The sequence below is a fragment of the Watersipora subatra genome, chromosome 1, assembly GCF_963576615.1.
Source record: "Watersipora subatra chromosome 1, tzWatSuba1.1, whole genome shotgun sequence".
Taxonomy (NCBI): domain Eukaryota; kingdom Metazoa; phylum Bryozoa; class Gymnolaemata; order Cheilostomatida; family Watersiporidae; genus Watersipora; species Watersipora subatra.
Window position 1 is genome coordinate 44,327,037 of NC_088708.1, and position 144,179 is coordinate 44,471,215.

General features: G+C 36.9%; 8 protein-coding genes across 11 annotated transcripts; 3 read left to right on the top strand and 5 right to left on the bottom strand.

Moving 5' to 3' along the window:
• Positions 1 to 2,613: 2,613 nt before the first annotated feature.
• LOC137385393 (sulfotransferase 1C2A-like) lies at positions 2,614 to 11,189 on the bottom strand. Its single transcript, XM_068071845.1, has 6 exons — positions 10,893 to 11,189; positions 4,883 to 5,072; positions 4,557 to 4,705; positions 4,100 to 4,197; positions 3,360 to 3,531; positions 2,614 to 2,908 (listed from the first exon to the last, which is right to left on the bottom strand). The coding sequence occupies exons 1-6, from the start codon at positions 11,071 to 11,073 to the stop codon at positions 2,781 to 2,783; spliced, it is 918 nt and encodes a 305-aa protein (XP_067927946.1). The 5' UTR covers positions 11,074 to 11,189; the 3' UTR covers positions 2,614 to 2,780.
• Positions 11,190 to 16,845: 5,656 nt separating this feature from the next.
• LOC137404125 (sulfotransferase 1C2-like) lies at positions 16,846 to 26,025 on the bottom strand. 3 transcript variants are annotated; one of them, XM_068090294.1, is made up of 7 exons: positions 25,953 to 26,025; positions 25,488 to 25,671; positions 24,766 to 24,955; positions 22,335 to 22,483; positions 19,527 to 19,624; positions 18,571 to 18,742; positions 16,846 to 17,145 (listed from the first exon to the last, which is right to left on the bottom strand). In XM_068090294.1, the coding sequence occupies exons 2-7, from the start codon at positions 25,666 to 25,668 to the stop codon at positions 17,018 to 17,020; spliced, it is 918 nt and encodes a 305-aa protein (XP_067946395.1). In that variant the 5' UTR covers positions 25,669 to 25,671; positions 25,953 to 26,025; the 3' UTR covers positions 16,846 to 17,017. The 3 variants fall into 3 exon arrangements, with proteins under 3 accessions (XP_067946395.1, XP_067946389.1, XP_067946382.1); XM_068090288.1 differs by having other exon boundaries at positions 25,887 to 25,990; XM_068090281.1 differs by having other exon boundaries at positions 25,751 to 25,989.
• A 10,241-nt stretch (positions 26,026 to 36,266) lies between these two features.
• On the bottom strand, positions 36,267 to 46,243 carry LOC137410585 (sulfotransferase 2A1-like). 2 transcript variants are annotated; one of them, XM_068096027.1, is made up of 7 exons: positions 46,108 to 46,243; positions 40,861 to 41,050; positions 40,086 to 40,275; positions 38,809 to 38,951; positions 38,167 to 38,264; positions 37,515 to 37,692; positions 36,267 to 36,574 (listed from the first exon to the last, which is right to left on the bottom strand). In XM_068096027.1, exons 2-7 carry the CDS (start codon positions 41,045 to 41,047, stop codon positions 36,447 to 36,449), a joined length of 924 nt encoding a protein of 307 aa, XP_067952128.1. In that variant the 5' UTR covers positions 41,048 to 41,050; positions 46,108 to 46,243; the 3' UTR covers positions 36,267 to 36,446. The 2 variants fall into 2 exon arrangements, with proteins under 2 accessions (XP_067952128.1, XP_067952129.1); XM_068096028.1 differs by lacking the exon at positions 46,108 to 46,243 and adding an exon at positions 41,154 to 41,282.
• An 8,005-nt stretch (positions 46,244 to 54,248) lies between these two features.
• On the top strand, positions 54,249 to 54,908 carry LOC137388004 (protein FAM200C-like). The gene has a single exon (XM_068074525.1). The coding sequence runs from the start codon at positions 54,249 to 54,251 to the stop codon at positions 54,906 to 54,908; it is 660 nt and encodes a 219-aa protein (XP_067930626.1).
• A 5,166-nt stretch (positions 54,909 to 60,074) lies between these two features.
• On the top strand, positions 60,075 to 60,680 carry LOC137388025 (protein FAM200C-like). The gene has a single exon (XM_068074546.1). It carries the CDS (start codon positions 60,075 to 60,077, stop codon positions 60,678 to 60,680), a length of 606 nt encoding a protein of 201 aa, XP_067930647.1.
• Positions 60,681 to 66,594: 5,914 nt separating this feature from the next.
• LOC137388032 (uncharacterized) lies at positions 66,595 to 73,610 on the top strand. Its single transcript, XM_068074552.1, has 5 exons — positions 66,595 to 66,771; positions 67,550 to 67,727; positions 70,723 to 70,899; positions 72,072 to 72,290; positions 73,033 to 73,610. Exons 1-5 carry the CDS (start codon positions 66,595 to 66,597, stop codon positions 73,608 to 73,610), a joined length of 1,329 nt encoding a protein of 442 aa, XP_067930653.1.
• Positions 73,611 to 74,188: 578 nt separating this feature from the next.
• LOC137401516 (integrator complex subunit 9-like) lies at positions 74,189 to 101,683 on the bottom strand. Its single transcript, XM_068087908.1, has 18 exons — positions 101,647 to 101,683; positions 101,188 to 101,318; positions 100,592 to 100,661; positions 100,151 to 100,213; positions 99,837 to 99,976; positions 99,666 to 99,749; positions 97,502 to 97,625; positions 96,308 to 96,442; positions 93,937 to 94,048; positions 91,623 to 91,803; positions 90,654 to 90,714; positions 89,877 to 90,048; positions 89,024 to 89,203; positions 83,923 to 84,038; positions 82,229 to 82,327; positions 78,550 to 78,651; positions 76,288 to 76,347; positions 74,189 to 74,796 (listed from the first exon to the last, which is right to left on the bottom strand). Exons 1-18 carry the CDS (start codon positions 101,653 to 101,655, stop codon positions 74,656 to 74,658), a joined length of 1,980 nt encoding a protein of 659 aa, XP_067944009.1. The 5' UTR covers positions 101,656 to 101,683; the 3' UTR covers positions 74,189 to 74,655.
• A 39,841-nt stretch (positions 101,684 to 141,524) lies between these two features.
• LOC137388045 (general transcription factor II-I repeat domain-containing protein 2-like) lies at positions 141,525 to 143,339 on the bottom strand. The gene has a single exon (XM_068074564.1). It carries the CDS (start codon positions 143,337 to 143,339, stop codon positions 141,525 to 141,527), a length of 1,815 nt encoding a protein of 604 aa, XP_067930665.1.
• Between the last annotated feature and the right edge of the window lie 840 nt (positions 143,340 to 144,179).

A 144,179-nucleotide genomic window follows, 5' to 3' on the forward strand; every position in this document is an offset into this window, starting at 1 on the left:
AGTCTATCCGGAGATCCTCCAAGCAAGTTCATCAAATTTTCTTGCAGTTATAATTTTGGCTAAATTTAGGTACCAGTAAACAATTGTAAATATATTCCAAAAAATGTTTGAACTGTACAAAGTAGAATTTCAAAGACACCAATTTTGACTGTTTGTATACTGTAATATCAAATAGCTGTTTGGTTTGAACATCTGTTGAAAGGTCTATACTAAGAGTTGATACTAACATGCCTTAATCTAACAGAAAAATAGTAAGTTGATTTGAATTGAAAGAAACCACAGAACTTTCGTAATTCATATATTAGATCGACAACTCACGATATTTTCAAACTTTTTTCTTTTAAATCGTATTACATTACTTAAAAGTTTTGCTATATCTAGCTTTAAGAGTTACACAAACACACTAAGTGGTGTGGTATACTAGCAATATCTTTTACACAAAATTGTGTAATGGATTATGTCAGTGAGCATCCAAAATAACTGTTTGTAAATGATGAACTTTCTTCTTGCAAAAATCTTGTTAATATGCTACCAACATTTTACTATAGGCGGAGGCTTTGTTTGTGTGTTGGCATTTTATGTTTTAAAACCTAAACAGATATCAGACTCAAAAATATGCTGAGATATGGAAATATTTGTTGCTGCTTTGGAATTTACTGGAATGCTGAATAAATTGTGGCACACACGCTTTAAATGCCTATCATGGAGTTAAAATCCACGTTTGAACAGGAGATGCATTAGTTCATCATAGTCAATAGTAAATAGTCAATAATCAATAGTTAATGACCAATTAAAATCAACAGTCTTCACTCAAAACACTAGATTAGAGTTAAACAGTATTGATATTGTTTATTACAGTGAGCTTAATTGTGAGATTACAGCAAGGATCTCAAGCGTCTCAGGAAGTGCGAAGTATGGAGTAATTGTTATTTTACAGTCTTTCCGTTTTTTTGCTTAGACGTGTTTGCAAGTGTTTAAATACATTTTATTTTATTAGTCAATGAATAGCCTTAAAATCTCTGGTTATCTAGATTTAGTGAAAGGATTAGTCAGAACTGTCACTTTTTAGTTTTTATTGGATTGATCTGTGCAAAATCACTTTATTTCTTTTCTGTAAGCTAGATTAAACATAAATTTCAAATTGTTTTTGCGTGCATATTATTGACTTGCATTGCTTACATATCAGCTAATCAATAAATTTTTATGACTCATCGGAATGTTGGTGTTTTATTTTTGGGCTGACGATATTCAGTAGTATAATATTGATATGGTACTAGAAACTATGATTACTACAGTTGTCATGAAAACAAGATGTCTTTTAATTGACTAAATATGTTAGAACGGAAATGAAATTTTTACTCAGTCTGAACATATGTAGGAGTTTTATCATTCTATTTGTATTATGTAGAGAGACAATAATAATAATACTAGATTTATTTATCATTTTTTATCATTTATCATTTAGTTATTTTTCAGATTTTACAATCATGAGGAGAATAAATCTGATAGTTGCGCCAGCCTAGGAATGTTTCTCATTTAGATGATGTAGAGGTAGATGTTATAATATTTAGCAAAAATGAGAAATGTCATTCAGCAAATATCAAACCAAGAAAAGCAGTCAGATCTAGTATATTGAGAATGTGTGAAAGCAGAGATACTGTCCTGTTCTCCAATCTGATAGACTACCATATAACTGTAGAACTGTATCGGCTCTATACCATTTCTGATGTACTGAATTGAACCAGATGGGAAATGTATCACTGTTCATAACCATACCAAAAATGTTTATTTTAGTGTTTAGTCAGATAAACTGCCATTTCTTATCAGAATCCAGCTTTAAATTTAAATATTGGAGAGTAATATATAGCACAAGCATTTGAATACTAGACATAAATACACATGACTTAGTTGGATAAACATATATTTTACTATTGAACACGCCAGTCGATAACACATAAATATGCAAATCTATCTATCAAACTTTTTGCAGCATTTGTAATAATTCCCTAAGTTGGTTTTCAGTGAACACACTATTGAGTAGTACATTACATATATAAAGTATTTAATGTATCTGAATGATCACCGTTATGTGATCCATAACAATATGAGTTGTCAATTCTAATGCATTCATAGTAAACATAGTTTTTAGCATGTCCATTGTGCCCACAGTTTGACATGATATCATTTGGAGCTTTTTTCTTCTATACATGTGATTGTAAAAACATTGTTTTGCTTTGACATTTTGTAATTTTATGCGTGTATTGGACATAATTAACTGTCTTGAAAAGATTGAAACAAGGGACAATAATTTTCGTGTTCCTGTTTAATGAAATTATGTTTTTTTCCGTTTTGCCATTTTTCTCAACTGTGACTATCAACGCGTGAAGTTTGGTCTAGTAACACACAAGGAAATGGTAAAAAGTCTCAAGGTTACAGATAAATTATTTCTAGAGTTTTGGATGCTTCTGAGGCTATTGGTTACAATTCCTTATGAGAAGCTCCTTATTGAACTAACTTCAACCATCAATGATTTCTGAATGAACTACTAGCTCTTCCTCTGTTTACAACACACTGATCTTTAAATATTCAATAGTTATTTTATTGGTTAGTGTTTCATTTATGGAGCCATAGTGATAGGAATGTTTGTATAATGTGTCTACATAGGCAGCTTAACAATTGAGAAAGAGATCATACATAAGCTTTGCATAAAAGCTCCAAAAGATGTTGCTAATGATTGTAGTTAAATATGATGTAACACTACAAAGATCACATATGTAGCATTAAGGTTGCAGGTATTGGATGAATTTTTGATGAAGTTCTGGATAATTCTGTAGTTCTTGGTTATAATGTCTCATAAACCGCTCGTGCTGTTCTCTGGTGAAATGATTTCTCCAGTCACCTACCAATCCTAAAATAGACACATAACTATTAGTAGTTGTCCACACACCATAAACATACAGTCAAAAACATATCACTCTCTAATAGATCTGATAAAAAGCAATAAGATTCAGGAACTCTGACCGTAGTGTGCCAGACCTAACTATAAAAATCTGAATAATCATAGCTACCAATTGTTAAGGTTAAATCATTGAAGCTATTTAAAGATAGTTACAGATATGCAGTAGTCAAGACTAAAACTACAGATGAAGTGAATAACAGAAAAACTGTTCAATTTAAATAATGTTCATATGCATTGGTTCCAATAACCAATAATGTTTGAATTATGTTCTACCTAACTAGTTGAAGATACATGACAAACATTATGTAGTTAGTATAATAACAAATGTCTAATTCAAACATACTGGTTTCCTGAGAAGTTGTATACTCTTGGTCGCACAAGATTACAATAGACTATTTACCTTTTCTGTAGAAAGTAAATTCTTTACGATAAAATTGACTCAAAATTTCATTCTTTCTTTTTCCTTCACTCATTCTGTCAAATGAGACCTGGTCAGCTATTTCCTCAACCAACTTTTTGTCAGCTCCAATTTTGAGGAACTCTGCAATTTCTCCAATAACCTTGACTGGGCTCTATAAAAACAGCCAAATAATTAAATAGTTTTTTATTCTTAGGGTAATATAGAGTTTTAGAAGGTACAGATATGCCAGTGACAAGGTACACATTTAGTATAGGAAAAACTCTGTAAACAAAAATTAGTGTTTGCCCAGAGTAAGACAACATCACATGTTATGCATGTATCTTCTGACATGGTGTAAGTTATTCTGGTATAACATCAAAAAAACTAATGCATTATTTATCAAAGTGTTGAAAGTTTCACTTATATAGCAAAGAATGGTCACTGTTTTAAAATTGCAATAAAATTTGTATGTATACAACAAATTAAGCTGCGAGGATTGATGGCTATAGAAATCATTCTAAACAGCTGATGAGTGTTTATATAGCCTAGATATGTATAGTCTATATATAGTAATTAGATAATGTACATCGTAACAAAATGTACAGCTAATAGACAGTACAGCTAATACAGGATAGCTAGTACAGCTAATAGAGAATGACATATTGTAAGTTAACAACCATAAATCTGCTAAACCATAAACCAGAACGAATCTGTTCTGATGTCTGTAATATTCAACTTACCTCTTTCAGCTCTTCATAGAAAACAGATAAGTAGTTAGGGTTATCTTTGAACTCTGTCCACCATTCAGTTGTGTAATTCCACCAAGTGAGGTTGCACACTATAACACAAATAATTAGCCTATGTATTTGTTTGATTTCGATTGCTTCAAGCTCAATTATTTTACTAGTATAATAATATTTATTATAATTTTACTAGTATGATAAGGTTTAGAGTTCACACTTTATTCTGATTGGTTGCACTCAGCATCAGCATTGCATCATAATATTAAGTTACTAAACTCCAATATTCCTAATTTAGCACTCAAGTTATCTCTATGTAGTCTCAGAACCAAAGCAGTGCGTGGCAAACTTTACAAAGCCCTACATTGTTGAACAAAGACATTGTAAAAGTAAGGCGGTTACACTCATCTTGTAATAAGTATCAGTTACAGAATCATGAAATACTCTCTATACTTACTTTTTTCTTTGTTACAGAAAATCTGGTTGATGAATGACTCCCAATCATGGGTTAGGTGACCACCAAAGTCAGTCACTTTATTGCTCAGGTGGTGGCGATAGGAGACCGCTACATCCGCCGGGTTTCGGTGAATTTGAATAAATTTTGCACTACCAAACAAAGTAGAATAATTAAGCTAATTTTATCCAACAAATTCCACTACAAGAATATTATGACACAACAGAGCAGTAAATACTGATCATGAACTCATCTGAGTTTTTACTTTTATGTAAACTGCAATCTGCTGTTATTCCTTCAAGTGTTTAAAATAGTATGCATTCATTTACCTCTTGTTATTCAGCATATCTGGTGGCAGAACGCTAGGTGGCAAATGAGAGCTGATAACTCTGCAACCTTCGCTTTGCTTTGCAGTTGGGTCAAACAAAATTTCAAGCATGTGCTGGGAAACAGTTTCTTTTCTGTGTTCTGCTGATCTCCGAGTCAGCATCATCACAATCTCAAAAAGCCAGTGACTTCCTGTAGAATATTCATAGTTAGTTGCTTTATCATAAAACAAGAGAAGATAACTATTGACCATATTATTTGCATTATTTTGGAGAACTGAGTATATCACATGACCAGTTACTAGCTGAAAGATTAGAGTTTCAATTCTTAAGAAATCATAGTTATTTAGGAGAAATGGAATGTGAAGTGATTGTAATTTTTAGTGTTTATTTCTTACCGAGTAACATTATACGACATCTGTGACAGCAAAAACTATTGTATGCCAGTTAGGTTGCTTTGGTTTATGGAAATGCTAGCTGTGCTGCCCGGCTTTACTCGGGTAATAAAAAGCCTTTTTGGACAGAAAATTGATTTGTATTTAACATATTATAACAACATTTGCCATTCTAACTTTTAAACTACATATCATGAGAAAAGTGAAAAGCTCACTACTTCTCATTGTCTTATGAACAATGAGAAGTAGTGAGAGTTGGTTATTGTCGTGACGTTATGCTATGACCCACGTCGTACGCAAAGCCGATGGGTGTTTGCAGTCATATAATTACTTATATCAGCATGCTAGCAACTCAATCATGCTGGTGGCCTAATGGGTACGGCAGTCAGACAGGCAAATGTCAGGTCTGAGATCAAATCTTCTTCGGTATAATTCCTTATTCTAAATTTTTAATAGCTATAGCTGGAATGACGCACAGATATATCCACACACATACTATGAAAAATATATATACATATAGAATATACAATAATCATTTAGAGAGGCCTTTTATATACACAATAACATTCTCCCATGTCTTATAACCAATAGTTCTACAAACCATGCCAACAGTTACTAACCTGTTAAAAAAGTCTATTAACCACATACAGTCATACCTCGATGTACAAATGCCCAAACATTTGAAAAGTTGAGATACAAGCAAAATTTTTGAGCAAGTTTCTACTTTGAGATACAAGTATCTTTTGAGATATGAGCATACAAGCTGGTTCTCGATGGCCATTATATGGTCAAGTATGCAAAAGGCTGCTTTTGAAAATAGCACCGCTTGGTCTTTCTCCTCGTATCACTTTGAAAAGAGTTGTCAAATGGTTAACCAAATGTTATAGTTAATGCGAAGCAAAAAGCGCCAAACTGAAAACATAATATTAAGTTAAAACGACCAAATTAAAGTGAGTTTAGTAAAAGATTAAAACCCAGTATTAAGTGTGTGTCCAGTAAACTAAACTAAATTCATTTAAGTTAAATTTAAAGTTTCTGTTACATAGCGTCACAAGAGTTTAGTGTAGTGAACGAGTTGCTGTCGGGTCTCTCTCAAACCGCCTTTAGCCTCTACTCTGTCTTGCAGATAAGACCTGAGGTAGAATACATAGTAATGTTACATTTTATTGCAGGTTTTAACAACTAAATAGGTATTTGTTACTTTTTAGCGCAGGTACTAAAGTACAACAATTAAAAACACGTTTTTCCAACGTAATATTCTGTTTAAGGGTTTTTCTCATAGTATGATAACAAATTAATTTGTATTTAGTTATTTTATATAGTAAATACCGCCTTGAGGCTTGAGTAAATTGACATACGAGCTCAGGCCCAGAACGGGTTAAGCTCATATGTTGATGTTTGACTGTAATAGATAATAAAAAGCCTAACCAAGTATGTTACATTCAGTAATCTCTGAATGCTAGGCATCCCGCACTCTTCACTACAACTATTACATATACTATATAAACCTTGCAGAGACTATTAGGGTCTATTAAAAATAATATTGACTCTCATAGTGTGCTGAACAGTAAAACAATAAATAGTTTATTATACTTATATTTACTGAAAACATTACAACTGTCAATTTTTACAGTTTTATTAAACGGAGATATAATATAATAAACTAGATTATAGAGCTTGAATTTGTGACTAAAATTAATATAAACCAAATTCAAAAATAAGTTTAAGTTTAAACGAGAAAAAGTTACTGTTTAGCGGTCTTAGATTTCGACTCTTGCAGCACCTCAACTATATAAGGTCTACCAGATCAATACAAACCTTTTTCCAATTTTTACCTATCAATAGGCCTGACAGTGGCATATCTGGTCAATAGGCCTATAGATTATGGTACAGTGGCATATCTGTTCAATAGGCCTATAATAGATGATGGTACAGTGGTATACCTGGTCAATAGGCCTATAGATGATGGTACAGCGGCATATCTAGTCAATAGGCCTATAATAGATGATGGTACAGTGGCATATCTGGTCAATAGGCCTGTAGATGATAGTACAGTGGCATTCCTGGTCAATAGGCCTATAGATTATGGTACAGTGGCATATCTGGTCAATAGGCCTATAGATTATGGTACAGTGGCATATCTGGTCAATAGGCCTATAGATTATGGTACAGTGGCATATCTGGTCAATAGGCCTATAGGTTATAGTACAGTGGCATATCTGGTTAGTACTTGTAGCGGTAAAATTTTAAAGTAGTTATGATTGTACATGATATCATAAAAGTAGAACAACAGCTACATTGTTCTCACAAACTTGTTTTACTCTGCATTTCTTACATCAAGAAGGTGATGAGCATTCTTATCTCCTCTTTGTATGATGGTACAGCGGCATATCTTTGCCGCTGTACCAGCTAGTAGGCTGTGACAGCTAATACTACTAGCTATAAGAACAGGCTGAACCACCATTTTTGATAATACGGTGGACACCCTGGATATGAGGCTTCACGATGTGAAACACAAGGTTTTTCCGGCCCCTCGTTATGGTGCTTTCTCCACCATACGACATCAACATGCCTCGCCAAAATTCAAATTTGAGCAGCATCGCTCAGTCATTGTTGTCAAATTAGTTTATAAAATGTCTTAGTAAAATCCATGAAAGCCAGGGCTGGATTTCATGGAAATTGCTAGGGCTGGATTTCATGGAAATTGCTAGGGCTGGATTTCATGGAAATTGCTAGGGCTGGATTTCATGGAAATTGCTAGGGCTGGATTTCATGGAAATTGCTAGGGCTGGATTTCATGGAAATTGCTAGGGCTGGATTTCATGGAAATTGCTAGGGCTGGATTTCATGGAAATTGCTAGGGCTGGATTTCATGGAAATTGCTAGGGCTGGATTTCATGGAAATTGCCAGGGCTGGATTTCATGGAAATTGCTAGGGCTGGATTTCATGGAAATTGCTAGGGCTGGATTTCATGGAAATTGCTAGGGCTGGATTTCATGGAAATTGCTAGGGCTGGATTTCATGGAAATTGCTAGGGCTGGATTTCATGGAAATTGCTAGGGCTGGATTTCATGGAAATTGCTAGGGCTGGATTTCATGGAAATTGCCAGGGCTGGATTTCATGGAAATTGCTAGGGCTGGATTTCATGGAAATTGCTAGGGCTGGATTTCATGGAAATTGCTAGGGCTGGATTTCATGGAAATTGCCAGGGCTGGATTTCATGGAAATTGCTAGGGCTGGATTTCATGGAAATTGCCAGGGCTGGATTTCATGGAAATTGCTAGGGCTGGATTTCATGGAAATTGCTAGGGCTGGATTTCATGGAAATTGCTAGGGCTGGATTTCATGGAAATTGCTAGGGCTGGATTTCATGGAAATTGCTAGGGCTGGATTTCATGGAAATTGCTAGGGCTGGATTTCATGGAAATTGCTAGGGCTGGATTTCATGGAAATTGCTAGGGCTGGATTTCATGGAAATTGCTAGGGCTGGATTTCATGGAAATTGCTAGGGCTGGATTTCATGGAAATTGCTAGGGCTGGATTTCATGGAAATTGCTAGGGCTGGATTTCATGGAAATTGCTAGGGCTGGATTTCATGGAAATTGCTAGGGCTGGATTTCATGGAAATTGCTAGGGCTGGATTTCATGGAAATTGCTAGGGCTGGATTTCATGGAAATTGCTAGGGCTGGATTTCATGGAAATTGCTAGGGCTGGATTTCATGGGAATTGCTAGGGCTGGATTTCATGGAAATTGCTAGGGCTGGATTTCATGGAAATTGCTAGGGCTGGATTTCATGGAAATTGCTAGGGCTGGATTTCATGGTAATTGCTAGGGCTGGATTTCATGGAAATTGCTAGGGCTGGATTTCATGGAAATTGCTAGGGCTGGATTTCATGGAAATTGCTAGGGCTGGATTTCATGGAAATTGCTAGGGCTGGATTTCATGGAAATTGCTAGGGCTGGATTTCATGGAAATTGCTAGGGCTGGATTTCATGGAAATTGCTAGGGCTGGATTTCATGGAAATTGCTAGGGCTGGATTTCATGGAAATTGCTAGGGCTGGATTTCATGGAAATTGCTAGGGCTGGATTTCATGGAAATTGCTAGGGCTGGATTTCATGGAAATTGCTAGGGCTGGATTTCATGGAAATTGCTAGGGCTGGATTTCATGGAAATTGCTAGGGCTGGATTTCATGGAAATTGCCAGGGCTGGATTTCATGGAAATTGCTAGGGCTGGATTTCATGGAAATTGCTAGGGCTGGATTTCATGGAAATTGCTAGGGCTGGATTTCATGGAAATTGCTAGGGCTGGATTTCATGGAAATTGCTAGGGCTGGATTTCATGGAAATTGCTAGGGCTGGATTTCATGGAAATTGCTAGGGCTGGATTTCATGGAAATTGCTAGGGCTGGATTTCATGGAAATTGCTAGGGCTGGATTTCATGGAAATTGCTAGGGCTGGATTTCATGGAAATTGCCAGGGCTGGATTTCATGGAAATTGCCAGGGGTGGATTTCATGGAAATTGCTAGGGCTGGCGGTTAAAATTTAAAGTAAAGACGAGGCAAAAAGCCTCAAACCAAAAATAGGCAAAAAAATTAAGGCGCTAACAAGATTAAAGTTATGTTTAGTAAAATATTAAAACATAGCTTTAAGTGTCTGTGTTTAATAAGCTAAAGTCATTTTAGGAAAATTCAAAGTTTATGTTGTGTAGCGTCAGAAATGGTACTGAATGCGTTGCGCCGGTACAACTACATTTGTCTCAAAGGTGAGAACTCCATACCAAACTGTACATAGTAATGTTGCATTTTATTGTACATCGTAACAACTGCATATGTACATGTAACTATAGTTAATAGTGTTAATATACTATTTTGTTACTAATTTTTAATATGTACATTAAGTATATACAATTTTTATGTTTTCACCGGAGGCATGGGTTGCATCCGATATGGTGGGATATGATATGATTACTATGGGGCCTTACACCCTCCATACAACGTTTTCGCCTAACGATACCGACACCTGAACAAACTAATGGCGTATGGCCGGGGTCCACTGTATGTAAATATAGATATATCAACTTTCATCAAGGCGCCTAAAAAGTTTTATTTAGTTAAGAATCTGCTTCACTAACCCCGTCATACATAGACCTATGCACATGCTGCATATAAGCATAATGCTTGTGTATTGTAGAGCTATGTGCTCAGGTGAACATAGTATGGTACAATTTTAGGTCTAGACGGTCTAGATCTATAGTTAGCTTAGAGCATAACTTAGAGCAAGTCCACATAGCAAGGAGCAAGAGCAAGCACAACATAGAGCAAGAACACACATAGGTACATAAGATCATTTAGTTTATACATAGCTAAAGTCAAATGCTTATGTGGGTCAAGATCTGATTGTAATTTGGTATAGCCACACAGAATCTGAACTAACTTACATGTATTTACCCGATTTCAGAATAACTCTAGTGTTGCTACCTAGTATAAGCGTGCCTGTGCCATTTGCTCTTAGTGTAAGTAATTTAATGCAGAAATAAGATTTAACAATTAAAATTGATCAGTCAACACAAAGAGAGAGGATAACTCTTGTACAGCTGATTATCTCTTACCTGATTTTGCATAAGTCAGCAGATAAATGTCATCATCAAAGACAGGAAATGACTTTCTGTATAAATCCAACTTCTCTTTTAAACCAGGGAATGGGTACAATTTATGACCATTGTACTCAAGTGTATTCCAGATAAACTTTCCTTCAGCATCAAACAATGGTGTGAGACCAGGAGTGTTCATGGCCTACAGATAAAGTTTTTAGCTAACTGAAACCATGTGACAAGCAGTATAGTCAGCAAGTCAGGAGTGTAAACATCTTTTTACCAGCTTTTATCAGAACCATTTTGGTTTCTTTCTATTCTCTTTCCCCTCTCTCTCTTCCCCCTACTTTTTCTTTCCTCTTTTTCAAATCCTCCCTTTTTCTCATGACTTCATCTTTTCTCTTGTGTGCCCCTATCTGTCTTCTTTTGCCCACTTTCTAACCCATTCTTTTTCCTTTTTCTACAGTTGTCTCATTGTTTTCAACAAAATACTTGGGTGTAACTAGCAGCACTGATTATGTTCAACAATACCAGACATTTAAACTCAATTTTAAAAAACAAGCATGACAAACTTTACAAAGATGTTCAATAATGCAAGGTTGTCAGTCAGAGTGGTAGCTACTATTTAGTCTGGTGTTTCACACAGATGAGGCTATGACATGCGTAAACACAAGGCCAACATGATAGGTCTGTTAACTCAAGCGTGACCCATTGTCCGGGCCTTTACAGTCAGTCTGATCTCTAAGCAAGTGCTTTCTATTCACTGGCTAACTAGAGAAAACTGCACACAAAATATCGCTGTTATTAATCTTTTTAGTGCTTAATATTCAGAGTACAGTGAATTATTGAAGTTCTATTATAGCCATCAACCCTATGAAAGAGTATTAATATGTTGCACCTACCTTACAAAAGTTTTGTAAAACAGAATTTATTAAAATAATGTATATGTAGGCCTACATCCAACTCGTACATCCAACTCGTAGAGTTAAAACACTTGCTGATAAATAAATAGCTATTAAAATGACTTGATGGCTTTAGAAGATAATTATCTTGTTTGCTTAGGTTAGCAGATGGTGAAACTCTCATGCGAAATGGACACTATTAAGTTACTGACACTCTCTGCCTTTTTAATGTTTATAATTTACTTAATTTTTTGATGACGAACCAATATTTCCTGGCAGTTATTTTTTACAATTTAACTTGTGACACCTAGCGACACCTTGTGACACCTAGCCTTATACTATTATTGGGTAAAGTACTACTAGGTGAACCAGGATTTGATTTCACCAATCTAACCTTGATACATTTGCTCTTTGATCTCAGCAGGTTAATAAACAAACTCTCAGTGGTTTAGATCAAATTATAATATTGTTCTACTATCATCATCTGATGAATAGTTCAAGTATGAAAGCAATTAACTACATAGAGATTACGTACTGTTACCTGAACACTCAGACTCTGTATACAGAAAAATAAACTAGCAAGATGATTAACCCCAAAAAACTCTTTCAGCCATCGAATCTCACCAATGAGCAGTACAAGTTAGAGTTAATTGACTTTCTAGTTAATTAAATTATTGAAAACTTAAATGGCTATAAAAGCATTTTATTAGCGCTCAAGTTTCATCGATTTTAATCTTGAAACAGCCTGGCAACAAGATCACTTCGAGCGTCAAAACAATTGCAGAAGATAAAAAATACCAATATTTTTTGATACAATTTACTAAAATTTTGTGCAAGTTCATCTCTACATAACTCTAGTGTACGTAACTCTAGTGTACGTAACTCTAGTGTACATAATAGTGTACATAACTCTAGCATACATAACTCTAGCGTACGTAACTCTAGTGTACATAACTCTAGTGTACGTAACTCTAGTGTACATAATAGTGTACATAACTCTAGTGTATGTAACTCTAGTGTACATAATAGTGTACATAACTCTAGTGTACGTAACTCTAGTGTACATAATAGTGTACATAACTCTAGTGTACGTAACTCTAGTGTACATAATAGTGTACATAACTCTAGTGTACGTAACTCTAGTGTACATAATAGTGTACATAACTCTAGTGTACGTAACTCTAGTGTACATAATAGTGTACATAACTCTAGTGTACGTAACTCTAGTGTACATAATAGTGTACATAACTCTAGTGTACGTAACTCTAGTGTACATAATAGTGTACATAACTCTAGTGTACGTAACTCTAGTGTACATAATAGTGTACATAACTCTAGTGTACGTAACTCTAGTGTACATAATAGTATACATAACTCTAGTGTACGTAACTCTAGTGTACGTAACTCTAGTGTACATAATAGTGTACATAACTCTAGCGTACGTAACTCTAGCGTACGTAACTCTAGCGTACGTAACTCTAGCGTACGTAACTCTAGCGTACGTAACTCTAGCGTACGTAACTCTAGCGTACGTAACTCTAGCGTACGTAACTCTAGCGTACGTAACCCTAGCGTACGTAACCCTAGCGTACGTAACTCTAGCGTACGTAACTCTAGCGTACGTAACTCTAGCGTACGTAACTCTAGCGTACGTAACTCTAGCGTACGTAACTCTAGCGTACGTAACTCTAGCGTACGTAACTCTAGCGTACGTAACTCTAGCGTACGTAACTCTAGCGTACGTAACTCTAGCGTACGTAACTCTAGTGTACGTAACTTGGAATAGATGTATATTTGCTGCTGAATATAGAGGGTTTGTCCAGGCCTGTATTTCCTGGAGCGGCTGGGCAGCCCTAACTTTTCAGTGACTTTTGCTGGCTAAGTACTAACAATTGCAGTCTAAGCTCATTCACTAGGAATTTCCAGCAGCTAACTTACCAGTGCACTAGCGCTAGTTTCTCTAGCGCAGGGGTGTGAAACAGGCGGCCCGCAGGCCACAATCTGGCCCACAGGCTAAGATAATGTGGCCCCTGCATTGCGGTGCTGGTGTTTTAGAGTAGTAAACAAACTCTCATTCACCTAGCGCCTACTGAATAGCCATGAGATCATCATCGCATTAACGACAATATGTTAGCGTAGTGATGCTTGTTTATATAACCTATGCTTGTAGATTGCACTGATGCTGCCTATGAATCAAATTGACCATTTTAATCCTTTTTTGTGTATCTTTAGCTAAGCTAGAAAGATTCATAGCTCTTGCATTGCCATTTTGCAATAAATTGTATTTTTGTTTATGTTATAGCCAACAATATACAAACTCTGCTGATTTGTACTAAGCCATTTTATACCAAGCTACTCTGCTAGTTGGCAGAATGCAGTTTTTTAATATTTACTCTTTATCAACAGTCATAGCTTGACATACAAGTGATCAAGTCTTTTTACTGCCTTACCTGGGTAGAAGGCCAAAGAGGTATGCGATTTATATTATTAGCAATCATTCATGTAATTGTTGTAGCATTTGCATATTATAGAACTTATATATTTTATTAATTTTATATTGCTTAGAATTGTGCAAATTGCCTACTTATATAAGCTTATAAAAACCCATGTCAAAATGTTTTATGTCATTATGTTATGCTTTTATTTTAGTTTTCACGGTTTGGGTTCCAAATAAACAATATAAACCTGAATCAGTTGGACTCAGTTCTTTAAACCCGTAAGGACAGTACACTCTTTATTGATAAAATAAGATTGGGAAAGATGATTACTGGCAAGTGCTAACCAAAATGAAAATAATTTTTTTGGGTAAGTTGAACAATATGGGCTAGATTTTTCCTCTAATATATTTTTATTAAGATATTTTAAAAATATTTTCTTCCACTTATATCCCAAATTTAAGGGTAGCCTGGGCATGGCTCTCGTGGGGATTGGGAGAGAGAGCCTGGGACACATTGCAACACGCGAGGAAGACAACTCTAAAAGTCGACTTCTGCAGTCGCTAATATCACAATCGTTATTTCCGAAGGAGTGACGGTCTTTTTCATGATCTTCGCGAGTATTATGTATTACATGTACATGTATTTTTAATCTGAATTGGCAGCAAACAAACGCTGTTTGGTAAGTATGAAATGTTGGTTGCATAATAAATCAATCACGGGAGTTATATTATTTCATATGTTTAATTAATTCGGTTTTGATTTAATTATAATCAAAAATTAAATCAATTGAATAAAAGATTTTCACAATAACAATACAAACAAATGGCAATAGAACAACAAAAATGAATCGTACACTGCTAATAAAGAAAAGTTTATCTAGTAAAAATTAATCTCAGTTTTATTTTACTCCCGAGTATTGTGATTACTCGCGACCAGGCCTGCCAACCCAAGAGTGGGGCAATGCGTGAGATTTGGTTTTGGGGCAATTGATGTATCAATGATAGTATATATAAAATTGTGGAAATTGGGGCAAAAATCTCATGCATTTCTCACGCATTTTCATTTTTTCTTTGGGGTGATTGCGTGAGTCTCACGCCCAATGCATGAGAGTTGGCAGGTATGCTCGCGACAGTTATTATGAATAACTCGGACCTACCACTGCAAAACGGTGTCATCTGAAAGCAAATACTCTTTCCGAAGCCAGTAGGAAGGACTATAAATTAGTCAAAACCTGCGATAATATGTTGTAAAGCTTGAGACTGTTTTGGTCTCAGCGTGACTATGCCTAGCTTTGATAGATGAATTTTGAATCACTCCATTTTTTTATCAGTATATGAAATGAAACTGCAAACGTGAAAACGCAAGAGAATATTAACCTATGGTTCTTATAGTTATTTGTTATCAAACGGGATATTACATAACTACCCAGCCTATCAAAAACATAGGGCCTTTCACTAGATCAAGTCACATTACCGTGACGATAGGCTTTTAAACGCGCCACATCTAATACGGTACATCGTGATATCTGAATCTATCAACACGCTTTCATTAGTATCAGTCTTAGCGTCATATGTAACATATGTCGCTCGTTTTGCAGAAGTTATCTTACCTTTTTTTCGCTATGTGTCCCAGGCTCTCTCTCCCAATCCCCCATGAGAGCCATGCCCAGGCTAACTATGGGGCAGGCTCGTCTAAATAATCTTCTAATATTACACACATATGAAGATGTTGAAATAGATACAGAATCAGCTGTGAAAGATTTCTGACATGGACACATCGACAGAACATGAGCTATTGCAATAAATAAGTAATAGCTTTTGTTCTGTTAGCGTCCCTTACAGAAATCTGTAGTCTCATGAGTTTTACACCATTTGTTGAATAAAGAAAAGGTTTTGCCTACCATGAACCATAAACAATATATTTATGTAGATTTTGATGCTTACAATTGATTGCATTTATGCATGCTTTGAGGGTTGTTGATGCTTAAAAGGTCCGGAGCTTCAGGGCACTGCCCCGAACTCAGCTGGAGGGCTTACACCGCCCCCAAACCTCCAGGTGTTCATAACTAGTCGCCTAACATTTGCAGCCCCAACTTGCAACCAGGGAATACAGGCCTGGGTTGGACATTGGTGCTTGGTGATATTGTGAGTGGTAAATAACCAAGTATGCTGAGGTGCTGTCATTTAGTATTATGGCAAGATAAGTTTGGTAAAGCAGATGTTTTACCTTATAATCATCAGAACTCTAACCTGGTCTGTTTAAAAAGAATGCCATGCTAACTTTTGCAATTTATGCATGCAACAGCACATAGTTATTTACTACTAGATTATAAAATATACTACGAGAATAATCTAATAGCATTAAATTATTTAATAGACAGTAGACAGTGGCTTGTCTTATTTCTCTTCACTTGTTTAAAATTGGATTTTCTGTAGCAGGGATGGAGGTCTTGTTTTATGAACTTCTTTTAATTGCATATTTCAGAGCTTATATTTATCAGTCTACCTTGTTGACTTCTTAACAAATTACTCTGACTGCAAATGCTGTTTAAAGTTTTCTTTAAAAAGTAAGTAAATACTTTGATATCTCTAGGCACTCCTATATGCAACGCTAGTTATTACAATGTAAATGAATACTTTTTGTGTTTTATTTATATGGTTATAATAGTAATAGATGTTATACCATATATGCAGTTAAAAATTTACCAAACCGATTAGTACACATGAAGTCCTACATTGCTGCATATGATTGTAGTTTAACCTGAAACAACTCTGGAAGTAACAAATGCTAATGTTATGAAGGGTCAAGGTTGCAGGTACTGGATAAACCTCTGATGAAGCTCCGGTTGGTTCCGTAGCTCCTGATTATGATGCTTCATAAACTGCTCATGCTGCTCCTTAGTGAATTGTGTCTTCCAATCACCCACAATTCCTGAAATAGACTCCTACTCATTACTATTTACTCTAGTCTGTTATCTCTACTAAGTGAATTTAATAAATATATTGAAAACAATCAACTTTTAGAAACCAGATGATTGGATAAGAAAACAGGAGGGATGTAAAATCTAATAAGGTTATTGAATTATATACAAGTATGTGTCACTAGAGCTATATATGTTTCCATGACTGCATGATTCGCAAGTTGAGCTACTTTGCAATCGAGCGTTTCAATGAACACTGTTTCAACGCCAGCTTGACCCCATAGGTCAAATATTAGCCTAAGTAATTACTCTACAAATAGCTACGCAGTCTTGTCACGCTAAAGCCTGATTCCCATATCGATTGCGAGACTCCGGCAGTAACTTGCGCAGAAAACCGCTTGCGATACTAGGCTCGGCGGCATTTGTTCACACATAAAGCTGCATCACTTGCCATGCCATTTTTATAATGGTGACCTTCACCTGTACAGTGCATTTCGGGAAGGTTTTGCCTGCAGTCTTTTGCGAAATTTGAACGGCGCTAAACTATTGCGATGCCACCGGCAACTACCGGCGGTCCTCGGCAGTATCCGGCGCATAGGCTACCATTTCACCGCTAATAGCCTTGCGATACTGTCGCCGGTGCTTTGCGACATACGTGGGAACCAGGCTTAAGCTTAGCAGCAATCGTTCGGAAAATTGGCGCATCGAGACTGTTGAAATCGAAATAAGCATGACTGAAGCGTGAAAATGTTTAGAATGGAAAAGCCACGATATTCTAATGCGCATGTTCACAAGTGCCGTTTCCATGATTCACAAGCACGATGAATTCGATAAAGTTTTGCGGATCGCAAAACTCGCTTAGCTTGCGGTTTTATGACGTTTCTATGACACGGATAACTTGCAGATTGGCTCAAATTTGGGAATTATGCGCATCATGGAAACACAGTGTATAGATTAAATTAATTATTGCAGGTATCTGCAGATAGTTGTAGGTGATTGAAGATAAACGCATATAACTGTAGATGTTTGTAAATAAACACAGCTAATTGTAGATTGTTATAGATGGCCACAGTTAACTGTAGAAGATTTGAGAAAAGAAAATCAACTAGAAATAATTGTGGATGAAACCAGCATAATATAGATAGTTGTTGGTGATCATATTTTGCTGTAGAAGAGTGTGAGGAAATACAGTTAATTATAAAAAGGGGTTGATAACCGCAACTTACATTGACTAAATGCAAGTGTGCATCTGTAAAAAACTAGGCTTAACTTATGAAATGCGCGTTTACCAAAATAGGTGAACATACACTTCATTACAAGTAGATGTGCCCTACTCACTAGGGGTAGAAGTATTGGTAACCATTACATGGATTCATAGTAATCATATAAAATCAGATACTGTTGAAAGCACAAAAGTACACTTTGTAACTATTTACCTTTCCTGTAGAAACTAAATCCTTTGCGAAAACCTGGTCCCAGCTTTTCATTCTTCCTTTTTCCTTCACTCATTCGATCAAATGATACTTGTTTTGCTATTTCTTCGACCAACTTTTGGTCAGCGCCAACTTGGAGGAACTCTGCGATCTCTCCAACAACTTTGGCGGGGCTCTGTAAAACAACCAAATGATCAGATAATAATATTATGTAATCATTTTGAAAAGAAATAAAAGAATACAATATGATCTTTCCGCTTTATGTATTTCCTTTAACTCTCGTCCTTCCTATTTCTTCAGCCTATCTCTTCTACTTATTGCTCTTCCGTATTTCTCTTCACTTTCTCTCTTACCTGTCTCTCTTACCTGTCTCTCTTACCTATCTCTCTTACCTATCTCTCTCACCTATCTCTCTTACCTATTTCTCTTATCTATCTCTTTCACCTTATAGCTTACCTATCTCTCTCACCTATCTATCTATCTCTCTCTCACCTATTTCTCTTACCTATCTCTCTTACCTATCTCTCTCACCTATCTCTCTCTCTCACCTACCTCTCTTACCTATCTCTCTTACCTATCTCTCACCTGTCTCTCTTATTTATCTCTTTTACTTACCTTTCTTACTCATCGTTTACCTAGATCTCTCTTACCTTTCCTTTTTTGAGTTCGTGAACTGAAACTGCGTCAAACATGCATTTACCAAAGCGCTGTACCAAGATTTTTTTTTAGATTCTCATAAACCTTTTCACAAATCTTTGATAAAGCATATGGAATAATGTGTTTACTGTTGTAAGTGTTTTTTTAACCAGGTAAAACTTTTATGTAAACTATTTGTGTGCTATGCATTGTACTAGTGCATTCCACATTGTACTAGGCACTGTCCTTTCACAGCTATTGTAAGGTTTTCTTAAAACTCTAAATTGCATGAATCTGTTTAGTAGTTTAAGTATTAAGCTCACCTCTTTTAGCTCTTCGTAGAAAACAGGTAAGTAGTTGGGTTTATCTTTAAACTCTGTCCACCATTCAGATGTGTAATCCCACCATGTGGGTTGAGTCACTGCAATAGGACACTTTGGTTCAAGTTGCATATTTAAATTTCATAGGCTCCATGACAAGACAAGATTCATGATGAGGAGACTCACTGCAACATCACACTTTGGTTCAATTTACGCATTTAGATTTTAAAGGCTCCAGTCTATGATTAGACTTAGAGCGAGCAACCTGGGCCACCTGTAAATGCCCAGGGCACAAGCAAAAGTTATGTTCAGGTAACAAGGTATGGCAGAATTAGTAGACCACCTCTTAGACTAAGGGACTACGAAGTTAATTGAAATCTGTTGATAGTAACATATACACGATTCACTTGATGTCTAGCTTGTGTTCTGGTGCAGGAGGAGGCCAAAGGCCAGGGACAGGAAGGACAGGCCCCCAAGGAGACCGAAAAGTCCACCAAGGCAGATAGGAATGACAGGAAACTCTCCACCAGGAAGGTATATGGCCAGCCAGGCAATAAGCGATGCTTTCTTTGTCAGGCTTTTAGGGACCACGTTGCAGCCACTTGCCCTAGCAATGTCTGTAACAAGTGTGGTAAGCCAGGACACTGGGTCACGGAGTGCACAGCACAAGTCTGCAATTGGTGTGCTCAGAGTGGACATGCAATGGCTGCATGTCCAAATGGAAGTAAGGATTACCTTATAGGCAGCAAGAGGAAGACGAAGCCCTCTTTAGAGCCAGCGGCAAAGACTGGGCTTAGCTCTAACTCTGTAGTCGGAAGGAGCTATGTACAGGCAGCTCAGAGTAAGCCATAGCCTTTCCTGAACCAGGTGAGCAGCTTCCTTAATGAGATTCAGTCCGGTTTTATGTCACCTGAGGTAATCCTACAGTGTAACCATGCCCTTACTAAATGCAGGTCCAGAATAGAACATGAGTACAGGAGGGCTATTGCAGCCGTGGAGGTTGACGAGCGCCAGCTTCAGCTGGAGATCGAAAACAAGCAGGAATTCAAGGCTGCCTTGAAAAACTTAGCTACCCTAAAAGACAAAGTTCTGAAAGATGCTAGGCAACCTGCTACCCAGAACGAGGTTAAGTTACCTACAGCCAACCAGCTGCCTGTCGGTGGGGAGGCCCACTTGGCTCCCAACACCTCAAACCAGGGGGGTGTAGAGAATGCTGTCTCGACAGCGGCCTGTACTAGCCAAGAGGCTAGCCACCCCGAAACAGTTGGCATGGTAGCCCAGGAACACAGTTCTTGGGCTAAAGCGGTCGATGAAGAAGAGATGCTGATGGAGAGCACGTCAGGCACTGAAGAAGAGTTTGGAACATACCCTTTATCTGATCTGGAGGATCAGGCTACGTCGGCTGAGGGAGAGGGCGACCCGGATGCGTAGCCGAGGGACAGGTAAAGCAGGAACAGGTATGTGTTCGTTTACAGGTTGACAGGTAAAACCAAAGGCAACAGGTTAGGCTGGCAAGAGCTACCATGATCCAAAAAGTAAGTATGGGAGAGGAACACTCAACCCATACAGGTAAGGTCACTTTTGGTTTTAGTACTAGTTAACATCTGATTCTCAGGCCACCCCATGCTCATGTACAACTTTTAAGCTTCTGGTTTACACCTTGGGCAAGCTTGCTAACCCTGTCCCCAGTGTGGCTAACATCCTGTCAGGCTCATGATGGCTGCAGGCCCTACTAGTGTACTAGTGGACAGTATACATGTGTGTCAGACGAAATGTCTGAAGCTTGTTGCTTCTTAACATTGTTTCAGCTGGTGGTAAAACTTATGTTCGAACCCCAATAAGTAGCGTCTATGTTCAGGACCCCGAGAGGGGAGAAAAAGGGAGCATGTTATATATGCGTCTATGCACGTGATAGGTTCCAAGGCTACAGAGTCTCTCGCCGTGGCTCGGATCAGGATTAGGACGTCACATGACGTAAAAGGGCTAGATACCATTATATAGGGAGAGACCAGATGCAGCGCTTTCTCTTATTCATGATTCTTCTTCCTGCTACAGTAGAGTGAAGTTGTGGTGAGTGAATACACAACAACAACAAGTTATCATAATAGACACCGACAACTGTTGGCTCTTCTTTCAGTGTTATAGTAGCATAATGCGATAATAATAGCATTACTCTAAACTTGTATAGTACTAAATCTGATACATTTTAAATACCGGCATTTGGTGTTAAACACACGACACGCAGATTACACAAACATTATAGAGATAGAACAATAAAGCTTGCTATGTTCAAACCAGATGTAATCAATAAAAAACATCAGAGTCTGAAAAACATAAGAAAAACAGCAGATAGCATAAGTTTTCAGTACTATCAAGGTTTCATTTCAATAGCCTACTATCACAACATTCTCTAAGTGGTAAATATAATCATTTTTAGAAATCACTTTTATCATTTTCATGGCTGCACTATGGCTCTTCAGTTATTATAACTGAAGAGCCTCATTGTGACTGAAGACTCATCGTGTATGAGAGTTGTCTTTCCTTATTTAAAGACTACTTGACAATTCCAAAGACACTTTTCAATCAACTGTCAATGTGGAATAAAAACTGCAATGCTTAAGTTATATCTGACTATGTTACAGGATTCACTGTGTCACAGAGTTTGACTTTAGTTATTTAATCATATACCAGTTATTAGTGGAAAATCAATAGCACCACTTATTATAACACTATTACTATTAGCCATGCAATTATTATTCATGTTATAGTAAATATTGGTTCATGGAATATTAGAACAATTTCCGTACTTACTTTTGTCTCGATCACAGAATATCTCGTTAATAAAGGGAGTCCAATCATGCGTCAGATGACCACCACCATCTGTTATCTTATTGGTCAGATGATGAAAAAAGGAAACTGCTACATCGGCAGGATTTCGGTGAATTTGAATAAATTTGCCACTGTCAAAAAGGATACATAGGAAGAATGACAATTTACCAAGTCTGCCTTACACGCTTATAACGTTGGTTTACTTTGTGAGTATAACATTATGTTTATAGTTTCTAGTCACCAACTCTTATACACTTCTAATGTTAGGTAACTGACTGAGTATAACATTATGTTTATAGTTACTAGTCCCAACTCTTATACACTTCTAATGTTAGGTAACTTACTGGGTATAACATTATGTTTATAGTTACTAGTCACCAACTCTTACACACTTCTAATGTTAGGTAACTGACTGAGTATAACATTATGTTTATAGTTACTAGTCCCAACTCTTATACACTTCTAATGTTAGGTAACTGACTGAGTATAAAATTATGTTTATAGTTACTAGTCATCAACTCTTACACACTTCTAATGTTAGGTAACTGACTGAGTATAACATTATATTTATAGTTACTAGTCACCAACTCTTATACACTTCTAATGTTAGGTAACTGACTGGGTATAACATTATGTTTATAGTTACTAGTCCCAACTCTTATACACTTCTAATGTTAGGTAACTGACTGAGTATAAAATTATGTTTATAGTTACTAGTCACCAACTCTTACACACTTCTAATGTTAGGTAACTTACTGGGTATAACATTATGTTTATAGTTACTAGTCACTAACTCTTACACACTTCTAATGTTAGGTAACTGACTGAGTATAACATTATGTTTATAGTTACTAGTCACCAACTCTTACACACTTCTAATGTTAGGTAACTGACTGAGTATAAAATTATGTTTATAGTTACTAGTCACCAACTCTTACACACTTCTAATGTTAGGTAACTTACTGGGTATAACATTATGTTTATAGTTACTAGTCACCAACTCTTACACAGTTCTAATGTTAGGTAACTGACTGAGTATAACATTATGTTTATAGTTACTAGCCACCAACTCTTATACACTTCTAATGTTAGGCAACTGACTGAGTATAACATTATGTTTATAGTTACTAGTCACCAACTCTTACACACTTCTAATGTAAGGTAACTGACTGGGTATAATATTATGTTTATAGTTACTAGCCACCAACTCTTACACGCTTATAATGTTAGTTTACTTTGTGAGTATAACATTATGTTTATAGTTACTAGTCACCAACTCTTATACACTTCTAATGTTAGGCAACTGACTGAGTATAACATTATATTTATAGTTACTAGTCACCAACTCTTATACACTTTTAATGTTAGATAACTGACTGAGTATAACATTATGTTTATAGTTACTAGTCACCAACTCTTACACACTTCTAATGTTAGGTAACTGACTGAGTATAACATTATGTTTATAGTTACTAGCCACCAACTCTTACACGCTTATAACGTTAGTTTACTTTGTGAGTATAACATTATGTTTATAGTTACTAGTCACCAACTCTTATACACTTCTAATGTTAGGCAACTGACTGAGTATAACATTATGTTTATAGTTACTAGTCACCAACTCTTACACACTTCTAATGTAAGGTAACTGACTGGGTATAATATTATGTTTATAGTTACTAGCCACCAACTCTTACACGCTTATAACGTTAGTTTACTTTGTGAGTATAACATTATGTTTATAGTTACTAGTCACCAACTCTTACACACTTCTAATGTTAGGTAACTGACTGAGTATAACATTATGTTTATAGTTACTAGCCACCAACTCTTACACGCTTATAACGTTAGTTTACTTTGTGAGTATAACATTATGTTTATAGTTACTAGTCACCAACTCTTATACACTTCTAATGTTAGGCAACTGACTGAGTATAACATTATGTTTATAGTTACTAGTCACCAACTCTTACACACTTCTAATGTAAGGTAACTGACTGGGTATAATATTATGTTTATAGTTACTAGCCACCAACTCTTACACGCTTATAACGTTAGTTTACTTTGTGAGTATAACATTATGTTTATAGTTACTAGTCACCAACTCTTATACACTTTTAATGTTAGATAACTGACGGAGTACCATCGTTACAGCAAAATGATAGAAATGAAAATGGTAAGACACAGAAAATATCAAATTCAAACACAGGTTATTTCTGATGTTACTATTTGCAATGTACTAGGAAATAATCTTCTGTTATTAAGATGAAAGCTACACGATAAAGAAAAACTCCTTGTATAGCAAACCTATTAATCCAGTTATCTGTTATTAACCAAAACATGAGCGGTAAATGTAGCAATTACTTTACCATCTGACTTCAATTATTATGGTTCAAGTGTCTGTATTATTTACCTGCTGTTATTCAATATGTCTGGTGGCATGATGCTGAGTTGTAAATGAGTGACCATAACTCTTCGCTCTCCATTCTGTTTTGCTTCTGGATCAAACCAAAACTCAAGCATGTTTTGAGCAGTAGTTTCCTTCCTGTGATCTGCTGATCCCCGAGTTAGCATCATCACAATTTCAAATAGCCAGTGACTTCCTGTAAAATATTCATAGCAATGTTATTTGCTAGCTCTGGCATTTTATAAAGAAAAATAAGACAACTTTTAGCAGTTCTTTAGTACCCGTGATGATCTCATAGTCTACTGCATTGTTATAGAGAGTCAATAAAGGAGAAAACTGTATAGCAAAGCCATTAATTATTTGTAAAACTTTGCATTTTGGAGGCCTCATATTATACTTCTTAGCTTATTGATTTAAATTCACCGAATTTGAACTTCAAAAATCATTTCTGGCAAACAATTTGATTCCTTTTCAAAAAAAGTTCAATTAATCTGTGCATGCCCAATTACAGCCATGTCATATTTTGTATTTAAATTCGCACAATAGACATATAATTAAAAATGTCAATAACCAACCAAATTTCAAATGATTTGTTACCAAGCAAACAAAATATATTCATATACATGTTTATATATTCAGCTGCGAGATGGTTATAGTTTTAGGTCAAAAGGATACTCACAGGCTGTGTTTAAAGTCCAAAGTTAGCTCTTTTAAATGCCATTTCTTACCTGATTTCGAATAGGTCAGCAGATAAATGTCATCATCAAGGACAGGAAATGACTTCATGTATGAATCCAACTTATTTTTTATGTTAGGAAATGGATAGACTTTATGACCATTGTACTCAAGTGTGCTCCAGATAAACTTTCCTTCAGCATCAAACAACGGTGTGAGACCTGGAGTGTCCATAGCCTACAGATACAATATTCAGCTAATTGAAATGATGTGACAAACAGAATTGTACCTTGAAAAATACAATTTTTGCTTTTACCATCTGTCTGCAGTTTCTACTTCTCTCTCATCTTACTTCCCTTCATTCTTTTTGCTCACTGTCTCTTTCTCTCTTTGTTTTGACTTCCTTCTTTTCTGCCCTCACATTTTTATAACTCCTTTCACTGTGAACCTACCTTGTAAAATTGTTGTACACTATGTCACAGTGAGTGTTAAATGGTATTTAGACTCCAGGTACATACAGTGTGTTATCCTTGTCACAGCTATCGCAGTATCACTAGTAAGGCTGTATAAACTGTGTCACTAGTATTCAAGAAGGCCTTTGCAATGTTGTAGGAATGTTAGCTCAAGCGTGACTCCAACCTTCATTGCCATTTGACTTGCTAATATCTTGACTCCCAATCACCGATTAAAGCATTCCACACATAAAAGTAATATGCGGGCTCCTTATGACACCTTGCTTGAGTCTAATTGTGGTGAGAGGAAATTTTGCAATTAGTTTGTGGAGTCATCATTTTACAGCAGTAAAAAGAACTGTTTAAATTATGGATACAAAACAGACTGAAATAATACTGCTGGATTTAATATAAAGTAAAAACATCACACAGCTTTAAGAGATGACACATGCAAATTGATTAACTTTAATGTTATTTGTGTCCCATGGTGTTGATTACCTGTACTGACATTAGTGAAAGCTTCATTAAACTACTAGCAGGAAAGTAGCTAAAGCGTAGTATATTTTGGTAATCTTTATAATCTCTCTCTAATCATATTATGTATATAAATGTATATATATATACAGTCAGGATTGTATATAGTCAGTGTATATACAGTATACTAAATGAATGCCTGGCGATGCCCGGGTAATAAAATAATCTTTGGACAGAAAATTTATTTTCATTTAACATATGCAACATTTACCATTCTAACTTTTAAACTTCATATCATGAAAAAAATTCTTTTTAGTGCATCTCAAATGAATTAAGAAAAAAATAAAACAACTGTAAAAGTTTTCAAACTTTTCCAAACAACTTTAACCTTTAAATTTCATATCGTAAAATAAGTTTTTTGTTGAAATAAATTAGGAGGTAAAATAAAACTGTAAAGGTGTTTAATTGTAAATTTGAAATCATTAGCAAGTAATGGCTAAATATAGTCTATTTTGCTATGATTACAATCAAACACTATTTGGTATACAATTATATGATTTCAGTTCATTTCAGTGTTGGCATCATTGTACTGCTGGCATCATTGTATAGAGGGGTATAGTTTCAGTGTTGGCATCATTGTACTGCTAGCATATTGTATAGAGGGATATAGTTTCAGTGTTGGCATCATTGTAGTGCTGGCATATTGTATAGAGGGGTATAGTTTCAGTGTTGGCATCATTGTAGTGCTGGCATATTGTATAGAGGGGTATAGTTTCAGTGTTGGCATCATTGTACTGCTGGCATATTGTATAGAGGGATATAGTTTCAGTGTTGGCATCATTGTAGTGCTGGCATATTGTATAGAGGGGTATAGTTTCAGTGTTGGCATCATTGTAGTGCTGGCATATTGTATAGAGGGGTATAGTTTCAGTGTTGGCATCATTGTACTGCTGGCATATTGTATAGAGGGATATAGTTTCAGTGTTGGCATCATTGTAGTGCTGGCATATTGTATAGAGGGGTATAGTTTCAGTGTTGGCATCATTGTAGTGCTGGCATATTGTATAGAGGGGTATAGTTTCAGTGTTGGCATCATTGTACTGCTGGCATATTGTATAGAGGGGTATAGTTTCAGTGTTGGCATCATTGTACTGCTGGCATATTGTATAGAGGGATATAGTTTCAGTGTTGGCATCATTGTAGTGCTGGCATATTGTATAGAGGGGTATAGTTTCAGTGTTGGCATCATTGTACTGCTGGCATATTGTATAGAGGGGTATAGTTTCAGTGTTGGCATCATTGTACTGCTGGCATATTGTATAGAGGGGTATAGTTTCAGTGTTGGCATCATTGTACTGCTGGCATATTGTATAGAGGGGTATAGTTTCAGTGTTGGCATCATTGTAGTGCTGGCATATTGTATAGAGGGGTATAGTTTCAGTGTTGGCATCATTGTAGTGCTGGCATATTGTATAGAGGGGTATAGTTTCAGTGTTGGCATCATTGTAGTGCTGGCATCATTGTATAGAGGGGTATAGTTTCAGTGTCGGCATCATTGTACTGCTGGCATCATTGTATAGAGGGGTATAGTTTCAGGGTTGGCATCATTGTACTGCTGGCATCATTGTATAGAGGGGTATAGTTTCAGTGTTGGCATCATTGTAGTGCTGGCATCATTGTATAGAGGGGTATAGTTTCAGTGTTGGCATCATTGTAGTGCTGGCATCATTGTATAGAGGGGTATAGTTTCAGTGTTGGCATCATTGTACTGCTGGCATATTGTATAGAGGGGTATAGTTTCAGTGTTGGCATCATTGTACTGCTGGCATATTGTATAGAGGGGTATAGTTTCAGTGTTGGCATCATTGTACTGCTGGCATATTGTATAGAGGGGTATAGTTTCAGTGTTGGCATCATTGTAGTGCTGGCATATTGTATAGAGGGGTATAGTTTCAGTGTTGGCATCATTGTAGTGCTGGCATATTGTATAGAGGGGTATAGTTTCAGTGTTGGCATCATTGTACTGCTGGCATATTGTATAGAGGGGTATAGTTTCAGTGTTGGCATCATTGTAGTGCTGGCATATTGTATAGAGGGGTATAGTTTCAGTGTTGGCATCATTGTACTGCTGGCATATTGTATAGAGGGGTATAGTTTCAGGGTTGGCATCATTGTAGTGCTGGCATATTGTATAGAGGGGTATAGTTTCAGTGTTGGCATCATTGTACTGCTGGCATATTGTATAGAGGGGTATAGTTTCAGTGTTGGCATCATTGTAGTGCTGGCATATTGTATAGAGGGGTATAGTTTCAGTGTTGGCATCATTGTACTGCTGGCATATTGTATAGAGGGGTATAGTTTCAGTGTTGGCATCATTGTAGTGCTGGCATATTGTATAGAGGGGTATAGTTTCAGTGTTGGCATCATTGTACTGCTGGCATATTGTATAGAGGGGTATAGTTTCAGTGTTGGCATCATTGTAGTGCTGGCATCATTGTATAGAGGGGTATAGTTTCAGTGTTGGCATCATTGTACTGCTGGCATATTGTATAGAGGGGTATAGTTTCAGTGTTGGCATCATTGTAGTGCTGGCATATTGTATAGAGGGGTATAGTTTCAGTGTTGGCATCATTGTACTGCTGGCATATTGTATAGAGGGGTATAGTTTCAGGGTTGGCATCATTGTAGTGCTGGCATATTGTATAGAGGGGTATAGTTTCAGTGTTGGCATCATTGTACTGCTGGCATATTGTATAGAGGGGTATAGTTTCAGTGTTGGCATCATTGTACTGCTGGCATATTGTATAGAGGGGTATAGTTTCAGTGTTGGCATCATTGTAGTGCTGGCATATTGTATAGAGGGGTATAGTTTCAGGGTTGGCATCATTGTACTGCTGGCATATTGTATAGAGGGGTATAGTTTCAGTGTTGGCATCATTGTAGTGCTGGCATATTGTATAGAGGGGTATAGTTTCAGTGTTGGCATCATTGTACTGCTGGCATATTGTATAGAGGGGTATAGTTTCAGTGTTGGCATCATTGTACTGCTGGCATATTGTATAGAGGGGTATAGTTTCAGTGTTGGCATCATTGTAGTGCTGGCATATTGTATAGAGGGGTATAGTTTCAGTGTTGGCATCATTGTACTGCTGGCATATTGTATAGAGGGGTATAGTTTCAGTGTTGGCATCATTGTACTGCTGGCATATTGTATAGAGGGGTATAGTTTCAGTGTTGGCATCATTGTAGTGCTGGCATATTGTATAGAGGGGTATAGTTTCAGTGTTGGCATCATTGTAGTGCTGGCATATTGTATAGAGGGGTATAGTTTCAGTGTTGGCATCATTGTAGTGCTGGCATATTGTATAGAGGGGTATAGTTTCAGTGTTGGCATCATTGTACTGCTGGCATATTGTATAGAGGGGTATAGTTTCAGTGTTGGCATCATTGTACTGCTGGCATATTGTATAGAGGGGTATAGTTTCAGGGTTGGCATCATTGTAGTGCTGGCATATTGTATAGAGGGGTATAGTTTCAGTGTTGGCATCATTGTAGTGCTGGCATATTGTATAGAGGGGTATAGTTTCAGTGTTGGCATCATTGTAGTGCTGGCATATTGTATAGAGGGGTATAGTTTCAGGGTTGGCATCATTGTAGTGCTGGCATATTGTATAGAGGGGTATAGTTTCAGTGTTGGCATCATTGTACTGCTGGCATATTGTATAGAGGGGTATAGTTTCAGGGTTGGCATCATCGTAGTGCTAGCATATTGTATAGAGGGGTATAGTTTCAGGGTTGGCATCATTGTAGTGCTGGCATATTGTATAGAGGGGTATAGTTTCAGTGTTGGCATCATTGTACTGCTGGCATATTGTATAGAGGGGTATAGTTTCAGTGTTGGCATCATTGTACTGCTGGCATATTGTATAGAGGGGTATAGTTTCAGTGTTGGCATCATTGTAGTGCTGGCATATTGTATAGAGGGGTATAGTTTCAGGGTTGGCATCATTGTACTGCTGGCATATTGTATAGAGGGGTATAGTTTCAGTGTTGGCATCATTGTACTGCTGGCATATTGTATAGAGGGGTATAGTTTCAGTGTTGGCATCATTGTACTGCTGGCATATTGTATAGAGGGGTATAGTTTCAGTGTTGGCATCATTGTACTGCTGGCATATTGTATAGAGGGGTATAGTTTCAGGGTTGGCATCATTGTAGTGCTGGCATATTGTATAGAGGGGTATAGTTTCAGTGTTGGCATCATTGTACTGCTGGCATATTGTATAGAGGGGTATAGTTTCAGTGTTGGCATCATTGTACTGCTGGCATATTGTATAGAGGGGTATAGTTTCAGTGTTGGCATCATTGTACTGCTGGCATATTGTATAGAGGGGTATAGTTTCAGTGTCGGCATCATTGTACTGCTGGCATCATTGTATAGAGGGGTATAGTTTCAGTGTTGGCATCATTGTAGTGCTGGCATCATTGTATAGAGGGGTATAGTTTCAGTGTTGGCATCATTGTAGTGCTGGCATATTGTATAGAGGGGTATAGTTTCAGTGTTGGCATCATTGTACTGCTGGCATCATTGTATAGAGGGGTATAGTTTCAGTGTTGGCATCATTGTACTGCTGGCATATTGTATAGAGGGGTATAGTTTCAGTGTTGGCATCATTGTAGTGCTGGCATCATTGTATAGAGGGGTATAGTTTCAGTGTTGGCATCATTGTAGTGCTGGCATATTGTATAGAGGGGTATAGTTTCAGGGTTGGCATCATTGTACTGCTGGCATATTGTATAGAGGGGTATAGTTTCAGTGTTGGCATCATTGTAGTGCTGGCATATTGTATAGAGGGGTATAGTTTCAGTGTTGGCATCATTGTAGTGCTGGCATATTGTATAGAGGGGTATAGTTTCAGTGTTGGCATCATTGTACTGCTGGCATATTGTATAGAGGGGTATAGTTTCAGTGTTGGCATCATTGTACTGCTGGCATATTGTATAGAGGGGTATAGTTTCAGTGTTGGCATCATTGTAGTGCTGGCATATTGTATAGAGGGGTATAGTTTCAGTGTTGGCATCATTGTAGTGCTGGCATATTGTATAGAGGGGTATAGAAACTTATGGTAACTATCTAATGCAATCACCTTCTAGTAAAAATCATGACAATCATTATAATTAAAAAATAGCAAAAAAACAATATGTTAACCTTAATAACTATAGTTACCTACAATAATCTTAGTGTATTCTGTCGTTATGATCTGCAAGAAAATGTAACATTACAATGTACTACATGCAGTACGTACCATGGAAAGTTTTTACATCAAGAAAGACGTGCAATATACACGCTGAATCTAACTTGAATGAATTTTGCTCACTAAACACATATTTGAAAGAAGTTTTAGTACGTATCTTAGTACACTTGAAACTTTGAACTAAAATTTTATTACTTATCTGTTTGCGAATCTTTTTTTACCATAATGGATAACGCTGAGCTCAGATAGCTAGCAACGTATATCTCTTTACAGCATTGTTGGAGGTATTTCGATAAATAGCATATCAACATTGTTGTTATTTCGTCGTAATCAGTACAACAATCGCCAAATTTTAATTGTGAAGGAAACTTTTGTTGATATGGTATGGTGCAAAAACAACTTTCCCATAATATGGCAAAGACAAAAAAGCATTGTGTTTCATAGAGTTGAGAAAAAATATTTTAGAACAGGTGCATCGTAACCTGTATCAATTAATACGCCATTTAGTGTGAGCAATCGAGAAAAGGCTTTACGATATATAATATGAGCAGTAAAATTGTAAGTACAGTGTAGCTTAGTGGGTAAATGTGCGGTTAAAAATTTGTGGTTGCAATTTTTGTGAGTTCAAATCCAGCATGAAGCGAGTTTCTCAATCCAAGATTTTAGCAGCTGTATATGGGAAGACAGATAATAACAGATAATGACATTGACAAGCTTTGAGATGCATAGATTACTACTATACTACTACAAATACTAGCTGAGTGCCCGGCGTTGTCCCGGTAATAAAAAAGTATTTGCGCAAACAATTTATCTTTATTTAACGTATAACAACAGTTATCTTTCTAACGTTCAAACTTTATATCATGAGAAAAGTGTTTTGGGCAGTTAAAATAAATTTAGAGTAAAAATAAAACAACTGTTAAGGCTTTCAAACTTTTTCAAACAACTGCTAGTTTTAAATTTCATATCATAAAAAAAGAGTTTTGTGCAGTTGAAATAAACTAAGACACAAAATAAAACAACTGGAAAGGTGTTTAGATGTAAATGTAAAATAATTAGCAATCAATGACTAAACAAAATCTGTTTTGCTATGATTACAATAAAAAATTATTCGGTATGCAATTATATGATTTTAATTGATTTCAATGTTGGCATCGTAAGGCAAAAATTATGTATAGAGGAGAGTTAGACACTCGAGTTAGCATGTTCACTCGAGTAAGCCTTAAAGCTCAATTCACAAAGTAATTGAATTTAATCGATTTTCTGGTATCTTTTACTTACTGTAGAATTGAAATGACTAGGCGCATCCTACCAGTATAAAATCGATTCTTTATCAATCATTTTGAATCACTTTGAATCGATTCTTTACCACCATCATACACAAATTGAATTGTTTCTTTACTGCTGCCATACACAAATTGAATCGATTGTTTGCTGCCGTCTTAATCAAATTGAATCGATTCTCCATTTTTTCAAGGAGCAAAAAGATTCCAACCAATGCTTCTCTTTATTATTACTCTCAGTCTCTCTATGATTACTAATTTATTATTGCGGTGATGGAAATTTCATCATGGACAGTGTTATCTTATCAAACCAATCGGTTAATTGTAAGCGCAGTCCAGTTTTGTCAGCCACACACGTTTAACTTTTTATAAACCTTGATCTCATCGAGTATGTTTTATTTGTCGATAATATGTAGTACTAGCTGTGCTACCTGTTGCCCGGGTAATAAAATAATATTTGATCAAAAAATTGATTTGTATTTAACCTATAATAACATTTGCCATTTCAACTTTCCAACTACATATCATGAGAGAAGTGTTTTGTGTAATAAGAGTTGCCTGGCAGATTGCCAACGAAAAATTTTAGTAAGCTAACTAATGACAATCACTTACACAATCACCCTGCTTATTACGCAAAGCCTTTGGGTACTAGCTGTAATATAATGACTTATATCGGCAGGCTAGCAACTCAATCTCGTTGGCCAAATGGGTACGGTGTCGGGCTGGTGAATGGAAGGGCTGATGTCAATTCTTCCTCGGTACGGATTCTTTATTCCAAATACATGTAGTTATAGCTATAGTTAATAGTTATAGCTGGAGGGACATACACACATACTTTAAGAAATATATATATGTATAGCTTATTATTGATGTACCACGCCGTTTTGTCATGCTACTGAATGTAACTACGTCCTACGCAGATGTCTAGATTTATCACTCAGGACTCAGTGGTAGGTTGCACCTAATTGGTTGGTCTTGTTGTTCCCAGTTTTGTTGGCAAGATTTTCTCTCGCCGGATAAGTAGTTTCACTAGTGTAGTGATTTCACTAATTAATTCAATATTTGACAAACATATTTTATTAACTTACTGACAACAACAACACTCTTTCGTTTTTACCATATTATTATAATCATACTTTAGTTATGATGGACACTAGTGAAAGTGGCAAAAAGTGCTATTTAGTTGAAACTATAGATGACAGATATTAAAAATTTATTATATGTACATTACGGATAATTTCATAAATAAAAAAATTAAGCCTTGATCTGAAGCCTGTTTAAACAGAAATGCTAATTAATAGGCGAGGAACTAATAAAATGTATGTTAGTGACAAATCAAAATTATGATTTGATTCAACTAAACTTAAAGTTTAATCATTATCTTTTAAAGATTTGTAAGATTTATATATAATAATATAATATATATATATATATATATATATAATATAATTATAATATAATGAGAAATTGAGCAACTGCTTTGTAAATTTTTAGTTTAAGAGAAGCTGTTTGAATAGTATTTGTCAACAGTCAAAATGTTTAACAAAAGTGATACTAAGTGAACCACATATTGAAATAAGTATGTAATCATTAGACATAAGACAACCATTAAGTATTACAATTAAATGTTTATCATTTTAGCTAGTATATGTCTATTGCTACAGTTTGTTAGATGCGAAGGTCTGTCATACATATTCCTCTATAGACTGCAGATTTTTATATTTACTTTTATATAAATTGAGTGTTACATAGTAACCGTAATAATCAAACATGTTTATATTGCAATTTTGATAAAAAGGTGACGCATTTTGAAAAAATGTTATATGTAATAAAAGATTACCATGCTGTCTCAAAGCTATTGTCGGAGAATAGCTAGGCTCCTGTTAACAGAAAAAAAAGCCATTATTAAAACCAAAGGAATTCTGAAAATTCTTTGAAAATGGTAGTAAATAGCTAGTTGTATCGAACCAAAATTGTTGGCACTCGAGCTACCTATTATCTCTCTCTGTTAGAGTTATTTTACCTTGCTTTGTAACTGTAAAAATAGCACACAAAAGAGAAAATGATTTCCATTTATTATTTAAAGCTGATTTTTAAAAAAGCAGTAAAAAACACAACCAATCAGCACAGATGATTATTTTTTGTCAGTATCTAACTTCTCTTGTAAAAAAATGACCTAAACTTCATATTCGTAGCACTCATCTACATTCTAGTTAAAACTTCATTTGCATCAAATGGTGAAGTGATATAAGGAGTGTCTAAGATCACCACGCTAACCAGCTAACTAAATCTCTTGAGCAAAGAGAGAGCTGGTCTCATTACTTTCTAGTAATATAGTTTGTTTCTGATTCTAATTCTCATTCTGTTCTTGTGGTCACTGCTCAACCTTAAATTGCTTTAGTTGTTACACTAAACCTGATGAAATCTGTCACTCTACTCTATTGTGATTATATGAAAATAATTTTTGACACAAAGCAGTATTAACGTCCTGAACTACTTTGGTCTATATAGCATGACATGTAAGTTACTCACCATAATTCTATATAACAACACATGTAAGTTGCTCAACATTGTTCTATATAGTATCACGTGTAAATTACTCACCATGGTTCCATATAGTATCACATGATTGTTACTCAACATGGTTCTATATAGTATCACATGTAAGTTACTCACCATGGTTCCATATAGTAACACATGCATGTTGCTCACCATGGTTCTATATAGTATCACATGTAAGTTACTCACCATGGTTCTATATAGTATCACTTGTAAGTTACTCACCATGGTTCTATATAGTATCACATGTAGGTTACTCACCATAGTTCTATATAGTATCACATGTAAGTTACTCACCATGGTTCTATACAGTATCACATGTAGGTTACTCACCATAGTTCTATATAGTATCACATGTAAGTTACTCACCATGGTTCTATATAGTATCACATGTAAGTTACTCATCATGGTTCTATATAGTATCGCATGTAAGTTACTCACCATGGTTCTATACAGTATCACATGTAGGTTACTCACCATAGTTCTATATAGTATCGCATGTAAGTTACTCACCATGGTTCTATATAGTATCACATGTAAGTTACTCATCATGGTTCTATATAGTATCGCATGTAGGTTACTCACCATAGTTCTATATAGTATCACATGTAAGGTACTCACCATGGTTCTTTATAGAACTATCAGGGAAGACGATTACAGTTGATTCGTTACATCGACCCTTTGTTAACAATTGGTATGCCCCTAATAGTTATGGGTAGCCGTAAATAATCATGTTTTTTTAAAAATTCTTTACTTGCATTAGTTTCTGAAAAATTTTTGACCAAGACATTTTTATTATCCAAGTTGATTCCATATAATGATTCTATGAATATACATGTATTAAATATCTTTAAATATGACAATAATTTTGACAATATACAGATTTCAGGACTGCCTTTGAACCAACTATGTTTTCTTCGTTTACATCTACTATATATAATAATGTTAGACTCAGAGACCTTTTGTCACTCATGTTTAGTACCACATAGTCAGAACTGTAAGGACTTGATGAATTTCTGATGAAGTTCTGGATGATTCCGCAGTTCTTGATTGTAATGTTTCATAAACTGCTCATGTTGCTCTTCAGTAAAGTGATTCCGCCAGTCACCAACAACTCCTAAAATATATATGAGCATTTTCATCCAGATGATCATGCTCACTGATTAAAGTGCATAAATTCTGCTAAATGTAAATTAATATGCGTTCTGGTAGTCAATATGTCAGTTACTGTGAAAGTAAGTCAAATGTATAGTTTTTACTGTAAAAGTGGCAGTTTTTTCAACTGAGTTTTGTATACTCCACTTGCTATAATATGCATAAGTTATTACCGTAGTTTCACAGACGTGTTTACTAAATTAACTCAAAACCAATGGCAGTTTAAGATCCACAAAAAAATCTTTTTAAGGTAGCTTGCATTATGCAGTTTTGCATTAGCATATTGAATCAAATCCATCGTATTTGCTCCGTACAAGGTTGTCAAGTAAGTTGTGAATGTATCTTTATTTTTACTTAGTAAGATAACAAGTAGGTTTTGTCATCTCTCAGTCAGTGTATTAACTAGCAGTAGCCGATTTATTGTACCATACATAATTCAACTTATTATACAAATTGAAATATAATATTTTGGTATGTTTCTGTACAGTTCAGTGCAACGCCAAATTTAATACAATAATGTAATGCATCTTTATAGGTTTTTATATGTTACACTAGAATACAATATAATATTAGATTGTAGATATGCTATAATAATAAATAATAAAATATCATGTAACAAGGTACTATAAAATATATAAAAAATACGGTATGATATGCTGTAGCTAAGGGTAACATATTCTATATTAACATAATACAATACAACATAATGTAATATTACATAATATAATATGCTATAATATATTATAATATCATGTAATATAATATATTTTAATGTTATAATCTGTTTTATTATTATATTTTATAATAGATTATAATATAATATATTAGTATATATAATAATATATATAATATGTAATATATTATTATAAAATCCATCTACAAACTATAATATAGTAACAGACCTTTTCTATACATAGTATAGCCTTCAACAAAAGAGTCTCCCAATTCCTCAACTTCTTTTTCTCTCTTACTAACTTTCATCTTCTCAATTGATGTCTCGGCTGCAATCTGCTCCAATAATTCTTGCTCTGCCTCCACTTCTAGAAATTTAGCAATTTCTCTAATAACCTTCACAGGGTCCTATAACATACACAGAGATTATACTGAGCTAGTAGATTAGAGGTGGTATCTATGAGTCAATTATGGATGAAGGTTTAGTAAAGATCACACTTTCTTTGAAACTGTTGAAGGTCTGTTGATAGTGAAACCATTTAATGATACAGAGGTCTGATTTTTTCTGTTTTTCTTTGTGTCAAATCCATTTTCAATCCTCGCAAATGACAAATATATTAAAAAAAGAAAAATATTCAGTAAAAATTAAACCCATAAAATTCAATTAAAATACATAAAAAGATTTTGAATCCTAAACTTACATACAGAGATCTATTTTTATTACACGAAAGTTAAAGTTTTTGGTAGTTATGTTATCTTGCAAGCTATATATAATGTTTACTGTTTGCTTGTGTTGGACCAGGATTTGCTGTCAGAGGATGTGCTATAGTTTATCATCATATGTTTACAAAAACCATCAACTGGTATTACTCTTACTCTCACCTCCTTCAATTCCTCATAGAAAACTGGCAGGTAGTTGGAATTCCCATGACACCGTGTCCACCAATCACAAGTGTAAACACTCCAAGTAGAGCTTATCACTACAAGAATACAATGTAATTGTTAATACATGTTAATAACATTATAGCTTACTATTATAGATGTCTATGGGCTACAGGAGATATCGAGTAAACTTAAAGAGATTACTATTTGTAAAAAATATTCAACTTATTTGACTTGCATAAACTGGCTATATGACATTTATAGAGCGAACATGTTTTTATGGGCTATCCATTAGATCAGTGCTGAGTCCTTTATTACATACATAAGCAACAGAAGTAGCAAGTATTGTAACAAAGCTTTCATTAAACTTTTCCAGTAGTTTGTTAGCCTCTATTCATAATACATGTTTGGCTGCTTCTCTGGCTCCCCTATAGGTTTCTTACTATTACTGTGTCTTTCAGTAATTTCAAGTGTGTTAGAGTTTCAATGTTGAGAGAGTAACAGTATTACCAGAGCCAGGATAGCAAAATATGGGATGAATTTTGTAACTGGTAGGGAAGTAGGCGTCAGTCCTTCCTATCCTTACATCAACCATGTTAGGACTCGAGCTAAAACATATCTAAATGTACTATACATATATACTTCTCTCTTTGTCCCAGAATAGCTTGCTGATGTAATCATCCCAATCATATGCCAGGGCTGTTCCATTAACGCCTGATTTGGTATGGTGATAAAATGACACAGCAATATCTGCAGGATTTCGATGAACTTGTATGATTTTACCTCTAAAGAAGACAAACATTGCACAACTTAGTTATTACAAGTATTCGTTATCTGATTATATTTTATTCATGAAGTTATAGCAACTGATCTTTAGCTGGCTGCAAAGGATTTCAGCTAGAAAAAAGTTTAGCCTTTGTTGATTCCTTTTGATAGCACTCATTTTGTATATCAATAACCAGATACCTGAAACCTTTACTATAATAAGAGCCATTTTTCCAAGTGCATGAAGTCTCTATATATATTTTTCAAACTTTGTGTGTTTGTCCAGCTATAGCTATTAAAATCTTGTAATAGAGAAAATGCATGGCAGAGGATTTGATCTCATACCCACCCATTCACGAGCCTAATCCCCTACCAATTAGGCCAAACAAGCTTGATGGATTCATTAGACGATATATGTCGCTATATGATGGCGCAATGTCATGGATAGCGGGTAGCGTAATTTTATGCATGCTCAACCATGAAAACAAGTAGTCAGATTTTATTAGTAAGCTTACTCAAATTATCCATTGGCAATGTGCCAGGCTAATAGCAAGTGGCAAGCAACTACATTACTTCTCGTTGTTTATAAGCTGATTTTTAATACCCATGCAACGCCGAGCATTCCGCTAGTCTTTTATATAATAAAACCAATGTCTGTCTGTCTGTCCGTTAGTCTGTTTAAAGCTACAGCTAAATGCTGGAAAAAAGATTGCATAACAAAGGATTTGAACTCACAACATCTAGTTTGGTAGACCGAGACGCTGTCAACTGTGCCTATCAATTGCATATTTGGAGTGCCAGTAAACATTATTATTTACTAGGACTAATTTTAAATAGCACCACCAGGCGCATAGATAAACATAATTTTAAAAACTACGTAAAGCAAAGGTTGGTTACCAAACAGGAAACCTCATGCGTAATAAGATAACTCTAAACAGAATAAGAAAGAGAAACAACTAAAAATATAATAGAAGACAACTCCTTGGCCACACTTGCAAAACGTGTAATCAATTAAGAACTCATCACCACACTTGCCTCAAATTACACTCATGAGGCAGCAGATCAATAAAACAGTCTGTGTATGAAATGCTCTGCTGGTTACGCTGACCTGGTCAAACCTGAAGACCAATCAACTGTAACTATAACATACAGACCTCGAGTTGTTCAGTATATCCGGAGGCATGTCTTCATATAAAAGGTGAGTATTAATAATTCTTCGACCTTTACTCTCTTGAGCTGACGAATCAAACCCTATCTCAAGCATCATTTCATGTTTATGCTCTGGTCTAGATGCTGCTGATCCATGGGTCAGCATCATCAAAATTTCCCACATCCAGTGAGTTCCTGGAGATTAACAGACATACTAATTTTTATACAGGTATGGTTGATGTCTTTAAAGAAGGTAAGACAAAGAAATTTGGTAACAAGGATTTAAGAGCAGACAAATTTTGATCAGAATTAATTTTGTAGTGAAACACTTTGTAATAATTTTGTTGGTTTGAGTTTGAGCGGTAACACAAGTCAATCCTAAACAGAGAGTGCTGTCGATAGTCATGAACTGACTGGTTGCTTGTATGAGTAACAAGTATTGCTATTCTGAGGAAAATATTGTTGACAAATTGTTTAATACTGTTGAAGGACTATCAAGAACCTTGATGAAGTTAGCCTACGATCTATAACTTTTTTAAACATAAATTCTCTTAAAATAACATCAAAACTTAAAACTGATTAAATTAAATTAACAGCCTGAATAATAAAAACTTTTTACCTTGCATATTATTATATTTAAAAAATTAATTCCAGTTTAATATGTGACAAGAATGTTTTGCTAAAATATCAGAAAGTCAAATATATATTTTAAATGTAAACATAAACGCTAAAATAGAATGATAAAGTGCTTAGTCTAACTTCAGATATTTGACCTTTTACCTGATTTGGGATAATTGAGTAAATAGATGTCTCCATCTTGAACAGGAAATGATTTTCTATATTCATCTAATCTTTTAGCAAGATTTTCAAACGCGCAGTAATTGTGACCATTGTATACGGCGGCATTGCAGATAAACTTTCCATTGACATCCAGTACCAGCTTGGTCTGTGATTGGCTAAGCTCCATAAGCTGTAAAACACAAAAAGACTCATTACCGTGCAATAGGTTTTTTATTTGACTAACCACATTTAGTATTGAACACAATAACAGTACAGATCTAATGTTTACATACCTCTTTCTACAAAACGTAATAATTCCTTGTTAATTTGTATTTGTCTTCCCTTACCAATGTATTTGACAAGTTTAGATATAAACTTTAAAAGACAAAGACTAGAGCATATGAGCTTGATGATAGTAAATATAGAATCTGAGAGGAGACAACTCCGTTGTATAGCATCCTTATGTCAGCCAGTATTCAGTAGATCATCTGAATTACAGAGAAATAGTCATTTTCATATAATTGAACTTATCAAAGGTCACTCTTTTTATGAAAATCTTTGCAATTTTTATTGTCAAATGATGTTTTCAGTTAATTGAGTAAAATAAATTAAGTTATTTGACGCACCCAAATTTCATTTTACATCCTCAAAACCGCCAATATACCTCTGGTATAAATTTGAACTAAGTTAAACAGGAAAAGTAAAGAGAATTGTAGATAAAATTTGTTTGCGTTGAGGTAAAAAATTTTAACCACATGAACGGATGGTACATTAATCTACGACCAGAGAGTATCTATTGATGGTGCAGATATTTGGTTTGTTGAGTTATGAAGTCTGATAGATTTCTAAACATCAGAGACTAGTTATGATTCATAGCTTTTTCATGTTATAACTTAGCTATACATGTAGCTCTACATGTTATAACTTAGCATAACACCATAGCCAATTTAGCAAGTGTATTATTTTTACAAATAATGAGTGAGTCAGTCTAAACGTGGTCACTTTTTGTGGTAAATGTTGCCTCCCTTTGGTGAGACTGTAACGTTATAACGAGTTGATTGATGGCTTAATTTTTGTAGAATGCCAAAGTATGCAATTGCCAAAAATCTTTTAGTTATCATTATTACTTGCATTATAAACAAGTTGAGTGGAAAGCATCTTCATGTTGATGGATTCTGGATGTTCAAATGATCAACATCATTTCATAACTTCACTTCCTTAATATGTTGAGTAGACTGCATTTACCTACATCAATGCTTCTCAAATAGTGGGGCGCACCCTCTGTGGGTGGCACGAGGCTCTATCAAGAGAAATGTGCTTGGCCTCAGAACACATGTTTTTTTTCTTTTTTTGACTATCCTAAAACAAAGTGCAATTGCACCTCCACTATACTAAAATGGCAGTGGCGCTCTCAATGTCAGAATTTTCCCAGGGAGCATTCGCTCATCAGTGTAAGGGTTTGTTTGTACAGAGCATGCCCATCGCTCACAGCATAGAGCAGGAGTATGAAGTGTAGTGAGTTGACACTCAAGTGACACCATGAAAAATATTTAACGAGGATGGTAAGAGAGACAGGTTGAAAGGTGAATATAAAAAGACAAACAGGAGTCTCCCAAAAGGAATGACAAGGAAATATAATAAAGCATAAGTGTGTTGACTTCACTGTAACATTTAGTGAGAGACAAGGAAAGAACCAGTGTGCTTACAGTGTCTAAAAGTTCTGGCAGCAGACAAAATGGAGCCCATCAAATTAATGCATCACTTAAAAACGTGACACCTTAATCACTCTGATAAGCCATAAAAACTGCCAAATATTGTCAACAATCATCCAGCTTTGTGAATGCTATTTCAGTATACCAGTTATTACTGTTGGCATCATATAAGATGACATACTAAGGTTCTCAGTACAAAATAACCTACACTATAACATAGTAGCTTATACTGCCTGAATCTTGAAGTGTGCTCCCTGTCATGCTGGATGACACAAGTACTGGAGAGATAAAAACCATCCTTCTCCCATAGGGATTACGTGTATGTCACAATTTCCATTTCCATAATTCACTTCTATAATTCATTTCCATATTATTTCCATAACATTTCCATAATTCATTTCCATATTGTTTCCATTTCCATAACATTTCCCTATTTCATTTCCATATTATTTCCATTTCCATTACATTTCCTTATTTCTAAAATAAAATTTCCGTATCCATTTCCATAAAATTATAGAAATATTTATGTTTATGGAAATGGATATGGAAAAGTAAACATTTCCATAATGTGTTTAGTGATCCCTGTAATCTCTCATGAGACTGTTGCCAGACTTATTAATTGACATTGCTAATGATATTGAAGAACAGCTGTTACTGTAGAAGACTGCAAAGCAAAGGTTTTGACTTACAATTTGACAAGCAACTGGAAGCAAGAATGACTGTTTATTGCTAACATACATTTTGATGGGACAAAGTTTTGGTGTGAGGATATACTTTTTGTAAAAATGTCAGAGACAGGGCCGCAGATGAAGAGCTCTTCAAAATGCTGGACTGCTTTTTGACTGAAAATAGGCTAAAGTGGGAAAGCTGCATCGGTGTTTGCAGTGGTGGTTCACAGACTATGGCAGGGATTAGAGAAGGACTTTGAACACTCATGATAAAGGCTTCACTGAATACTGAATGGACACACTGTATTGTACAGATACTAGTTTTCCATACAGTGATAACATAGCGATACGCCCTCATTATGTAAACAGCCACACTGCTCTCATTCTGTCGTGATTCAGTTTCGCTGTCTGGAAACGAAACAACCGTGTGATGCACCATTTTTGTGTCATGGAAATGGCCTTAGCGACCAGCTCCGTCACCCTTGTGTATGCATAGATCTTGCTTTCCTTTTGTGTCATGTGCAGAAGTTTTTGTTGTTGAAACGATCTAAGCTGTTTCTCTCTTAAAGATGCAACCTTGATATAAGGTGTCAGACAACTATAGGGTCCAATGAAAACATGATCTGCCTGTCAGCTTAGCGGCGTGCTTCAGCCATGCCACATTCAGGTGCCACTACACTATAGTTCCATAGAAACACTGGCATCAAGGCACCGCTCCTCTGTATTATGATGTCATGGCTGACATTGCGAGTGTAGCCAATTTAATGAAGACCAGCCCACTAAAGCAAGAGTCCTCTCTGCTGACTGTAAGGGAATGGTAGCTGAACAGCAAGTTGCACTGTTTCACAGTTGAGCAAGGTGGCTGTCTTGAGAAAAAGTGTTGTCTCTAGTTTTTGAATTTTGAGAGGAGATAGGAATGTTTTTGAAGCAAGAGCACAAATATGAAGGGGCAAAAAAGTTTAGTGTTGAGAACTTTCTGATGAAGCTGGTCTACCTGAGTGTCATATTTGGACTAAATTTGTAACTAAATCTGCAGTTTTGAGGAAAAGGTCAACACCTTTTTCACGTCACAGACAAGATCAGTTTTTTCACTTGAAACCTTGCAATGTGGCCTGACGACTTTATGAAAAACATATTGAGTCATTTGAGAACCTGCAGACACCTGTTGACACTATTTACTATGATGCCACCTCAGTGATACTATATTTTAACCAGCGCATTTCATCACTGTTGGTATTCTTTACAAAGTGCTTCCCTGAAAACAGTTCTCAGTTTGACTGGATGAGAGAACATTTCAATGCACCAGCTACAACTAGTCTCAGCTCTGATGGGGAGGAGGACTTCATCAACATCATATCTGGCTCTACACTGAGACTAAGGTTTACATCACAAACACAGTGAATTCTGACTGAATGTGGAGAGGTGATATTTACTTTTAGGACCAACTTCTTTTCCATTTGCACCTTCTTACTTGTATGAGACTGGCTTCTCCGCTGTTGCTACTCTGAAGAGCGAATATAGGTGGCGGCTAAACATTGAGCAGGAGCAGAGAGTTTATTCTGCTGCTGAGTTAATGCTGCTGATCAGTTTGAATATATTATTATTTTTTTAATGTCATGTGATTTTATTGTTCAGTATCATATGGTTTGACATAATCAGTCAAAAAAGGTTTATAGTTTAATTAAAAATTTAATTTTTTTTGGATTCTAGATGCATTTTAAACCTTTACTGTTACAGTTAATGAAGCTAGTTTTTGTTGTATGTTGGACCATATTTCCTTTTCTTATCTGTAATGTTAATAAAGATAGAGTGTTATACATATGTGTACTTATAATGATTTTATAGACAAATGATGCTATTTATAGTCACAGCAAAGGTGGTTGTTTGATAAGTTTTTTCTTTCTGTAGGGTATGATATACAATAATAGGGAAGCAGTGACCTACTTCAACAGCGTAATCTGTCACTTCATCCATTACTGTGCTTTAATAGTGATAGTATTAAAATCACCATAAAGGCATACCTTGAGAAAAGTAGTAACTCTGAAATAGGCTGAGGTGAAACTAACCAAGCTTCCACTCATCTTAATTTTTGTGCTCAAAACAAGAGGAAAGTTAGGGGCAAATATGCCAAGTGGGGATTTGGATGGATCGGATTCTTTAACTTCCAAGGCCTCTGTAGAGAGTCACGATGCCGACTGTGTCCGATTTCCAACTGTTCTATGTTGTGTCACATTTGAACAAGCAGTTGAAAGTTAGTTAAAAACAACAACCACTTGGGCTTTTTCTTATTTCCCTTTTTTTACCATTCGTTAGCATTTTCTGCATTTTCATTGAAAATCTTTCCATTTTTTTGCTGATTTAAACTTTCAAGTTAAATACAATCAGTGTATAGCATCTCTTATGCAAGAGATCCAAAACTCTGTCTCTATCATAAACCGATGAGAGTTTCTCAAAGTAACTTGTACATGTATGTAAAAAAGCTACACATGATCAGCATACCAAAGATTTTGAAGCTGCGAGTGTAGCATTTTCCTAAAAATTCTTCATGGCTAACTAAAGCAATCTGGAGGACAAATTTTATGCTGATTTCAATCCTTCTGCACCAACTAGCCTGTCAGGTCATCAGAACTGACAGCATTACTATAGCGTAGTACTAGTACGTACTAGTACAGTTCCAGTAGAACATATATTATATGATGCTACTCGCCGCGCTGCTTGTAACTTTCTCTTTAATACTTATGATATGAAACAGACTACAATATCAACAGCTGCCAACTGCCAATATGGTGGTAATACTACAGAATACAAACAGCATGATATAGGTATTTCTAAGTTCCAACAGAATCAAAACAAAGAAGATCACCTACCCTTTCTGGTACTTCACAAGGAAATAGCCTGTTCCAACTGACTGGCACCCCTCTTAGATGCGCATAGATTGCTACTTGCTACACATTTGTTTGTGTTAGTAACTATCTAACAGCATATCACTCTTGCCGATTCAAGCGTGAAACTGCGGTAGATATTCCCAGTATATGTGTAGGGAAAGGTTGAAGTTGTCACATTGCGCATGCTTTCTTATAACAAATTCATTGCAGTCTTTTAATAATAGTCTCAGTCATTGAGCTGTTGATTCAGTATTTATTACACTTTCTGTTGATGAATAAGCCAGCTCTTTACAGGCTTTTGCTAAAACCAATACTTTATTCTACTCTTAAGAGCATTTACTAATGGGATATTCTTTGAACTAAAGTGTTCACATTCATACAACAGTGTAAGGGGTAACATGGATGCTTGCTTAGTTAGTAGAAAAACTGGTTTAGTTTTTATACTATTAATGTTTCCTTTATGCTTACAAAAAAACCGCAAAGACAGACATTGCAACCACTTGAGTTCATGTAGTTAAGAACAAATCTTTAAAAACAGGAGCAATAAGGAATGAAAATGAAATGACCAAAAGGAAAAGTAGAGGTTATATAAAATGTAGGAAAAAAATGCAGAAGAAGCAAAAGGAAGAAATAAAAAAGATAAAAGTTGTAATGAACTATGTAACTAATCATCAAGTCATGAAATAAGGCACAAACCTTGATGATGTCATCATTTTTACTCAGATAACATATAGAGACAGGCTACTGATATCTTTCCTTACTAGTAGGCTGAGTTCTTTATCAGTTGTTGGCTTCTCTTAATAAAAAGTCGACCGCCCTTCACTGCAACCCGGCACTGCAGTTTGTCTCAGACAGGCTAAGCCAAAACCACAGAATTGTTGTTAGAGGAATAATGCTTCTACCCCCATACAACTTATGCTTGGAGCCTTAGCAGGCAGATAGCATAGTTATCGCCAACAGCAAATGTTTGTCATACCAGCTATTGCACCTGCCTCCCTTTGGTGAACGGTAACACTAGATATGAGAGGATTAGAAACTCAATGTGAAACGTGCTAATTCTGCTGATACTCTCTCTACTGGTGGATACAAAAGCATTTTTAAAGTTTAAAGGAATTGAAGTAATATATTACTCATTTACATTTTATAAGATTTCAGTGTGTAGATTTTTAAACACTTCTAATTGAAAGTTGAAGATTCATACAGCATATCATATATTTTAAGGAACTATATGTTAGAGCAGTCATTTTACAGATAGTTTAAACTTTTCATAACACTTTGTAAAGTATTTTATCAATTATATTTTAAATATACCAATTTAATTTGTTGGTTCTACAAAAATTATATTTGCTATTTTTCAACTTCATTTTCTTAAATTTCTGAAACACTATTATTTTAAATACATGCATCGTAAAATTATTATGAAAACTGGCAGCGAGATTGAAGCAGTTAATGGTCTATTAGATCAGGCTAAAAGAACAATGTCAAGTCAGACAGTATTGAATTACAAAACAATGATGATAGTTTACAAATGACAAGTGATGAATAGTAACAGATACGAAGTCTTCCTTCCAGCCCTCTCAACATCTGATTGTGATCGTCCCCTGTCTCTATAGTAATACCGCTAGTGGCATTTAAATTTCACAGACCAAATGTCTAAACCTTTTTAAAAACTACAAGACTGTGATCTGATCAACCACAATGATCAGCTTGATTATCAAACATTTAAATTGTCTTTATTAATTACCCAAGGCTAGATAATGTTATCTCTCATCTCAAGGGTTGTCGTTTGTTTGAAGATGGAATTTATAAACACAAGACTAGGCCTGTATTCCCTGGTTGCAAGTTGGGGCTGCAAATGTTAGGCGACTAGTTATAAACACCTGGGGGTTTAGGGGGCCATGTAAACCCCTCAACAAAGTTCGCGACGGCGCCCCAAAGCTCTGGACCTTCTAAGCATCAACAACCCTCAAAGTATGCATAAATGCAATCAATTGTAAGCATCAAAATCTACATAAATATATTGCTTATGGTTCAGGCAATGATTAAATAGGCAAAGATTTTTCTTTATTCAATGAACGATATAAAACTCATGACACTACAGATTTCTGTAAGGGAAACTGACAGAACAAGAGCTATTACTTCTTTATTGCAATAGCTCTGGTTCTGTCGATGTGTCCATGGTAGAAATCTTTCACAACTGATTCTGTATCTATTTCAACATCTTTATATATGTGTAATATTAGAAGATTATTTAGACGAGCCTGCCCCATAGTGCTCCTCATTGATGTTTTGATTTGCTTTAATGCAGAAAAGGATTTCTCACTCACTGCATTAGAGGCAGGCAAAACGTATACTAGATTTACAGCCTGAAAATTGGTGAAAATGCAAGTTTGGGGGTCTTCTTTACAACCCACTATAAGCAAAAAGGTTCAGTTTCCAAGTCCTAATAAAGTCTCACAGGATCACTCATTTGACGAGATCACCACGGAGACAATATAGACTGCTAGTTGCTAATAAATTAGTTGTTGGAATTTCCAACAATTGTTGGAATTTCCAAAAGTTGTTGGAATTTCCAACTTGGAAATTCCAAGTGAATGAGCTTAGACTGCAATTCTTAGGTTCAGGTATAATGGCAGTGGCTCAAAACCTGGTCAATTTCTGGGTCGTTTTGTAGAAGTGTAGCTTAATCCGGAAATGAAAATGTTTTGTCAGCACTAAGCGACGAGGTTTTAAGCCAGTGCCAATGTTTAGTTGGTTAGAAATTGAGTCTGTAATCTTTTTGTTTTGTTTAACAAAATAAAGCTTAAACATCTTTTTAGGCAAATCTTTAATTAAAAATATGAGATCTTTCATCAAACTAGCATAACGTATTCACATAGATGTTTATCGTAGTTTTGTCGTGTTAAGAGTTGAGTGTCCATAGAGAGAAATTCTTCCTAGAAAAACGTGAAGTTATAGTAGGATAATGCAGAAGAATCCCTTGTGTAAGCAGGATTAGGTTTTAGAAACAAATTATTTGCTGCCAACTGCGATATTTGTTAAGTTGCCTGTTCACACTCAGCCAAACGTTCAATGCCTCGAGCATTCTGATTTATAGCTCAAAATAAGGAGGAAACGCAGTGCTTGCTCAGGACGGGTAGGAGTAAGAGCAGAGGCTATGCGGGCTTCCATTGATGGGGGAGCATCTACAAAACGCCACAAACGACAGCATTATAGATGTAACTCAGACACTTGAAGTTACTTTCATGCCTAACAGTCTGGTGAGTGGTAATATTCAGTAACTCAGTTTTAAAATTAGAACCCTGTTGCATGATGCTTTCGTGTCACTTTAGTCTAAGTGCTCGGTGTCTGAATTGGAGAGAGTTGTGCAGAGATGCTCCCAAATCTCTAATTCCAGATTTGTAAAGCATATCAAATCGCTGGCATGCGGTTTGCTCCAAATCACTTAAAAGGGTGACTGCTCAGCTTTTAAATAAAATTAAATCAAAACCATCATCCACTATGTAATTGATGGTTTTAATGTGATTTAATTTACAAGCTGGGTAATCCATTTTCATGTTGCTTTGATGCCAATCTCATGATTGGTGATTTGATCTGATTTGCAAATCTCTAATCAGGATTTGGGAGCATCTCTGGAGTTGTTATCAACTCTTTGAGAAGTTGATAACAAGGTGCCATAACACCATCCGATTTGTAGACTGAGTACTTGGACTAATGTCGCTGTTGTCTTCTACAAGTCAACTCTATGGGCTTAGTCGGTTGAGCAATGTAGGATCGGAGAAGATATATGAAGCCAGGAAATAATTGTGAAATAAAACTACTGTAAAAACAGTAATAAAGTCAGGAACTAGCAAAAACAGATTTGCCTGGTACAATGAGATCGCCAAATTAACTTCCAGCTAATCACAGTGTCCAATGTAACTTTCCAATCTACTTCATTAAATTGACAAATAATATTTCTGTCAAAGTCAAAAATCGTCGCAAATAATGCCACTTGAATACTGCATTCACAGTACTTTACAAGTTCAAGGAGATGTAAATACACATGCTATGATTGTTTTTATTTTAGATCAAGGATCTCCAAGAGAAGTTTGCAAGGAGTAAGAAACGACAAAGCAAAAATGCTTCCTGAAGCTTTATAATACATGCAATATCTAGATGGGCATAGAACAGGTTTGTTCCCTATAGCTGTGGGTGAACTGGCAATGAAGGGAGGGCACGCCAAAGGGCATCTGGCGTGCCCTCCACCTCATTGCCAATTCATCTGCAGCCATAGAGAACAAACTTGTTCTAGATAGGAATACTTTTATATGCAAAAACTCAAACTGTTTCAGCTTGGTACTGTGCTCAATTTTGAGTGAATATATTGATCAAATTAAAACATACTTGCATACATACAAAATTCAGGATTTTCAACACTGATTTTTTTTAAATAACCTAGACTTATATTCACTTATTTTTAAATATCTACATGTAGTATATGTGGCCCTTTTTTACTGTGTTATTCTGTTCTCATTTCTACTTGTTAAAGGCCTTTTATGGCTTTGGTGCTGATGTGGTAGCAATTAAGTTATGTGCAACATTTTCTTTTTATATCAAATAAAGTAAAATTATTAAACTTAACAATTTATCATGATAGATTCGTCCGATAACTGAAACAACCTACTTCCCATCATTGTTCCAGTAGTCCATCACCAGACATTTTGTCATTGCGCATCGACTCTTCAAACAATGTATGCTGTATAACGTCAGCAATGCCAATAGACTGTACATCATGCTAAAGGTTTTGTGTGCTGCCCTCTGATTTTCCAGAATTGGCTACATTGTGCTTGTGGAGGTAACGGGAGAGCTGCTAACAAGGATGCACAACAATTGCCACACGCATTATTTATATTGGAGCAAAAAAATACATCATTATTCCAACAGCAAGAAAATATTTTTTGCTCAACAAATCAAGAAAATGTTTGAATTGACAAATGAATACTTACAGAGCGCGGTCATGTTCAAAATCTAAATAAAGTTAGTTGTTGGAGTAGTCGGTGTTTGCAGTAAAGATAAGATAGACTAATGTCTTCTGTTGCCTTTTCACAATCTTTGTCTCACGATACGCTAACGTAAATAGTACACTAAAATGAAATAGAATCTTCTTTAGCTCTCAGAATGGTAGCAAAGTAGACAATTATTTCAATGTGCATTTCATTTGGTTAGAACATAATCGCAAATATTCAATAACTTACGCCAGGGGTTCCCAACCAGGGGGAATTTCCCCCTGGGGGGGAGGAATTTTGAACATACAGGAGGAACAGAGAGGTGTCTGACTTTTTAGAGTTTTGTTTTTACCCTTTAGTGTAAGCTCGAGTGCCTTCCTTTAACAATTTCCACTTTCCACCATAAGTAAGACTAGTCAACTGCTGTAATGTTTTTAATAATAATTGTGAAATTTTATGGTGTCCATTCCGGCTAACTTGTTTATTATTAGCTAGCTGCCAATCCATCAATGTAATGATATAACCACAGGTGCAAACCAATCTGCAATCAAGTGCAATGCCTTATTGCTGCTGATTCATATTCAAATGGACAATCACAAGCTGCTCTAATTGTTTACCTTGGTAAGATTCACCACTCTTCAGCATCCTCCTACCTTTAAAAATAGCGGTTTTTAGTATTGCCCCACAAAGTAAAAGAAATAAATAAAATCCCTGCTGCCCTTATGTTGTCACTATTTGCAATACGATGATTCTCCTCCAGCTTTATATAAATTTTCAGCAACCGTTGTCTTATTCATTTCATATTATACTCTCAGAAAGTGTAGACTTCTTTATAACTAGAAAGAACAGAAACTGATTGTACACCTAACTTTCTCCTGGAAAGAGGTGAAAAAGGTATGTCTGTCTATACGTATCCCTTTATTTTTTGGATTAATGTTGTTTATCCGTGTCTTCAGTTTTTGCAATTCTTGTCAACACTTCACATTATATTTTATTAGCTATATGTCATATGTTAATCAAGTTTTAAAAACTTTTAGTTTCACGGTGTTAAGATGTAAATATACCACAACAAATACATCTATACATCTGTTCGAAACTTCATTACTATTTTTGGGAGGGCAGTTACAACTGTCATGTTGACACGTTCAGCTCCGTCCAGGCATGAATGCTTTGCTTAAACCATAACTGCCACGAACAACTTTTATCGTATTTACTAGGTAAATCAGACATGCTGATTCCGATTTTGTAATCAAAATAAAGATTAGGCCACTAACTTTCAGAGTAATAAAGGATTTTTTATAGCGTTTTAATATCGGTTTCGAAAACAACACGATCGGCATAACAAGCTCCGCCCATAAATACTTGACGTAACCTAGCTTTTTAGGAACAGAAGTTACGTAGAGATGTTTAGACCGATTTAGAATAATAGAGATGGGTGTTTTAAAATCTATTAATATCTGAATCCAGCTTTAAAAATAATATCAGTCTTTTCTGAAAGGTAGATAAGCTATTTAGCATTGCATATTTAAAAAGCGCGATAACAACGCTAGCTCGTGATAAAACCGCGCTTTTTGAGCTCATTTTTCTCGGCGTCCAGCCTATTTAAACGTTATGTAACAAGCTGCGAGCAATTTTAAATAGTTTATATCCCTTTCATAAAAAACTGAAACTATTTTACAGGCTGGATTTAGATAATAATGGGTTTTAAGACACCTATCTCTATTATTTTAAATCGGACTAAACTTTCCTAACTTCCGTTTCTGAAAAAGCTAGGTTTCGTCACATATTTATGGGCGGAGCTTGTAATGCCGATTGTGTTGTTTTCGAAACGGATATTGAAACGCTTTAAAAAAGCCTAAATGACTTTGAAGGTTAGTGGACTAATCTTTATTTTGAGTACAAAATCGGAATCAGCGTGTCTGATTTACCTAGAAAACACAATAAAAGTTGTTCGTGACAGTTATGGTTTAAATTACATAAGGGAACCAGGGGAATTCCCCTCTGGTTGGGAACCCCTGTTACAGTACCGTATGATGTTTAGTGGTGCTGCATTTTTATTGGCTGCTTGTACCAAGTAATAGTGGATATTAATAGCACTAATTACTCAACAGTCAACAGGGTAGCTGCAGTACAGTACATTCTGATTTTCATCAGGTCAGTACCGTAAGTCTTCATGCTCAAGCCGCGGGCTTGTACTCACAAACAGATGACTCACGACGGAAAAAAATAACCCTCCAATAAGCCGTCTGTGGTATCTAGCCGCCCTTACCAACAAGCCGCATATGCCCACAGACCGCGCGGCTAACGACTGAGGTTTTGTCATCATTGACCTCTTTGGGAGCGAGTGTTGAGACAGGCTTCGCTATACCCCTGTCCTCTTGAATAAGAAAACAAGCTACATCAGTACATGTGAAAAGAATTTTCATTTACTTCCAAGTTCAAATTAAAATTCCTGAACCCTTGCATCAAGAACTTACTTGCCATGTCTCAGCTAGATTTTTATTGCACTGTTAGAGGGCTTCATGTTTATGAAAAGATGCCGGTCAAGAATGAAAAGGTGTTAATAACCTATGACTGTGGTGAGTTAAACATACCTCATCATCTCCATAGATAGAAGTTTCGTTTGGAATTTAAATTTATTTTTAAAAAATACCAAAAAAACACCCAAGAAATTTGATGTCATGAATTCAAACTAAATAAAATCTTCATTGATAATTCACTGATAATTCATCTCGACTTAGAGCGATAAATTCTTCTTTAGTCTAAAGTATTCCTTAAACATGACCTTGAAAATGAATGAGTAGGTCGCCAAGACACCCGTACATGAAAGTGTATCATGAATGCGATTCTATGGTTATAGCGTGGGAGCTGAGCAGAGACCGCATTTATCGAGAAGCCGCCCTGAGCTCCACGTAAGTTTTAAAAGAATGGCCTTAGCCGCGGTCTATGACCTTGAACCAGAAACCGTGCCCAACGACAAGCCGCGCGGCTTGAGCATGAGGACTTACGGTATATATTATATAATTTGCATTTGTGTATTTGGGGGTGCGCATAAGTGTGTAATATTGTTCAAACTACAGATTTCATGTTAAAATATGGCTTAAATATTGAACTAGTAATAACTTTCATTACAGAATGAGTACTAGCAAAAAACGAAAACATGATGCGAGCTACATGCAATATGGATTTCAATGTCTAATTAGCAATGTTGAAGGAAAGCCACAATGTGTGTTATGCATGAAAGTATTGGGCAATGATTCAATGCGACCTAACAAATTGAAGCATCATCTCTCCTCAGTACATCCCCAACATACAGCAAAGGATCAAAACTTCTTTGAGCGACATGGAAAACAGCTCAGGCAGATGAGACTAGACACGAGTAGGGCTTTTCATGAATCAAACTCCAAACTACTGGAGGCCTCGTACAAGGTAGCATATGAAATTGCTAATCAGAAAAAGCCACATACCATCATAGAAGATTTAACAAAGCCATGTACACTGATGATGACAAAACCTATATTGGGAAAGGAGGCTGAGAAGAAGCTGGCTGCAGTGTCATTGTCTAATAATACAGTGCAGGGGATTTGCAACATGGCCAATGACATTAAAGATCAGGTTGTCCATCAGATAAGGTTATCTCCATTTGGGCTCTTTGCTATTCACCTGGATGAGTCAACTGATGTAGCTTCTTGCTCACAGTTAATGGTGTATGCCCGATGTGTACACAATGAAGAAATAAAAGAGGAATTTCTGTTTTGTGTGTTGGAAATATCTTCTCAGGTATATGCTGACTAACTGATTTATTTGCAATTCTACCAGAACATATATACACATAGGATGTAAAAACAATAGTTTGACAATAACAGATTAACCTGGGTTCAAGTAAGGTCAAGAAACCAAATTGATGACTTGTGGCTCATGTAAACATTGACCTCATCTATGAGTCAGTTAATGTCCATTGAATTACTTCCTGTCCAACACTCCCACTTAATTCATATGGTCATAAAGATAAAACAAGCACAGATTTTAATACAATATTCAGTACATAATCATCACACAAAAAAGAAAAGGATTTCCATGAGTAATACAAGTATATAATGATACATAAACAGAAATTTGACCTAAGTACATGCTTTCCCTACTTCTAGCATGATTTTCCTCCTCACACCTTTTATTACATTAAATCGGTTGTCGAAGTATCAAGTGTTTATGCATACAGAAAGAATTACTCTTTTATTAATTCCAAACTCGTGGCATCCTACACAGCTGATGTACCGCACACGATACCAAGCTTGGAGCGCAGAGCCTCAAATCGTTGCCGTGGCAATGGCTTTGTTAGTAGGTCAGCCAACATAACCTCTGTTGGGCAATAGGCTGTTGCAACAGCTTTCTTTGCTACCATCTCTCGAACGTAATGGTACTTAATTTCCATGTGCTTGATGTTTTTACTGCTTTTACCGTTTTTCGCGATTGCTGCTGCCGCAACATTATCAATATTAATTGTAGTGGGATTTGATTGCTTCACACCAAAATCAGAAAACAGTTGTCTAAGCCACACAGCTTCTTTTGTTGCTGAAAACAACGAAATATATTCTGATTCCGCAGTCGATAGCGCAACAGTCGACTGACGCTTGCTTAGCCAAACTATGGGGCTATCTGCGCAGGTAAACACAACTCCACTGGTTGAATGTCTATCTTCATTGTCCCCCCAACTAGCATCACAATATCCTACTACCTCAGGCCTCAGTCTGGAATACCTAAGCGTGTAGTTGCTTGTACCCTTCAAATAGCGAAATACACGTTTAGTAGCTGTGAGGTGTGTCTCTGTTGGGCAGCTATTGTACTTTGAAAGTGCTCCCACTGAATATGATATGTCAGGCCGGGATGCGACAGCTAAGTACAACAAACTGCCTATCATGGATTGATATAGAGTTTGATCCACTGGGTTGCTCCCATTATCCTTAACTAGCCTAACATCTACTGCTGCTGGTGTACCTACTGGTTTACAAGCTTCCAGCCCAAATCTCTTCAAGATTTTCTCAATGTATGTTACTTGATTCAGGCATACAGCATTTTTATTTTGCACAACATTGATACCTAGTACATACTGCAGAATTCCCATGTCTTTCATTTTAAATCTAGCAGCTAGGGACTCTTTGACTGCACGCATTTCGGATTCAGAACTGCTTGCAATAACCAAGTCATCGACATACACTGCAATTATAGTTTTCTCAACATCATGCGCTCTGATGTATACACACTGATCTCCACCTGACTGACAAAAACCTTGCTGTTTTAAAAACTCATCTAAAACTGCATTCCAGCACCTAGGTGCTTGTTTCAACCCATATATGCTTTTCCGTAACTTACATACCAATTTTTCAGAGCCCTTTTGACTAAACCCTTCCGGTTGCTTCATGTATATTTCTTCCTCAAGTCTGCCATTAAGGAAAGCGGTAACAACATCCATTTGGTGTATGAGCATGTTGTGGGAGGCAGCATGTGAAATCAGTGCTCGTAGAGAAGGAAAATTGACCACCGGGGCAAAGGTTTCCTCATAGTCGATGCCATACTTTTGCTCAAAACCCTTAGCCACTACTCTACCCTTAAACCTGTCTACCCTGCCTTCACTATCATATTTTATCTTAAAAACCCATTTACAGTCTATCACTTTACGCCCTTTTGGTAGCTCCACCAAATCCCAGGTTTCATTTTGAATTAATGACTTATACTCAGCATCAGCAGCTGCCTGCCATTCCTTAGACTGAGAACCTGAGATAGCTTCGGAATAACTGCGGGGTTCAATTATGTCACATGCTTTCAGAGCTACATAATCAGCACAAGCACTTGTGTACTTATCAATACCAAATCTCACAGGTGGCTTGTGAACACGAGTAGAACGACGCGGATTTCTCGTTGGATTTTCAGTGCCATTTTCAATTGGGTCTGGGCTTGCATCGACATCACATGACTGTGGTTGATCAGATAGATCAGTTTGACTGGGCAACCCTAACTTTGACTCATCAAACACAATGTCGCGACGCACCACTACTGTGTCAGTTGTGGGGTTGTACAGCCTATACCCCTTGCTTCTGACACTATATCCAATACAGATCATGCGCTCGGCTTTGACATCAAGTTTGCTTCTTAGCTGATTTGGAATATGGGCAAACGCGGCACATCCAAACACCCTAAGATGACTAATGTCAGGCCTGCGCTTGCACCACAGCTCATAAGGAGTTTTACTAGTAGCCTTAGTGGGTAATCTATTTTTAATATAAGCAGCACTAGCGATGGCCTCTGCCCAGAAACGCTTTGGCAGCCTCGCTTGCGCTACCATAGCTCTAGCAGATTCGCACACGGTTCGGTTATAGCGCCCCGCTACCCCATTTTGCTCAGCCGAGTACCGCACAGTAAGCTGATGTAGAATGCCACAAGACGAGAGATAGTTTTCAAAATCTTTTCCAATATATTCGCCACCATTATCACTACGTAAAATCTTGATACTCTGGCCAGCCTGATTGCTAGCAAAAGCCTGAAATTCCTTGAACTTAGAAAGTATCTCAGATTTTTCACGCATGAAATAGAGGAAAGCATGTCTAGTATAATCGTCAATAAAAGAAACAAAATACTGGCTACCACCGATGGATTTTGTTTTCATCGGGCCACACACATCAGTATGTACTATTTCTAGTCACCAACTAGACTTAACAACACCATTTTTAGGAAAAGGTTTCCTAGACATTTTTCCCAAAATACAGGGTTCACACACATCAATTTTGACAGTAGACAAATCAGCTCCTGTCACTAAGTCCCTAGCATTTGCCACGACAGATGCACTTGCATGCCCTAAGCGTTGATGCCATAACTCTGAAACTACCTAAGCATGTTCTTTATTTAAACATGTGTCTAAATAATAGAGTTTGTCAATCAAAGTTCCGGTGGCTCTGACCTTGCCACTCCGTTCTTCAGCCAACAGCGAGAGTGGCCGAATTGCAAGATAACACCATGAGATGCTGCTGAATGCACGGAGAACAGGCTCACCTTCATTGCAGGGACGAGGAGTACATCATGCATAGTATTTGGTTTAGACTTAGTACGACTTACCGCGGTGTAGACCTCCACCTTACCAATGCCGACTGCATCCAGCTGATGGCCGTCTCCAAGGCTCACCTTCCGAGGCTTTCCGAACTCGGTAAACTCTTTGAATATACTCCTGTTAAATGTCATGTGACTCATGGCTCCAGAGTCGATGAGCCACTTGCATGTCTTATTGTCAGTAGCGCTAGTGTTTTGTATGGTGAATGCTGAGTCAGAGCAGCTCTCAGCTTGATCGTCTGCAGCGTGCTTTGCAACGTGTTTTTGTCGATGAGCGTAACCACCAACGTTCAATTTCAGTTCTGGGCAGTTCGATCTCAAATATGATAGACTCCCACATCTGTAGCACTTCCTGTCGTGGTTCTGCCGTTTGTTTTTGAGTTGCGTTCTCTTGTTGGCAAGATTGGCAGAGTCTGGTAATGACAACCTTGAGTTTCCAAATGATTTTTCGTCCTGACGTTGCGCTTCATTTAGTATTGCCTGTCGTACATACCCCATTGAAAGGCCAGTATCCACTCTAGCCTCCAGTGCTGTCACTAGTGTGGAAAAGTTTTCTGGAAGACTTCCCAGTAGAGTCACGATTTGATCTTCTTCAGATATTACAGCATTTACTGCTGCAAGCTTATCAGTTAATTCTTTCATAAACTTTAAATGCTGCTCCACAGAGGAGAGCTCTTTCATTAACGCTCTAAAGTATTGTTTTTTGAGGAATAGCTTGTTTGCTAAAGTATCCCGCACAAAATGTTTTTGTAGGATGTCCCACTTTTTTTGGCTTATCACAGGTAGTGATTAAGTATAGCAGATCATCGCTTACCGAGAGCACCATCAGCGACATAGCCTGATTAGTCTTTTTCACAAAGGTTGCTTTGGCTGTTGCTTCTGTCGGTTCTTCAGCAGACCCATCCACTAATTCCCATAGCTCCTTAGCTATCAGCAGGTGTCTTAGTTTAAACTTCCATGTGCTTTAATTGTTCCTTGTCAGCTTGTCCAAACTTAACTTTTCTTCACCAGTCGCCATGCTTGATGCAGTTCAGTAATAAATAGTAAAGTAGTAAATTTAATAAGCCACTATGACTGGGCCCATAACCTGTTGGAAATATCTTCTTAGGTATATGCTGACTAACTGATTTATTTGCAATTCTACCAGAATATATATACACATAGGATGTAAAAACAATAGTTTGACAATAACAGATTAACCTGGGTTCAAGTAAGGTCAAGAAACCACATTGATGACTTGTGGCTCATGTAAACATTGACCTCATCTATGAGTCAGTTAATGTTCATTGAATTACTTCCTGTCCAACATTGTGTACCTCTGGAAACCACAAACAAAGCTAAAGACATTTTTGACGTTTTCTCCAACTTTTTTGATGAGGTAGATCTAAAATGGGAAAATGTTATTGGGTGTTGTACAGATGGGGCACTAGCTATGCTAGGCACAAGATCAGGCTTTCAAGCTCTTGTAAAAAAGTGTCACCTAATGTAAAGAGCACTCACTGTATGCTGCACCGGCATGCACTGGCAGTTAGAACCCTTCCTTCATCTCTCTCCATTGTCTTACAGGAGGTAATCAAATTAGTTAACTACATAAAGAGCAATGCACTGCACACCAGGCTATTTAAGGTACTTTGCAAAGACATGGATGCTGAGCACCAAACACTTTTGTATCACACAAATGTTCATTGGTTATCAAGGAGTAATGTCACAGCTCAAGTTTTCAGCCTCCGAAATGAACTGATATTGTTTAGCGAGCAACAAGGTAAAAAGAATTTCTATAAGCATCTCACAGACAACAACTGGATTATTCAGATTGCATATCTAGTAGATATTTTTGAGCAGTTTAATCAACTAAATCTGAAAATGCAGGGTCCTAATACTAACATGATCAGATTTATCAACCAGCTGAATGCTTTTCAAGCAAAGCTGATGAAATGGAACAAGAAAGTCTGCTGTGGAAACGTTGCAATGTTTGAAAGCTTAGACAACTTGCTGGACAGTGGCAACTTGGCTCTTCCTGCTGAAATCCAGGACGAGATTGCAAAACATCTAGAACACCTTCACACAGAGTTCAAAAGATATTTCCCTAAAATACCTAGCGGAGACTTGGATCTGACCATCAATCCATTTCAGTGTGAAGTCAACATGATACCAGATGACTGTCAGGATGAGTTTCTAGAGTTAAAATTTGACTCGGCTGCAAAACTTTCATTTGGAACAATGTCCATTGCTGACTTTTGGCCAACAATGACCACATGTTATCCCAAAGTAGCGAAAATTGCACTCCACAAACTGCTGCCATTTGTGACTACATATCTGTGTGAGTCAGGTTTCTCAACATTACTTACCATTAAGTCTAAATCTCGTAATCGATTGATAGCACAGGATGATCTGCGCTGTGCTCTGTCCAAAACGAAGCCTCGGATTGAAGTACTATGCCAGAATGAACAGCAACAGAAATATCATTAACTATCGTAAGGTAGCAAAAGATGCCCTCCACAAAACTGCTGCCATTTGTGACTACATATCTGTGCGAGTCAGGCTTCTCAACATTACATGTACTTACCATTAAGTCTAAAGCTTGTGATCAATTGATGGTACAAAATGATCCGCGCTGTGCTCTGTCCAAAACAAAGCCTCACATTGAAGTACTGTGCCCGAATGAGCGGCAACAGAAATCTCAATAATTACATAATTACATGTTGTATAAAAATATTTTGTTATGTGTTTGCACATGTACAATAAAGTCTCATTCTAAATTGTATTAGTTTTTGTTTTTAGCCATGTAGTATGTGTGGGAGGAATTCAAATTTCTGAACATGTCTAGGGGGAACATAGTAAAATAGGTTGGGAACCTCTGACTTATGTCGTACCGCATTACATACATGTAAGTGCAATCATATTACAACGTATGTAAGATATTTTTCATATACACTGTATAAACGAATACAGAATAATTAATGATGTATTTTTGAGAAGATTTTTTTCCGTTTCGTGAGCATGTTACTATTTTGTCTTAACCCGACAAACTATGATAAACAGCTATGTGAATACGTTATGCTAGTTTGATGAAAGATCTCATATTTTTAATTAAAGATTTGCCTAAAAAGATGTTTAAGCTTTATTTTGTTAAACAAAACAAAAAGATTACAGACTCAATTTCTAACCAACTAAACATTGGCACTGGCTTAAAACCTCGTCGCTTAGTGCTGACAAAACATTTTCATTTCCGGATTAAGCTACACTTCTACAAAACGACCCAGAAATTGACCAGGTTTTGAGCCACTGCCATTATACCTGATCTTATACCTGACCAATTTTTAGTACTTGGCCGTCGGAAATCCTTAAAAAGTTGGAGTGGCTTGGGCGGCTGAGCCGCTCAACCGCCTTAAGAAATACGGGTCTGCACAAAACAGCTTTGGGTATGCACTAAATCTTTGAAGCAAAATTCTGGCTGCATTCCAAAGGTTTTGTTTGGTATTTTGTTTACACAGTTAGTATGTACTACTATAATTTAAATCTCCCCTAACCAAGTACATGTAGTTATCACCTGATAACTAAAAAGATTATATTCTAAATCATCAATAACCAGCTATACTATACTATTATACTAATGTCTTTTATTGGATAACACTGCGGTTTAGCTACGAGCATTTCATCATTTCTGGCAGATCAGATCAGATAACATGCACAGCGCAAACAAAAACATTAAAAGCTATTAAAATTGGTCTACAGGGACCTTCAGTGAAAGATCAAGTAAGAGCCGACAACTCATATTTCAAGCCTTTTTTCCATGAAACCCGCTTGTACAAAACGCCCAAATCTATAATTCTTTATGACATGTCAAGTAATGGTTACACACCAGACAGGGTCTGGCAAAAATAGCTTCTGACACCATTCTTGTTTGCTGATGGAAGGAGAGAACAGCCTAAGTTAAACTTGTATTCATAAGTAAGCAAATTATAAAGGAATTCTATCTGTTTCATTTATGCTTTAAAACTAACGAGGAAATCATGTTGAATAACAAACCATATTAGAAGTACTGGCTAGCACGTCAGTAGCAGAGTTTTTAACAGATGAAAGCTGATAGCAAGTGAGGATACTAACTGCTATAAAAACATATATATTTCACCAACATTGACAGACTTGATAAACCACTGGTAACTCTAGTCATTTATGAAGTCCATTAAGATTTGTTAGCATCCTGACATAATACATAATCTACAACAGTTACAGCTGATGTATGTGTTTAATTAAGCCTGCTGCAGGTAAGAATTAATTTTAACAATGTATAATATAGTTGGCTATTAAATTTATTCTATCAGTTTCTATTGTAAGAGCTAATAAACAACAAATTACAAAACTCAAAATACTCTTAATGTTGATTCTGAATTCCATTTGAGCCATTTTGGAAAGCGAATCCAAACTATGGCGGTTTCGTGTGGCTGCGATTAACTGTTCGTTTTTGAGCTTTTAAGAGCTTGTAGTCACATTTCCACGTATTTGGCACCTACAACACAACAGAGTAAGACATGGTGAGTCTTTTGATACTAAATAACTGTAATTTGAATTGTGTTGCAAGTCAACCTTTAAACTTTAATATCTGATGTTATTGCGGTAAACCATGAATGTTCATTGACAACTTAAATGAACATGCAGCAATCTAAAATTAATGAATGCAGATCGTACTACGGGCCGACGATTTTTTCAGAATTTTTTTTAAAGCTATACTAAGTATTAAAAGTATTTTCAGTTACAAAAACTGCAAATTGAATAAATGAAAGTTTTCTAGTTGCCTCAGTATCAACAGATAAATGTCCAGGAGCGATATTTCAATAGCATAAGTATTATCTTTTTTCATTGGTTTCTAAAAAATGTTTCCTTGTCTTGTTTTTACAGTTAAAAAATTTCAACATTCTAAAAAGCTACAAATATGTTAAAAATGACTAAAATAGTTCAGTACTAACAGTTTATATTAGCAAACACCTGACGAGTAGAATAAAAGCTTCAGCCTTCAGCTCTTATTATTGGGAGTTATCGCTCATTGAGTAAGAAAGGAAGACAAATTTAACTTTCCCAAAACACTCATTCAAGTGTATCCATACATTTACATAGACATAGCCTGAGTTATATCACCTGTAAGGCTGTGGTGATGCTTTCAAAAGGTTGAACAATCTTTGCTATATCTGTTGACCTGAAGCTGCTGTTACTGCTTTAAGACACATGCCCCACATACAGTACCTCAGACATACGGAGCTACTCATGGGTGTACTTGTGCTTATGGCAAGGAGGGAACTTATGATTATGTCAATGTATCACTATTTATATGCTTTATAATAATTAATTTCAAGCAAAACTGAAATCTCAAACATTTTTTAGTTTTCTTTGGAAAGTTTCATATGACGAAAGACATTTAAATAGCTGAAGCAAATTAATGAATGGACAGCAAAACGTTTTCCTATAAACATAGACATGCTACAAAATTATGTGTAGAATCTGTAGTGCACTTACTACAGCGTGTAAAATCATGTTTGAATACTATAATTTAGTTGAGGGTCTGTTACATCTTCAGATGGTTGAGACTCTGGAACCACAATGAGACTCTTATAGAAAACCTTGCTGTCTGTATATTTAAACTTTGGCAAGCTTCAAATCATAGAAAGGTAAACTAGGGTTATGTCGAGCTCAGACAGCCTATTTGCGTGTGTTCTAGTTAGCATTAGCTAAATTCATGACAGCAAATGGGTCTTTAACAAGTTGCAGTAGCGGCTTGGTGAGCATGTCACAGATATATCATTAACAGCTGGTGATTACTTGCAATAAAATTAAGATTAGTCTTCTCTCACTGTTCGTCAAACACCGAGTAAAGAGCAGAGAACTCTTTATATTGTTCACACGTGCCTTACTGTTGTTTATCAATTTAGCAATGAATGTGTGTAAACATAAAAGTTCTAAAATTCCTTTAGTTGAAGTGTACAATGAATACCCCTACTAACTACTCAAACCATAAACTTGTGGAATTCTGGTTACAGTCACTGATTTCCAGAAAGATATGATTTGTATGAATCTGAAAAATGGCTTGCATTATACAGAGTTCCTTATTAGTAACTTGTAAGCTGTAATAAAACTGGTAACTGGTAACTAACTGCATAACTATAGGGTAAAGCGCTTTCTTTTGACTAGTATTGTACTAAGGGGCTAGTTATTGGTCTAATGTTAAATTATTCAAAAGAGTTGAACCGAAAATAGCGTTATCGGTTGAAGTCTCCAAGTCTTTTTGAATGTCTATCAGCCACCTGTCCAGGTAGTAACTTGCATGTTTGAAGTACAGATGTAGCAAAATCAATTCAACTGTGCCAGGAGTAATTCGAGAAAAAATCAATTAAGTTAGTTGTTTTTATTGTAGGGTTTGGATGTTCATTGCAAGACTGTGTAGATATCGTATTTCACCAGAGGTAATCAATAATTTGTAAGTATTTGGTCTAAAGCTTGTTTCTGCTAATAGGTTTGTAAATGTAGTTATAGTGTCGAGGCCAACATTTCTCTCTCAGCTAATTCTTTCTCAGGTGTATATTGATTTTTTGCTGAAATCAAATACAAATAATACAGAGAGTGCCTTTCATTTAACTATAGGCATACCAGCTTTAGAAAGCAGCAAAATGTTCTTCCCATGATGCTTCAGCGCTGTCACCTTCCCACAATTCCCATTATAATAGAGTTGTGGGTTCAATCTTTTACTGATTGACTCAACAATGCATTTGTTAAGTATGATGGAGTTACAATGACAAATGTGTTAGGTTCAATCCTAAATAAAAATTTATCTTTTTCAACCTCATCTCTTCATATACATACATGTGTGTACTCAGTTCCTGCAGCTCATTTCAGCATTGATTTGCTTTGGAAGCATTAGTAGTTGCAATAGCCTAAAGTGCAGCAAGTAGAATAAATGGTATTCATTTAAACTTAAAGTCTATTTATTCTTATAGTGATCAATGTCTACCTGTGAACATACACTAAAGCAACCTACATCTGTCAGGGTGGTTATGAGAATATGAGTTATGAGAGCTGCCATACCCAAGAAGTTCAAAATATGACCTTTTGAAGCCTCCTTTAGATGAATATATAAAACCTGATTGTTTAAATTTTTTGTGTTGTTATTTTGTTGTTAAGTAACATGTCATCCATAATATCAACAATATGATAGTTTAATGTATCTTGTTTTTAAGATCTAAATAGTAACCTAATTATAATCTAGTTAAAAAGTGACTCAGTTTTTTGTTCTCAACTGACTATATTGGCTAGATTGACTGTATATACTATGCTGAATATGCTGTCTTTGCTGAGTTTGTTGATTATGCTGAATATACTGAATATGCTGAATATGCTGTATGCTGAGCATGCTGACTAAGACGACTCATGCATTATTAATTATTAATGAGTAGATATGCTAGTCTAGTACTATCCATCTTAAATACTGTTCTTTGTGAAAGACTGCTTTGAAATACTTAATATTTTTTAAAGCTGATGTATGCTGTACCTTATTGTGCATACCTCTTATACCATTTTAATATATGTGTGAACTTCAACTAGAAATAGCGCTATTGAACTTAAGTTTATCAAGATTTTGTCAGATCTATAACTCGCATAAGAACAGTCAAGAGCTGCAACTTCTAGTGTATTAGGAATAATAGAGCAACCCTTTATGACCAGAAAAGTGTGCAAACTGTTTCCATGTCTCTTTTAAATCATGCATTAATATACCTAGTGGCATAGTGATCTAGAATGCTCGGCTGGCAAACAACTAGTTGGAGTTCATATCTTCATAATGGTCACTGGTTGTGACCAGAATGACATCCAACCTTAGATTGTTCACTGCAACTTGGCATGTCTCCAGTCATCGAGGTTCCTTTGCCGTTGTAGTCAGACATGTCCAGCTAAGATCACAGAGTTATTGTTTATACGACGATGCTATTAAAAACACTTGTAGCCTCTGCTTGCGTTAAGCTAAGCAGACATCGTACACGATCTTTGAAAGATTGCTCACATAGTAGACCTTTAATTGCAAGTTTTCTATGAAAACCCAAGTCAATAGTGTTATCACCTGGAAAACTATTTCCGCATATGACATAAGCCTGGTAGTATAGAGCTTGCGTACAATAAAGAAATGATACCAATCATAAAGTTCCACTTGATTTCTACTAAAATCAATAAGCTAGGCAAATGAAATCACGGGCTCCTATTTGCCACAACTGAAGATGTGTAGGTGTGCCTCAATCAGTTGGCAGTTTGCATACTCTAAGGCTGCGCATCCTTCAGGATGGTCACAAATAGTTTCATCTGTTATTATGCACTTTTGGCTTTTTTCTTCACGTTGTCAACAATCATGCTGAACTCAATTTTTCATAATGTCGTCACATTCGCTGGCGATGTGGGTGCTGGTGTACGACAAAATGAGACAGAAGAAATCTCCAACTCAGAGGTTCTTATCGTTATGTCACAACTACCGGAAGTTGTGTCGATAGTCACTGCCATCTTCATCGTAGATGAGTATGGATACAAGGTAAGATTGTGGCTGGCAGAAAACCTTGAAATGATTGAGTGGTTTTATTACATGTAGCTTGGTTTTATAAAGAAGAAAGCCTTAGGTACTCCGGCAGCACTCCAAGTCAGCGTATTCCATGAGACTATTTGCACTATATTGCTAAATATAAAGCAGTTATTTAGTCAGACTGATGAGATACAACAAACAACACGCTATAAGTAAACAATGCTGACCTGCTGTTGGTTGTCAGCTATAGTTTTTTGGATTTTATTCTGCTGTCTTATCTGGTAGAATTCTGATACACCTTTGAAAGCTTTATTGAAATTGCAGACGTAGTTTGTTAAATTGCTTGCACAGCTTATTTAAGTTTATATACGATGGTAAAAACTAAACTTGCAAAACTGTCAATGATACAAAAAATTGAATACTTCAAGTATACTAGCAACCAGAGTGTCATAGTACATGTGTAGCGCCTGCCACGGGTTGTTGTTAGATAGAGGCCAAACCTGGTGTCAGGATGGTGTAGTACACGGACTCTACCTACTGTCAGGTTGTTGTAATACATAGGGTATACTTGCTGCTAGGCCAGCATGATACATGAGCTGCACCTGCCCCCAGGCTGTCATGGTACATAAACTACACCTGCTGGCGTGGTGTTGTAGTACATAGATTACACTTGATGTCAGGCAGCACATCGCAATAGCTAAAGAATAAAGTTATATTGAGGGTCCAACACATACATGTACACTTGAAGATTATGAAGCTGCCTATTAAAATGTACAATATTTTCTTTTAGTTTACCTACAGACTGCCACTACTAGGACTGTCAGCAGCAGCAGTGATGACTCTGCTGCCAGTCTTTGACAGCCATTTGCCTTTGCTAACAAACTATCTCGGAGCAGCCATATTTGGATTATCTGGAGGAACAGCTCTCATATTTTTAGGATCTCTCTGCCATGTCATTCAACATTCAGGTAAAAGCGTTTCTACATAATGCTCACACAAAGGGCACAAGTAAACTACACAAAACTTAAAAATGTAATCGTACTGCTTTTAAGTGTGAAGATGTCAATGGGAAATTTTATTAGAAGCTTGGACAAAAGTCAAAATCGATATGCATGTAAGTAATGGAATAATAATGTGATTTCACTCAGACGCCACTATATGGCTATACAGCTAACAACATATCAACCTCTGGGTCTCTCCTGTTTCCCCTTTTGTCTACAGTTTGTATGCATTCTTCGCATTTTCATAGAAATTTATTCAGTTTTTTGCTGAATAAAACCTTCAAGTTATATATCATTTGTATAAAAGCATCTCTTGCACAAGAGACCAGAAACTCTGTCTTTATTATAAACCAATGAGAGCTTCTTCAAGTAACTTGTATGTAAGAAAACTACACAGGATCAGTTGTTGTCAGCATGTTAAAGCTGTAAGTGTAACATTACACTAAAAGACTGTATATAAGTCTTGAAACCCAGATTTCATCCACAAACATCAGGACTTGTTATAACAGGATTTATAACAGGACTTCCTTTTAGAGGGAAGGACACAAGTTCATATATGCTATAACAGCTACTGCTAAATTACCTGCTGCCTATATCCTCTTAGACCAAGTAGATCATAGCAATTTAGTAATTACCTGTTAACAATAGGGCTCAGGGGGTTCACTCTCTTCTATTCATCCCCAAGGGCTAGTCTGAGATGTTATAAAGTGCACCCTTTCTACTGACTTACACATTAATGAAAAACTACCCCTTATCACTTCATCGCCACAGACTAATTGCCCCCTTTTTTGCTCATGAATACCCTTTTCCATTGTGTGGAACTCAATGAGACAGGTTTGGTCCCTCTCAACTGCACTAAGCAAAAAAAAACTTTTCTATGAAAACACTCTGGAGTGTCTGTTCACCACAAAACACCCCTAAAACATGTTTTTTCGTCACGCCCTTGAGGATGAAAGTTGAGAGGGAAACTCCTGGGCAATAGGGTTGTGATGTATTAGAACTGCACCGCGTCACTGTAGTGCAGTAAGCAATAATTTTGCAGTAAATTACAACTTTCTAATGACCAGTAGCCATTTGCTGTTACTGAAACTGCAATCCTACTGTAATCTGCCCACTGCGCTCTGCAGTATATTTGCTTCCATGATGCATTACCTGAAACCCACCAATTCATACACACTGCGAATATGTATTCTTCACTACATGTTTGCTGCAACATTGTATTAATATCCAGGTGACACTGTAGATCAACTGACACTGCTGACTTTCCAATCATCTGTACTGCTTTGTACAAACTTGTCAGATGCAATATTCAGCAAGCTCATGAACTTGTACTCTAACTCCCATATCATTTCAGAATAGGGAGCCACGCATTATTACCACTTTGATCGATGAAATTGAGATCTTTGTATTGTATTTCCATTTACACTATATATTAAAACCATTGTAGATATTTATTTCAACTGCATTCAATGCGCTAATTGTGATCAATCTGTTCACATCTCACAATTTTGTTGTGATTGCAACTGAGTCAACTCAATACTTGATTATGTAAAACGTTTTCTCAAAAATGTGCTGGGCATGTATGCACAGTGTAATGTGCTAAGCATGTATGTACAGTGTAATTTGCTAGGCATGTATGTACAGTGTAATGCAAAAGTTTCCATTGCATTTAACACTCCTAATTGTGCACTAGCAACAATCTTATTATATACAGCACATTGCGCAGTACGCAATACCACCACCGCAGAAATACTGCATAATACGCATTAGTAAATAGTATGTACTGTATGTATACTGCATACTGTGCAGTAGCAAAAGAACATATTGCAATTATAGTGCATACAGCATGGCTATGACATGTTTATTACTGCAGTGCTAATGCAACTACCTAGATATCTAGGCTAAACACTACTGCAACTGCAATGCATTTGACATCTAGGCATCAGTGAGTAGCCTACTTATCAATGCGCAGTGATGATTTTTTTGTAATGGTCCCAACCCCGGTTAACAAGATATTTACACGGTTAATAAAATGCGAAATTTACACAACAAACTAAAACCCTTTGCTTGGATCAATCTTTACTATAATAAGAACCACATCTGTTCATCTGTCTGTCTGTCCAAAGTCATACAATTGGCGTTAGGAAAAAGTTTCAATCACGCGGGAACTGAACCCAGATAATCAGATTCCCAGCCAAGCACACTACCATCTCATCCACATTTCTACAACTAAGAATAATTGTACACATACTTATTACACACTGACTGCCAGCGTACTCAAACATGTATATAAATATATAAATAGTGCTGCCTCTGTTATGAACTATCTTTATGTAATGCTGACTGCATATGAGAACTTGGGAATATTTTAGCCTTGTCTCTCTCACCCTGTAGTTAGTCCTTATGGGCATATTAACAAACTCTTATAAACTGCTGGTGCTTAAGCTACAGAATACCTTGACAGTATTTATCACACATCAACAGGTTTATTTTATCTCTCATCATCAATACTTGTCTTTCTCTAAACTATTTTGCCCATTTGTAAAAATTTTTCTGGCTTAAACTGTCTTCTTCATAGAAACTCACCATTCTTCTGTAAAACTCGCTGGGTATACATCTTTCAGGTATAAAATAATTAGATAGCTGATCTTCGTTCAACTTTGGAGCATGTGTCTTGGTCAGCCATTTTGAGAAATTATAAAACAATTGATCACGTGGCCACAAAGTTTCCAAAAAATATTATGTGAGTCATCGTTAGAGATTACATAACATTTCAAAAAATAGGCTTCTTCTTATAATAGAACTTTTTAACGAATAAATTTGATTTATTGATTGAATGGCAATCGTATTATATTAGCTTAAAGTGAAAAATCTTTAAAAACGACTAGACTATTCATTTGATCTACCAATTCAGGGCACTGTCAAGGGAAACTTTATTGCTAACTGGTCCGTTTATTGGCAGAAGCGGAAAAACTAACTACCAACTTTGGCAGAATGATCGCTGTCATGTTGGCTGGCAGAGCAGCGGGAACACTTTTAAGCAAAAATGATGGAGTGATAACCCATGGACCCGTTGTGGTGGCCATACTCTCTACTGTAGCTTTGGTTGCTTCTCTGTTGTGCACAGGCTATGAAACAGGTTTGTAGCAAACATAAAGTAACCTTGACCTTTTACTATTCGTCAGAGGAAACACCTGCTGGACTCTTATTAACATCGATGAGTGCAATGTAGCAGCTGGTTGCTTATGAACAACTAAATATAACATTCTGAAGATGGTGGGGATAATTTGACCAACTAAAATACAAAACCTTGAGATTAAACAAATCTATACTATTATTGGCCATGGCTCATCCGTCCGTCCGTTTGTCCGCTTTTCTATAGCAAACACAGAGAATAAAGATTGGCACAATATTGTGAGGCTTCAGAGTGTGTTACAACATGGCTGATTAGCTCAACTGGTTAGAGCTTCAGTCTAATAAGCCAAATATTATGGCTTTGAGTATTGTATTGGCTAATATTCTATTTGTCTGTTTAAGTGCATGTGCAGAATTTTGTGATTGTAAGAAAGTTTGCACATTTAAAACAACTGATAATGTACCTTTTAATAATGATGAGTCTGTGAGCCCTCTTGAGCGAATCTCAAATAAAGCTGATTCCAGATAGAAGGAATTAAATTAGAAATTCTAATTTGTATAATGAGGACGACTCATTTCAATGAATCAAATATACTCGACTTATTTCTCATTTGTCAATTACTGTAGAAAGGTTTATGAACGAATAGAGTGGTAGCTCTTATTCAGCTAGTTTAAATTTAATTGCTATATAACTGAAGTTTTCTGTTTCTTGTATTTTATCTTATAACTTTTGTAGAAGAGTTTTGTAAGATAAGTTTTTCAAGCAATATTTTTGCTAATGTTTGCTTTAATTATCATTTTAATAAAGGATTGAAAAAAATAGGATGATTATTTTTTAGAAATGTGTAAATTTATTACGTATAAATATTTATACATTAATGAGTGTATAAATATGAGTGGTTTAAAAATGAAGCAATTAATTTCAGTAGATGTATGAATTTATGTACCTTTAACAGCCTTCGCTATAGTTTAGTATTACCTTGAACTTACTGATATTCTCTAAGTTCCTTGAAATAATTTTTAAAAAAATGTTACGCTCTACATACTTTCTGTTGTGTACCGTATAAATATTGACTGTAATAAACTAGAGAAGTCCAAAAGATCAGATCAGGTGTGAGGTCTCAACAACTCCTGACACTAACTATGAACTTTCTATGAGTCCTCACAATGTTGTAGTCAAGCGTAAGGACTGTAACCCAAGGAGAGACTGGTTTCACACTTATGAGAGACAAGAAGTCCTACATCTAGTAGCCATTGTTCTTATACTGATTGTACACGAGACGTGTGTTTCATCTGAAGAGCTGGCAGCACGAGTTCTAGTATTGAATCCGACTAAACTCGACTGGAGCCAATCACAGTTTACTACCTACCTTGTAGCTGTGCTTCTTTGTCAAGGTAATTGTTCTGTAGTAGCTATGACAACCGCAATGAAGAAAAACATAATTTAAAACAAAAATCGGCTTGCGTGTGACCTTTAAAAAAAGCCATAACGATACGTTGAAAAAATTCTATTAAAACATGCATAAGCTTGTAAAATAAGTTATTTTTCAACTAAAATTATATATTGCAAAGCTTTGTCTTGTAACTCCGGCGCTTACAGCTGCTTTTTAATAAAATCAATAATTTCAACAAAGCCATGAATTTCTAGCGATTAACTGTCATGTTAGTAAAATAAAATAAGCACAATTAAATGCAATTGAAGCTCAAATTAATATAATGTAATATCTATATTTAGCTTTCACAAAACCATTTTGGTTTACCAACTGAAATGAACAGTGAAAACCTCAAACAAAATGCCAAGGAGTGCCACATGCTGTTATTGTGTCACTAGATATTGTTGATCATTCAGTCTCATGTGTACATGTAAACTTCCTGTGAGCAGAGTACATCTTAACTTTGTGTATTGGATTAACAGCTAATACATGGGAGGAATTTCAACATCAATACGTGGCATGTTATTTTTATGGTGTGCCAACATAGCTAAGGTTAGCTTTGAATATTTCGCTGGTAGCCAAAACAGTTCTTTTTTAAATTCATGAAACATATTACTCTTTCATTAAATGAAATTATACTTTTCACTGAAAGTCTGTTTTAAAAACTCTTTATTTCTCGGATTTTCTTATCATTTGTTTTGTAGGTCTTGGCAGCCTGCTGCTGATACCCATCATAGTCAAACAATTTGACCTCTCTGAACTGACTGCTGTCATGATAGCCATTGCGTGCAAAGCTATCTCATTGGCCCTCACAAGCTTCGCTATCGAATCATGGATGATGTATTTAACACTCCCTCTACAGATAGTAGATGGAGCTTGCCTAAGTTGTCTTCTCACCATTCTTACCAGACTTGCCTCACACAAGGATATCAGAAGGATACTATGCCTTACATTTATCTTCCGGATTATTTTGGAAAGTCTTGGATCACGCTTAACCCTATTCACTGCAACATGGTTAAATATCAAGTTATACAACAGCGCTTTTGGTGTGTTAGCCTTTGCTATGGTTAGTACTTTTGCTGGTGCATTATGGGTATCAGGAAACCTAAAAGCGTACAAGCACCAAACTTTGCTAGAGAATATAAGCTTAACGGAAGAATGCGAAAGCTCTGAAGATATAATGGCTAATGATTGGTTGCTAAACGCCTGTGACGATGAAGTACGATGCATTCTGACAGAAGGGGAGACAAATTCTAATGCGATACCTCCAGAGAGTACATGATTAGCTATACTTGGTCGTTTCCTTCAGTTAGCTCAGAGTAACGCTGATAAACCTTTACTGCTGCCTTACAAGACTAAATTCATGAGAGGCAGCAAGATGAACGGATGACTGGTGGGGGTCCGCTGTGTTCAGACCTTTTGGAAACATGTGATGAAAGTTTTGGCTGACATGAATATCTATTGCTAATGCTAGTGGCCAATTGCCAACAGCGATTGACTATTGTCAATGTTATTCGTCAACTGCAGATGAATGTCCATTACTAAAGCTGGCTGTAGACTTTTGCTATATATTATCAATACTGTCAACTGCTGTTTTAATCATTGTAATTCTCAGTTTATATAATTATTTGACTGAATAAAATATAAGCAGGCTTTAGTTTGTAATCTGGAAGGAAACTAGTCGAAATGATTGAAGCTTATCAGTGAGAGAAATCCAAACTTGCGTCTGAGGATTAAAAACCAAGGAGATCTCCAAGCTTACACAGACTGGCCACGCACAACTCCAACAATAAAGTCCAGAGAGTGTTGCTCCTAACATTGTTTAATAGTGGTACCTTTACGGAGATATCAGTAGTCAATGTCATAAATAGCTCGGGATAGATGTATCACTCTGAAACATTTAGTGAAGTATAATTGAGTTAGCCATACTAACTGCATAGATAATAAAATTGCACTTTAAAAGGCCTATGTTATGTTATACTTGAAATGAATTGAAATTAAGTTGCTTAATTTGGCTGAAAGAAAAACTGAGAGACAAAAGCTGCAGCCTCGTGCACACGGTAATTGCTCGATTTCTGAAAATAGATGAAATCCCATGAATGTTTGTCTCTATAGAGATTGAGTGTCTCTACCTGCATCAGCTGGAGTGGGGCTACACTGCTAACTATAACTAATTGCACCTGAGGTTCAATATCTCCAGAGAAGACAATTGCATTTATTACTCATAGATACAGTCACATGTACAGCGGATACCTTGTATTAGCCTGGCTATTTATGGGTATTTACAAATAATCTTATTAAAAGCTGCTTATTAAAAGCTGAGTTGGTCAGCGGTCAGACAGTCTCGCTGCCTCAATTCTCTGCAGCGATTGGAGAGTCGCATCTCTTATCTTCACTCGCACTGCTTCAGCGTCGCACACTATGTGTATGGAGTCGTCTTCTATGCGAATGAGTGAGCCTTCATTTGGCTACAACAACAAACACCTGTTATTTTAATTCTTTCACAACAATTACCATAGAATTATTCTCTTGAAATACATGTAGTTTTTAGCATGACAATTTATACAAAAGAGGGATTTCAACCAAACAGGTCAAGAACAGGTGAATGTTATAGTCACACTTAGTACTAGTGTACGGTGAGAATGCTATTCATAGATGTCAATCGAAGTGCATTATCGATTTGCTAGAATAAAATCTGCGAGATCTGCTAGCAAATAATTAATTACTTATACCAGTAAATAAAGCTATAGAATATTTATTAGTTTCAATTTTCACTGACTTCGCATATATGCTTGATTTTTAAGTAGCCTAATATCATATTTGAGCTGTTTGTTGATACATGAAAAAAACATGCAGCCATTGTTGCAGTTTGACTTAATTCTATCCGCCCTATAAAATACTTTGCTCGAGATTGCTGCAATTTGTGTAAACTGAGAGGTTGAAATTTTTGACCATGAAAGAATGATGGAATGCAGCTTCGGATTTTGGGGCTAACAAAATACTGCACATGTCTGAAGAGGTAAATGGCAATGACATTTACACCTGGCTAACACCTCTATGAGATCTCAAATATTCTTGCATAAACTTGTAAACCTCATGGTGCTGTTACATATAATGTTCCATAATGGATAGATATCATTATCTAGCAGCCTTGGCACAAAAGGGATCAGCTGTAATATTGGCGAGAAAAGTCCAACCTGCTTCCCATTGTCACCTGTCACACATTTTTAAAAATGGCATCTAAGCTGTAACCTTTAGCAATCAAATGTCATAGAAACATGCTCAAGCTGTATAAGGAGAAAAACTAAGTCATTTATTTTTGTGTGAGCATTTAGGGTGCTTTAAAATGATCAACATTTATAAAAAGAGCTAAAAAATCCGCTATCATTGCGGTAAACCTCTGATGATTTGCGATGGCTGATTGAGAACAAAATACAGACATCACAACATGACTAGCTATTGATATAAAGTTGTATAAACATCACTCAGCTATTACCATAGAGTTGTCTAAACATCACTCAACTATTACCATAGAGTTGTCTAAACATTACCTAACTATTACTATAGAGTTGTATAAACATCACTCAGCTATTACCATAGAGTTGTCTAAACATTACCTAACTATTACCATAGAGTTGTATAAACATCACTCAGCTATTACCATAGAGTTGTCTAAACATCACTCAACTATTACCATAGAGTTTTCTAAACATGACCTAACTATTACCATAGATTTGTCAAAACATTGCCTAACTATTACCATAGAGTTGTATAAACATCACTCAGCTACTACCATAGAGTTGTATGAACATCACTCAACTACTCCCATAGAGTTGTGTAAACTTCACTCAACTATTACCATAGAGTTACGTAAACAACACTCTTCTATTACCATAGAGTTACCTAGACTTTACTTGTCTGCCCATTCACTGAAATAGAGAGAACTATCATTTGCTCACCAAATCAATGATGGTGTTTCCTCCACCCAAATCATCCACCTTTGCATCCATAATACCGTACTAAAATATAACAATATAATGTTATGAGCATGTAGAGCTTGTTTACCTGCAATGGGATGAGTCAATATTGCACAGAACCATTGCCTGCTCTCACGCAAGCAATAGACTGCTACTCCTAAGGTAGACAATTCCTAAATTGATATCCAACGGAAAGTTAGCTCTAAAGAGAGTACTGATGGCAGTCATTTGATTTCATGATATGATAAAACAAAAAACCAGTTGCTTTCCCAATAACTACAGTCTGTGATTGTTATGAAACCAATCAACAGGGCACACAGACATTTTGAAACTTTGATCTAATTTTGCTTGAGTTCAGATGCACCCAACATACTGGATACATGCGTGCGGTAGAAAATAACTTACCAAGCATTATGCTGTAAGTTATTTTAAAATTAAATAAATATAAAATCATTCATTAAATTTTGAAAACAAAAATTCTAAATATGATTACCATACTTTTCGGACTATTAACCGCACCCCTATATATGCCGCATCTGCTTTATTTAAAAAAAAACTGATAATAAAACGATACATAGGCCACACCTTTTGTATAGGCCGCAAAACTCATGACGGTGCTTATCAACATGGCAGCAACTTTGCTGGTTAATACGGAACAGCGTCGTTGGGAACTGTTCCGTATTAACTGACGCTTTTTAACCCAGTGCCTAATGGAACAGTACCGTTAGGCATTGTTTCGTTTTTTCTTTCACCACTAGAGGCGCACTAACCAGAGATTTCGGTTAATGCGCCCTAGTGGTGAAAGAAAAAACCACAAAATAGCCGCACCCTTATATAAGCCGCATGGCTCAAAACATCAGAAAGAAGTAGCGGCTAATAGTCTGAAAAGTACGATGGTTTGCTCTTTTTGCTAGCCTTAGAATCACCGCTTTACATCCATTTTGCTTTAAGCACCTCGACTAACAATGTGTAAAGTTGCTATCATATGATTTTCATATTCATCCTTCATATACTACATACAATAACATGTACTTTGTACTTGCTATCATATGGACTATCACATGTAATACGCTGTTATATGTGTACTTATCATCTACCCACCAATTTTACTAACTGATGCAGTTGAAGGGTGAACCTACACCATTGAAGTGATGCAAATGAAAATAATATCAATATAAGGCTGAGGCATGAGGCTTTAATTTGATATAATTTTTTCTTTGTAGACCCAGTCTAGAGATATACTAGTTTTAATGATATTCTTTTTTGGCATGCTCAGATTCAAGCAAAAGTGCAATTATGACATCATGAGTGTAATGCTGCAACTTGAACACAATATATGATATCAATAACAAGGGAGATAGGTAGCCGCCCAACTAGTGACATCATTTTGGCAAGTATTTTTCTTCCGAGCATTTTAACCGCAATCAAGTTTTGTCCATTTGAATCTTAGACATTCTGGCAGTCAGATCACCCCAAACATAAAAAAATCAAATAATAGAAAAATACTGATACTTTGCAATAAAATCTAATAAAATATTGTTTACGTTCATGTTTCAAGAGAGAGAATGTGAGTTTGAGTCATGATCCACCAAATGATTACACGTGAGCAAGATGAAGTCTCTACTTGTACATTTCATTAGAGTGAATATGAGTCTGAGTGCTCTCTAGAGATTATTTCCACTCTTCAAGTATTGCACAGGACATGTATACATCTATTGCAGGGGACATGTATACATCTATTGCAGGGGACATGTATACATCTATTGCAGGGGACATGTATACATCTATTGCAGGGGACATGTATGCATCTATGAATAAATTCTTAACATAATGCTAACAATATTTAATTTCCAACTGAGAGCGCACCACCCAAGTTGATAATTGTTAAATACTAATTTGAACTGTTTTTCCTTGAGCCGGTTGAAAAAATGTGATGTTAAAAATTAGCGAATTGATCTCTCAACTACAAAAACTCTTCTATTTACTAAATAAAATATCTTGTAAGGTGACACTGAATAAATAATGATGGCTTGTAATATTCAACCAATCAGACCTATTTCACTGTGCCTTGAGAACATAACTCTAAGTTAGAGAACCTTGTACTCAGGCTATAATTTGATGTCACCAGGTTATTTTGTGAGTGCTTTTACACTGAAAACTTTGTCTGCTACTATTATTGAGCTACAAAACATTGAAGAGTGTAAAAATGAAACTAGCTGAATTTAGTGGTTCACTTGGTCTCACCTCCTCTAGACGCTTGGTAAACTCAGAAATGTTGATATGACCATAGAGTATAGGCTTCTGGAGCTTCCTACGCTTTATGCGTGGCACGTCTGAACCCAACGGCTGTGGATAGAAAAAGATAATATAGTTCAATACAGTCGCTATTCCGATCGTCATACAGCTAATAGGGTCTAAGCTGGTCAGGTTTGCTTGTACAATTTAATTGCCAACTCTCCACTATTGCAAGTCTTTCTAAAACTGTAGGTTTGCACATGTGTAGGTAAAATATTTTTTATCCATTAATTTTAACCAGAAATTTCGCCAATCATCTCTTTTGAATTCACAATGGAACAATAACATTCTCAACTACAATTCTGAGCTTGCCAGCTTCTAGCTATGTGCAAGTGTCTGCTTCGATGATAGTGTGTTGGGAGCCAGTTGGCTCCGTGTTCAGGCCAGCTCTCTGAGATGACTCGTCTCAACCCAGTTCAGCCAACAACGAAGAACGAAAAGATCTGCCTGGTACTAGGTATACCAAAGCAAAGCTTACTTCACCAGAGTATGGCGAGGCCATGAACAAGATGAGGCCACAAGGAAGCTTTTTCTGTATATGTCACTGTATAATTTTATATACAAAGACGGACATATCCTGACTACTATTGTGAGTTAAGCACAAGCCTGACAGCCAAACAATGCAGCTGCAGGCCTTTATACTAAAACTGTTAAAACTCTAAACGCTGTAGTACCTCTCGTATTAATAAACAAACATTAAGGAGGGGATAAATCCCAAGTGCTGATCAGTTATGACAGAAATGTTGACCAAACACTGCAAACTGTCTTGACTAGACCAGAATGGCTGTAAAGGTACATCAAAGTTTTAAACGAAATATTCATCATACAAATCTGTAAGGAGTTGCTAAAAGTGGCTTTGTCAAGGCGCAGTACGTACACAAGAATCACAGTAAAACCATGAGCAAGCGTACAGACGTAGGACTAGAGGGTACAAATTTACACTGTCTATACAAATCACATACTAATCACTGACTTACAGTAGTTATAATGTGTATATGAGCAACCAATCATTCTACACGGAGACATTTTATCGTTTTGCGCATTGAATTTCAGAAATATGCAAAAGGGAAACTTGTAAACTTCCAACCCTAATGAAGGTTTATAGAATACTGATTATATTAGTTGCTTGCATACGGTTGATGAGTGATGTGGTTGCGCCAGAAAGGTCGATTTTATGAAATTAAGACCGATAATAGGCTAAAACATCAGCTACAATTTGATGTCATTTTTGTCTTTGTAGACTAACCCTGTCCAGAGATATATGCATTTGAATGAGGCCATCTTTTAAAAAGCTCAGATTCGAGCGGGTGCTTCATTAGTGACGAAATGAGTGATACATCTGAAAAGAGTCCATGAGCGATAAATATAAGATCTTTTCATTAGCCAATCATCAGCACGAAATTTTTATATAGGTCAAATAAAATATTATCGGTCATAAAACGTGTTGTCTGTGATTTTGAAGATTCTGGTTATTAGGGATCTTACTCCATTACTAGTTGGTCACATGCATCGACTAGTAGTATATTCTACTAGCTATGTGCATCAACATCGATATTTAATTGACATCGTTAATTTACTGAATTACTGCACCGACACATTTTATTGACGAACAACAGAATTATAACAATGCGAAGGTGACTCAAAGTTTTCTGGGCGTCAGGTGATTGAAGATTGGGGCAGAAAGGTTATGGTTAGAGCTGACAGGCGTCAACAGCGTTATGCTGCAAAGAAAGATAGGAGAATGGAAGTAAATTTATTTTCAACTATGAGTATCCTTGGCATATATTCTAAACTAACGGTAATAATTTTAGTAGCCACGAATACATCTATTAATAAGTAAAATTATAACTTTTTGCTATCACGAATCATCGTTTTACAACTTTTTATCATTTCATCTAGCCATAACATTTGCTTAAATTTTCTTTGGCATTTTTAGCCAGTAAATTAGATTTATGATTAGAATTCATGTTCATTTCTCACTTGTAGAAAGTGAGAAACATCGATTGATCAATGCTCATCTTCAACTCTCAGAAACAAAGCTTCGAATTGTTGGCTTTGCGTATTTATGCTTTTGTTAAACATTTATTAATTTTGAAAATTACACTCGCAATCTATCTAACTCTCAAATTGAAAGCTTTCAGTAGATACGCGTTAGAACGATGTATATATGAATGACATTTGTTGTATTGTTACAGGATGTGCATGTGGTTCACTAGGGGAGCAGTGGTGTCGGTCTGGAAACTGCCATAAATGGGAAGGAAAGACACAAAAATGTGCTGCAAAAATCATAATACGTTTTGTTTGAGTTTTCTGCAGTAGATTAATTTGTCCTATTATATGAGATGAAACTATGTGAATGGCCACGACTTGGGTGGATAGTTAATAAAAACTTTATGCTGCGACGAAAATATTTTGGCTTGTAAAAATTATATAATAAAATAATATCATTGAAGACAATGCAAAACATGATTTGCAGAACATATTGAATACATTATAGCCCTGTTGCCATCTGTGCTGAAATCTTTTCTGATGGATGGATTTATGAAGTGTAATCAAAGCTGTACAGGCTACTGTACTAGCTGGCAGGTACTTCTGCATAGCTCGACTCAATTCTAACGGACTAAATATTAAGTTCAAAAAATTTGATGCTCCACCCTACTAAGTGAAAACAGGTGAGTCCACAAACCGCCAACCAGGTGCAAGAATGGCTTTAGTAATCCTTTGCCAGAATAGGCGGGTTAATCGATTTCAACGAAATTGACGTTATTTTGCGTTCACTATTTCAGTCAACTCATAAAACCATTTGTTTTGTACTTGAATTAACTAATTGAGTGTGACCAGCAAATTTTTTCAACAAATTGATAATGATTCTAGATGATAATGACTAGATAACTTTGACTGCACATGACTTTTTGGGATGCAGTTGGTTTCACCATATATTCGAACATATTATTTTCAAAGATGGTGGCGTGCTTATTTTGTTTAGTAGCTACATGTAGTTTCCAGTGTGAGTAGTAACTGAGAACTTGGCTGATACAAAGGCCGTGATGAAATAAGTTAACTCGACGACCTAGTTACCGTAGACCGGCAGAATAGTAGTTGGAACTCAGATGTTTACACAGCATTTAGAGGAAGCTAATATGACAGGTTTTTAATTTGCCTTATTTGAAGCGTTTGAGACATTCATAATAATGCATCTGTGGCTAGATTTAAAATTTTATTCTAGCCAACACGAGCAAATGCAAAATAAAATTTATGCCAACAGAGCCGCGTAGGACTAGACTTATCGCAATAGCCAATGTGAATACGACAGATAGAGACAGGTTGTATCACTCGTTACATCATTTTGGGCAAGTCTGAGGATGTTTTTTTGGCCTGAGCGTTTTTACCGCGATCAATTTTTTTCCGATTTCAACCTTAAAATATCTTGACAATGAGATCGCCTAACACCACAAACCACATATCAACTGATAGAGAAAAAAAAGTCTTTCTTTTAATATTAACTCAAATTTGATACAACCGCATCTTTAAAAGTTAATTAACCAATGATAAGTTGAGCGGATGAACAATTAGCCAATGAGAAGTTGAGCGGATGAACAATTAGCCAATGAGAAGTTGAGCTACAAACCTCCATAGAGTAGCTGTTGTTATGGTTCTTTAGTTGAGTGGCCATCTGGACGACAGCTATACCTAGCTTTATCTCAAAAGGTCTCATTTCCGCTGCTAACTGCAATATACAATGTATTAGCAGATCATATATGAATCAATAGAGACAAAAGATACTTTACCAAATGTATCATATATTCGATGCTTTTTAATAAAAATGGTGTAGAATAGTTAATGACTCAAAATAAAACATTACTCCAAACTCAACTTAGCCAAACAGAAAGCTGCAACATCTTTCACTAAAATATACCTAACATGGAGTCAATGCCGATAGTGAAAAGTCGACAAGAGAGCGCTTAAAATTGAACTTAAACAAACCGGAAGAATATTGTTAGCTGTAGCTGTAATAAAATGAGTCATCACAGTTCAAGGTCAGTGTGCGATGAGTCATCACAGTTCAAGGTCAGTGTGCAATAAGTCATCACAGTTCAAGGTCGGTGTGCTATGAGTCATCTCAGTTAAAGGTCAGTGTGCAATGAGTCATCACAGGTCAATGTCAGTGTGCTATGAGTTATCACAGGTCAAGGTCAGTGTACAATGAGTCATCACAGTTCAAGGTCAGTGTTCAATGAGTCATCAAAGGTCAAGGTCAGTGTGCAATGAGTCATCACAGTTCAAGGTCAGTGTGCATTGAGTCATCACAGGTCAAGGTGCGATGAGTTATGACAGGTCAAAGTCAGTGTGCAATGAGTCATGACAGTTCAAGGTCAGTGTACAATGAGTCATCACAGGTCAAAGTCAGTGTGCAATGCTTTTGCTGACTGTACTGTAGCTTAAACTTGAGACAAAATTTTAGTAGATTTTTTCAGAGAGTATTCGTGTTTTTCTACCATTTGCGATTGTTGCGGAGGGCTTCGGTGATCTGACTGTTATGATGTTCCAAGGAGAAAATTGACAAAATTTGATGGCAGTTAAAACGCTCAAAACAAAAATACATGCCGAAAGGACATTACTAGTTGCTGTCATCAGTATAGTTGATATTGGCTATTGCATCCAAGTTGCAGCATTACACGTCTCTATTCTGTCAGTCTTTTTGCAACTACACATGTCATAATCACACTTTCGCTTGATCTGAGTGTTTTAACCGCGATGAAGTTTTGTCGACTTTAATCTTGAAACTAACCAGCATTCAGATAACCTCAAGCATCAAAAACAATTGCAAATGGTAGAAAAATACGGATACTTTCTGATAAAATCTACTAAAATTTTGAGTAAGTTCATCTATATAAGCTTAATAATATGGTTAGTGCCATGAATCCAAACACCGGGACTCACAAAATTAAACTCTACAGCATATACTTCAAGGTTGAAATCAATCTACACAGCTTGTTGATTACCAGCACTGCTTCAAATGTCACACAGATTCGTAACCACCTGCAGATTCATGTCACTTGTCAAACACGTCCACAAGCACCTGTAGATTCATTTCACTCATTCTACCAACTCATGTATTCTCATGTTACACTTATGTTACAACTGCCACACTTGAATTATATACCATACGTCTTATTTGAGCTATTAGAGTTTTGCTAACATATATCACATTATAAGGAATTTATACAAATTCTATATAACCCTGGACTACCCTGGGTCCAGGGTAGTCCAGGGTTATATAACCCTGGGACTATTCTATTGACTACCCTGTCCCATAGGCACCTGTGGGTCCATGTCAGCAGTCACATAGGAACGTCTGAGCGGGAGATGCATCTCATCTAACCCTTTATGTTTAACCATGTTTGATTGGTGTGGATCTATCACCAAATCTGTTCTACCTAAGACAAATAAATATGAACAAATAAAACATGCAATACTTAGCTAAAAGACTGCCAACAATTTTAAATGAAATATTCTCATGAGGTGCACGGCCCTGTAACAGAAAGAACAGCAACAATACTTAGTTGTTTTTATGTTTTGAAAGTGATACCAAAGAGTTCAAATATACTGCTGAGAAAATGCAAGATACTTCCCCAAAATGTACTGTAGATTCTCACATATATAAGCTGAGTTTAGAATGTAAAAACGTTACCATACTAAGGGGTCAGCTTATACGCGCTTAGAAAAATGAAAATAAAATGACATTATGCTAGCATAGTTCCAACAACTACAACTCGAACCATGCTGAACATGGAGCTGGTTGACTGTTACTTTTTAGACTATCTACTACTAGAGTGGATAACAAGTCGAGCAAGTTCAGAATCAGACAGATTGTCACTACTGCTATAGCTTATGACATCATTATTACTGCTAACAATAAAATACTAGTACTATTGTTCAATAGCTAATCATCAGAAGTACATTGATCTATAATTTGTGAAACCTCCATAGCTATAATGCATCTGACGGAAGGCTGGTCATTGCGACAAAAAATTGTAATAAAAAATCAAGTTTCTGCAAAACAAAACTAAGCTCAGCGTGGACTGTAAACACGCTTTCCATTGGTTCAATGCAGATGACTGTTTCCTTTTGTTTGAGTGCAGACGCGATATGCTAACTTATCAAGTATTTACAAACCATAAACGTGTTGCACGAAGCCTACAAAAGCTGTGACATGTGGCTCTTGGCCATATGCAAATGCTGTGTCGACCGGTAGTATGCAGCTGGTACTACTGCAGCACACTCTGCAACCTTTTGTTGAGATAGGTGTGTATGGTGCGTATGGCAAGTTGTGATTTGTAGGCTCGGGTTATATGCAATTTAAAAAAAATAAAATTCATCGTTTTAGGGCTGTTTTTCTATGGTCGGCTTGTATGGGAGGATATACATTGCTCAAAATGCTATTGGTTACTAAACATCAAAAAATGAAAACTCACCACTCTAAGTAAAATAACAATAGCTTCTGCAATAGAAAACTCTAATCCTTAGAGGTGAAGGTGTAAGCTGTATCATCATTGGGGCTGACAGGATATAATTAGATTTCCTCTCGCTTACTTAAAGAATAGAGAAAGCATAATATTATTATGCTTTATTATTCATCTTGAGGTGATGACTGATGTTCTAAAAAAAGAATCAAGGAGATTGACCCACTAGAAGCTGAGATATAGACAGCCAAACACAGGTCTACCTAATAAAGAATGAGAGGAAAACCCTTCGAAAATCCCGAAAACTGTGACGTATAAAATCGACTTAATGGTCATGTGCCGGAGTTGCGCACCCTTACCGCCGTTATGTATAACGATTGTTTTGGCTACGAGATGTGAAACGCTTCTCGCGATAGTAAATAATTTACATACTAGCTCTGGTTTCTCAGGAAAATCATCCAAACATTGTGTGGGAAAGGCATTTGCCCACAACCCCTCGCCATGATTTTTCAAAGCAGAAGAGCAGATTTTGACTATTGCGCTTCAAATTTTAACTCGATCTCCACGGATATGCTCCGAAGATCATCTGTTCAACGAACGGCGCATGTATAGTCTATATGCGATATCCGTGAGTTGCAGTTTGTTTAGAATAAGAAACAGGAATGGGACTTTTTGTTCCTTCATCATTTTTCTACTGTGTATCTACTGCAGCATTCTTCTACTGTGTATCTACTGCAGCATTCAGTTGATTTTCATGATTATCGTCACTATTAACAGACTGGAAGTTCACTACAGCCATAATCTTAAAAAGACTAACTTGACCGTGCTGCTCTTGCTATAAGAAAAGAAAACGATAACTTTTGCTTTGATTTTTCTATTGATCTATTATCTTATCTATGATTATTTTTTATGATTTATATAATATTCATAATGCATATTATACAAAATAATAATATAACTGCGTATAGAATAAATGATGTAACTAATATAATTTGTAGAAAATTCCAAATGATAACCGAGATTGATGATTGATTTAATTGATTCCATTTATTAGCTATAGTTAAAAAATCTGAACAACGCTAAAGATGAGTCTGAATAGGGAAGCTAAGTAGGAGAACAACAAAACTGAGCTGAACTAGCAAGATAGCGAAATGTTGCGAAATAATAGATGCGTGTAGGGCTAATTATTTTATGCTAAAACTAATCTACACGTCAGAGGGACTGGTTCGGAATTGTTCTATACTTCCAGGGATTAAACCAATTAAAACGCCGTGATTGTTATAGGAGAGCGCATTAGTTGGCTTAATTGACCAATGGCACACAAGTCGATTTCATACGTCATATATTGATGATTACCAAAACACTTATGTTTTTTGGTAGACCTGTGTTTGGCTGGCTATATCTCAGCTTCTGGTTGGTCAATCTCCTTGATTCTTTTTTTAGAACATCAGTCAACACCTCAAGATGAATAATAAAGCATAATAATATTTTGCTTTCTCTATTCTTCAACTAGACATTACAATAGACTTCAAAACGTGAGTCAATCGCACTTCAGGGAGGTTAGATACACATACAAAGTGAAAACTTCCTCTTTCCTACCTTTACCCAAACTACTCATACTTTATTATATTATAATAATCATATAATAAAGTATGCATAGGTGGTATTAATTCAAAATCAAATATGTAGTAACAGCCAACTGAACTTGGTTTGCTAGTAGGAGAAGCTGTTGCTGTATATGTTGTAAACTGCAAGAGAATCACTGTTTCATGGCCAGCTTGGAGGGTTGAAAGTGCAGTGCACTATATTAGGTTTATAAGTTGGAGGTGAGATGTACCAGGTTGAAGTGTTGGAGGGAAGGTGTACTATACCAGGTTGAAGTGTTGGAGGGAAGGTGTAATATACCAGGTTGAAGTGTTGAAGGAAAGGTGTACTATACCAGGTTGAAGTGTTGGAGGGAAGGTGTACAATACCAGGTTGAAGTGTTGGAGGGAAGGTGTACTATACCAGGTTGAAGTGTTGGAGGGAAGGTGTACTATACCAGGTTGAAGAGTTGAAGGGAAGGTGTACTATATACCAGGTTGAAGTGTTGAAGGAAAATAGTACTATACCAGATTGAAGTGTTGGAGGGAAGGTGTACTATACCAGGTTGAAGTGTTGGAGGGAAGGTGTACTATATACCAGGTTGAAGTGTTGAAGGAAAATAGTACTATACCAGGTTGAAGTGTTGGAGGGAAGGTGTACTATACCAGGTTGAAGTGTTGGAGGGAAGGTGTACTATACCAGGTTGAAGTGTTGGAGGGAAGGTGTACTATACCAGGTTGAAGTGTTGGAGGGAAGGTGTACTATACCAGGTTGAAGTGTTGGAGGGAAGGTGTAATATACCAGGTTGAAGTGTTGAAGGAAAGGTGTACTATACCAGGTTGAAGTGTTGGAGGGAAGGTGTACTATACCAGGTTGAAGTGTTGGAGGGAAGGTGTACTATACCAGGTTGAAGTGTTGGAGGGAAGGTGTACTATATACCAGGTTGAAGTGTTGAAGGAAAATAGTACTATACCAGGTTGAAGTGTTGGAGGGAAGGTGTACTATACCAGGTTGAAGTGTTGAAGGAAAATAGTACTATACCAGGTTGAAGTGTTGGAGGGAAGGTGTACTATACCAGGTTGAAGTGTTGGAGGGAAGGTGTACTATACCAGGTTGAAGTGTTGGAGGGAAGGTGTACTATATACCAGGTTGAAGTGTTGAAGGAAAATAGTACTATACCAGGTTGAAGTGTTGGAGGGAAGGTGTACTATACCAGGTTGAAGTGTTGAAGGAAAATAGTACTATACCAGGTTGAAGTGTTGGAGGGAAGGTGTACTATACCAGGTTGAAGTGTTGGAGGGAAGGTGTACTATACCAGGTTGAAGTGTTGGAGGGAAGGTGTACTATACCAGGTTGAAGAGTTGAAGGGAAGGTGTACTATATACCAGGTTGAAGTGTTGAAGGGAAGGTGTACTATACTGGGTTGAAGAGTTGGAGGTGAGGTGTACTATACCACGTTGAAGAGTTGAAGGGAAGGTGTACTATACCAGGTTGAAGAGTTGAAGGGAAGGTGTACTACACTGGATTGATGAGTTAGAGGGAAGGTGTAATATATCAAGTTGAAGTGTTGGAGGGAAGGTGTACTATACCAGGTTGAAGTGTTGGAGGGAAGGTGTACTATACCAGGTTGAAGTGTTGGAGGGAAGGTGTACTATACCAGGTTGAAGTGTTGGAGGGAAGGTGTACTATACCAGGTTGAAGTGTTGGAGGGAAGGTGTACTATACCAGGTTGAAGTGTTGGAGGGAAGGTGTACTATACCAGGTTGAAGTGTTGGAGGGAAGGTGTACTATACCAGATTGAAGTGTTGGAGGGAAGGTGTACTATATACCAGGTTGAAGTGTTGAAGGAAAATAGTACTATACCAGGTTGAAGTGTTGGAGGGAAGGTGTACTATACCAGGTTGAAGTGTTGGAGGGAAGGTGTACTATACCAGGTTGAAGAGTTGAAGGGAAGGTGTACTATATACCAGGTTGAAGTGTTGAAGGGAAGGTGTACTATACTGGGTTGAAGAGTTGGAGGTGAGGTGTACTATACCACGTTGAAGAGTTGAAGGGAAGGTGTACTATACCAGGTTGAAGAGTTGAAGGGAAGGTGTACTACACTGGATTGATGAGTTAGAGGGAAGGTGTAATATATCAAGTTGAAGTGTTGGAGGGAATGTGTACTATACCAGGTTGAAGAGTTGGAGGTTAGGTGTACTATACCACGTTGAAGAGTTGAAGGAAAGGTGTACTATACCAGGTTGAAGTATTAGAGAGAAGGTGTACTATACTGGATTGATGAGTTATAAGGAAAGTGTACTATACCAAGTTGATGAGTTGGAGGGAAGGTGTGCTATACCAGGTTGAAAAGTTGGAGGGAAGGTGTACTATACCAGGTTGAAGAGTTGGAGGGAAGGTGTACTCTTCGGGAACAACCAGATGTTTAGGCTTCAGATCTCTGATGAGTTTGTTAGCCTGTGCAAAGCTCAACCTTGTGTCAATGGGACAATGAACGACCTTCATGTACACAGGCTGGTAAGGTGCCAATGCATCTATGTAGTTCACATCAGCATCTACAAAACAGTTCAAGAGCCTCTTTTTTAACTTCATTCCATCCAACGACCATCAACGTCTGCAAATTCTCCTTTGAATAGGTCAATAGGAGGTGATGCCAGTTGTCCTTTGAAGCAATGTTTTAAAGTTACGCTATAAACATCCCATTTTGAAAAGCAATAATGCCGTTGTCCAATCAGAGACAGATGTGTAGTATGAGGAATAAATAAAACCATAGATGAATCGCATGAACGTTCTATAATATAGATCAGAACAGAAAGCACTCGACTTTCTATATTGTCCTACTATACAGACAACGTATTTTAGTTTTGTGGAAGCAGCTTATTACACTAGGTTTCTCAAAAAGATGTACACAAATCTCTAAAATACTCAAATCGTACCTCCAATCTGCCTTACCATCCATTACGTCCCTACTTCTCTAAAAAAACCACTCACCTTATACCAGACTCTAACACCTTGCCCGTTTACATTATAGAACAGTGCTATGCAAAAAGAGCTTGTTCTTTCAATAAACATAATTTACTTTACTATTTTTTATTTCGTCTAATTATATCAATTCTCCTTCAGTAACATGTTTCGCCCCGGTGCCAACTCCCACCTCTAAACCCACGCCTACAAATCTTCATTTCCTGCAACCCCTCAAATGGCTTCAGAATGATTTCAACTGCCTACCAGTGAATATAACAGTGTTCTGCTTCTCCTTGCAATACAATGTCATCAAGTGTGTAATATCTCCACATCGAAGGGTTGGATGTCCACCGAATATCACACATGGTGTTCTGTATGAGTTGTTAAACTCACCACAAATGTTTGGGTATGCCTTCAACCAGCCTGACTTGATCAGCTAAAACACCGCACAGAAACTGGAAATCATGAGGCAGTCCGAGCCTTCCGCACTGAAACTATAATCGTTGTAAATGTTTTGCTTAAACCATACAGGCACTCATCGACATTTCTTGACATATAGATCAGACACTCAGAGAGTAACTCAGATGTCATAGTAAATGGTAAGATCTCATCCAGTTTGGTTGACACTTCCAGACCAGCCATACACGCGTCGCTTTCCTGTTCATATCTAAATTAACTACATAAATTAGGAGATCTAACTCTGTATCTAGTCTATATGATGTATAATCTTGTTACCTAACAACAGAAATAAATTTCTACAAATTTTACAGTCTGTTGACTTGGATGACACTAGATTGAGTTCAACTCTAATTATTCATCTGGTCAAAACTAGAAATAAATATCATATAATCCTAAAAATAGGGAAGGTTGTATAATCTAGAACAATGCTGTAAGTAATATGTAAGTTATATGTTTGAGCCAGACTGTAGGTACTGTAGCCACACTGTACTGTTTTAGCTGGGATGTATGTATCATATCTAGCAATGCTCTCAGACTCCCTACATGTATGATACGTGTGGCAGGCTAAAGGCTGCTTCCTACCTCTGCATGATGAAATGGAGGCTCTGGTAAGTAAACACTGGATGTCTTGGAAGAAGTTAACCTGAAAATCACACGAAAATGCATTGCTCTTAGGATTGGCAACACCAGGTGCCAAAACGGCCTTTTTAAAGAACATATAATTCAACTGACACACCCAAGTTTTCCAATTAGTGGCCATGATAGTCTAAAACGAACTCCACAGTTTTCTGTGGAGTTTGCTTTAGGCTATCATGACCACTTTCATTCCCATTGTTCTAACAATATGCTGTCCAATTGTCATGCAAACTAATTTTACTATATTTGAACCATGACTAAACAAACCAATCAGAAGAGAATAATGTAAAGATTGCATGTGAAGTCGCCTGATCAAATCCAAGATGCGTGTTTAAACAAAATTGAACATGAACCAAAAATGGTTGGCTTTAAGCTTTTCAGATTTCAACTGCATGGGCTCGCCTCTGCACTGATGTCAAAAAGCACAATCTGTTCGTTGGATGCTGAGTGGCCACCCATTAAGGCTAAATATGTTTTTAGATATTTGCTGTTTAAAATACTCAAATCATATCTTCAATCTGCCTGACTATCCATTACATTCCTACTTCCCCAAAAAACCACTCACCTGCCATTTAGGATATTCAAATCATATCTGCAATCTGCCTCACCATCCATTACATCCCTACTTCTCTAAAAACACTACTCACCTTATACCAGACTCCAACTCCTTGCCCGTTTACATTATAGAACAGTGCTATGCAAAAAGAGCTTTTTCTTTAAATACACATAATTTACTTTACTCATTTTTTGTTTTTGTGTCATGGTCTAATCTGCTTTAATTGGCATTTGACCGGCGCAAAGGAAGTTTTTATCTATTTAACATGTGAAAGGAAAAGAGAAGACGTTGACCCGCACGCATACAGAACTCCTGAAACTGAACAGAAGTGAAGCCACTTCTAGGAGTGTACAACAAACCATTCAGCGTAGATGTTGGAGTAGGCAAGGCTAGCCTCAGCTCTCTCTGATATGAAGTACATAGGGATGTGGGAGAAACCACATGTTTTCAGATGGTTGGCTAAGCATTCAAACATGTCGAATGTGATGCCGCAAGGAAGGCAAGGCAACAGGACATTTCCTCCCCTCTTGAGAGTGGCAGCTGTAAACAGAGAACTTACTAACATGTGTCAACAGTTTGGCAATGTAAGTCAAATGACTGAGATTTCTAGCCATATCTATATATATATTTCTCAAAGTATGTCCATGTGTCGTATGTCTGTCTGCATTCCGGCTATAGCTATTATTAGAATAACTGCAGCTGAACAACAATGCTGACGCAATGTCATGAAGTACCGTCAGTAGAAGCCTAGCAGCTTACTACAATTTTCCATTGGCAATATGCCAGGCTAATAGTTTGAAAGTTACAGTTGTTTGACAAAGTTCTAAAACCTTTACAGTTGTTTTCATTTTTTTCTTAATGTATTTTAACTACACTTCTCTCATGATATGTAGTTAGAAAGTTAGAATGACAAATGTTGTTATATGTTAAATACAAAACAATTTTCTGTCCAGACTTTTTTATTACCCAGGCAACGCCGGGTAGCACAGCTAGTAACTAAATATAACTAAAGGCTGGTACGCACTACATCCCAGTATGTCAGCTTCAATCCCACAATTAACTGTGATAACACTGTTCACACTATTATAAACCCATCTGTACTTACATCAGCAAATAGTCTGCAGCATAGCACACAATACGATATGGTCGTTGAAATGATGTGATACTAGTCTTGCAGTAACTGTTATGAAGAGAAATATAGATTAATCAACCCACCACAGCCAATCACCACCAGTAAAGTGGTTTACATTGCACAGACTGTCATGGATGATCGGAGAAATACTGGGAAAGTTTACCAGCTGCGATGTTTCCAAACATCCGCGTTGCCTTGGTGATACCATCATTTTACGGTTTATTTAGTCAATGAATGATTACCAAGAGGACAATGCCAACATATGGCAAATCAGTGTAAACCAGCGTTTAACTCTTCTAGTCAAGTGACAGACACATCTAGTCAAGTGACAGACACATATAGTCAAGTGACAGACACATCTAGTCAAGTGACAGACACATCTAATCAAGTGACAGACACATCTAGTCAAGTGACAGACACTTCTAGTCAAGTGACAGACACATCTAGTCAAGTGACAGACACTTCTAGTCAAGTGACAGGCATATCTAGTCAAGTGACAGACACATATAGTCAAGTGACAGACACATCTAGTCAAGTGACAGACACTTTCATTCAAGGTGTGTTTATACTTAAACGAAAAGATTCTCGATGCAATAAGAAAAATAAATTAGGTCAAAAATTTTCGGTCACTAACCAGAATTTTAACGTAATGAGAAATAATTAGGATTGATAACTTTGTGGTGCGATAATTCTTTTTGTGTAATAGATGAGCTTTTTAAAAAAGTTTGCAGAAAATTGCAAATGGCCTCAATTTTGAGTTGTGACAATACAGAAAATCGTACAAGGAAACATCACCACGACCACTTATCAGGGTTTTTTCTGTAAAGTATGGCAAAGACTTCAAAGGAGGATGGACTGAAACTATTCGCAGTGATGGGGAATCATTCATGTCTCATGTTTGCAGAAAATTGCAAATGGCCTCAATTTTGAGTTGTGACAATACAGAAAATCGTACAAGGAAACATCACCACGACCACTTATCAGGGTTTTTTCTGTAAAGTATGGCAAAGACTTCAAAGGAGGATGGACTGAAACTATTCGCAGTGATGGGGAATCATTCATGTCTCAAGAACAACAAAGTGTCAGGTTATTACGACATGAATTACTGGCTGAACTGAGAGTCATAAAGTGCCAACAGAAGAGTTTCGAATTGTCTTTATTAATTCACTGAGTACAATGCATATCATATCGTGCTGAGGATCATTGGTATAGACAAGAACATCAGCTAGTTCTAAACTCTTTGTTGATAAAAAGAAATCTATAGCATTTCTTCATCAATGGTTGCCATGGTTTTTAAAATTCAGTTATTTGTTTGATTCCGCAGCATACGCAATGACTATAGCCTGAATTTGCAGATATATAAAAGCTCACAAAAATTAGGCACAAGATAATTTTAACCACATGTTTCAGTGCTATTTCTAGGTCAAGGTATAAACACACCTTCAAGTGAATGACGCTTACTATTAAGTAATGAAATCCTAGCTAACAGGTAAGATTCTTAGGTGCATAAACTCCAGTAAAATATATACACATCGCCTTACCTGCTGCCATGCAGAACTCTCTTATCATAGAGTCAGGATTTTGCATAGGAGTTCTGGTGAGATTGGTAATAATCATAACATCAGCCCGTTTGAGTGATGTATGTTCCATGGGCTACAGAATGCAAATATTTTAAGCAATGATGTCCATTAAGCGCATTACAGTGCATAGCCTACAGAGGGTAAGGAACAGAAATGCAACATGTCGCGAACATACTGTAAGCTGCAGTGCTCAATGCACGAAAGCTGCAATGTGGAAAGATTGGACAACAAACAGTGTACTAATTGACTGCTTGTGCTACAGCTTGTAAAATACACAGGGAACAAAATGTAAGTTCTATATATTGCACTAGTTAAGGGGAATCTACTGCATCATGTAAGGTACACAGACTACAGCAAGCGAGACACTTAAGCCAATCATTTAACGAACATAGGCTGCTATGAGTAAATAAATACACACTAGTAGATACATAGGATAAAGTATGCAAGACAAATAGGCCAAAGTTTATATGGTTCGCAGAGGTAATTAACCTAGCAAAAATGTCTTATGATAAATGTTAATTCATGAATTCTTGATAATACAATTGCTAGAGTGATGAAGCTGTGAAGAATCAACACATGCACTTTGGGAGTTGTGCTCTTTCTAAAATTTGATCAGCATTTAGCCAGTTAATTCTCTACGTACTCAGGTTAATAACTATGTTAAATAGAGAATTGCATTTCAATAGAAATAGTCAGAAAGTTATGTCCAGTACAATACAATCATATGCCATTGTATATGATTGTATTGTACTATAAATATGCTAGATGCTATGCTGTATGCTGATATGCTCTATGCTGATATGCTGATGCTATTTGCAAGATGCTATGCTGCAAACATACAGGGTAAGTTGAAGTATTCAATTAAAATATAAGACAAACATGAATAAAGTGAAAATGTGGATAGAAAAGTGTTTTTACAATAAAATGCCTTTTTCATAGCCTCTGAAGAGGGTGGAACAAGTAACACCTTCATCATAGCCTCTGAAGAGGGTGGAACAAGTAACACTTTCGTCATAGCCTCTGAAGAGGGTGGAACAAGTAACACCTTCGTCATAGCCTCTGAAGGAGGGGGGAACAAGTAACACCTTCGTCATAGCCTCTGAAGAGGGTGGAACAAGTAACACCTTCGTCATAGCCTCTGAAGAGGGTGGAACAAGTAACACCTTCGTCATAGCCTCTGAAGAGGGTGGAACAAGTAACACCTTCGTCATAGCCTCTGAAGAGGGTGGAACAAGTAACACCTTCGTCATAGCCTCTGAAGAGGGTGGAACAAGTAACACCTTCGTCATAGCCTCTGAAGAGGGTGGAACAAGTAACACCTTCGTCATAGCCTCTGAAGAGGGTGGAACAAGTAACACCTTCATCATAGCCTCTGAACGGAGCGGAACAAGTAACACCTTCGTCATAGCCTCTGAAGAGGGTGGAACAAGTAACACTTTCGTCATAGCCTCTGAAGAGGGTGGAACAAGTAACACCTTCGTCATAGCCTCTGAAGGAGGGGGGAACAAGTAACACCTTCGTCATAGCCTCTGAAGAGGGTGGAACAAGTAACACCTTCGTCATAGCCTCTGAAGAGGGTGGAACAAGTAACACCTTCGTCATAGCCTCTGAAGAGGGTGGAACAAGTAACACCTTCGTCATAGCCTCTGAAGAGGGTGGAACAAGTAACACCTTCGTCATAGCCTCTGAAGAGGGTGGAACAAGTAACACCTTCGTCATAGCCTCTGAAGAGGGTGGAACAAGTAACACCTTCGTCATAGCCTCTGAAGAGGGTGGAACAAGTAACACCTTCGTCATAGCCTCTGAAGAGGGTGGAACAAGTAACACCTTCGTCATAGCCTCTGAAGAGGGTGGAACAAGTAACACCTTCGTCATAGCCTCTGAAGAGGGTGGAACAAGTAACACCTTCGTCATAGCCTCTGAAGAGGGTGGAACAAGTAACACCTTCGTCATAGCCTCTGAAGAGGGTGGAACAAGTAACGCCTTCGTCATAGCCTCTGAAGAGGGCGGAACAAGTAACACCTTCATCATAGCCTCTGAACAGGGCGGAACATAGATATATATTGCAGCTGATCTAGCTATATCTATATAGCCATATATATATAGCAGAAGGATATATGGCAGCTGTTAGAGCTTGTATTTATGTAAGTTCCAATGGCTATAAACAGGTATAAACAAGTATAAACAACTCCAAGCAAGAGCGAACCAAAAGTTAATAACTGGCTACCACCAGTTTACAAGCATATGGTTATATTACTAGTACTAGCTGTAACTTGTCATATAGCTTCTTATTGTATTTCAAAAAGACTAAATTAATAAATGAAGGACCCACCCTTGGATGAGTAGTGAGTGTAGACGATCCGGCTATGTAGGTAACCCTTTCATGATCTGAGTCTATAATCCAGTTGCAGCTGCCAATGCAGTAGCCTGAACTGATGGCCATGATGCTAAGCAGACCGTAGATGCTCTGCAAATATTTTTAGTTTCATAACTTTCATCTGACAATGACTTGAATGATATCTAAAGATGACAACTCATCATGCATATATTCCACAACAAACATAAATACATGAAATGAAATATAATCACTGTTTGTTGTCTCTGACACCATATATTCAAACTGAACGTTGCCAGCATTGCTCCAACAGAATGAAAACAACACATGAATTATGTATAGAAATGTATGAAATGAGCCAACTTGATATACATGTATATGTAAGGCAACTCTAACAAAACTAAGTATTTTTTTCCCAAACAGCACTGAAGGTAGCGAGGTAATGCATGAGGTTTGGGAAAATTACTTTCCAAGTCATGAAAGAACAAAGTAGAAGATATTTGATGAAATACTCACAACTGTATTGTGTTGAGTATTATTTAATAGAAGAGTCAAATAGAGGTAAACTAGAATGATAGTGTAGAATGTGACAAGTAAAGAGCATTCGCTAGTCAAAGTAATGTCAACACCAAACTGAATGAGTTTAGAAACATGTCCTGGTCCTTGATGAGGTCTCAAGAAAAAGACGTTTTATTAAAGTGCGACTGTGATGTCATTATCTATGGTATATTCATTAGATAATACAGTGATGCAAAGTAATAAATATATGCTAGCCAATTTATTATTTTTCTAAATTTTGGGAAATGTCAATTTTTAAAGAGCTCTGTGTTTTTAGTGTTTTCAGCCCAAGTGTCTTTGACAATCTATTCAGCTTTTGAAGCAAACACTGGAAAATCTGTTCAATGCCAGCAGCATTAACACGTAAAAACATGCAAGATCCACTAAACTACTGTAACATATAGAATCTGCAAAAACCTCTGGTCATTTTTCTTGGCATATTTATGCACATACTTCTTATCAAATAAGATTTATCCCAATATGGTCCTGATACATGTGGCACTTGACTGTAACCAGATGTGATGAACTAGTTTGGTTTCATGAAATAGCTAAAGTGTACACACATCACTTGGTAGTTGTGTGAATAATTTTAAACCTACCTACAGATACTGGCTACATACTAGTATTACTTACATTTTTTTCGTTATAAGCAACTGTGTGCACCTTGGAGAGACATGAGTTAACATTAGCCTGTGTGTAGATTCGTCTCCATCTGTGGTTGGTGCTGAGGGCAGACAGCAGCTCAGCGGGAACTCCGCTATATAAATACAAACATAAACTTACACAGAAGACACCATCAGAGAAGGCGCCAAATGAAACATGACAGTTCTCGTCCAGCCATGTCCTTAACATGTGCTGTCATAGAAAATGATTTTTGGACAATGATATGCCTCATAGATTCTTACAAAAAACTTAATGTTTAATTTAGCTGCAATGATGGCTTTCCAATTTAATTATTAATGCAATTACTCATTAAAACTAATTTGTCAAATTGATGCATAATTTATTTCGAAGAAAAATTACTTGGTTAATTTAATTTTCAACCCAAATCTTTTTTAAACTAATTTGATACTTCTATGCATAATTTAGTTTCTACAGAAGTTAATTATTAAATTCACTTATTATGACAACTCATTTAATAAATTAAGGCAAAATTCAATTTTAAACAAAATTAAATTCAATAATTTAATTTAATTATTAATTCATTCATTCGTCGATTCAATAGTTTGATGATTAATTTGGACCAAAGTTAATTTGTTAACTAAATGATTAATTTTAATTATAACAAACTTAATTAGTTAATTTAATCAGTAATACAATTAATTTTCGAACTAATGTAGTAATTTAGTTCTTAATTGAACTTAAACAGAAAACATTTTTAATTTAATTATTAGTACAAGTTCACAAAAAACCTAAATTAACTAATTTTGTTATAAATGCAATTTTAAACCACAAAATAATTAATTTAATTGCAATTTCTGCCAGTCATCCCAACTCTGCCAACGATCCAAGTGTCTGAACCAGTCCACCAATAATGACTTACTGGTACATTAAATACCAGTAATATCAGAATGCCATTCAGAGAAATGGAAGCAACCGGCGGTAGGAACAGGTCTGAGTATGTTTCTAACATTGTACTGCTAGAACAGATGTGCACTATGTGTAGGAAGTCCTCATTAAAGAATTGAACACAAGTTGTCATGAGCCATTAACAAGGCTGCTACGAGAGATGCCATGGATTTCACCAACTGTGAAAGTAACCAGTAAGTAGCCAGAATAACTCCCCCATTACATAATCACTCTGATATACATAGATGGGTTATTAATGTGTCTATGCGGTGGGATCATTGCAAAAAGAACTCTAGTTTGTTTTGAAAGTGCTACTTTCCATGTTTTCCAAAAACCATTCAATAGACGCTTCCCCCATAAACCTCGCTTAAATTCCACTTGGCGTAATGAATTGATGTAGTTTTTAATTCGCACGACATTAAAATTTTTATATTATGTAAAGCATCAATGGCACAAATTCTCAAATTCGATTTGAATAACGAGAAACCCATAATTGGCCTTAAAAATACTGCTTTCTCTCTTGTTGCACTTGGGAGTGACAGGGGTATCTCTATTATATATGTTAATACCCTGACAGTCTAGAGCACCGTGAGAGATCATCATGTGTGTCGATGAAGCAAACACAATAAGTAGCTGCAGAATTATTCAAAATCACTTAAACGAGGTCAACTAGTGCAGGTGTTATAGTGTCAGTCTATCAATCTGAATGTCACGAGTTGGACTCTCATTGAGAACAATCTTTTATTCCTGGTTTTGGACAAACCAATGAACACACACCCCTATTACTAGAATAAATATATAATTTTGCTTCACTCTGTTTTTTACATATACAACATTTTTTAATTTTGTCTTTGCAGCATAGACCTTGCCGTCTAGAGAAAAAGTAAATAAAAATTTATTTAAATCGACATTGTAGGTGTGCACTCCCCTTAACTTAATATAAAATTACCGTAATCATATACCCCAACCAAGTGAAAGTGATAAGAAACAAATAAAACTCGTTGATACAAACCAATAATACCATGGTCACTGCACAGTCATTAAATTAAACTTAAGTTTCCCATTTGACGAGTCCAAGGGGTGAGTTTGGAACGGCCTTTGGAATGGACCGAAAAATTTATATGTATTCTACTATTCGTATCACGTAAAAACCCTGTAAAGTAATTCTCAGACCAGATTACCTGAAGTTGTAGGAGTGTCTACTGCAAATTGAAGTTTAAATGGTCACCTGATGTTATCATCCAATAGCATGAGAGAAGGGTGATGCTCATTGGCTGCTCCAAGGTATGCGATGAGCTCTTCCATTAGATGCCTGTGACAGACAGGAAGGAGGTTAGAATCTTAGAAAATATGGTCGGAGGACACTGCACAGGCCAGGCTTAGACTCAAACCTACTCACCTGCCGGTTTGAACAGTCGGGTCAGTAGCGTAGATAGTGCCTCTGAAGCCTGTCTCCTCTGTGATAAAAGGCAATGCTAGCATAGAAAGATAGTTAGAGATGATGATTGCATCCAGTCCTGATAGATCAACAGCGTCTGTCTGAAGGCAGAGTTAAGGGCTATGACAGTATTACACTAATATCTGTTTGAATATGACCATTCGCTTGTTCGAGAGATGAGCATGCAACTAGCTCTTAACTTAGGAGTTCATTAATCATGGCTCTCACAATACAAGAAATCTGTTTCGCATGTTGATGGAAAAATCTAGAAGTACCTCGGGAAGGCTGACCATAGGCTCCGAATCAAATAGTGGGGTCCCATTGCAGTCCTTGATGTTCTACAGTATATATAGTACATAGAAGTATTTTAAGGCAGTCTAAACAATTTTAAATGTACCACATGACATGGCAGTATCATGAAAATGCAAAAAGTATAAACACAAAAAATTAAAGCAGGAAGCTTAAACAAATATTTAAAGGCGGTATAAGAAAACATTTTGAAATGCGTGACACGACAAGGTTTATCTGTGAAGCGCAAAAAATAAAACACAAAAAGTTAAAACACAAAAAAAGTTATGCATCTAAAAGAAACTTGTATACAAATGCTGGGCAGTAACATGTTAGTACTCATGCAGGCTAGTATTAGACACAAGTTCCTCACAGATGCAATGACTTACACATGGGACTTACACATGGGACTTACACATGGGACTTACACATGGGACTGCACCACTTGTTCCTGTTTTATTGCCTTGCAAGAGTCTTGTTCCAATTGCATTTGATGCTCTAAAACACCAACAAACACCCGCTGCTACCCAAAGCTAATGTCTAATGTAGCTTTAGTTCATAGTTGACAACAAACATTTTCTTATTATGCATAATCTAGCAATGGAAAGCAGTTACGCATGACGAAAGGCTACAGACTATTACAATCATATTTGGAATATGTGAAATAGAGGCCTTAGCATGCATGAAGACTACACATAGAACTGTGGAACACATAGAACTGAAGATAGCTGTTAATAACTGTTAATACACTGTAAGTGTATTAGGCCAGCTATTAACAGCTAACACACTTACAGTGTATTAGCTGTATTTGTACTGTACGTGTATTAATTCACTTACAGTGTATTAACACACTGTAAGTGTATTAATACACATACAGTACAAATACAGCTAATACACTGTAAGTGTGAATGAAACAGAGAAAACGATATTAAGCAACTCATAATGAAATGAATATTATTATAAAATAGAAAGCCAAATAGCGAGTTACATGATAAACTTGATCAAATTCCCTGGGACTACATACTTGGACTGGACATTAAAAACTGGCATAAAATGAAGCAAAGTGTTGAGATCTAGGCCACAGTCGAGCATCATGTTTGTGTCCTTGAACTTTAATACATAGCAGGGCCTGTTGGTCTCACTCGAGAGTGAAAACTGTAAAATCAAGCGGAGTATTAAGACAAGAAAAAAGATAACTTGAAAAATTAAACATATTGGGTGGAAAACATGGAAATTATACCAAAAGTTTATAAGGATATGTAAAACAGGATAATTAGCAAAGTTCTATAAAATTAAATCCATGTGATGAATGTCTATTTCTGTAGTTCCAGCGCGACTACATTATCATAAAAATAACATTTAATTGTGATGAAACAAACAAGGACTGATAACTCTAAGTAGTTATGTCCGGATTATGATTAACCTATCATAAATTAGTCCGTACCATTTTAGAAACATTAGGAAATGAGCAGTAAACACCTACCAATCGCATAGTTGCTTGTGACCAGAGACTACTTGTGGTTACCTAGCAACATAGAAATCAAAGTACATGTATATATACTATATTGAAGAGGCCATTGGCTAGGATGCAATGAGTGAATGAAAGAAACTTAATCCAACTACTATCTGGCATTTGTTTATTTGAATGATTTAGGGGAACCCATATTAAAACATAGCATCCTCCAAAAAATCGTAAAAAACAGAAAAACAGCTTCAAGTAATAATTCTACAGGCCTGTAGAATGCTTTGTAATGATGTAGTACATGAAGGTTTCAGCTAAGTGTGACATTGAAACATAACTTGTATTATTGTGAGTTTTCAAGTCCATAATTTTGATATTAGTTGTTGTTTTTTATTTGCACTAAATTCAATATTTTCCAACTCATACATATTATAAAGAGCTGGTCCTTAGCTATTGCAACACGACCCAGAATACTGCGGACACGATTGTGTCTACCCGCTAGCTGCTCACCTCAACGTAATGACAAACTTTACATAGACAAAAAGCTACTTAGTCGACAACTATTATGAAGTACGCTTTGCCAATTTTGTTTAAATCATTTTCGATTTATTTAAAAAACTGAGAAGATCAAACTGGTGATGATAGGGATTGAAAAGTGAGCAAAAAATAGATTTAGCAAAAAAGTGATTAAAACAAAATAGATTGAGCAAAAAAGTATCTGAGAAGTATCTTTTGATTAAAAGCTTAGACCTTATAACACTCTGAGAGGCCCAGTGACGCTATAAAGTGTCAAGCAGTATAGTCTTCTACAGGCCAGCAAGGTATTTAAACATCAGCTACTCATTCGAAGAATATTTTAATGTTTCTTAATAAAATCATAATACATGCATTTCTATTCTTATCATCAAAAGCAACCTCTTATTCTTAGTTTAAATTTATACCATGTTGTGTCGATTGCTTATTAGTAGCCAACATAAAAAGACACACGTTTACTAGCAGCTAGTAGCTAAATTATTTAAAAACAGGCTTCATCAATGTTTCCAATTCTGAAATATTACGTACAATTATGTGCTATTACAGCCATTGAACTCAAATGCAGAAATGTACCTTGATAAAAATAATCATCAAAAGGCGGCCACAAAATGTAAATATGTGAAAACACGGGACCGCTACATTATTTCTAAACTGAGTCAGCCTTGAGTGCAAACTCCAGTGCTAGAGCATCTAAGTCACAAACTTACAGCCTTTTTATAGCTTGATAATAGATTACAGGGATATCCAGAGCTTCTCAGACACTTACCTATAAACTTTGTCATGAGAAGGGCGTTACATTCATTTTAAGGTGCATTAGTTTAGTAGATATAAATTGATTTAATTAAATTGATTAAATTACTGTTGAATACAAAACATTTAAGACGACTTATGGTAATCAGCACCTTACAGACTTGTTTTCTTAATATCACTATTTTATATTTGACACACTTGCATAGCTTAATATGCCAAAAGATACCATTATATCAAGTGAAATAATTTGTCTTTGATGTATGACAGTAATGTTCGTAGAAGAGGTAGGAGTGAGTTTTGATTATGTAAATAAAGGAATGAGTAAGTGAGTGTCAATAAGTGTTTTTGAGTGTCAATATCTTTTCATTTATTGTATATTAATAATCTCACTTTGTCATTACACGTGTGTGCTGGTTAGTGTTTTATCTATTGTATATTATTATTATCATTTTGTCATTACACGTGTGTGCTGGTTTGTGTTTTATCTATTGTATATTATTATCACTTTGTCATTACACGTGTGTGCTGGTTTGTGTTTTATCTATTGTATATTATTAATCTCACTTTGTCATTACACGTGTGTGCTGGTTCGTGTTTCATCTATTGTATATTATTAATCTCATTTTGTCATTACATGTGTGTGCTGGTTTGTGTTTTATCTATTGTATATTATTAATCTCACCTTGTCATTACATGTCTGTGCTGGTTTGTGTTTTATTTATTGTATATTATTAATCTCATTTTGTCATTACACGTGTGTGCTGGTTTGTGTTTTATCTATAGTATATTATTAATCTCACCTTGTCATTACACCTGTGTGCCGGTTCATGTTTCATCTATTGTATATTATTAATCTCACCTTGTCATTACATGTGTGTGCTGGTTCGTGTTTTATCTATTGTATATTATTAATCTCACCTTGTCATTACATGTGTGTGCTGGTTAGTGTTTTATCTATTGTATATTATTAATCTCACCTTGTCATTACATGTGTGTGCTGGTTCGTGTTTTATCTATTGTATATTACTAATCTCACCTTGTCATTACATGTGTGTGCTGGTTAGTGTTTTATCTATTGTATATTATTAATCTCACCTTGTCATTACACGTGTGTGCTGGTTCGTGTTTTATCTATTGTATATTATTAATCTCACCTCGTCATTTCATGTGTGTGCCGGTTCATGTTTCATCTATTGTATATTATTAATCTCATTTTGTCATTACATGTGTGCGCTGGTTAGTGTTTTATCTATTGTATATTATTAATCTCACCTTGTCATTACATGTGTGTGCTGGTTTGTGTTTTATCTATTGTATATTATTAATCTCACCTTGTCATTACACGTGTGTGCTGGTTTGTGTTTTATTTATTGTATATTATTAATCTCATTTTGTCATTACACGTGTGTGCTGGTTTGTGTTTTATCTATAGTATATTATTAATCTCACCTTGTCATTACACCTGTGTGCCGGTTCATGTTTCATCTATTGTATATTATTAATCTCACCTTGTCATTACATGTGTGTGCTGGTTCGTGTTTTATCTATTGTATATTATTAATCTCACCTTGTCATTACATGTGTGTGCTGGTTAGTGTTTTATCTATTGTATATTATTAATCTCACCTTGTCATTACATGTGTGTGCTGGTTCGTGTTTTATCTATTGTATATTACTAATCTCACCTTGTCATTACATGTGTGTGCTGGTTAGTGTTTTATCTATTGTATATTATTAATCTCACCTTGTCATTACACGTGTGTGCTGGTTCGTGTTTTATCTATTGTATATTATTAATCTCACCTCGTCATTTCATGTGTGTGCCGGTTCATGTTTCATCTATTGTATATTATTAATCTCATTTTGTCATTACACGTGTGCGCTGGTTAGTGTTTTATCTATTGTATATTATTAATCTCACCTTGTCATTACATGTGTGTGCTGGTTAGTGTTTTATCTATTGTATATTATTAATCTCACCTTGTCATTACACGTGTGTGCTGGTTCGTGTTTTATCTATTGTATATTATTAATCTCACCTTGTCATTACATGTGTGTGCCGGTTCATGTTTCATCTATTGTATATTATTAATCTCACCTTTTCATTACATGTTTGTGCTGGTTCGGGTTTTATCTATTGTATATTATTAATATCACTTTGTCATTACATGTCTGTGCTGGTTTGTGTTTCATCTATTGTATATTATTAATCTCACCTTGTCATTACAAGTGTGTGCTGGTTTGTGTTTTATCTATTGTGTATTATTAATCTCACCTTGTCATTACATGTGCGTGCTGGTTAGTGTTTTATCCATTGTATATTATTAATCTCACCTTGTCATTACATGTGTGTGCTGGTTAGTGTTTTATCTATTGTATATTATTAATCTCACCTTGTCATTACATGTGTGTGCTGGTTCATGTAAATACTATGTGTTTCAACATTTTTGGATCAATTTCATCCAAACTACAAATACATATACTTCATGGCTTCTGCCAGGTGGCTAACAATATTTGGTATGAAAACTTCGCCTGGTTCTTGGGAACCAGACGGAGTTTTGAGACGAAACATGTCTGGTGTTTTATGTCTGGTTCCTGAGAACAAGCCTTTTAAATACCCACCTTCGGGCTATCTGACTGAAAAGGAAAAAAATCCCGGCCAATGTCGAGCTTACCCACATTGGCCAGGAACTCAGCTTGTGAGTACATAAACAGTGAATATGACTACATGCTTCATATACAAACTTATTTTGTGACCCAACATTGTTTTGCTCTACCTCTTAACAACCAGGGTCTATAATTGCTGTTTGTTTCCACTTGTACATGTGTATTATGGTCACAGTATTTATTAGACTAAAACCTGTAATTAAGAATGTTGTTATCATTTTTGTATTAAACAGTGGTCATGTTCAAACTTGATGTTATTGGTAAAACGTGTTTAGGTATTTGTCATTAGTTTTGGCTTGCATATGTAAAGCCGAATGTGTGTATTGGGCCTTTAGAAACTGTTATTTTATGACTTTCAGGAGTTTATTTTTAATAACATTTGTTTGCATACGTAGAGTGAATCAATAAAACAGTAGACACTCCTAAAAAGTATACCTTCTATAATATGAGCTTCACATAGCGTAAGGAACTTATGCTAAGTTTTGTATGACATTTTATATAACATGAAACGTCAGGTTCTTCAATTCGATATGAAACATGAGAGCCAAATATCAAGCCCAAAATATTTCATTTATTTCTACGCTGCACTTATGAGAAAAAAATGATGCATAGGGGCATTTCTAATACATGTATAGAAGAACACATATTAGTACCCTATCAGTTGAGTGCTTCATGAAAGATCATCAGGTACACCGACAATGCAAACAGAAAAAGTAGCTGCACAATTGTTTAGAAGTACTTGTAAGCGGTCGATTGGTGCAGGTGTTGGAGTGTCAGTCTAACAAGCTGAATTTCACAAGTTGGAATCTCGTTAAAAGTAATCTTTTATCCTAACCTCTAGCCATGGCAAAGGACAGAGGAAAAATGGAAAGACATCGCTCTTGGTATAGTAAAGATACATTTTCGTTTTAATTTATTCTAGACATATACAGTATTTTTTATTATTTTGTCGCAGAATCGACTTTTCTGTCTAGAAAAAAGTAAAAACAATTTACTTATATTGACATTGAAGGTGAGCTCTCCCATTTACTTATCATAAAATTAATAGAAGCATGGACACTAAATCGAGTGAAATTGATGAATAAAGTTAAGTTGTCGATACAAACCAATAACTCAACCTTTGAATAGAAAGGTTGAAATATATATTTTTTCCTAGTTGAAGGGCTACAAAAAGAATTTGGGAAAAGCTTAGAACAGATTAGGCAGATTTATACTTTTAATATAATGATTTATATCGCTAATTATCCACAATGTGAACTTTTCCGGAATGAAATATTTACGTTGTGGAAGTGTCTACTGCATATCAAGTAAATCCATTTCTTTCTTCTGTTTGGGTTCAAGTTTGGGTTCTAGAAGTTTGGATACAGAACTTGGGTTCAAGTTTTTTCGAATAATAATGAAGTTGATAGCGGAACTTCACTGCTTTATAACGATACTTGGGATTGCATGTTTTTAAAACTCTGCGCACAAGCAAACTGCTGGGAAACAATGGTTAAGATGAGTGGTGAAAATGCCTTTGTAAAACTCGCAGAAATGGCTACTCATACAACTAACCAGTTGGAACTCAGAAGTATCAAAAACTGAAGAAGCATGCATAAACCCCCCCTCCCGCTGCATTGTTGACAATGTTACCATGTAGAATCCTAGCCAGTTTCCAATAATTGCAACTAAATATCAAAGGATACTATTGGTATTATTGGTATTCATCAAACTTGAATATTTAATTGGGTTTATATAATACTTCACTTATATGAAATGCAGCATAAAGAGCGACTGTTTTAAGTATTTACCCTTGCAAATTAGTATTTAAAATAAAGTAACTATCTCAGCTCATGTGTAATAAGAGATCAATGAAATGTGGATGCTAATAATAAAACAAGTGACCTTGAAGACTAAACCCAACAATCTAAATTTTAACCAACTCTCACTGGCAAAGTTAATTTCTAATATTTAAAGTTGCAACGACGGGTCTTGCGGACCGCGACTACCATCATTAGACACATTAAGAAAAAAACTCAGGAGGGTGGCTGGGTAAGAAATGAAACATTCGATGTTGACTCGCGTTTCTATGATTAAAGAGCAACTGACAACTCCTCTTTTGCTTACGACTACTTTATATTTTTTTGGAACAAGCCTTTCGCCATCAATATGCGTAGTAAAAGGATCTCGGATATAGCAACCCTCTACCACTTTAATTGTAGCATTATCAATTTCATTTGACAATGCTACAATTAAAGCCATCAAATTCAAATAAAATTTTCATTAATCAAAGCATTATTAAATTCATTTGATAATGCTAATATTAATCAAAACAAGAATGAGATAGGTATAAAAGTTGATGTGCTGGCCACTATTGTCACTAGCAGCATGGCTTTGCTAAATTACGCAAATATCAATGAGATAAATCCTAAACTGATACAATATTAAAGATGCAAGGAAAAACAGTAAATATCACCAAGTCCTATACAGACATAAATTCTTCACATTGTAAGTCCCAATCTACCGTTATTGATATTGCCTCAAGACGTGAATCTAAGTTTAAAAAGCAGGAGAAGACTCACTGAAGGGGGATAGAGGAGAATCAAGGAGCGATCACTGAAGTGTAAATCCATCATACATGGACTAGTTAAAAGTCAGCATGAAAGCATTGAACAGATAGTTAAAACAACAGGGTGAGACTTTAAGTTGTATAAATCTAACATAACGCGTTTACACTGTATCGGTAGAGCATATGAGAAAAAAACAAGACCAGTGAGATTTGCTTTAAAACGGAGTCACAAAAATGACTTTTAAAATGTTACACTGGTCTAGATGATTGCGGGCAATCATTTGCTTAACAATCATGACTTAGCTAAAGAGCAACATGAAGACGAATACCAGGTTATGGTTAGGAGGCAAACAGTGGCAGTTGAAGTACCTAAATCAAGTCATTCAAATAAAAACCCAAAAGATGTACGAAGTTAGTAACACATGATGAACAGTGGTCAATTAAAGATCAAACTCCGTAAAACACTAGTTTGGAATAAGACCCACTACTTATATTGTCTCTCAGCACACAGACTGTTATTTTGGCAATGACTGAAACAAAAATTGACCAGCCAATAAAAATGGTGAATCATGATCAGGCTATACAGTGTATAGAGCTAATAGGGCTAACTGTAAAGGTTTGGGTAGATTAGTCTGTGCAGAGGTGTAGAATTCCTTCCTAATAAAAGTTGCAAATGTTGACATACACCATGAAGGTGAGTTTTTGTCTCTTGCTTTAAACTATGAGTTACTCATTATTGCTAGGTTGCTACCATCGCCGACCCTCAGTGAGCAATATTGGCTCACTTGAAAAAAACAGACCGATTTGAATGTTGTTGAAACTAGAGATTTTAATCTTCCAGGTATTAACTGGCCTTCACAAAAATATAGATCAAGTAAAGAGTTCAGTGTGCACATGCGTTGTTCGGATTTCCTAAAAACTAATGACATTAACTAATTGATTTTTTTACTCATATACTTGGCAATGCTCTTGACTTGGTCATATCTTCAATTGATCTAGTGCTGAGCCTACAGTGTCGCATCACCACAGCAATGTATAAGACATTATGGTGCCTGTCTGGGTCATACATAAAGGCTGCGCTCAGGTATCGAGCCATTGTTGGAACTTTGAAAAAATATCTCTGCCAGATACCTATGCACAGAGTCATAGACTGACAACAGATACTAAGCACTTGATATAGCAGGCTAAATCAGGGGTATCTGTCATGACAAATTTCAAATCAAGATTTCTCAGTATGATGAGAGGATGCATTCCAACATACGAGGTTAGACATCGGGAAAAACACTAAATACAGACAAAAACCATAAGAGCTATCAGAAACTGATGACATGAAAAAGATTCAACTGATGCGAACGGAAACCTCCTTAAAGCACAGAATAAATTGTGCAAGACACAAGTTACCAATGACTATATTCGATTCATCAACAGTCATGTTTTTGAACAGCTCATGATTTGTAACTCTGAGCCTTTATTTGCATTTATACACAGGTAAACTGGTGAAAATGGTGTTGTTAAAACATTGAGGGACTGTGTTGGTGATACACAAAATGACTTGTGCAAGCGTTTAACAAAGGCCCTTAGGCCTATGTTTAATGATGACAATAACATTCTACCTCCCAATAACATGCGCCAGATAACAACACAAACTGGATCACTTGTAGCATCCAATCAGGCAGTCAAAAAACTATTGCAAGCACGTTATCTCAAAAAGCACCGGAACTGATGGCATCTCACCAGCTATGTTGTGATTTGAACCTGTCTATATTTGTGAGATTACAACCAATACTATTAACAATTCTAAAACAATAGGTCTAGTATCTGGTGATTGGGAAGTAGCTAGTGTTGTGCCGATTTACAAGGGTAAGAAGGATAGATCGTTGCTGCTAAATTACCAACCAGTATCTACGACAGCTGTCCTTTCAAAAGTCACTGAGCACATTTATGCGCATAATATTCACAAACACCCTAACAGAGAGCAACTGCTTAATGACTGTCAGTATGGAGTTACGACAAAAGGGGGTGCTAGTATATCAATAATTTTGAGAATAGGATTCAAACTGATTGATTGTATTAAACTTTGCCAAAGCTTTTAATGTGGCTTTTAATGATTTGTTAGTATTCCATAACAAAAACTGGTCTATAAGCGAGCTAAAAGTGGGATCCGTAGAAATTATTTTGAAGATTTTCAAACATTTGATAAGTGTTAATTTGTGACACTTCACCTCTGCATAGGGTATCATAGGTATGCATAGGGTATCAGCAATTATCAATTTAGTTTACAAAAGCTAAGCACACATGCACAAACCAAACATAGTCCTGCTGCTTTTTCAAAACTGCTCTTCAGATCAAAGCAAAATAATCAACAAAACATAACGAAACCAATACCATACAGCATATTATCTATTGTGGGCACTGACTGAATCATTTACAGGTGTTGGTACGTCGATTTCATGCCCTTAAAGGAGCCATTTGGGCGACACAGACCAGAAAGAAACGTCCATTTTCACGCCGTTTACTTCCTTGTTTTTGTTTGTTGCCTCGGAGATAATCTCGTCTGTCTCAATTGCTTTGTTTGCTTACTACAATAATTGTTTTTTCCTTCTTTATTGAAATTGCTTGATCTTCCTTTCAAGCCACCAACACAAATATCCTCTGTTCGAATTCTTTTTTTTGATCATTTTATTTTTTTTCTTTGCAACAAACTACTTCTTGTTGAAGAGGCTATTGACAGCGGCCCAACAAGTTGCCTAGCAACAATGTTTGACTTGGGCACGCCAAATGACCAAGGTAGCAGCTGCACAATATGCAGCACAAAAACAGCTAAGAAAAAATCTGGTGTTACCTGTGCAACATGCACCTACCATGCCCATATCCCTTGTCAACAGGCTGGGAAAATGTTACCCAAACCTTTCTTGCTTTGCCTGGAACGATGTTCTATTGCCCTGATTGTCTCCCCAAACTAAAATAATATGTCTATGCCCCTTCCGTGAGAGACATGCTGTGGAGCCTAAATTCTAAGGTAGAAACCATTAAATCAATGGTCTCAGAAACTGTTAAAACCTCTAGATCTTATGCTGAAGCTGTGGGCAGTGTCTCTGCCACTACAACAGCTGCCAGCGAAGCAACTAAAAAGAACTTAAGACCATAACTAATACACTTCTAGAACAGAATAAAATCAAAGAAAAAGAGAGCCTGAAACCCTTTGCAATCGCCCACAATATTAATGAAGTTGAAGGAGAGACCCTTGAAAAGACCACTTTTGATTTAATTCCAGAAGTGGGCATTTCAGAGTCCGACATTGCCCACATCAGCCGTGCTGGTAAGCAGCACGAGAATAAAACTCGCCCTGTCAGAATAGGTTTTAAACCTGAAATTAATAAATATAACTTTTTAAGAAGACTAAACTCTAACAAATCTAACCCCAACATTTTTGCTACCAATGATATGACCAAGGAGGAGCGCGCAGAAGAATTTGCTCTGCGCTAAAAGAGAAGAGAGCTATCGGAATCTAATCCAGAAATCAAATATAAGATTAAAAATAATAAAAATATAAGGTCTCAGGAGAGGAATTAATTCAATGTTAAAAACTATTAAATGCATTACCTGGAATGCCAATGGTCTAAGAAATAGAACACACAAACTTAATCAATTAATCTACACCTCCTCCCCTGACATCACAGCTATAACAGAAACCAAATTTGATACCGGTGTGCAAGATGGTGAATTGACAAATTTTTATACAATCTACCGCCTAGACCGGACTAAAGGTCCAGGCTTAGGCGGTGGTGACCTTATAGCCATCAAAGACAGTTCCCCTATAAACGTATTATGTGTAGATGAACTTATAGATTCAGAAATTCTTACTCTCAAAATAAATATACATAATTTTACCTTCTATTTTTCGTTTTTACCATCAACCTTGTGTAAAAAACATTGATGGCCTACTCAACTGGGTTGAATCCCTTGCCAGCCGCTTTTGTCATTACCGGCGACTTTAACTTACCTGAGGTACAGTGACCTGGTAAAACTCTGAAATTCAGTCGAGACAGGAAAATGAAAAGCGATTTTCTTCACCTCCTTCAAACACATGGTCTCTCCCAACATGTTGATTTTCCAATTTTCCAACACATATTAAAGGAAACACCCTAGACCTTGTGTCATCCTCCATGAAAATTAATAATGCCCATGAAGAGTCAAGCACATCTGACCATTTTTATGTGCACTTTGAGGTGAGCATATTTGATAGCCCCAAACAGGCAAATCTTTCCAAACTATCGCAACTCTTAAATTTAAATATAACCAAACTAATAACACTGAACTACCAATCCAATCCCAAGCCCTTGACAGACAAATAACTAAGCTCATATTAATCAAATCCAACATTAATGACATTTGGCAATCCTTTAAAACTGGAATTATAACAGCAGCTAAGGCCTCTATCCCTCGTTTTCCCCTTAAAAATGTAAACAGAAATTTTGGGTTAAACACACCAGCATTAAAGAGATTCATAGAAAGAATATATTGTTTAAAACATTTAAAAAGTACCCGACCGCCGAAAATAAACATATATGCTCCAGCTTCAGATGAAAAAATGTAAAAAACTAATTAGACAAGACTATAACAACTTTCTAAATATCCATATCTGTCATGAATTGACGGAAGGCAACAATAAACCTCTTTTTAAATTCATATCTTCAGAAAGAGGATCCAGTAACACAGTCAAAACCTTGCACGACAATACTAGCAAACCACCTGATAATATAGCCAACACTTTTGCTGACACTTTTTCTTCCAATTTCACAGTTGATAATAGTGCTTATCACATTCCCCCAACAAACGAAACTGTAGCAAACTCCAGCAAACAAAAGACCAAAGCAATAACGGTTTCCAACTATGGTGTCTTAAAACAACTTAACCTTTTTAAGGCTGCTGGCCCAGATGAACTGAGCACCTCGATGCTGAAACACCTAGCCCCCTATATTGCACCCACCTTTACCAAGATAATGCAAGACTCTTTACCCAACCATACTGTCTCTAAGGATTGGAAAACGGCTACTGTCATACCTATTTTTAAAAATAAAAGGTAGCAGGCTCCTGTTAACTAACTATCGTCCGAACTCTCCGACATGTGTAGTGTCAAAAACCCAAGAACACATAGTCGCACACTCCATCCACAACTTTTTAGACTCCATTAATTTTTTCCATGACTGCCAACATGGTTTTTGCTCTAAGAAAAGCTGTGAGAAGCAGCTAATCCTTACAACTCATGAACTCATTGAATCATTTGATACTGGAATCCAAACTGATGCAGTTATCTTTGATCTTTCTAAGGCCTTCGACGAAGTGTCCCACAGCAAACTTTTATTCAAACTTACCCAAACTAATTGCCTGGGTAGAGGATCGGTTGAAGGATCACACACAGACCATTTTTATAAATGAAACGTACTCCAAACCATGTCCAGTTTCCTCTGGTGTGCCCCAGAGATCTGTTTTAGGCCCCCACCTCTTTTTGATAATTTTATCAATGATATGCCATCGGCTATCAAGACCTCTAGACTCACACTTTTTGCTGATGGTGCTCTCCTATATTTCCAGATTGAGTCAGCCAGCGACTGTGCAAATCTTCAAGCAGATCTTGATTTGCTCATAGACTGAGCTGGTAAATGTCAGATGGAATTTAACATCACAAAATATGAGACAACTTCTTTTTTTGGGTCTTATGAGAGCTCCTTTTTTTACAAATATCTTATGAAAGGCCAACAACTAACTTATGTCAATCACTTTAAATACCTTGCAGTCATTATAAACAATAAAATCAACTTTAACCTTCAAATAGAAAAGACTATAACTAAATCCTTATCAACACTATACATGCTCATGCGGTCCCTGAGAAGTTGCTCACCCAAAACAAAAACAATTTCTTTTAAAACCATCTGCCGCCCAGTTCTTGAATATTCATCAACTGTCTGGTCTCCGTTTTTATCCAAGCACATAGACTCTCTTGAGTCTGTGAACAGAAAAGCTTTTAGGTAGGTGTTTAAACTTAAAAAAATGAGAGGATTTCTGACCTCATGTCTGAGTGGTCATGGGCCACCCTTGCAAAGCGTCGGAGGTCCACCGACCAAAATTTTAAAAATACTAAAATAATAAAAGAAGAAATTGCAACACCAACACATTTTTTCTCAAATGCCCACCTACATAATAGACGCCACAAAAGCACTAAAGGTCCAATCAACACCAATGTTAAAAAAACTTCTTTTTTGTGCGGACCCTTAACAGCTAACGCATTTTTTTAGGTTAGCTGTTAAGGGTACACACCCCCACTAAGAACACCAACACACCCCCACTAAGAACTTTCAATATTTATTGAAAGTTTTTGCCCCCACCTAATCCCTACCCTCAACATTTATAACAACATTGCCCCAACCAAATTTAAAAATGACAAAAATCCAAACTAAGAGTAATCTACTCATGTTACTTAATAAAGATATCGCTCTAATGCCCATTATGGGGCGAATGCGATTAATTGATTTGGCTTGATAGTCAAAATAGAATAAGATGACCAAGTAAATTCAACAGTGATGTCGTATGTTGGTTCGGATCACTTGTGTATATCATAATCTCTCCCTAAACACACATGACAACAACACCTGTTAAAAGACTGATTATTTTATCAAACACCAAGCAACATTAGGTAATCTTGACCCAAGTGATCGATCTCTTATTATATACATGTATTTTATTTTGTAAAACTTTAGTAAAATTTTTGCACATAGCCGTAATGCACTTTGGGAAACAACCCCAACATCGACAACTGATAACAGCACTATATATTTACAATTTAAAGCATATGGCAATTGTTATTTGTCTATCAGACCAATTTAGTGTACATGTACGTATACGCCTCCGTCTAAGCATGGCATTTGTATCACTGTGAACGGTAGCCAATAAAAGCATTGACTTCGTTCAACTAGCCAATTAACTTATTTAATTTATAGCGATTGAAAACAAATTTGTTTGAAAAGCTGTCAAATGGAACATATGTGTATAGAACATGGGCTATGAATATGACCCAAACGATGCGTTTCGTCTGAGTAGTATATGTAGCCAAGTCCTATGGCTGATGTTTGAAACGTAGAACCCAACTACGCGCGAACTGTAATTACAACTTCTCATTCGACTTCACATTTTAACCGCACCGCATGCGTTGGGAGTAAAGTTAAGTAAGCTGCCTGAAGGGCGCGAGATCATTTTTGTGTCATATTTGATTCATGCAAAATAGGTTTTTGGATTGCACGATGTATAATTTGTTTCCTAAGCTACTGTCTTTTGCATGATTGTTTTATGTTTTGAGATTGAACTACTCTCTATGTCGATCTGATAGTAAGTGAAAAGTTGTTTTTGTCTCGTTCTTGTTGTCTATATCCTTTTTATTTTAACATTCCAGACAGGTAGGCACAATTACTAATATATATCAAGGAGTGACAACTCCAAATACACATTGTACATACAACAATATTGTGACATCTCCTCCTTAAACTTGTCGGATTTCTTTCACAAATAAAATCTTACATAACATGCCTGTATTTAATATTCTACGCTAATCTAAGCTAAACACAGAAAACTAAGAGAAGTACACAAATAAGAAAGAAACATACACACACAAAAAAAGAAACAGATCTACATGCTAGGGTTGCAGCCATCGCCCAGTCCCAGTGACGCCCGAGCCAACAGCAGGTACAGCATGGACGGGGACCCGAAGCGTCGCCACTCATTTTGTGACCCAATCTCCGTAGCATTTTGGGGCATTTACTGTTCTGCCAGATCTGGTAACGATAGTATTGGTGTTTTGTGGTGAACTGACAGGCTGCTCGGCGTTGGTGTTAGGAACTGCAAGTAATTGACGGCGATTATGACGAAATTGTTTTCCAGATTGGTCATCCCTAATTATGTAGGATTGTGGTGTACTAGCTCTGTCAACTACACTATATGTGCCCTCAGTCCATTCGCCATTACGACGCAGGCGTACAGGGCTGTCACGACTAAGAGGTGGTAGAGGATTAGCAGAAGCCTTCCGATCATAATAATGCTTCATTAGACTACGATATTCGTTCTCATTTTCGCGAACCCGGCGTTCATCGATGTCTAAGTTCTTTAGAGCGTAATCGGTACACGGGATCGTAGTGCGTACTTGACGTCGTAGCATTATCTCATTGGGACTGTAACCAGTGACTGTTTTGCTTGATCTATAACTAAGCAGCGCCATTGCTGGATTTTCAGCGTTTAGAATTTTCTTTGCAGTAGCAACCGCTCGTTCTGCACACCCATTGGATTGTGGATAACGTGGGCTGCTTGTTATATGGCGCATCTCTCGTTGCTCGACGAAAGCTTGGAACTCGTGACTGCTATACTGGGGTCCATTGTCCGACATGATCTCGAGCGGAAAGCCCCATCGACTAAATATCCACTCAAGTTTCTGAATTACAGCTGCGGATGAGGTTTCGCGTAGCTGACTGATTTCTATGTATCTACTATACTGATCTACCAACACTAGGTAGTTGATGCCTCTGTGCTGGAATAGATCTGTTGCAACTCTATGCCAACATTGAACAGGTGCCTCGGTCATCATAGGCTCTTTCATTTGCATACGTGAATGTCTGTTACAGTGTTGACAATGGCTTACATGCTCAGCTATCTGTGTGCTGATCCCAGGCCACCACACTGTTTGTACAGCACGGTCACGGCACATCTCTATCCCCATGTGGCCCTCATGAATAAGCTCAAGTGTTTGTGTTCTCATGACAGTAGGTATAACTATTCTTGCATCATAAAGGAGTAACCCATCAGCTACTGACAAGTGGGCTCGTGCGTGGAACAGCTGTTGTAAGTCATCATCAATTTGACATGGAGACTTAGGCCATCCGTCAATAGTGGCCGTGATTGCCTTCGCGATCACTGGATCGTCAGCAGTTTCACGTCTGATTTTCTCTAGCCTGATATCGGATATTGGCATGTTTGTTACGACACTGTTCACATATATGCTGACTTCAGCAGATAAATCGCCAGTCGGTTCCTCCACAGGGGAACGTGACAATGCATCGGGTAAGGTTAAAGACTTGCCTGGTGCGTGTTCGGCTACAGGGTTGTATCTCATTAAGCGCATCAACATGCATTGACATCTAAGAGGCGCGCTACTAAGGTCATTACCATTGATGAGGGGGACTAGCGGCTTGTGGTCAGTTACTAGTTTGAATCTGGGGAGACCTCGTACATACTGGTCAAAACGTTCGCATGCCCACACCAAACCTAACAATTCACGCTCAATATTCGAATATCGCTTTTCCGCAGGCGTTAATGTGCGTGATGCACACATTATATATCGATCGCCCTGAGTCAGTGTTGCCCCTAGTCCGTTTAAACAAGCATCTGCCGATATGGTTACATCAGCTCGAGGGTCGAAGTATTTAAGATGAGGCGCCGTCGTTAATTGTTCGACGATCTTGCGGACAGCATCACGCTGGGGCTCATCCCAAACCCACTGACTATCGTCTTTTAACAGGTCATTCAATGGCTTTGCTAGGGCAGACAGGTTGGGGACAAAACGCTGAAGATAATTTATGCTGCCGAGGAGTCTGCGGAGTTGGTGTACGTCACTAGGGTTCGCGAGTGCTTCGATCGCCTTGATTTTGCTGGGGTCAATATGAATGCCATTGCGACCAAATATGTGTCCGAGAAACTTGATGGACTTCATGCTATATTTACCCTTGTCGACGTTCAACTCTATACCGTTAGCTGTGATGCGTTCCTTTACACGTTTCAATCTGGTCTCGTGCTCTTGTTGGTCACTACCGAATACGACTACATCGTCCTGGTATATAACTACACCTGGAAGGTCACCCAGAATCGCTTCCATTCGTCGCTGAAATATTTCGCTCGCACTGGTTATCCCAAAAGGTAACCTGTTGAAACAAAACCGGCCTCGGTGAGTGATAAATGTCGTTATCTTTTTTGATTCTTCGGCTAGTGGAATTTGGTGATAACCGGAGCGGGCATCTAGCAGGGAGAATATGGCAGCATCTTTAAACTGCGATGCTAAATCGTCAAAACTGGGAATTGGATAATGTTCACGTTTGACAGCTCGATTCACCTCCCTTAAGTCGACACAAATTCTTACCGACCCGTTAGGTTTCTCTACCGGTACAATATTACTACACCATGAGGTTGGACCGGTGACTGGACTTATCACACCCTCATTGACCATCCTGTCAAGTTCAGTGTCGATTTTTGGTTTAAGAGCAAATGGTACCTTACAAGGTACCGAAACGGAGAATGGTTCAACGTCCCTCATGGCAACGACCACAGGGCCCCCGGACATGACACCTAAACCGTCCGCCCGGAGCGACAGCAGTGACATGGCCGACGCCGCACCCCTAGACAGTAGGTCTGACCGACAGTCAGCTACATAGGTAACAATATCATAGGAGCTTCCTTTATAAATGACATGCATCAAAAATGAACCAAATACATTTATCTTAGCATTGACACTACTTATTGAAACCGATACATTTTCTAAGCTAGGTTTATACTTTAAAGAGTCATAGGTGTCACGCGACATCAGTGTAACATCTGCACCACTGTCAACTTTAAATCGTGCAACCTGGTTGTGGTTGATGGTGAGGTCTACATACCATGGTTTATGATCACCTTGACACACCACGGTGTCCATGAAGAAGGCATTGGCGTCTGTCCTTTGTCGTGCTGTCTCGTCGTCCTTAACCTGAGCAGTCACTTCGGATTGATGATGGTTCCGTCCTTGACTCTGATTTCGTCTCTGATACTGTCCTGACTCGCAGACTTTCTGGTAGTGCCCTTTTTTGTGGCAGTTATTGCATGTGGCATGATAAGCTGGGCAACTTCTGGGTGGGTGATATCCACCACATCTACGGCATGGATCCTTACCGGGATTTGTTGGCTTCTGGCTATGATAGCTTGACGATGGTGTTCGAGCACCACGAGAATTATTTGCACCACCGTAGCGTTTAGCATTAGTAGGCCGTCTGTTAGCGTGTTGGCCAAATCTCACGCCATCTACTTGGCCAGTTCTCTGTTGACAAATTTCATTCTTTACTGACTGCTTGTTTTATCATGCCCACTGCTGTAGTTAAGGTTAAGTCTGGCTCTATCTGTAGCTTTCGTGATAAGTCTTGGTCGATCACTCCAATTACTAGTCTGTCTCGTATATGATCCTCCTTGTCGTTAAATTCAGCATTGTCCGCAAGTTTATAAAGATCTCGAATGTATGCCTCGGCTGTTTCACCTGGCATTTGAATGCGTTTGTGAAAGATTGATCGGGCATGAATTAAATTCTTCTTGGGTCTAAAGTAATCCTTAAATTTGTCAGTAACTTTCTTGAAGTCAGTCTTATCATCATCTTGTTGAAAGCTAAAAGTGTCATACACAGCTTTTGCGTCTTCACCCATGCAGTAAAGTAACGTTGCTAATTGGGTCTCTCCATCTTCCTTCTTAAGTTTGCTAGCTATGCGATATAATTCGAAATTAGACAACCATGATCCAAAGTTCGAAGGATCTTTGAAATCAAAAGCAGATGGTGGGTTTAACTTAGCCATTACGATGGATTATTATTTTATCCTCTCCACGCTCTCAAAAATCCGCTGCCACCATGTCTCGTTCCTGTCTATATCCTTTTTATTTTAACATTCCAGACAGGGAAGCACAATTACTAATATATATCAAGGAGTGACAACTCCAAATACACATTGTACATACAACAATATTGTGACAGTTTTTGCTCAGACCTGCCAACCCAAGAGTGGGGCAATGCGTGAGATTTGGTTTTGGGGCAATTGATGTATCAATGATAGTATATATAAAATTGTGGAAATTGGGGCAAAAATCTCACGCATTTTCATTTTTTCTTTGGGGTGATTGCGTGAGTCTCACGCCCAAAGCGTGAGAGTTGGCAGGTATGTTTTTGCTGTTCATTTGTGAATCCTTCGTTTTTTCGTGACGTCATTCCGTGAGCGCGGTGTAGTAAATTGGCGAGAAAATTACGAACAAGACTTTCCGCCACTAAAGCGAAAGAACAACTCGTTATCAGATAGGGGTGGCCCTGAAAAGGGCCAGAGGGGTGAGCGCAGGTTATAGTTCTATGTGCAGTGGCGAGTCCAGCAGCCCTAGAGGATCCGTGTCACTGAAGCACGGGAAGCGAGAGGAAATTAGCGCCCCAAAAACTCTCGTGAGAGAAGTCAAGAAAGCGCGATTGTACCGCAATATATGACATTATCACAACCAAAGCCGTATAGCTTCAGTCCTGCATCAAGAACCGGAAACAACAATGCTGTTTCCAAACAAACCCGATCGACATACTGATCTCTAATGGAATATTCTTACCTCGCTCTCAACATCTCACTTTTTTGCATTTATTTTATTTCTTTACAAAAGAAGTTGTAGTTTGCTGTAGAAAATTTTGTTTTCTTTCAAATGGTGTATGATACAACAATCAATTTTAACCCTTTAGCGACCGCGGTCTTACGGCTGGAAATTCCCCAGCGTACCAGTGCATTTACTATGGCGATTTGAGCCTTCGACACCACTGCGTAAAAACTGCATCAATTTTCTTCAAAATTGAGGTAGTTACATAAATTAACATGCATCGGAATCCTGAGAAATTTCTCTACAATCTGATACTTTTTTAATGTAGTTAGCTTGCATTTGCTTACCTGCAAGAGTCGCAATTCGTTGAAGCTACGAGTTTTTTATGTTAGTACGTCATTTTCAATTGTATTTTAGATTCACTAAAAGCAATTGGCAATGTTGTATAAATAATTCTTGCATGGATTCATATGCTCACAACAATTTGCAAAAAAATTTAGTCGTCCAAGAGCATTGAAAGCGGAGTTATGAGCTCCGATGTATAGCGGGAGCTACACTGGAAACGCTCGAGACGCCATGTCCATAAGCAGCGCAAGACAGTCATCCGACAAGGTTGCTCCAGCTTTCGTGCAAATTCGCACAAAACTGCAAATGAATATGCATCTGGAAGCTGAGACATTTTCCTGCAGAATGAGATTGTTTCCTCCACACAGCTTGCAAAAACTTTGCAGCTAGACATCTATATATATGCAGTTACAACTTTTTGCTCTGAATTTCTATGCATTTCTTGAGACTAGATTTATGTAAAAAATTTGCATATAAAGTCACTGCACAGATTCATGTGTGCTGCAGCAAAGATTAACTGGTTGTGTGCAAAAAGAATTAAGTCGTGAGCCTATATTCACACATTTGGTGAAGCAGCAAAAGACAGAAAGCAACATTTATTATGAGCAGAAACAGCAAATCTTGGACCGCTAGATTGCAGAACAATATGAGAACTGAACTATTTGATTAGACTGCTGCTCTGAAGATGGCAGTGTGCAACAAATACAGCACATCAATGCACAACTAATACAATAGATTAGCAAATCTATGTGCAAAAGCTAGCAATACAAAGCAGTGAAGCATTTGCAGAAACTAAATAAAATACCATTTGTAAATAAATTTAGCTAACATGGTAAGGATCAAAACATGACTCGCACAAAGATATTCCACAAGTGACTCCGCTGCCAGTGCATTCAGCTTGCTCATCGACAATGTATACAGACAACTGGTGCACATAGCCAGAGACAGCAACAGAAAGCAAATAACATAATTCCAAATTTAGATCTTTTAGATGGAATATGCTGTCTGAAGTTGAGCCAGCCTTTCCATGCCAGCAAGCTTTCATCTACAAATATAAATTTATCAGATAGAAAAACAGGATAGAACCAGTCGCATGTCATGGCAAAAACATTTTTTAATTTGAACAATTTATTGCCAGCAGGGTTTTCAAAATTGTCAATAAAGTGTAAACTTGCTTCTAATTTTCTTTCAATTTATAAACTGATTAAAAATCAGCGTAGATAATAAAGGAATGTGGACCAGTAAGGCAATAGAGTAGGCTTTTTGAGAATACCTATATGCAAAACTAAACAAGCAACTCGCCAAATATTTATCATCAACAGGCTCCGAAGCATCGCAATGTTTTTGAAGGCCATATTTATTCGTTTTGTTAAATATAACATTTATCATGGCCGATGTTTAAAAGCTTTGAATAATAAAAACACTTACCTGTTTAAGAATTCAAACTTATACTCCTGCCAAGCTGTCAGCAAAATGTAATTCTTTTGGTTTTGAATCAGCTCCTCTTTGATATCCGCCATTATTCGCCGTTTCAACGCCGGCCGTTTCAGTCTCACTTTCGCAATCCAATTCATTCTGTTGATTTTCTTTTTTACTTTCATCGTCTTCCTCACATTTTTCTGGTCTAAAGTCCTCTTCTTCACTTTCAAACCAGTCGGTATCTTCCTGTAAACGAATCTTTTTAGCAGCGCCTCAAATATTGCGTCCGTTCAAGATAATCAGCTTTCCCTAAAGAACGTTCAACTTCTAACAACGTGTTCTTTTTGCACATGCGTAAAAGGGACTAATTATAGCACCAAATTAATAGTATGATATTTTTTAAAACTCCGCAAATTATTAATTAAAAATTTCAGAGCCGTTTTTAAAATAAATAAACGAATTTAAAAAATACCTATCGAAGACTCAAATCTGACGGGCAATTACGGGTTTGGTACGCTGAGACTGCGCTCTCAGCCCGTCAGATTACGGGAACGGTGTGGAAAAGGTTAAAGCAACTGCCAATGAGAGTAATATTTGTTGGTTAATGTTGCGGCCTTTCCATTATAACTTATATAAAAATAGAGCTCCCATAAACGCTTCCGCTGGCCACGAAACTCTGTGAAACTATACGGCTCTGATCAAAACAAGGAAGTAGCTTTGTTGATATTTGGTACTGTCTTCAAGCTTCAGTTCTTGATTGAGCAATTGTTTATAGAAAAATGCAATCTCGCTGCAGATTATGTAAATTTTGGGAACTGATCATCTTTTTTCTCAGCGCCAAGAACAAAAGTTAACTCAGTTTTTGTGTGTTCACTACCATTGAATGGAGTGAACTTATTCTCTCACTTTGGGTGGTAAGCTATAAAAACCCCTGTGGCTTGGCTGATTTAATAAGGATTTATTTATGGTGATGAATGAATAGCACTGCTGCTATACAACTGGTGCAGAATTTTTACATACCACAACTCACTTACACATCCGCATTTCACCATGTGACTTGAAACAGATCAGTTGTAATAGCAAGTAACAATATCAAACCAGTAGTTCTTGATCAAATCAAGTCAGCTGTGACCTATATAGACAATTCTTGGCGCAAATGCAGGCATCGACTCATCAAGAGGCTCAGTTTTATCATCAAGCTGTATCAATAAATATAAGTAGGACAATTGACCAGGCTGTGCCTTTATATCTTTTTACAAATCCCAAAAGTGTCGTAATCCTCACTATTGCTACAGCATAAATTAGTAGAGTTTGATTAACAATGTCTGGTGTTAACCATTAAAAAGACTCATGTTTGTGCCTCATCCAGGAATCATGTCCGCTTTATGATGTGGCGGTGAAGTAAACGCTCGTAGCCAGATGAACACTACTCTTGTACAAGGTGGTGGCCCTGAAAAGGGCCCTTTGGGAGAAAATCAACTCGGAACTATAGGCTATAGTCCGAGTCGAAGATCTCAAGAGGAGCTAGTTGCCGAACAGCCACAGAGGGTACTGCTGGCTTTGACTCATGCTTCGAACGCTTTGCAGGTCGCCATTGGGGTCGCCTGTAAGGAGGCGAGTGCGTTCGAGGGCGTCTTGCGGAGCGTGGAGGAGACTGTCTTCGAGGGTGCCGAGTTTCAGGTCTCTGGTAAGGAGGGCGACGTTGCAGAGGAGATCGGCCCCGGCTGCAAGGTTGCTCAGTCTGACAGGCTACAGTCCTCGAGTGCTCCTGTAGCTTGTGATTCTTCAGTTGGTCTGACGATGTAAACTCGGCACTGCATGTTGGGCAGCTCACACGTCGACGATGTAAGCGCTCGTGTTTCTTCAGATCACGAAGACTACTCGCTTTGAAGAAACATTCTATGCAGTAGAGCACCATGATTGCAACTGATGTGTTTTAGAACTAGCTTACGGTATTTATGGGTAATAAGCGGGCGTATCGGGGAGAGGACTTGTAAAGCGGTGGTAATAGACACTCGTTTTATTTGTTTTGCGCTGACTTTTGTGGTAAGATTTGACTGGATGCTTATTGAATCTTATCGTTTTGCTGTCTTATCCATGTGTGTAACCAATTACAGTCAGTGAAATTGACCTATATTATCTTAACCAATTATCTTAGTTTTGCCATTTTTGTGTGTATATAAGAACATGCAATCGTGTTGTTAGAGCAGTCTGCTCGTGTTGTGCTTTGTGCTGATATTTGTGAATAAACTTTGACGCTTTCTCAAAGTGTTGTTAATTGATTCATAGCAGACTATCTAGTAGGGAGCACTAGCTTTATTTGTTTTGTCTTCTCCTCGTAAGCCGTGGCTTAAGACTGCGTTTCATAGCTGCAGCCACACAAGGCTTCGAGGGACGACAGACAGATTTGGCGAGTCTGTAACTCTGAGCGTAGGCACGTGGTATTAGACAGTGAACCACAGCTGCATCCACGCTAGTGCACCACCTCAGCCAGACAAGTGTTCTGCCAACTAATAGGAACTAGACATTTAATGATAGTTGGATAATTTCATGCCTGAAGCCGGGTAACTCTAACTTCCAAGAGTTTTGTTCAGTGAGTTACAGTGTTGGAGTTTACCGGCAGCCAGGTTACGAGGCCAGTATTCGGTCTGATCCTACGAGGCCCGTATTCGGTCTGATCCTACGAGGCCAGCGTTCGGTCTGATCCTACGAGGCCAGTATTCGGTCTGGTCCTACGAGGCCAGTCTTCGGTCTAATCCTACGAGGCCAGTATTCGGTCAGATTCTACGGGCCTGTGTTCGGTCCAAATTCGTCAGGGCCAGTCTTCGGTCCAGCTTAGTCAGACTTAGGGTAGCTCCCGTATAATCTTGACGGTCGGGTGTGGCATCATTAGCGAGGACTACTTTAGCGGATTAGGTGATAAAGTGTGAGATTAAGTTTGAAAATACTTACAATGTATATCCAGAATGTCCATTGTATTCTTTCAATAAGTTTTAATATATAAAAACCTTATTTGGAAATACTCAGTAAGATGCTATTCAGACTGTACGAGGATGAAGTTTCACACCTAACACACCTAAAATAATAAAACAAAATAATGCAAAGGGGTGAGCTTCCATGTCATATATGGGAGATGCTGGAACATTTTCTGATGTAGTAATGGTATCTTCTTGAGCCAATGGCAACTGATCATCATTCAGTGTGTCATAAGATTTACTACAATAATAACAAAAGAAAGTGTTACTAACAGAAAGTATCCAAAAGTGTTAACTAACAAATGAGACTTGAGATGTACTCACATGCATCTTATCAACAATAATGAAAAGTAATTCCAAAAACTGATCAATAAAATTGATTGAATGATAAAAGATTTAAGGAGATGGTTTTTTAGATTTATAATATTTTACACCTATGTTCCATTCAAACATGTGGATTGGACAGCTGTGAATAAAAATGCATGGCCTGCTGACATTCTCACAGAGCTTTGGGCGTGTAAACAAGAAACCTTTATCATTCATAAGACATCATTTATAAATTTTGGTGTGTACAGTTAATTAAAAGCGCAAGTCACAGCCATAGACTATTCTATACCTATAAACATACCGGTATCATTTCTTGGAGTGAGTTTTGCCTAAAAAGTGGTTCTTTCCATACAGAATGATAAACTATGTGGGGCAGGATGGTTCTTCTTGGTTTTTTTCCCATAAGCATGTTCAGCAGCCTTCCTATGGAAACCTCCACATTGGCTCGTTGTTGTGCCGAGTGGCCTTTTTCTTCTTGCCATTGCTGAAGGCTGCACTCCAATTTTAGTCCTGTAATTATTATGATATTTGTTCTTTTTCATGTGAAATATGTTTTGTGTTATGTCTTACATGGTATAAATCTGATGATACCTCGATTAATCACAAAAATTTATCCAGAATATCTGATGAGGAGTGTCTGACACCAGCCAAACTATTAGTCCCAAAACCGCTGGGGGGTGGGCCTAATAGTTAGGCATGTATCAAACAGCTATCAATATTGAATACCATGTGAGGCATGCTTGTACATTAATGTATAACTGACTGACTTGTTACCTAAACTATGGTAATACTACACCCTGCCAATTCACCCTAAAATTCACCTCTTTTGCGTAAAACTATCCTTCTCCTAAAAACAATGGTGTTTTCAGGAGTGATTTTCTGACTCGCTGTACGGGCCTTCCACCGTTCAATGAAGGTCTCAAAGGCCGGACCATACATAGCCGCCTCATAGTAGTTTTCGAGTTTATCCGACATGTCCTTGTGGAATGCATCAATAGCTGCTTACCTTAAAAAACTCAATAATATGTACATGATGTGCATATTATAAACAGCAATATCTCCCAGTGTAATGTAATCTTGTCTTTTAACTATTGAATCATCATTGTTCACACAGAGTATTTACTTCGGCATGAATCATAAAATGTAAAATCATTTGAGAAGCAAAAATCATTACTGAATAAACTGAGCAGGAGAGTAAACACACCACTGGAGTAATGAAGCAAGAAGCAGAAGGTGGTAAGTTTGTTGAACAGAGAACATAGGACACGGGGCTTCTGACGTGATTTTATCAAATCAATCACAACAGTGGCAAATAATAACCATCAGGTATGTTATGCCATGATGATTGCTGACCTGTCATAACAGGCATGTGTGACAAAATAGCTTATAAATGAAAAACATGTATAAATATGATGATCATGTGCCTTGTCTCGAGACCTACCATTTCTGGCGCTGTAGTTCAGAAACCTTTGGTATCACATCCACTTCTGAATAACTGTTCTCGCTAGAACGATAAAAACAAAACAATTGTTCACAAAATGTAACATATCAAGCCACCTAATCAATTTTAGTGTTTGAGTAATCAAACCCACATATGACCAAACTTTATATTGTATAACACAAGTAGGTTCTAGTTGAAAAAGATTATTTATACATTCGTACTGCAAGTGGTTCGAATGAATTCTTGGTCTCAAAAAATTCCAATCTTTAGTAATAGTAAGCTTTATGGCTGGCTTTTGTTAGTCATACATGACCACTCCATTTTAGGAAGCATTGATGGTTAATACTAGGCCAGTACCTTTTAACAATCTCTTCATATTCAAGATGTTCTTCTACTTCTCCTTCTGTATTAATCGTTTTATTATCTTTCAAAGTATTGTGGTGGAGCGGCTCCAACCAGCCATTCTGTGCTTTCTGACCTGTAAAATAGTTTAGGATGTTTTATGAGAGTTCACTGTGAATAGTCAAACTTTACATCTAACAAGGCTAAGCAAACTAGTTGACTTCTTATCATTTTAAACAGTAATTAGTCCCATGGTATTACCTGTTGAAAGCCAAAACAAATCCTTCCTTTGGTGCTGGAGTGGCTTGTAGTGGTGTTCATTTGTTCCACGTTCAAATGCACTCACCATCACAGCCCACAGGTGCTTACAGACGTTTCCTGTGTTGCCATAAGTGCAGCTACACAAACCTAGGTCAGCCTGGACGAGTCTTTTGGTCTTCCCTTTGACAACCTCATACTGGTCACCCACCTTCTGCAAAGACCAAGTAAGTTATATATACATAAAAAACCGTAAGGTCATTATTGCAGAACTTACTATACTTGAAGAACGCCTAATGGAAATATTTGAACTTAAAAATTGCACTCCAGTTATCCTGGGAGACTTCAATTGTGATCTACTGCCCACTGCCTCAGACCAAAGCAAGAGAAAAAAGATGTTGGAACTTTTAGAAGGACTAAATTTAAGACAAAATATCACAAGCCCCACGAGGATAACCCTCCCTGGCAAAACTCTCTTGACACCATCATCACACGTAAGAACCTGTCCCCACTGAATGCAGATGTTATCCCAAACAGCACCCGCGATCACGACATAGTTTTTATAGAGATAAACTTATCCCTGCATTGTTAGCTTCATGAAGTTCAGTAACTTTCTGCTCCACGAAAAACTTCAACCAAGAGAATTTCTTGAATGATCTCTATCTAAGCAATAGGACTGCATGCCTTCAAGAAATCTGACTTAAGACATCTCCCATGTAACTCAACTTACTCTACTCTAAAATTACGTCCAATAACAGAAATTGAACTACTCCACCTCATGTACCACTTGCTACTCACATACTTTATTATTGCTGATAAAGTTGCAGGTCGTTTCCTTATGTGTTCTGATTCAAGCTTGCTGAAAGAATCTTTTCTCCAAGATGGGGAAGATGCAAGTTTAGTGTACGAGTTTAAAACGCGTGGTTTAGAGCGCGATAACGAGCGTACTTGCCGGGTAAACCCAACAACCCATTATTCCTACCTCCCGCGCGCGTTCTCATTTGGGGTGCTAATTTCCTCTCGCGCACGGGAAGCCGCTGGAGGTGGCATTTTGGGGCGAGTCACAACGGGCTCCACAGATCGGCGAGGTGTAGGAGCCTGGTCCCGTGACGGTCGCCATCTATGTCTCTTGGACTCCCTGGAGTGAGGTCTGTAGGCTTGCACTGGGCGAGGCTCGGATCGCCGTTTGTGGGGTCGCGGAGCCCAGCTCTCCCTCCCTTTGGTTTGATTGCCAACAGACCTCCGATGGAAGGAGTCTTTATGTGCAGCTAACTTCTCCCGTTGGTCAAAATAACAGTCACACAAAGCACACCTGTGTACATGCATGCGTTCATGCCGGCGGAGTGCGCGTGGTTTGTCGGTAGAGAAGTCACGCGGCTTCTCTACTGACACTCCGTGGCTGCACTACTGACCGGCACTGGCTAACATATTGATTTGTACACAGATTTTGGCGGTGTCTTCGTGCTTGTATGTACAACTTTATATGTATTGGAAGCAGTAATGCGGCCAACTCTGTATTTCAGCCAATTCTTACACTTGGACTGGTCACGAGTCTCTGCCTCTACAAATGCGGCTTGCGATGAAGTGATGCTAATGTCTAAGCTGTCTGCATGTGTCAACACATCGTCAAATTTTGCACCTACGAGATCTGTATTATATATAGTTTTTAGGTCATTGGGCCAGTCTCCCGTAACAGTCTTGGGCTGAAAGAAATCAGCATATCCTTCCGCGACAGTTAAAGCTGCAGCCCGTTTTCCATTTCGGTGCAGGTGCTGATATGCACTCTGCACTTCCTGCTTCGTGGGAGAAGGGAAGTTTGATATGTAGAGACTGCTTGTTGAAACTTTGCTGGTTTTTCGTTTTTTTGACGCTGACTGAAAGTTGATGTCTCTTATTTGTTTGTGCGGATGCTGCAGCTAAAATTAAGAATTAACACAAGAAATATAAAGCAGTAACAAATTTCTCTTTGCATTTCTGTTATATTCCATTAGCGAGTTATTTCTTTCACATAAATTATTTATGAATAAATTTTGCCGTGAATACTTGTAAACATGACAAAAGTATTGCGTAAAATCCTATATAAAAAGTCCAATTATTTTATATTTACATAATTCTTCATTTCACGGTTTACCTGAGTTGATGACGGCAACATCCAGTATGCTGGCACATCTGTGACTGATGCTTCTTGTCTAATTTTTGTCCATGTTTCGGCGGCAAACAATAAGGTGGCTATATGAGTACAGGCTTCCCCCAATCTAGCCATGCAGGTGCAGTGACCACTCCTTATGCCCCCTTTGCTGCTAACAATAACTTAGGGCTCTAAAGGTTTCTCCCAGGTCCGCATTGAATGATAGACCTAAAGCATCAAAATGAATCAACTATAACTTGACATCTAAGTTCAACCTTAAATTGGAGAGAAAATTTATCAATATGAGAGCCTGAACATATACATATATGCACATACGTATACACACAAGCACACACACATATCAGTGTGCAAAGCTCCTTTAAAAGTATACATTAGTTTCAAACAAGAACACTTGTAATTTTATAGTAACTTTTATAATGCATCACATCTTTATTTCATGGCCTAAAGGTTTTCCAATATAATTCATGCTTGCTCCGGAACTCGTACAAATGAGCAAACATTAGTCTCACTAACAGCTTTCAAATTTAGATATGATCGTTAAATAAAATGAGCAAACGTAGGACATTTTTTGTGTCAAATCCTTTGTTTGCTGACGAATTATCAGTGTGACATAAAATATAAAATATACTAGTCTTCTGCAAGTGATAACTCATTATTTTTAACACATTTTCAGGTCTAGTAAATCCGTTTACTTTTATTACCATTTTAACACATCGACAATATTTTTTACCTTTGCTTTCAGAAGATGAAATGAGTTGATTTCTGTGTAGGATTTCCTTGATCCACCCGTCCTGAAAAGGTTTATATGCTTCCAGCGACTTGAAACTTCGGAGTTCATCTGTCGTATAATGAGACTGCCTAAATATTAAAAACTCCACTAAATCAACGGTGGTTATATGAGGCCAGGATTCCTTGTTGTTGTTTAAGTCTTCGCAATGGAATACGGATCCAATCCACTTATGTCACTGATTTTTTCATCATAATGATACCGAACGCTAGCTTCTAGAGAATCCCGATATAAACTCGACATGATACTAGAAATATTATTAAAACGTGAACGAGAATACGCAAAGTGAATGATAATGTCGCTAGCCTGTCCACAAATATGGCGGCGTTTCCGCAGTCAAGCGCATGTGCACACAAATTGATGACGTCAAAAAAACGAAGGATATTATTTATTGAGGTTTTCATGAGAAAATAGTGTTCTGTTGACCTCATAGTTAAAAATTAAAGCTAATATAATGTGGTATAATATGATAATTGAGAATAAAATTGATAATGGCTACAATAACATGATTTCTATAAGAGGGTAATAAGGTCGTTGATTGAGCTGAGTGTGTATATATATATATATATATATGTAAGCTGAGCTGATTGAGTATTTAGATTCCAAGTTAGTAATTAGTATAGTCATTTTTTAAGTTTTTTTTAACGCGGGTTATTATTATTATTATATTTTCCCACTTAGACCGCACAGCAGGTGCGCAAGGGGCGTGGGAACACGGTGTGTTTACACTAATAAGTGGTTTCAAAATAAGATTTTTTTTTAAATCATGTTGTTTTTCTATTTATTTATTTGTATATACATATATATATTTTTACATCATCTTATCAGGATCTTAACTCTCTTATTGTACGGGGCCAAAAGGACTGATAGAATACATTAGTTCTTATATATGGAGTATAGGTGTTTGATTTTTGGCGGGTAATGTATCCTATGTTTTCGCATTTGAATGGTGGTTCTATGCCTTCGGCAGCACATCTTAGAAACAGTTTATGCCTACCCTCTCTTCTTCTCTCCTGTAAGGACTCAACACTTGTATCTTCTCGTAATTTTGTAAAACTTATCTGGCCCTTAATGTTAAAAATAAATCGTAGTGCTTTATTTTGCAACTTTTCAAGCTGTTTGACATGTTTATTTTGATAGGGATCCCAGATTTGTGAGGCATATTCTAGTGTTGGCCTTACTAAAGAAAAATAGGCAATCTTTTTTGTAGGGGTATCTGCAGATTTTAGCACCCTTCTGATCATTGCCAACTTCTGTGTAGACTTAGTTGTTATTTTGTCTATGTGTTCATTCCATTTTAGATCTGCTTGTAGTTGTAATCCGAGATAAGGAAAAGAAGACACTTTATTTAGATTTTGTCCACAGAAAGTATATCCAGGGTGGCTATTACTGTTTTTACCAATTTGTAAGAATGTGCACTCGTCAAAATTAAATTTCATTTGCCACTTAGAAGCCCAAGCCTCTAATGCGGAAAGGTCTTGTTTTAAAAGCGTTAATTTGTCACTCGTGTTATACAGTATTGCATCATCGGCAGAAAGACGCCACTGTGATTGAAGACAAGATGGTAAATCATTGATATATATCAGAAAAAGCAAAGGGCCCAAAACTGAGCCCTGTGGCACACCTGAACTGACTAGTTTTGTGTTAGACCTCTGACCCTCGATTTCAACAAATTGATGTCGATCGCTAAGAAAGTCAGATATCCAGGAAAGCAAGACACTGTTAATACCAATATGTGATAGTTTAAAGATCAGTTTTCGATGATTAACCGTGTCAAATGCTTTAGAAAAGTCTAAAATTATAACATCAGTGGTTTGTTTTTGATCATATAGGTGTGAAAGGTGTCCATCAGTTGTGGTTGTAGTGACAACCGATGGTTTTTAATAATTTTAATTCAATGTTGTTAGTATACCAGTGTTAGTAAATAAAATATAGAATGGTCAGTAGTCACAGTATGGCCAGTTAATCAATATCAAATGACAGCTCATTCACAGGATCTAATATCTCTTCTTTCATAATCTTGATAGCGTTATATTTAAAAGATTGTCTGCCATAGTTCTTATTAATAGATGGTGTTATTAATGAGCATTGTGATTTTAGGCTTATTTGGTGTCTCTCACTATCCTGTTGAACATATTCGTATAGAGCACTGGCCACTGTAGCTGCTTCCACTCTGCCTATCAACTGCCTGTAAAAGAAAGAACGCCGACTGGTAAGAGGATGTAGGCCTAATAATCGGCGCCCATCAGTTACTGAGAAGGATTTAGGTGCTTTGCATATTATTCGCACCACTTTATTTTGGCAAGCCTCAATTTGATCTGAATGACATTTACCTAGAAACATAAACAAAGTCGCACAATATTCAAGATGACTTCAGACTAGTGAAGTATGTATTAATTTAGCATCTTCAACAGACAAAAGATGTCAAATCTTACGAAGAGCATATAAGCATTGTTTTGCCTTTATCACTGTTTTATATGCGTATTGAAACCAAAATTTGCATCAATTGTGACCCCAAGTAATTTTATATTGTGTTCAATTTGGATTTCAGCGTTGCATAGCTTCAAAGTTCTATTATAATCAACAGCGCGATTCGAGAAAATAATAAATCGTGTTTTTTCAACACAGCAATAACCCATTAGATAGGTACCAGTTTTGCATTTTATTAAATTGTTCTATTGATAGCATCTGAGAATCTATCTGAGTACTTGCTGCAGAAACAATTACTGTATCATCTGCATAGGAGTAAGCATTTGGATTTTTATCTAACATGTCGTTAACCATCATGTTAAAAAGTAAAGGCCCTATAATAGATCCTTGAAGGACACCTTTACGAATAACTAAAAATTCTGACAGAGTATTACCAATTTTCATTGCCTGGCTGCAGTTGGTCAAATAAGACTGAATTAATTTAGTAGCTGATGAACTAAATGAAAAAAAAAACTAAGTTTGTCAACTAGAAGGGAGTGGTCAACCGTATCAAATGCTTTCTTTATGTCAAGAGACACCAAGGCTACATATTGTTAATCTTTTTTATCAAGGTTACAAGCAATAATGTCAAATATATAATGAAGCATTTGTGCTGTTGAGGTCCACTTTCGAAAACCGAATTGTCTACTTGAAAGTTTTCGGTTTGCATCTAAAAATGGATTAATCTGTAAAGATATAATCTTTACAGATTGTATGGTATTGATTGTACAGATTTATCTGTTGTATGGTGTACACAACTATTCATTCCAATTATAAACTGATACAACAAAACCTAACAGTTTAAACAAAACTTCGAAGAATTATATGTTTAGAACTCAATTGCTAAACACATATCCTTGGCATACAATATTATTGCTAAATACATATCCTTGGTATACAATACATCCTTGGTATACAATACAGACTGACGCCTTTCTATGGCGGGTTGAGTGTCCCGGGTTCGAGAGGCAAAAGTGGCGTCAAAAGCGCTCATATCAGGAGGCACAAAAGCGTGATTGTCCCATGTAAAATGACGTCATCGAAACCAGTGTCGTTCACATGAAGCTAATACGGCTCTGGTCAAAACAAGGAAGTACAGTACGCACAGCACTTGTTTGTGCACTTGCGCACTTTGTTTGTACCATTCGTTGGTTTTATCAAAGATGTAAATGCCTTGGTATTATTGTTGATATTATGGCATTGCACATCCTAATTTCGAGCAATATTACAATGCTGGCTAAAATGACTGGTAACTCCAGAGATTGTCTTGTCAAGCTTATGGTAATCAAGCCTAAGAATAAGAAATTACTCATTGTGTGTATGTGTGAACTTATGATATACCTCGGGTAGAAAGCTATGAAATTCTCCCTCTCTTGTCTTATGGAGGATTTAAAGTGGTTAAAATCATGGTCCAAGAGGTGTGACTCTCCAAAATATGGGCACATGTTGGGAGTTGGGTTAGTGGTATTACAGGCGGTACCCAACTTGAAACATGTCGCAGTTAACTGCACCTCTTCATCTCATTGAACATGACTTTTCAGTCAGTGTATACCAAGTTATGTCGATTGTCATAGTAACAATTTAATACCGGTAGAGGAGACCGTGGTAGGTTGGCCCCCTTATCAGAATTTTTAATATTCTGCTCTGCTGTGTTTTTAATCAGATGCTGATGTTTCTTTGTATGACAACATTTTTATCTCTTAACTACATTGTGCTGCTTTAGAAAAGCTCTGAGAAAGTTATTTCAAGAGTTATTCAGTCTTTTAAAACATCATTAGAAGTCCAACCTACCCCACACACGGGGTAGGTTGGACCGCTCAATGGGGCAGGTTGGACTATTCATTACCCCGTTTATATTATGTACCATAACACGTGTTAAAAAAATTTGTTTGACTGCAAGGAATAAAAACTTTATTCATTTATTTATTCACTGTAATACAAGCGGTTGTTTGAAGTACAGCTGAATAAGAATGTTTGCCACGTCATCTATTCCCAGCCAGGGAACCCAGAAAAGAAAAAAAAATAGAAAATGTGTAATGATTTAGTTAATACTGTACTGGAGGTGGTTAGCGAAGATTGTCATAGAGATCTCTCAAATCGTCAAGTGTGTGCTTTTTAATTGATCTCATTGTTTCCCTGGTTGAAACCGGATCTCCTAATTTCATAACAATGTCCTCCTTGCCGACCAAGTCGCGATCTTGTCAGGATATTGAAACGCACAATTCTTGCTGTTGGTGACTTTGTGTACAAAGTTCACTTCAAACTTATCATATCCATAACTTCAAGAACACACCCGACGTAAATATTGTTTTCCTACCTGCAGGGTATTTTACCAACGTGAGCTCCTTGGGTTATGTCCCCAACATCTTGGTCATGATATTTCAATTCTAGAGAATCGTCTCCAGATTCTGAATCAGTTAAATCAATTGATACAACATCCTCTTCAACGGTGGATTCAGGCATCGGTGATTTTTTTCGTGTTTTGGCAGAAGGTTTTGGTCTTTTGGCTTTTGAATTTTCTGCTATTCGATTTTTTTCCGGGTGTGTCGGCGAGAATCGCTGATGAGACTTTTCCTGTTCAACTTTCTTTGGTGACTGCAAGCTTTCGACAAGGACATGAGTTGTTCTGGGATTATGTGCTGAACTGGCTGTTGTCTTTTAGCCACTTGTGCTGCTGCAGGTTGCTTTGGATTGCTGCAGTTACTAGTTGATGGAACACTCTGTTGGGTAGATGTAGAAGGTTGTGGATTACCGTTTGATTGTGACCTCAGGATCAGGTTGACGCTCAGGATCAGGTTGATGTTCAAGATTTTGTTCTTGTGCAGCATTTGGACATGCCTTGGGGTCAGGTTGGTCAGTTACATCTGCAGGAAAGAAACCACTGTCGTCGAATGCATCTGAGTTATGGGGGTATATACCGGTAGCACGAAATCCAGCTGCAATGTTAGAATTTGTGATGCTTTTAGTAAATTCTATGCCTAATAGCTCTGCCATTTCATAAATGGAAATGTAGCGACTCGGATGACATCGCAGCCAATTGTCCATTGCTGCATTCAAGTAGCGTTTCAAAGCTCCATATAGACTGCGATCCAGGGGTTGGAGCCTATGAGAGGTGTGAGGTGGAAGAGTTAACAAAATTACGTTGTTTTCTTTGCAAAATTCAATTGTCTGGATAGATATGTAAGAACTATGATTGTCCAGAATTGAAAGAATTGGTTCACTGCTGGTGGGCTTTGTATGGCTAACAAAAAATGGTAAGTAATCAGCCTAGTTAGTTCATGAGTTCGTCAGATGTTATAGATGGACCAAGAACAAGAGTTTTTTTAAGTCTACTAAAGTCACAAATGTATGATGGTGAGAAACACCAATTAGGGTGAGCCAGTGGGTTCAGGTCATTGATTGATCGCAAGAAGAAAGCAAAAGTCATGAAAGTTATAATATTAATAAGAAACACAATCATCGCCACTCCTGTATACTCTTTCTCAAGATAATTGTTTGAAGTCACTTTCTTTCTTGTACAGGCAACTATAGGCACTAATGCTGACAAACCAGCTATCATGGCCTCATTCAGCTATGTCTTTTGTATTATGTGACTGATCGGGAGATCAGTATGTGAAAGCCCTGATATACAGCCCCCCCAAGCTGTATATCATTGGTGAGAGAAAATTAATTTGAGAATATTTATACCCAAGAAGTTCGCTGTATTTTTCTCATCCATGTAAAAACAAAACATGTAAAGCAAAAATTATTTACAAGCATAGAGACTAGATATTGTCATCAGAGATAAATAAATCATACATCAATTATAGGCATCAGAACTGAAGAGAAGAAAAAAGTGAAAATTCATAACTATAGGTTGCAGCTGTAATAGCTGTAGGAAGGTAGCAGTAGGAGTATTATAGGCTATTACAACATCTAAAACATAAATCGAAGAAACTTGGAGGTGAGTTTCTAATGTAAACTGGTGGTAATGAAAAGTGTAAACCAAAACAAACCAATAAGATTGATTGATTAAGCATTTGAGGCAATTGGTTTATGGAAGCTTTATAGAAAATTTATAGTATTTACACTTGTGTTAGTTCAAACATGCGTGTCAAGAAAAGTTTCTGACATCATTTTCATTGAACTTATTGGACATGTAAGCAAGGAATCCATATCAGTCAATGCTATAATGATATGGTTCATATCTTGTTACAAGCAAAAAGCAAAATCATGGCTTATTTTACATTATTAGACTTACTGATATTATTTCTTTGAGTGATTTTTTCCAAGAGAGTTCTTTCTTTCCAGACAAAAAGACAGGCTGTGCGAAGCGGGTTGTCTCTTATTGTCATTTTGATACTCGTGATCAGCAGCAGTCTTTCTTCTGGTTCCTCCCTGCTGGCTTGTAGATGTGCCCAAGGGTTTTTTCTTCTTGCCACTGCTGCTGGCTGCACACCGATTTTGGCCATGGAATTATTAAGATATTTGTTTTTTTCATGAGAAATTAGTCTGGGAACTCAGTTTTAAAACAGTTGGAGTTGCTGGGGCCCACTATCAAGTATTGGGATAGTGAGCGCCGGCAACTCCACTCGTTTGACATCTGAGTCCTTGACTAATGTGAAATATGATTTCATGATGTTTTACAAATATGAATATAAAAATATTATTATGAAGTAGCTGACAGTTAACAGTGTGTGACGTATATACATAGTCGTATAAATATGAACTTACTTAATGCCAGACTTTTTGCAACCTCAGTTGCAGTTTTTGGGCTAAATCGGTTATGATTACCAATTGAGCCACCAACATAACATCGCAGCCAAGCCACATAGACGGAAGACAACAACTCCCTTTCAGTGCACCTCTTGCATCAGGTGCAGTGCGTATTTTGGCAAACTGTTGTTTTGCTCGACGAGAGACAACTCCACAAAAACAACAGTTTGTCAAGACAGGCGAGGACCAGCCAAGAATCGCTTAATTCTTTTTGATGGGAATAAATTGGAATTTTAATTTTTTTCTGTACTGAATTTGGGACAAAAACTGGAAACTTATTCTCGACAAAGGAATAATGGGAACAAGAAGGGAAGACTGGGAATAACTCTGAAATTCACTTGTGTAAAACTGTATCTTTCTTTTGAAGCCAATGGCGTATTTAGGAGTGTTATATTCTGACTGGCAGTTAGGGTCTTCCACCTTCCGAAAAAGGTTTCAAAAGCCGGGCCATACATGGCAGCTTTATAGCTGTTTTGCAGCTTCCCTGACATATCCTTGTGGAAAGCATCAATAGCTGCTTGCCTTGGAAAAAAATTAAGAAATGTTAAGAAATTTTTTCTTTGAACTATTGCATCATCATTGTTCGCACACAGTATATACTATGCAGTAGCAATCGCCTGATTGGAACAATCAATGAGCTACTCAACATTATACAACATTATTTAATCACCATATTGCATATTAAACCAGTGTGCTTAGGCATAAGTTGTGAATGTGCGATTTTTGGAAAAACATAACTCAAAGAATTGAGGGCTTAACTGACCAGAAAAGTGGACACACCACTTTGATAACAGAACATAATTTTATTAATACTAGCTTGTACATGTCAAGCTCAATAGTTCTGTTTTGTGGTTGTTTCAGCATGGTTTGGTATTTTTATTTCTCAATAAGACTTACGCTAGTCGGATATTGAATCGCTGAGGCTAAAATACATGTATGCTTTTGCGTTTCCACTGTTTACAAGGGACGAATTTGGTCATTGGAAATATGCAGTGAATGCGCTACAGATATTCTAAGTAAACCTACCATCTTTCTTTCTCATGTGGAGTAATCTTGGGAATAACTTCGAGATCTGAGAAGCGCATCTCCCTGCTTTATAAAGAACAGTTTCGAGCGTACAGTCTGTAAATGTAATAAGTATGTAGGGTGTGTGCATACATTTTGGCCATCACATTAATTAATCCGCCAGCATTAAGTCGAATTATTCAATGTGGCTATGTATAATATTTGGATTCGTAAACAAGTACTTACCTAGTAGCACCCGTATCACTCTCATTCTCAACCACTTCCTCACCAACAGTAGCTGCATGTATAATTTCATTATCTATACAGGTGTGGAGTGGCTCCAACCATCCTTTCTGAGCGGTCTGACTTTTCAAAAGAATTTTATCTGCTAAATGCTATATTATTATACTCATAAGTTAGTTTAACTTATGAGATCTCATATTACAAAATGCTCCAAAGAGCTTCATTCTGAACCTTTTCTTCTATATGCAGATTTTACCTGTTGCCAACCAGAACAACTGTTCTCGTTGTTCCGTTCTGGGCTTGTAATGGTGAACACCCGAACCAAAATTTTCGCTGTCACAACCATCACAGCACAGTGCTTGCAAAGGTTACCACATCTTCCATAGAAGCATGAGCACAGCCCAATATCTGCCTGTACAAGACGTTTGGTCTTGCCAATACCAACTTCATACTGTTCACCGTGTTTCTATAAAAAAGAGAAAATCGTCTGTGCCAGTCATGAGTTTTGATTGTTTTAGACCTTGATTGGGAGGCATAACTTCAGTATACACTTTAGCTTGAGCACGATTTGTGAGTGATATCCACTCAAGTTAGCAGAAATAGGGTGGGTGATAAGCCGCTATATAAATCACTTGCACTACTGATTGTGACACATTGTGTGTTCTATTATAGTTATATATAATACAAACAATTCCCAAGTGTGTAACATCCAGGATTGTGTAGCCTTCGTTTTCAGACAGAATGCGGGTGGAGTGGCTGGCACCCACAATAGGGATGCCAGGAAGGATAGTTGGCTACTCCCCCGCTTTCTGTCTTAGAGCTTAGGCTTACCTTAGGATAACAACTTTGGCTTCTTCAAGATATTCGATAATATCCACACATTAGTCTTTCAATCATTTAATGCATCACCCTTGAGCCTGACCTATTTTGGCATTTTCGTTCAAATCAGCTCAGACAAGCCTATGTTCTTTTATTTTATATAGAAATGCCTTTTCTTTATATTATAGAAATGCTGCCTGGGTATGGGAGAATAACAGCAAGTCTGTTCAGTCAAATCTAGAATGATAAGATATATATATAAATATATATATATATATAATGACTTACATGTGTAACTATTGCTCTCATTCTGGTTGGTTCCTTTCGTCTTAACTTAAGTTCTTGTCTTCCATGAGCTATATCTAGGAGTTCGTTAGATGTAACAGTCTCAAACTTTGTGATTAAGAAGTCAGCTAAATAACATACATTAAATGCCCTCGCCTTGCCCAAAACTGCGTCCTTTAATAAGCAAAATACAGCTTCAACAAAGTTGTTTGTATTGTTGCCTACAAGTAAATACATGGAATGCTATCTATTGTATAAACAGAACCAACAGTCTGGATTCAAACAACATGTGTATGAATCTCATAACGGTAGGCTAGGTTAGCCTATAGACACATAATGTGCCATATACTGGCCTTTTCATGACAATGATTTTTAAAACAGCATAAAACTCGGGTCAGTGTGAAAAGGCTTGGTAAAGAGATGTGGATATTAATTGAGACATGGTCTAGAGACCAGGAATTATTGTCTTGGAGGCGTGCCCCAAATAGCTTTCAAGTGGGAAGGAGAGCTTTTTCACATATGTCACACAGGCTTCTGTAAAATTAACCCTCAATTAAATGCAAACCTTTTTCCAGAAGATCGGATGAGGAGTGTATCACACAGCTTCAAATTTTGATAGGATACAAAGTAATGCTTGTACCTTGATGTATACTACTTTAAATATTACCTTCACTATGATATTCCTACCCCCTGGCAAATGACAAAGCTTTACTTTCATTTAATAGATAAAAATCTGGATGTGCGAGTTTCTGTGCTATTCGGGGTACGCCTTTATAAAAGAAATTTTTGTAAATAAACAAACCTCTCGTCATCGTATCCTGCCGATAACACAAAGCCCGAAGTTGGTGGCGGTTATGTAATGAAGTCAGATATGCAGCATAGTTGGGATATTTTGAGAAACAGCTGTGATCAGTCTCATAGCTTCAAATAAACATATAGATCAGTGCTGCCCAACCTTTTCCGAACATGGGCCGGATTTAAAAAAAAATGACGCCAGTGGGCCGGACTCACATTTCTAGTCTTACATTCTTTAATAGAACTATTTGAAATGGTTTGGAAAAGTATTCAGAACTGTAAATATTGATTGTATTTTTTATTTATAGAAATTACCCTTTATACAATTATAATTCATAACTCAATTTAAACATAGGGGGTCCTACATATGATACTACATGTATTTCTATTACTTTTATTGCTATCAAAAGATTATAGTCTCCAGATATTACATGAATACGAAATGATCATTAGAAATTTTGATTTAGTGCCTTAAATTCTATAAAATAAATTCAACAATTTATCAAGATTAAAAAAAACATTGTTCAAATGGCTTTGTATTTCAATAATAAAACAATTTCATTTTAGATGTAAACCGGTAATGAACGAAAATATCAGTGAGAAACTTGAAATTGTTTCGAGTCATCAAGAAGCTTTTCGATGTCTGCCGGAATATTTGTTAAGGCCAGTCGGAGTTCATCTTCGAGGTGAGCGTCACTCAAAGAATTTCTTTTGTTCGATTTTATTAATTGCATGCGACTGAAGAGATATTCACACATCCATGTCGAACCGAACAAAACGAGAAAGCGTTTTGCGTAGCATGTAAGATTTGGAAATTGAGTGTGAGGCAGACCGTATTTGTAGAAGTCCATCAGATTCCTATTTAAAAATTGACTCTTGACATCAAAATCACTTTGTAATTCATTCAATTCCATTTGAAGCTCAACGGGGGCATCAGCAGGATCCACGTCAAAAGGCATTGAAAAAAATTTCAGCTGGTCTTCACAAGCACGGAAATCCTTAAATCTCCTGGCAAATTCTTCCTGCATCCGTTTTAACTCACTCACAAAGAATTCCCGGTTCATGGTTGAAATGTGCGACTGTTTCTGAAGGCAAGGAAAGTGGGCATAATTGCTGTCAGCAATTTGAGCAATCCACAAATCCAGTTTCTTTTGGAAAGCTGTCACCTCCCCAAACAAATTATGGATGAGTTTTTCTTTTCCTTGTAACCGCACATTCAACTCATTCAGTTTGTCTGTAATGTCCACCAGAAAAGAAAAATCATTCATCCATTTGTCGTCATCAAAATTGATGCATAAATTTCCTTTTGCTTCAAGAAATGCTGCCACATGTTCTCGAATATCGTAAAAGCGTTTCAAAGTACGTCCACGGCTGAGCCACCTGATCTCGGTAAAGTAAGGAATGCCAGAAAATTCGGCGTTTATCTCATCGAGAAAATTTCGAAACTGTCGATGATTCAATGCACGACTCCTAATGAAGTTGACAGCTTTCACGACATTATCCATGACGTGATCAAACTTAAAGATTTTGGAGCAAAGTGATTCCTGATGTATAATGCAATGGTACCACAATATTTGGTCTTTACTCACATTCAGGGATTCCAGTTTTCTTTGGATGAAACCACGCAAGCCTTGCTCCTTGCCGATCATGGCCGGTGCACCATCGGTAGCAATTCCCACCAGACGATCATAAGTCAGTCCCGCCTTTTCGAGTGCAGTGTCGATTTCTTTGAAAACAGCAGCACCCGTGCAATTTCCTTTCATGGGGCATAGAGCAAGTAATTCTTCAGTGATATTAAAAGTTGAATCAACACCTCTCACGAAAATCGCCAGTTGTGGTGTATCAGTAATGTCAGTAGATTCGTCGATGGCAATGCTGTAAGTTTCGAAGTTTTTACAAAGTTCGTTCAACTGCATTTTCGTATTTTTGGCCAGTTCTTCAATCCTTCGGGTTATTGTATTACGCGACAAGCTAACACATTTTATAGCTTTCTCTTTCTCTGGGCACAGAATTTCAATCGCCGAGGTGATACATTCTTTGACAAAATCTCCTTCCGAAAAAGGTTTCATGTTGCGTGCAATCTTTTCAGCAATGACGAAACTCACTTTGGCGTACTTTTTCGATTCATCATCTACTTTCCGAAAAATGTTCTGTTGTGAGACTAAATTCTTTTGAAGTAAAAGTGCTTTCTCCTTGCGTTGATCTCCTTCATAACGATTATGGGTCGAAGCGTGCTTTAATGTGTAATGCCGTTTCACATTTTCAGCTTTTAGAACTGCGACTGTTTCACCACAGATCAGACAAAGACATTTTGCATTTGATTCCACAAAGAAATACAAATTTGTCCATGCTTCGTTAAACCTGCGATTCTCCTTGTCTACTTTTCTGATTTTTCTAGCCGACGCCATGGATGAACAAAATTTGAAATTTATTGTGAAAAAGAAACTACTGTAATTTGCTCATCGGTATAAGAAGGCTTCCTTATCAAAGGTTGTGCTGGAGTATATTTGAAATTGAATCACCTCAAAAGCCAGTTTTATTGATGCGGAAAGTCAATAAGGCGTGCGCGCCTCGGTGGAAAATACCATAGATATTTCAATAAGCGGTAAAAAGTTCAGCGTTTTCTATTGAAATATCTATGGTAATTTCCCAGCAGTCCTTCTTCAACCAGCTGAGGTGAGCGCCCTGAGGCTTTTGATTCGACGATCGAATCAATCAATCGTACACGCTGTGATACTTCACTTTTTATCAATTTTTCAATGTCAGCAAAGACACTAATTTTTGACCTAACGCTACTGAATTCTTCAAACTGAAAACTATTGATTAGTAGCCAATCATCTTCGAAGAAAAATAACAGTTGTAAGCTTCTGCGTTAATAACAGGAATAAGTTAAAGACTGACGCACGGGCCGGATTCTAAGGCTTCATGGGCCGGATCCGGCCCGCGGGCCGGACGTTGGGCAGCACTGATATAGATTATTAAAAAATGAAACTTTTTAAATTCTAAAAATTGAAATGATGGCAAGGTAGCCGTAAGGTTCAAACCTTTAGACTGAAAATTTTCTGTGCCTAATAAGCAAGCAGCTAGCCCCAAAGGGTCAATGTCACCAGTGATGAAAGAAAAAAACATTGCATTGGAGCTGGATGATGGACGCTAGCACAATCCCTTAACCCCAAGTGTTTATGATATTATAATACCTATTGACAAGTATGATTATTGTTTGAAGCCTTTGCAAGGAAACAGAAAGC

Excerpts from the sequence above, each read along its gene's own strand:
- LOC137385393 (XM_068071845.1), bottom strand. The coding sequence starts at position 11,073 with ATGAACACTCCTGGTCTCACACCATTGTTTGATGCTGAAGGAAAGTTT. Across the intron at positions 4,706-4,882 it reads GATATGCTGAATAACAAGAG|TGCAAAATTTATTCAAATTC; the intron begins GTAAATGAATGC and ends TTTGTTTGGTAG. Across the intron at positions 3,532-4,099 it reads TCTATGAAGAGCTGAAAGAG|AGCCCAGTCAAGGTTATTGG; the intron begins GTAAGTTGAATA and ends CTGTTTTTATAG.
- LOC137404125 (XM_068090281.1), bottom strand. Across the intron at positions 24,956-25,487 it reads GCTGACCTATTCGAAATCAG|GAAGTCACTGGCTATTTGAA; the intron begins GTAAGAAATGGC and ends AATATTTTACAG. Across the intron at positions 22,484-24,765 it reads GACATATTGAATAACAGCAG|TGGCAAATTTATTCAAATTC; the intron begins GTAAATAATACA and ends CCTTTTTGACAG.
- LOC137410585 (XM_068096027.1), bottom strand. The coding sequence starts at position 41,047 with ATGGAGCTTAGCCAATCACAGACCAAGCTGGTACTGGATGTCAATGGA. Across the intron at positions 37,693-38,166 it reads TCTATGAGGAATTGAAGGAG|GACCCTGTGAAGGTTATTAG; the intron begins GTGAGAGTAAGA and ends TGTATGTTATAG. Across the intron at positions 36,575-37,514 it reads CTATACTATGTATAGAAAAG|GAGTTGTTGGTGACTGGCGG; the intron begins GTCTGTTACTAT and ends TATATATTTTAG.
- LOC137388004 (XM_068074525.1), top strand. The coding sequence starts at position 54,249 with ATGAGTACTAGCAAAAAACGAAAACATGATGCGAGCTACATGCAATAT.
- LOC137388025 (XM_068074546.1), top strand. The coding sequence starts at position 60,075 with ATGCAGGGTCCTAATACTAACATGATCAGATTTATCAACCAGCTGAAT.
- LOC137388032 (XM_068074552.1), top strand. The coding sequence starts at position 66,595 with ATGCTGAACTCAATTTTTCATAATGTCGTCACATTCGCTGGCGATGTG. Across the intron at positions 67,728-70,722 it reads CCATGTCATTCAACATTCAG|AAGCGGAAAAACTAACTACC; the intron begins GTAAAAGCGTTT and ends GTTTATTGGCAG. Across the intron at positions 72,291-73,032 it reads AGCTGTGCTTCTTTGTCAAG|GTCTTGGCAGCCTGCTGCTG; the intron begins GTAATTGTTCTG and ends TTTGTTTTGTAG.
- LOC137401516 (XM_068087908.1), bottom strand. Across the intron at positions 99,977-100,150 it reads CTATGGTCAGCCTTCCCGAG|ACAGACGCTGTTGATCTATC; the intron begins GTACTTCTAGAT and ends CTCTGCCTTCAG. Across the intron at positions 76,348-78,549 it reads TTACCAAGCGTCTAGAGGAG|TACGGTATTATGGATGCAAA; the intron begins GTGAGACCAAGT and ends GTTATATTTTAG.
- LOC137388045 (XM_068074564.1), bottom strand. The coding sequence starts at position 143,339 with ATGGCGTCGGCTAGAAAAATCAGAAAAGTAGACAAGGAGAATCGCAGG.